A 119,749-nucleotide genomic window follows, 5' to 3' on the forward strand; every position below is an offset into this window, starting at 1 on the left:
GTTTTTCGAGTTACAATTAAACATATACAATGACATTATTATTTAACGTACAGATATAAATTTCAATTGAACGTCAAATGAGCGATTGGTGGGATGTAGTCAGTTGTACGTAGTAGTCGAAGACTAATAAATGACGGTGAGTTTTGTGAGCCCTAAAGAGGAGATAGTAGGAGAGAAAGAGAGACATATGGCGTAGTACGGTTACGATCTAGTTTGACATAATGTCTTAATGGGTATTAAATTCAGACAACAGTCTAATCCGTATTAACTAAGTACTGATTAATGACCAACTAAGTACTGATTAACGACCAACTAAGTACTGATTAACGACCAACTAAATACTGATTAACGACCAACTAAGTACTGATTAACGACCAACTAAGTACTGATTAACGACAAACTAAGTACTGATTAACGACCAACTAAGTACTGATTAACGACCAACTAAATACTGATTAACGACCAACTAAGTACTGATTAACGACCAACTAAGTACTGATTAACGACCAACTAAGTACTGATTAACGACCAACTAAGTACTGATTAACGACCAACTAAATACTGATTAACGACCAACTAAGTACTGATTAACGACCAACTAAGTACTGATTAACGACCAACTAAGTACTGATTAACGACCAACTAAGTACTGATTAACGACCAACTAAATACTGATTAACGACCAACTAAGTACTGATTAACGACCAACTAAATACTGATTAACGACCAACTAAGTACTGATTAACGACCAACTAAGTACTGATTAACGACCAACTAAGTACTGATTAACGACCAACTAAGTACTGATTAACGACCATAAAAGTATGCTGCCAAATTAGTGTCGATCAATGTCTTCAATTATTACCTATATATAGTTCTGGTTAACAAATCAGTGTTAATCAATGTCTTCAATTATTACCTATATATAGTTCTGGTTAACAAATCAGTGTTAATCAATGTCTTCAATTATTACCTATATATAGTTCTGGTTAACAAATCAGTGTTAATCAATGTCTTCAATTATTACCTATATATAGTTCTGGTTAACAAATTAGTGTTGACCAATGTCTTCAATTATTACCTATATATAGTTCTGGTTAACAAATCAGTGTTAATCAATGTCTTCAATTATTACCTATGATTATGGTTAGCAAATTAGTGTTGACAATGTGTTCAATTATTACTTTTAATTCAGGTTAACGTCACTCACTGCCCATTTCATCATTAACAGATGACCTTAAACTTATTAAAATCGCCGAGAGCATATCTAGTGTTCAATAGACGAAATCAAAGAACAATGTAATTTCATTACTTTACACGTCTTACATTAACTGGCCGTTCAAACCCTAGGGTGTATGGTATATCTACGACCTAGCTGTCCTATATAGGGTGGGTCGAGTTATTTTACAGTCGACACACACATCTTAAGAAAATACGTAGATATATATTGTATAATTATGTAAGGTTTAAAAATAGACAACTGCAAAAACTAGAATAGTTTTGATTTTCTAAAATTAAACTAAATCATATCTTAAAGCCAATTATTGAATTAAGGTAGCTATCGATTTTGGTGACTGGGAACTGGGTACATGGGAAGTTGGTAAACTTTTGGTACATCCCCTTAATTGGGAAGGTAGTAGACTTTTGGTACATCCCCGTAATGGGGAAGTGGTAGACTTTGGGTACATCCCCGTAATGGGGAAGTGGTAGACTTTGGGTACATCCCCGTAATGGGGAAGTGGTAGACTTTGGGTACATCCCTATAATGGGGAGGTGGTAGACTTTGAGTACATATGTACATCCCCATAATGGGGAGGTGGTAGACTTTGGGTACATCCCCATAATGGGGAAGTGGTAGACTTTGGGTACATCCCTATAATGGGGAGGTGGTAGACTTTGAGTACATATGTACATCCCCATAATGGGGAGGTGGTAGACTTTGAGTACATATGTACATCCCCATAATGGGGAGGTGGTAGACTTTGGGTACATCCCCATAATGGGGAAGTGGTAGACTTTGGGTACATCCCCATAATGGGGAAGTGGTAAACTTTGGGTACATCCCCGTAATGAGAATTAAAGCTGGTAGACTTTGGGTACATCCCCGTAATGGGGAGGTGGTAAACTTCGAGTACATCCCCATAATGGGGAAGTGGTAAACTGTTGGTACATCCCCGTAATTTGGAGGTACAATGTAGTAGACTTTTGGTACATCCCCTTAATTGGGAAGGTAGTAGACTTTTGGTACATCCCCGTAATGGGGAAGTAGTAGACTTTGGGTACATCCCCGTAATGGGGAGGTGATGTTTTTATGGGAGATAGTTTGCATCTAGGGAAATGTGATTTTAAGATCAAATAGGTATAGCTTCCTTATACATGTACATGCAGTTAGATTCAGGTAAGGTATACTGTTTATTGGTGTCTGGTTTATCTTGCAATTTGTTCAGGGGTTATGATCCATGTTTATTGTATCAGGCTGTAACATCATGTTAGGTCTCCATCTTATCATTAACTGTTATGTGTAGGATATATACTAGATCACTGGTATGTACATAGATACAGACACAACGTGTGAAAATTACTGAAATAATTGTAATGTACACAAGATACAAGAATTTTTATTTAACGTCGCATATTTAAACCAGTGAACATTAGCGCTGTAGCGCTATTCTTGCGACAAACATTAGATAAATAACAAGTATAAACTAGTACTCCAGATAATGAATGGAATATTGCTAGTTAGAGATGCATGTAAGCATACAGTGGTAAACATGGTAACAAACAGCTAATAATAAGAATATAGGCAATACCCATCACAGAGGGCATATAAAGTAATGGAACCAAAGGAGTTACAACAAGTCTACAAGATACACCAAACAAGGGCCTCATAACCCGTATTAAGTGTAAATTACCACCGAAAAAATATAGTGTTTAACACAAAGTGGGTTTAAATGTTTGTACATAAGAGACTGTACTGTGGTGATCACTTTTCGAGTGGGAATACGTATGTATTGTTTACATCTCAGCCAGTATATAAGTTAAAATTATAATCCTCCGAATGGTATGGAGGCAAACAACGCGTGAAATTTCACGTAATGAGTATAGTGGTTAATTACTATTCGAGTACATCCCCATAATGGGGAAGTGGTAAACTGTTGGTACATCCCCGTAATGGAGAAGTGGTAAACTTTGGGTACATCCCCATAATGGGGAAGTGGTAAACTGTTGGTACATCCCCGTAATGGAGAAGTGGTAGACTTTGGGTACATCCCCGTAATGGGGAGGTGGTAGACTTTGGGTACATCCCCGTGATGGGGAAGTGGTAAACTTTGGGTACATCCCCGTGATGGGGAAGTGGTAGACTTTGGGTACATCCCCGTAATGAGGAGGTGGTAAACTTCAGGTACATCCCCGTAATTTGGAGGTAGTAGACTTTTGGTACATCCCCGTAATGGGGAAGTGGTAAACTTTGGGTACATCCCCGTAATGAGGAGGTGGTAAACTTCAGGTACATCCCCGTAATTTGGAGGTAGTAGACTTTTGGTACATCCCCGTAATGGGGAAGTGGTAAACTTTTGGTACATCCCCGTAATTTGGAGGTAGTAGACTTTTGGTACATCCCCGTAATGGGGAAGTGGTAGACTTTGGGTACATCCCCGTAATGGGGAAGTGGTAGGCTTCGGGTACATCCCCGTAATGAGAATTAAAGCTGGTAGACTTTGGGTACATCCCCGTAATGGGGAGGTGATGTTTTTATGGGAGATATTTTGCATCTAGGGAAATGTGATTTTAAGATCAAATAGATATAGCTTCCTTATACATGTACATGCAGTTAGATTCAGGTAAGGTATACTGTTTATTGGTGTCTGGTTTATCTTGTTATTTGTTCAGGGGTTATGATCCATGTTTATTGTATCAGGCTGTAACATCATGTTAGGTCTCCATCTTATCATTAACTGTTATATGTAGGATATATACTAGATCACTGGCATGTACATAGATACAGACACAACGTGTGAAAATTACTGAAATAATTGTAATGTACACAAGATACAAGAATTTTTTATTTAACGTCGCATATTTAAACCAGTGAACATTAGCGCTGTAGCGATATTCTTGCGACAAACATGAGATAAAATAACAAGTATAAACATAATACTAAGAAATGAATGATATACATGTAGCATACAGGAGTCACAGAAGTAACAAACAGCTAAAATAAGAATATAGCAATACACAATTCACAGAGGGCATATGAAAGTAATGGAACAAACGAGTTACAAGCAAGCATACAAGATACAACAAACAAAGCCTCATAAACACGTATTAAGTAGTTAATTACCACAGAAAAAGTATAGTGTTTAAACAACAAGTTGTTTAAATTTTGTACATAAGAGACTGTACTGTGGTGATAAATTTTCAAGTGGAATACGTATTTGTATTGTCTATATTAGAAAACCTCTCAAAAAGTATACAAACAAATAAAAAAAATATATTAAGTTTATTAATATTCATAATCATATACCGATATGTGTATCTGGAGGCAAAAACACAAACACGTGGCAAGAATATTACACGTAATTATATGTCTCGTCTGTCCCGCTTTATCAGTGATGTCTAATAAATATTTCACAATTTCCCCCACAATGTGATATGTATAAGAATTGGAGTTACATTAAAGTAAAATGTTGACGACGCCGCCGCCCACGAAAACTAAATTGACAACGCCACCCACTGAACACTAACTTTACGACGACGCCGCCCAGGGAAAACTAACTTGACGACACCGCCCACGGAATACTAACTTGACGACGCCGCCCACGGAATACTAACTTGACGACGCCGCTCGTGGAAAACTAACTTGACGCCGCCGCCCAGAGAAAACTAACATGACGCCGCCGCCCAGGGAAAACTAACTTGACGGCGCCGCCCAGGGAAAACTAACTTGACGGCGCCGCCCACGGAATACTAACTTGACGACGATGCCGCCCACGGAAAATTAACTCGATAGTCTCGTTGTATGGCTTCGTAACAGACAAGACGAAAATATGCTGCGTATCATAACTTATATGTGACTAAGTTTAAATATTTTCATGGTATAAATAATGTACATGTAGCCTATATAAAAGCGGACGGATATAATATGTGATGTACAATATGTGTTTATGAGTAATCATCGATCGCCGGGACTTTTGTTTAGATTAAGGGTTAAAATTGGGTGTATATAATTATATTTGCTTGCATAAAAGTGTAGTACGATACATTACTCTTGTAGTTAAATACATTAGTTGGTTGGTGGACATTGTTTAATAAATTATTTGGTGGACATTGTTTAATAAATCAGTTGGTGGACATTGTTTAATAATTGGTTGGTTGATGGACATTGTTTAATTAATCGGTTGGTTGGCATGGTTTGATAAATTTGTTGGGTGATGAAAACTGTTTAAAAAATTGGGTGGCTGATGAGCATGGTCTAAGCAATTGGTTGGTTTATTAATTGCTTGGTTGGCATACAAAATTTGTATACGGGAACAAGAGAGAAACAAGAAAATAAAGTATAAAGGTAACATTATTATTTAAAATCAGAAGATGATAATCATGATGTGAATTGACCTCAAGGTATACATGATTACTAGTTATCTAATATACAAAGATTTCTAATGTATAGTGAACTTTTGAAGTTCAGCAAGTTTTCATAGATCAGACATATTATATTGCAGAATCAGAAAGAACTATATTTGATACAAAATTTCGTTAAGTAAAGCCGGTACAATTGTAAGTATATTATATCGATATCTGTACATATATTTTATATTCATACGCGTTTCCAGAATAATTAGATTTTTAGGGTTTGGAGGAACGCTATGCGAAAATAAGGCTGAAAGAAAATTCCGTATTATGCTGACTTGCTTTCACGATTAAACACATGTTTCTTCCGTCTAATTATTCAAAATAAAAAAAAAAAAAGCGAAATTTTAACTCACCTATCAGTGGTGTAATATATTCCTGGAAACACAGACAAATTTCCTCTGACAACTTGGCAGTATGGTGGTTTCACGAGAAATGGTACGATGTTATGACTGCATTCAGGGTTTCCACATTCTACGTTCCTGTAATTAATTTCACAAAAACAACTCCATTCCGCTGTAAAAGGGCGTTCCTTTTGATGTTAAGCGCGTGTGTACTTAGCTGTTCCGACTGTACCGGCTTCCTTACAGGGTGGGACGGGTACGGGAGTGATAACTATTAACACACAAGCTCAGGAAACATACCTTAAAAACAACAGGATCGAGGTCACAAGTCATTAACGAGATACCTGTATAGAGATACATCTGAGGGCACCGCCCTATCTACCCCGCCCCTCCCACGTGTTGTTTTAGGGAACGCGTACTAATCCAACCGGTGGATTATCTCAGGTCTTTGATGTTACCAATTAACTAGACCCATTAAACATCACCAAACTTACCAAAACAAAACTCACAGATAGCGATAATACAATAACGTATTATCTTAATCTATAATACGCGTTTCCGAATATTTTGTATAAAATATATGCGACGAAACTATCTCACCACCGATGATTTTACATTTATTTCATTAGTATTTCTTTATTTCCTCCAAATTGAAGAGCTACAAAAATCATAATTTATTATTATGTGTGTGTAAATACATCAGAGATGAGTTAATAAATCTTGAAGTAGTTTAGTAACAGAAAATCATGAGGAATTTGTCTATAGCCTTAAAAAACGCCGCTCCTGACACCAAATATGGAAAAAAAAGTAATTAGTTCGCATTGATACTGTACGTACATTATCGCTCATGCAGTAGCAACATTTTGTCAATAATGATTGCTCTATGCAGTACAAAGCTTACATAATCATATGGGGATAAATCTATAGGGAAGAAGTACATCAATTTAAAAATTATCATCAGACGAAGAGTGTAAAAACACACTAGATTCAACTTCATAAGCCTTACTTATAAGACACCATAGATCGTCTCTAAGATTTTCAGTTTTTTTTATACAAAGAAGTACTATATATGTGTTATACGGTCATTTTGTAAAATACCGCAAAATTGACACAACTCAATAATATGTGTTGATCTAAGCAGAGACATGTATACCTGATATACACGTCTCTGGTCTAAGTCATAATCGAACTACATTTGTACATATATATTGTTTATCTTGTTTAGATGATGCTGTCTATAAAATATGTGGAGAAATTACATCTTAATGAGCAAAAACCTTGTAAAATCGGAGTCGTTAATAATTATAAACAATTGACTTCCATAATGAACCACTTGGAAAATCTGTATCTGCAATACACTGCATAACTACCTAAACAAATCATACTTGAGCAGTATTTTCACAATATCAGGAATAAAACCATTTTGGCAGGACTCATTAAAAAGATACATCAATATAGCATAATTTCACGACAAAGACGTCCGAGATACTCAAGTTTTCTTATATCAGATGTAACCTTCTATTGAGGTCCAAACAACCAGTAAGGAGTTAGCCATATCAGTATTAATGTTTAATCCTTGAATGGATTTTTACGATAAAATTTTGAGCGCGCTCTAATTTGATTAACTCAGTTATGGTCAGTCGGCATGGTTCACACCCGAAAAAGGGCGGACAGGAAAATTATAGCCTTAATCACCTTTACAACTGTTAAAGGATTAAGGGTCGGAGGATGAGCACCATTTCGAACAAGATCAACTTAAAATTAAAAACACAGCAAGGTGCATGATGTTTTCAACAATTGGTGATGCTTTACAAATCATTTTCCAAGACTTAGCTTTTGTAAATTGTAACCATATCTTGTAAACCAACACTTGTGTTACTGATCAAACAGATGTCATCCGCTTGTGTGAGGATATTGATATTGGTATCAATTACTAAAGCTCATTTTCCCGGCGATTCGACATCATTTATTAAATCTTTGATAAGGACCCCATTGTAAGGATCCTCTCTTCATAAGACAGATGATGACTGGTGACCCTTAATGACGATATAACTTAAAAACCAGTATACATATTTTTTAATATAGCCCCTTAAATCTCATTTTGTACAGTTTGAGAAGCAACCCTTCAATATCAAAAGCTTTCTTGGCAAGTTGCTATCTAAAAATGCAACGAAAGATTCAGAGTCATTTTCTACATTATATCTCACACATTCCTGTAAATTAAAGGAAGTGCATAAACTTTATATGCAAATTTTTATTTCAGCCGATTGCTGTCTGTTTGGAAACGTTTCTGAATCTGGTAAAAAGTCAGGTATTTGATATTACCGATAAATTGGGCAATAAAGACCCATTATTACGGAAGCGTATATAGGACATTTCCTCTCGTGTCATATACACGCTTCCGTACATTATACATCACTGAACTTACCAAAACAAAACCAACACACAGATAGCGACACTATTCTAATTTATAATGCGAGCTTCCGAATATTTTGTATAAAATATACACGACGAGACTATCACGCCAACGGTCATCCATTCGCTCCCTCGTTCTGACTTACGAAATTGTACAGGGGGGATACCATCAATGTTTTAATTAGTATGTTTACCTTAGAAGGTTGATAGTCCTACTGCCAGAACTAATTATTTTAAATATTCGTTTGTGTACACGTTCAAATATTAGAAATGCCCGTAGTGTTGCTATTTCAAGCGAAATTACATGTACCTTCCGGATTTTTTCTTAAACCAATAATGATTTGGTACTTATTCTGTGATATACCTACTGTTAATAAAACAAGAGGCCCACGGAACTTAACGGCCATCTGACTCTAAAGACCCTTGTACTTTTGTAGTATGCATACTCAGTAGCAAGTATGATGGCACTGTTGGCCGTGGCAGGCTTAGCAGCCATCTTGGATTTCGGACTGAGCCCAAAAAATAACAACAGGACCATCTCAAGATCATTTCAGGTACACTTTGTTTAAGTTAGATCTGAATCCCATAGGTGGAACTTGAAAAGAAGTTTGAAATAGATGTTGTTCAGGAAAACTATGATTGCGCAACCATGTTACAAAATGGCTGTCGTGACTTCCATGTCAAAGTTTTTAAGAAACTGAAAAAAATAGCAACACAATGTTGGCTCCCCTTCCTTAATATCCTCACGAATTACTAGCTCATTGACACCAGTGGAGCTGGAGAAGAAGTTTAAAGTGTTGTTTTTTTTTTCAAAATAGGTGCCATGGCGGCCATGTTGAATTTCAAATTGACCCGAAAAATAACAACACTTGGTCAGAACCATCTAAGGATCATTTCAGGTAAATTAGAGCTGAATCCCACTGGTGGAACTTGAGAAGAAGTTTGAAATAGGTGTTGTTCAGGAAAACCATGATTGTGCAAACTTGTTACAAAATCGTCGCCGTGGCTGCTATGCCAAAGTTTTTAAGCGGTACAACATAGTAACACAAACGACGAAGGAAGACAAGTTTATGACTCGTACCCTGACCGGCCTCGAACTCACGATCTAAGACACCCGATCGCCTAGCCAGAAATACCGACAGCTTATACATGTACCACTGCGCCGTATCCACGTGTATTTTAAGAAGTATAAATACAACACTTATATTAACCTAGATTTTCGTTGATATCTTTATATATGTTGATGCGGTGCCATATTGTAAGTTAGGCAAATAGAACACATACTTATTATTGAATGATATAGGTTCTTTAGCCATACGCACACTTGTAAATAGCCTTCAATTTTATTACAAATATCACATGACCAACTTGTTCTCTAAATTCGAGTTCTGGTTAAACTGTCTTCTCTGTCTTAAAATTTGTCCATTTCCTGTGTATAGAAATATATCACAATGAAAATGACGTTTGATAAACTTAGATACATATAAGCTGAGTAACGGGCCCGTCTGTGCTGCGACACTTTTACCTATTATTCAGTGAGGTAGACATCAACTACTACAAGGAAGCCCCGTCTACGATTGTTGTAATGCCTGACCATTTTTTCATCAACGTTCCTTAACTTACAATTTCCATTGGGAAGCATTATTGCATTTAAGGGAAAACTGGGACCGGTTATATGTCTGATGTAATACCTGGTTATATGTCTGATGTAATACCCGGTTATATGTCTGATGTAATACCTGGTTATATGTCTGATGTAATACCTGGTTATATGTCCGATATAACACCTGGTTATATGACTGATGTAATACCTGGTTATATGTCTGATGTAATACCTGGTTATATGTCTGATATAACACCTGGTTATATGTCTGATGTAATACCTGGTTATATGTCTGATGTAATACCTGGTTATATGTCTGATGTAACACCTGGTTATATGTCTGATGTAATATCTGGTTATATGTCTGATGTAATACCTGATTATATGTCTGATGTAATACCTGATTATATGTCTGATGTAATACCTGGTTATATGTCTGATGTAATACCTGGTTATATGTCTGATGTAATACCTGGTTATATGTCTGATGTAATACCTGGTTATATGTCTGATGTAATACCTGGTTATATGTCTGATGTAATACCTGGTTATATGTCTGATGTAATACCTGGTTATATGTCTGATGTAATACCTGGTTATATGTCTGATGTAATACCTGATTATATGTCTGATGTAATACCTGGTTATATGTCTGATGTAATACCTGGTTATATGTCTGATGTAATACCTGGTTATATGTCTGATGTAATACCTGGTTATATGTCTGATGTAATACCTGGTTATATGTCTGATGTAATACCTGGTTATATGTCTGATGTAACACCTGGTTATATGTCTGATGTAATACCTGGTTATACGTCTGATGTAATACCTGGTTATACGTCTGATGTAATACCTGGTTATATGTCTGATGTAATACCTGGTTATATGTCTGATGTAATACCTGGTTATATGCCTGATGTAATACCTGGTTATACGTCTGATGTAACACCTGGTTATATGACTGATGTAATACCTGGTTATATGTCTGATGTAATACCTGGTTATATGCCTGATGTAATACCTGGTTATATGACTGAAGTAATACCTGGTTACATGTCTGATGTAACACCTGGTTATATGTCTGATGTAATACCTGGTTATACGTCTGATGTAATACCTGGTTATACGTCTGATGTAATACCTGGTTATATGTCTGATGTAATACCTGGTTATATGTCTGATGTAATACCTGGTTATATGTCTGATGTAATACCTGGTTATATGTCTGATATAACACCTGGTTATATGTCTGATATAATACATGGTTATATGTCTGATGTAATACCCGGTTATATGTCTGATGTAACACCTGGTTATATGCCTGATGTAATACCTGGTTATATGACTGAAGTAATACCTGGTTATATGTCTGATGTAATACCTGGTTATACGTCTGATGTAACACCTGGTTATATGTCTGATGTAATACCTGGTTATACGTCTGATGTAATACCTGGTTATATGTCTGATGTAATACCTGGTTATATGTCTGATGTAATACCTGGTTATATGTCTGATGTAATACCTGGTTATATGTCTGATGTAATACCTGGTTATATGTCTGATGTAATACCTGGTTATACATCTGATGTAATACCTGGTTATACGTCTGATGTAATACCTGGTTATATGTCTGATGTAATACCTGGTTATACGTCTGATGTAATACCTGGTTATATGTCTGATGTAATACCTGGTTATATGTCTGATGTAATACCTGGTTATATGTCTGATGTAATACCTGGTTATATGTCTGATGTAATACCTGGTTATACGTCTGATGTAATACCTGGTTATACGTCTGATGTAATACCTGGTTATACGTCTGATGTAATACCTGGTTATATGTCTGATGTAATACCTGGTTATATGTCTGATGTAATACCTGGTTATACGTCTGATGTAATACCTGGTTATATGTCTGATGTAATACCTGGTTATACGTCTGATGTAATACCTGGTTATATGTCTGATGTAATACCTGGTTATATGTCTGATGTAATACCTGGTTATATGTCTGATGTAATACCTGGTTATATGTCTGATGTAATACCTGGTTATATGTCTGATGTAATACCTGGTTATACGTCTGATGTAATACCTGGTTATATGTCTGATGTAATACCTGGTTATATGTCTGATATAACACCTGGTTATATGACTGATGTAATACCTGGTTATATGTCTGATGTAATACCCGGTTATATGTCTGATGTAATACCTGATTATATGTCTGATGTAACACCTGGTTATATGTCTGATGTAACACCTGGTTATATGTCTGATGTAATACCTGATTATATGTCTGATGTAATACCTGGTTATATGTATGATGTAATACCTGGTTATATGTCTGATGTAATACCTGGTTATACAACTGATGTAATACCTGGTTATATGTCTGATGTAATATCTGATTATATGTCTGATGTAATACCTGGTTATATGACTGATGTAACACCTGGTTATATGTCTGATATAACACCTGGTTATATGTCTGATGTAATACATGGTTATATGTCTGATGTAATACCTGGTTATATGTCTGATGTAACACCTGGTTATATGTCTGATGTAATACATGGTTATATGTCTGATGTAATACCTGGTTATATGTCTGATGTAATACCTGGTTATATGTCTGATATAACACCTGGTTATATGTCTGATGTAATACCTGGTTATATGTCTGATGTAACACCTGGTTATATGTCTGATATAACACCTGGTTATATGTCTGATGTAATACCTGGTTATATGTCTGATGTAATACATGGTTATATGTCTGAAGTAATACCTGGTTATATGTCTGATGTAATACCTGGTTATATGTCTGATGTAATACCTGGTTATATGTCTGATGTAATACCTGGTTATATGTCTGATGTAATACCTGGTTATATGTCTGATGTAATACCTGGTTATATGTCTGATGTAATACCTGGTTATATGTCTGATGTAATATCTGGTTATATGTCTGATGTAATACCTGATTATATGACTGATGTAATATCTGATGTAATACCTGGTTATACGTCTGATGTAATACCTGGTTACATGTCTGATGTAATATCTGGTTATATGTCTGATGTAATACCTGGTTATACAACTGATGTAATACCCGGTTATATGCCTGATGTAATACCTGGTTATACAACTGATGTAATACCCGGTTATATGCCTGATGTAATACCTGATTATATGACTGATGTAATATCTGATGTAATACTTGGGGAAATAAAACTCTAACATAGGATGTCTCCTCATTCTAAGACCTGGAATTGTTATCTTGTTGTTTCAGTGAAGATGTAAATGCAAAACAAATGTTGACAATGTGACTGAAGCCTAATTTAAAACATACATCTGTAATTCTGTTTAGCTCCCATACACAGTAACAACAATACAGATATTTACATGCTAGGAATGGTCAATAAACTCAGTTGTAAGAATTACAAATGTTTAATGTACAGAGTAACAGTTCTAGCACCACATATTTAACAGAGATCTCGTGTCCATACATGAGCAGTCCATTAAGCCTTCTCCAACAAACTTTATACACAACTAATTTATTGTATTCCGAGTGATATGTAGTTTCAGGTTGGTGCTGTAATACAGCTCCAAGGCCTCTAAGGTCACAGTCTGACGTGAGAAGGTCACAGTCTGACGTGAGAAGGTCACAGTCTGACGTGAGAAGGTCACAGTCTCATGTGAGGTCACAGTCTCATGTGAGGTCACAGTCTGACGTGAGAAGGTCACAGTCTCATGTGAGGTCACAGTCTCATGTGAGAAGGTCACAGTCTCATGTGAGTTTAAATTTCCTAGATTTGTGATGATGTAGATAAAGGTGAGTAATTCCAACACCAAGTCCCAGTAAATAGCCAGCCAGGTTTCCAAGTACACATGTTATTGGCCACACCTGTAACATACAAATCTCACCAGTAGTTATAATGACTAACACACAGCTTACAGGTAGACAGTTTTAGATAAAAAATAAATAGAACCCTTGGCAGGAACTTATCACTAAATGTGGTTGATTTTAACCGACTTGAACTTCTAATTAATATAATTCAGTTGATTTTTAGTTTGATAATGCCCAAATATGGTTGATGATGTCATAGCAATCTGGGAACAGAATGGACTAAAAGCTACAAGTGAAACCTTATCACCCTCCCCCTGCTGATTAACAGATTAAAACACCTACAGTCTCAAAATCTACAGTGCTGATCCCACAAATAATTCTGTTCTCAAAAGCATCTGATAAACACTGATTTATTTATTTTACCTGTACAATAATACAAATCTTAAAAAATAAATTGCTCCTTTTGACCTTACCTGCCAGGGTCTGTCCCAATCCAGAGGGATGGGCAAGGCTCCCAGCCATGCACCAATGACACTTCCAACTGACGAAATATATAGGATCGACTCAGCACCTAGGTCTGGACTGTAACAAATATGTTTTCCATTTTCAGAGTGTACATTGTTTATACAGTAAAATCATTTTTATCATTTTAGACATAATATTTTGTTTTGATGCTCAGATGTTTATTGTGTAAATTCTTGTTTCAAACAGATTGAAAAAAAAACCCTTACTAATATCTTATTATTTCTATTCTTTGTTTTTGGAGATATAACTCTTTGTTTAAATTACCATTATATATGTAATAGTCATTTCAATTACAAATATGTAGACAACACCGTGGACATTTACCTATTTTGAGGGTACACTCTAACCCAGGCTGAGAAGTGTATACCTAGCACACACAGACTGGGTAGCACAGTGGTAGCACTCAACAGCAGGGCAAAGTGGAACGTCTCAGCCACAGAACTGTAACATCACAAGATTTCAGTCAACATCTCCGCTACAGTTCATCCAGTCATGTCATCCCATGTCTTTACATACACTATAAGTACGCTATTCACAGATACAATTGGACACTATGTAAAATGTGACCATGACTTGCCAATGTAGTGGTCTGTAGTTGAGTGGCTGATTAGTTATCATAGAATGATCTATTGTGAGGCAGACAAATAAAATGAATTCATGACAGAACAGAAACCGAATCTTACTTTATAAATGGAGCACCAAACAGGACAGCTACACAGTGGAAGGTGACAGGTCCGATGATAAGGACACTACACACCTTCAATACACTTCTCACCTGAAATATAACATTGTAGCTAAATACATATTAGACTTTTAAGGAGATAATGATATTTATGGTTTATTTGTAGTTATGAAATAAAATACCACACTAAAATTACCCTGTTATACCGCCAATTATTTAAAGTAATAATGTAATACTAGCACCTTGTTACACTCTCATTTAATGAGGGTTCTGCTGTACAACCTTGTTATACTCTCATTTAATGAGAGTTCTGCTGTACAACCTTGTTATACTCTCATTTAATGAGAGTTCTGCTGTACAACCTTGTTATACTCTCATTTAATGTGAGTTCTGCTGTACAACCTTGTTATACTCTTATTTATAGAGTTCTGCTGTACAACTTTGTTACACTCTCATTTATAGAGTTCCGCCGTTAACCTTGTTGCACTCTCATTGATAGAGTTCTGCTGTACAACATTGTTATTCTCTCATTTATAGAGTTCTGCTGTACAACATTGTTATTCTCTCATTTATAGAGTTCTGCTGTACAACATTGTTATTCTCTCATTTATAGAGTTCTGCTGTACAACATTGTTATTCTCTCATTTATAGAGTTCTGCTGTACAACATTGTTATTCTCTCATTTATAGAGTTCTGCTGAGTTCTGCTGTACAACATTGTTATTCTCTCATTTATAGAGTTCTGCTGTACAACGTTATTATTCTCTCATTTATAAAGTTCCACTGTACAACCTTGCTATACATGTACTCTCATTTATAGAGGTATGCTGTAAACCTTGTTACATTCTCATATAATGAGAGTCTTGTTGTACAAAACTGTTACACTCTTATTTTATGAGAGGTCTGCTTTACAATCTTGGCAAACTCTCATTTCTCAGAGTATTGACACACTCCTTTGTTACAAATGTAGAAGGACATTTATACAGTGTTATAGGGTCACCTAATGAGTGACCAGGGAGTAATGAGTGTCCAGGGAGATATTTTTCACGCCCAGGAATTCGTTAATGAAGATTTTTTGATAATTTTTTCTGTAACGTACATATTATCCCATTATCTACCACCATGCAAAATCTCACTTCGATCGGACCAGTGCATATTATGAAAATGCACCGATGAAGTTGCAGTGCAGCGTGCACTCGGAGTGTCCCGGGCGTATTTTTCATTTAGTATTATGCACTCGTCTGATCGAAGTGAAATTTTGCATGATGTTAGATAAAGGTATAATCTGTATGTTACAGAAAAAAATATCAAAACATCTTCATTAACGGCTTCCTGGGCGTGTAAAATACGCCCTGGACACTCAAATGCATGCTATAATGCACATTCAATGGTGCATTTCTGTATTATAAAATCATTCGATCGAAGTGAAATTTTGCATGGTGTTAGATAATGATGTCATTAATATGTTACAGAAAAAAATATCAAAAAATCTTCATTAACGAATTCCTGGGCGTGCAAAATGTCCCTCGACACCCGAGTGCACGCTGCACTGCAACTTCAGAGGTGCATTTCCGTATTATACAATCATTCGATCGAAATGAAATTTTGCATGGTGTTAGATAATGGTCACATAAGTATGTTACAGAAAAAATAATCAAAAACTCTTCAATAACGAATTCCTGGGCGTGCAAAATGTCCCTGGACACTCCCTGGTCACTCATATGTATATTCATAAAAACAGAGTGATGTATGCTCTTACAGAAATAACCCTAATAGCAATTTCAAGTTGCAAGTTAAATCACAAATATAAGTTATACAGCATTTTCTACCATTTAAATGTGTCGGGGGTTGAACACGCGTACAATTTTTAGCTCACGGGTTCGAATCACGGTCTGGCCGTGCATTTTTCTACTTCTCTTACACCATAAGGGTGTGTGGAAGGGCAAACGCATATCGTTGACAATCATACAATCATAGAATATGCACCAAGTATACTTACTTTAAATGTGGCAGATTTAGTCTGTGCGTACTTAGGAACTACGACTGCATTCACTACGATTTGAAATGACGTTAAGATAACAATCAGCGATTTTACAGCAGTAAGGCACTCATTTACAATGTCAATGGGTAAATTTGTGTTCACTGGAACATAAACAATCAAAGTTATTACTATTATTAGTACCAAATGCGTTCGGACAAGTAAATTAACAGTGTCTTTGTTTGGAAGCCGCAAATTCATGGGCGCAGACATCTTGAATTTGTGTTTTCTCCCTCCGCACGAAAAAGAGCGATGTAATCGACACTTTTTTTGTTTACGGAAAAGGCCGAAAGTTCCCGATAAGTATTAGACAATGCATACGTCACTTCCGGACCTAAGTCAAGTCAAAACAAATCCATGTGAAATCGTCATGATCCAGCTTGCATCTCCTTCACATTTTTGTCTGAACAACTCTACACAGCTATATAGTTCAGAGGGTTATATTGCATGCCGGAGCCATTTTCCATGTGCATGATTGCCAGAAATACATCGTAACACATTATTCCAAGGTAAGACTATAAACTGCCACGCCCCCATTTTGACAGCTGACGGGAAAATCCACAATGTTGACGTTTGCAGTATAATTAGAATAATTATTGCGTCGATTGGACTTATATCATTACTTTCATATTTGCCTATGGAATAGTATGCTTATTGGATTTAAACCCCGTCGAAATAATATCTGAGACATGTATACTTGTTATATTTCTGAAAAAAAAATCTTTCCAAATAGTGCTCATTTGGGGAATGGTGATGTGAGAGTGACATCAAGTCCGTCTTCAGATGACAGAATGAGGGACCTTCCTCCTGAGCTACTGTTACAGATCTTCCAACACCTGAATGCAGTCGATCTGTGTAGTGTGGGGACAGTGTGTAGTCACTGGAGTTACGTCAGCACATCAGACATTCTGTGGAGGAGGCTGTGTGATACTCTGGAGATGAAGTTGGATCTAGTGCGCAACGACCGAGCACTTGGATACTCCTGGAAGGTAAGGATTTTCAAAGTCGGCAAACTTAAATAACATACACTGATCTGAGTGACAAGACAATATATACAGGTATGTATGAGGTATGTATAGCCGCAAACATTGTGTTCACAATGAAGAGTACAAAGTGTTTGTAGAACTATCAGATCGCAGAACTATCAGATCGCCTTACATACAAAGTTTACATCCGAAGACTGTTAAGGAAGAGTAATATAATCTAACATGGGTCTATTCTGTGGACAAGGATATATCTCAACTCATAAGACTTTGGTCAGTATGCACGAGGCTTGTCGAGTGCTGGCCAGCAAAACTCTTACACGAATGATGATGTTGAGTTACTGTGAGCAGCATCATATAGCACATGCCAGCTGTCTTAACTAACCTGTGTGAGATTGATGTATCTTTTCCCTAGCAACCGCCGGATATCCATGTGAAGTATATGTGAGAATATTTGATTCTACATCTTGGTATTGAGAAGATTTTGAAATTTCAGTCAGTTTGACCCATTTTGAATTTTTGACCCTACCCACCAGCTGTATAAAATCAAACTGCCGTCCCACTAACAATTCTGACCAAGTTTGAACTATTTCCATTGACTGTTAAACAAAGGATGCTCAAAAATGTTACTATAGTAAAGTTGACCCCTTCCTTGGGGGAAACAGGAAACCCCAGGGTTATGGTGAGATTACAATTTTGGTAAAGCACCATAAGACCATTTCACCTATAAAGAGTATTAATTTAGATCTTACAAAATCTAGGTCTGGAGAAAAAGACTTCAGAGTTTTCAGTCAATTTGACCCCTTTTCGTCCTGCCCCTCAGGAACTTTTTTCTGCAAAATTTCAAATAGGTTTACAGGTTTTTCTTAAGAAATTATGTAGTATATGTTGAAGTTGCTATATTTATTTTAACAAACATCATTTGTCTTTTAGGAAGTGTATAAGATGAACCATGGTAGTCGAGGCATAAGGCGACTGTGGTTGAGAGGGTGTCACAGCAACTTCAGTTCCTACCAACAACTGCCAAAGAAAATCATGTGTACCATGGATGCAGAAGGATGGGGACAGATCTTCCAAATGGAGTTAGAGAGATAATTGGGGTCCTTATCCAGATATTATTATTTAGTTGTGCTCTTTTGAGTTTTGGTATTTATAGCAGATTTTCAGTTTTAAATTTTATTTTGTTGTTGGATTTTACAATTTTTTATATTTGGATATTTTTTAACAACCTTTAACAAGGTCATTAATTATAATGAATATTTGTTATGAACCTATATATAGCTACATTATATGTATCTAAAGGGAATGTACAATATGTATCAGTTATGTACCTTTTATCTGGTTTCAGTCGTTATTTTTACTGCTAATATATTCATCACTAGATATGTTAACCTTAATTTATAGTGCAGTTCTATTATTTTACCATATAAATACTATAATGACCACGAAATCTAGTCAGAAATGTAACTGTGAATATGAAAATGATGATGTTTGCCTTTGCAAGTGTGCTGTGTGAGAGTGGCTGGTGTTTGCCTCTGTGAGTGTGCCATGTGAAGGGTGGCTGGTGTTTGCCTCTGTGAGTGTGCCATGTGAAGGGTGGCTGGTGTTTGCCTCTGTAAGTGTGCCATGTGAAGGGTGGCTGGTGTTTGCCTCTGTGAGTGTGCCATGTGAAGGGTGGCTGGTGTTTGCCTCTGTGAGTGTGCCATGTGAAGGGTGGCTGGTGTTTGCCTCTGTGAGTGTGCCGTGTGAAGGGTGGCTGGTGTTTGCCTCTGTGAGTGTGCCATGTGAAGGGTGGCTGGTGTTTTCCTCTGTGAGTGTGCCATGTGAAGGGTGGCTGGTGTTTGCCTCTGTAAGTGTGCCATGTGAAGGGTGGCTGGTGTTTGCCTCTGTGAGTGTGCCGTGTGAAGGGTGGCTGGTGTTTGCCTCTGTGAGTGTGCCATGTGAAGGGTGGCTGGTGTTTGCCTCTGTAAGTGTGCTGTGTGAAGGGTGGCTGGTGTTTGCCTGTATCTTGTAAGGAACAATGTTTGTCTGTATGAATGGCATGTTATCTTACCGGAAAATTTCATAATTACAAAATCTGAGTGGAATGAAATACCGACACATTGAAAAATCTTTATGTAGCTTAAAATGATCCAGGTGTTTTTATTGTGAACACATTGTAAAATCTGGTTTTTGCTTAAAATTGACCATTATTTCTAATTCATAAAATCTATTGCAAGTTTAGGATGGATAAAAACGCTTAAGTATTTGGTATATGTAAGGACTGGAGAGTTGTTAGTGCTTTATGTGTCTGTATGCTGTAAAAGGAGGGACAGTGTCCAATGGAAGTGATTTTAAACTCAGTATTATATACAAGTAACAAATATTTGATGCTCATCAATGGCTGTGTCTTACTTGTATATATGAGTCATTTGTAAATAAAGGAACAGTAGATATTTATGCATGGTGTTTATTTATTTCTTCTATTTGGTTTAAATGTGAATTCATTCAAGGTTTCATCTGAATTTGAATAAGCCAACAATGAGGAAATGTTTTAGCTATAGTAACAATTATTCCAACCTTACATGAAACTGAAAAAAAAGATTATTTATGAAATGTACTGACAGAGGTGGCTGGTATAGTGAAGATATGGGATGTGAAAGACAGATGGACAAATGGACATACAGATGTAGAGAATGATACATTTCACACGATCACCGAGGGTGGTGGAGGTTGGCATAATTTAAAACAGAACTTTTCATTAAAAGAGAAAAAAAAAAAAGATTTATTAAAAAACGTTAGAATCAATAACAACAGCAATCACAAGAAAATAAACAGTACGTCAAAATGGTGATGATGAGGTTGTCAGTATGGTAACATTACTGTCCACATAACAAAATGGAGACCATGAGGGTGTAAGTTTGGTAACATTACTGTCCACTCAACAAAATGGAGACCATGAGGGTGAAAGTTTAGTCCCTGGTCTCGTCATGATAACTAACGTCAACTGTATCTCTGGTCTCGTCATGATAACTAACATCAACTGTATCTTTGCTCTCGTCACAATAATTAACATCAACTGTATCTCTGTTCTCGTCACGATAACTAACATCAACTGTATCTCTATTCTTGTCACGATAACTAACATCAACTGTATCTCTATTCTTGTCACGATAACTAACATCAACTGTATCTCTATTCTCGTCACGATAATTAACGTCACTTGTATCTCTGGTCTCGTCACGATAATTAACGTCACTTGTATCTCTGGTCTCGTCATGATAACTAACATCAACTGTATCTCTAGTCTCGTCACGATAACTAACATCAACTGTATCTCTATTCTTGTCACGATAACTAACATCAACTGTATCTCTATTCTTGTCACGATAACTAACGTCAACTGTATCTCTATTCTTGTCACGACATCAACTGTATCTCTGGTCTCGTCACGATAATTAACGTCACTTGTATCTCTGGTCTCGTCATGATAACTAACATCAACTGTATCTCTAGTCTCGTCACGATAACTAACATCAACTGTATCTCTATTCTTGTCACGATAACTAACATCAACTGTATCTCTATTCTTGTCACGATAACTAACATCAACTGTATCTCTATTCTTGTCACGACATCAACTGTATCTCTGGTCTCGTCACGATAATTAACGTCACTTGTATCTCTGGTCTCGTCACAATAACTAACATCAACTGTATCTCTAGTCTCGTCACGATAACTAACATCAACTGTATCTCTATTCTTGTCACGATAACTAACATCAACTGTATCTCTATTCTTGTCACGATAACTAACGTCAACTGTATCTCTGGTCTCGTCACGATAATTAACGTCACTTGTATCTCTGGTCTTGTCACGATAAATAACATCAACTGTATCTCTATTCTTGTCACGATAACTAACATCAACTGTATCTCTGGTCTCGTCACGATAACTAACATCAACTGTATCTCTGGTCTCGTCACGATAACTAACGTCAACTGTATCTCTGGTCTCGTCACGATAACTAACATCAACTGTATCTCTATTCTTGTCACGATAACTAACGTCAACTGTATCTCTATTCTTGTCACGATAACTAACGTCAACTGTATCTCTGGTCTCGTCACGATAACTAACATCAACTGTATCTCTGGTCTCGTCACGATAACTAGCGTCAACTGTATCTCTATTCTTGTCACGATAACTAACGTCAACTGTATCTCTGGTCTCGTCACGATAACTAACATCAACTGTATCTCTGGTCTCGTCACGATAACTAGCGTCAACTGTATCTCTGTTCTTGTCACGATAACTAACGTCAACTGTATCTCTGGTCTCGTCACGATAACTAACATCAACTGTATCTCTGGTCTCGTCACGATAACTAACATCAACTGTATCTCTATTCTTGTCACGATAACTAACGTCAACTGTATCTCTATTCTTGTCACGATAACTAACGTCAACTGTATCTCTGGTCTCGTCACGATAACTAACATCAACTGTATCTCTGGTCTCGTCACGATAACTAACATCAACTGTATCTCTGGTCTCGTCACGATAACTAGCGTCAACTGTATCTCTAGTCTCGTCACGATAACTAACATCAACTGTATCTCTGGTCTCGTCACGATAACTAACGTCAACTGTATCTCTGGTCTCGTCACAATAACTAACATCAACTGTATCTCTATTCTTGTCACGATAACTAACATCAACTGTATCTCTGTTCTCGTCACGATAACTAACATCAACTGTATCTCTGATCTCGTCACGATAACTAACGTCAACTGTATCTCTAGTCTCGTCACAATAACTAGCGTCAACTGTATCTCTAGTCTCGTCACGATAACTAGCGTCAACTGTATCTCTAGTCTCGTCACGATAACTAACATCAACTGTATCTCTATTCTCGTCATGATAACTAACGTCAACTGTATCTCTATTCTCGTCACGATAACTAACATCAACTATATCTCTGGTCTCGTCACGATAACTAACATCAACTGTATCTCTAGTCTCGTCACGATAACTAACATCAACTGTATCTCTGGTCTCGTCACGATAACTAGCGTCAATTGTATCTCTAGTCTCGTCACGATAACTAACATCAACTGTATCTCTAATCTTGTCACGATAACTAACGTCAACTGTATCTCTAGTCTCGTCACGATAACTAACGTCAACTGTATCTCTAGTGTCGTCACGATAACTAACGTCAACTGTATCTCTGGTCTCGTCACGATAACTAACATCAACTGTATCTCTATTCTTGTCACGATAACTAACGTCAACTGTATCTCTGTTCTCGTCACGATAACTAACATCAACTGTATCTCTGGTCTCGTCACGATAATTAACATCAACTGTATCTCTATTCTTGTCACAATAACTAACGTCAACTGTATCTCTGTTCTCGTCACGATAACTAACATCAACTGTATCTCTGTTCTCGTCACGATAACTAACATCAACTGTATCTCTGGTCTCGTCACAATAACTAACATCAACTGTATCTCTGATCTCGTCACGATAACTAGCGTCAACTGTATCTCTGGTCTCGTCACAATAACTAACATCAACTGTATCTCTATTCTTGTCATGATAACTAAAGTCAACTGTATCTCTATTCTCGTCACGATAACTAACATCAACTGTATCTCTGGTCTCGTCACGATAACTAACATCAACTGTATCTCTATTCTTGTCACAATAACTAACATCAACTGTATCTCTGATCTCGTCACGATAACTAACATCAACTGTATCTCTATTCTTGTCACAATAACTAACATCAACTGTATCTCTATTCTTGTCACGATAACTAACGTCAACTGTATCTCTGGTCTCGTCAGGATAACTAATGTCAACTGTATGTCTGCTCTCGTTACGACAACTAGTGTCAAGTGTACAATTAATTTCTGGTTTATTTAACATTCATATATCAAAGAAGAAATGGTTTTGAATCCCACATTAAGTTACACAAGTTACATACACACCTATAGTTATTCATACATACAGGATACTGTTCTCAGGATGATAACTATCATATCTAATAACCATAAATATATTCAAACATACAACCCCTCACTCGGATTCACTCAGAAAATAATGGTGATTCTTACACTCCAGTACATCAAAGTTTACATTCAATCTGAAGATCATTTCATGATCCATTAGCTACACACAGAAAAGAGAAGTCCAAGGCTAGAGATTGCTAGGTGTCAGCTGCCCTTGGACTGGTTTGTGTAAGGAAGTAAGTCTTTGGCGGGAAATCCGTGTATCACCAGTAGTATAACCACCATGGCAATGAATGGAGCCATCAACAACCACTGTAGGTCCTCCATCACAAGGGTGTTAAATCTGGGGAGACAATAGCACAACATCAGGTATACAACACAACATCAGCTATACAACACAACATCAGGTATACAACACAACATCAGGTATACAACACAACATCAGGTATACAACACAACATCAGGTATACAACACAACATCAGGTATATAACACAACATCAGGTATATAACACAACATCAGGTATACAACACAACATCAGCTATATAACACAACATCAGGTATATAACACAACATCAGGTATACAACACAACATCAGGTATACACCACAACATCAGGTATACAACACAACATCAGGTATACAACACAACATCAGGTATATAACACAACATCAGGTATACAACACAACATCAGGTATACAACACAACATCAGCTATACAACACAACATCAGGTATACAACACAACATCAGGTATATAACACAACATCAGCTATACAACACAACATCAGGTATACAACACAACATCAGGTATACAACACAACATCAGGTATACAACACAACATCAGGTATATAACACAACATCAGGTATACAACACAACATCAGGTATACAACACAACATCAGCTATACAACACAACATCAGGTATACAACACAACATCAGGTATATAACACAACATCAGCTATACAACACAACATCAGCTATACAACACAACATCAGGTATATAACACAACATCAGCTATACAACACAACATCAGCTATACAACACAACATCAGCTATACAACACAACATCAGCTATACAACACAACATCAGCTATACAACACATCAGCTATACAACACAACATCAGCTATACAACACAACATCAGCTATATATCAGACAGGAAAATAATTACTTATATCAGAGTAACAGTGACACAACCTGGAAACATTGACACACCAGGGTAAGATTGACAAACAAAGGGGTAACAGTGACACATGGGGGTAACATTGATATATTGGGGTAACACTGACAAATATAGGGGTAACATTGATACATCAGGGTAAGATTGAAACATCAGGGTAACAATGACACACATAGGGGTGACACTGACAAATAAGGGGTAACATTGATACATCAGGGTAAGATTGACAAACAAAGGGGTAACAGTGACAAATATAGGGGTAACATTGATACATCAGGGTAAGATTGAAAGATCAGGGTAACATTGACACATAAGGGTTAACATTGACACACAAGGTTAACAATGTTACACACCAGGGTAATATCAACACACCAGGGTAACATTGACACATCAGGGTAACATGGACACATCAGGGTAACATTGACACATCAGGGTAACATGGACACATCAGGGTAACATGGACACATCAGGGTAACATTGATAAACATAGGGGTAACATGGTCACATCATGGTAACATGGACACATCAGGGTAACATTGATAAACATAGGGGTAACATTGACAAACATCAGGGTAACATTGACATACATAAGAAACATTAAGACACATCATGGTAACATTGACACACATCAACACACATCTGGGTAACACTGATACAAGTTTGGGTAACACTGATACAAGTTTGGGTAACACTGATACAAGTTTGGGTAACACGAATACAAGTTTGGGTTACACTGATACAAGTTTGGGTAACACTGATACAAGTTTGGGTAACACTGATACAAGTTTGGGTAACACTGATACAAGTTTGGGTAACACTGATACACTGATACAAGTTTGGGTTACACTGATACAAGTTTGGGTTACACTGATACAAGTTTGGGTAACACTGACTCATCAGGGTAAAATTGTCACACATTGTTCTACCTTCATGGGTAAGATGCTTCACTTATGCAAAATGAATCTATTAGAACCAGGTTTATTAACTAAAACAACATCATCTTATACTCAATAACATAAATTATAGAATGATTAATGATCATTTTGTCAGAAATTTAATTCATAATCACTATTTTCTGACATGTCAAACTAGATCTATACTAATGCATTATTTTGTAGTGAACTTGGATACATGAATACCTTAATGGATAGGAATCCTGGAAAATTTGACCATGCTGATTGGTCATCATCACTGTCACATGACCAAGCCTTGGCTCCTCCCATACAGGAACAATCACACTGTATTCTCCAGGTAGGTTATATTCATCAGAAAACAGTAAGTTACTGCCATAATATATCTGAAATTATCACAAATAATTACATATTACATCTAAATTTTTTTAATAAATTACATAAAAGATAGACGGACAACACCATACAATAATATTCCCTTTGACGAGTGTATCAAAATGTAGGTCAGAGTGACCTAAGTGAACACATGCCCCAAGTATGAAGTTCCAGTCACAAGAAGTGTAAAAGACAAAGCCTTGTCAAGATAAAGTACTGAAAGATGTTAGGTCAAAGGTCAAACGTCAAAATGTAAGTCAAAGTGAGATATACTTTTGATACAAAATATCACACACTGCCTCATCTAGGTGAACCCATGACTCCAGTATGGAGTTCTAGTGACAAACATTTAGGAAATGGAACCTGGAAAATGTTTTCTTTGATGTAAGCCAAAAAGTTTAAATGTATACCCAGGTGACTCCAAGCAATGATGCCCGAAGTATGAAATAGCTATATGTGCGGGGGGGGATAGAGCCCAGACAAGTACCGAAGGACAGAAGGATGGAAGGACAGAAGGATGGAAGGACAGAAGGATGGAAGGACAGAAGGATGGAAGGACAGAAGGATGGAAGGACACAACATGTTACTATAGTCTCCCTGGTGGACTAGTTCCAGGTGTAACCTGGCAGCGACTTAAGTAATTTTGTGATTATTCCGGAAATGCTGGCAATAGCTAGTTCCCCATCTGGAACTTGGGGGACTTTTTTTATGTCAGCATGTCAGGAATTATCACAAAATTACTTAAATTAATGCCAAATTAAACCTGAAAATATCTTTAAATCAGCTGAAATATAAAGAATTTGAAATAAAAAAACAACATTACTCATACCACAATTAAAACATACCAGGGAAGTCCACATTTCTAATACAACATGCTGTAAATCATGTAACGCTGTCTTGATATAGTTAAACAGTGTAGGGCTATTACATAGGTAGAAACATATACATGTAGATCGATATATGAGAAACTATAAGAGGGCTATATATATTTACCTTAATTTTGTAGACGTTGTTTGTGTTGCCTGTTGGGTCGATTATTTCAAATTGTACAGTGAATTTTCCGCCAGTTACCTCCCCTTCTGACTTGGTAAACCAGGTAACGTATACGCCAAGCTGTGGACAGTAACATCAGTAAATCAGTGTGTTTTTTATATCAACTGTACCATAAAACTTTGTAAATTCTCACTTGTCAATAATGTTTATATGTTTCTGCCTTTGCCACCTTAAATGTAGGGGAGGTGGAGAGATATTTGTACAAAATTCAATACACTGCATTTCACAATTCATTCAAGATTAACATTTTGTATGATTAAAACAATAAACAGACAGGTAGAGAAAGACAACATACAAATATTCTGTGGCCTGAACTTTTTCTTATCTAGAGTAGTACTTCATAGGAAAATATTTTAATCTTGAACACTGAAAGAAACAAATTGACCTGACTCGTACTACAAAGAAACAAATTGACCTGACTCGTACTACAAAGAAATAAATTGACCTGACTCGTACTACAAAGAAACAAACAGATCTGACTCGGACTACAAATCGAGTCCTGTATAAACGAGCATACATACTTAAACTTACCTTATTTTGTGCAAAAGAAAAGTCATTTGGTGTTTTAACATTGGACGGCAGAGATAGTAGGTGAGTTTCTCGTGTTTTTTCCTCATCTATTCCAGCAAAAGGATCCTCCACTTCAATCTCTGAACCAAGACATAAAATAGTCCCGTCGTTGGTGGCAATCAGAAGCTCTACCCCTTCAGCTTTGTCTACCAGATTATGTGATAATATCTGCACCAATGATGATTCCCCAAGGGGATAATGAGTCTTGCACTCAAGTGAGGTTGATATGATATGTAACGACCCATCATCTGTTAGGTATACCTAAAACAATAGTTATATCACTGGTCAACAGTAGAATATCATACCTGTATATCAAATGTTAATTGTAAAATGCAAGTTAGACAGAGCTTCAGGCAGATGGTAAACAGTAGGTGCTGGACTCCCCTAATCACTGTAATGTCTATTAAGATTAGGACAGTAATATATATTTGGATTAGGACAGTAATATCTATTTGGATTAGGACAGTAATGTCTATTTGGATTAGGACAGTAATATCTATTTGGATTAGGACAGTAATATCTATTTGGATTAGGATAGTAATATCTATTTGGATTAGGACAGTAATATCTATTTGGATTAGGACAGTAATATCTATTTGGATCAGGACAGTAATATCTATTTGGATTAGGACAGTAATATCTTTTTGGATTAGGACAGTAATGTCTATTTGGATTAGGACAGTAATGTCTATTTGGATTAGGACAGTAATATCTATTTGGATTAGGACAGTAATATCTATTTGGATTAGGACAGTAATATCTATTTGGATTAGGACAGTAATGTCTATTTGGATTAGGACAGTAATATCTATTTGGATTAGGACAGTAATATCTATTTGGATTAGGACAGTAATGTCTTTTTGGATTAGGACAGTAATGTCTATTTAGCTTAGGACAGTAATGTCTATTTGGATTAGGACAGTAATATCTATTTAGATTAGGACAGTAATGTCTATTTGGATTAGGACAGTAATATCATTTGGATTAGGACAGTAATATCTATTTGGATTAGGACAGTAATATCTATTTGGATTAGGACAGTAATATCTATTTGGATTAGGACAGTAATGTCTTTTTGGGTTAGAAGGGTGATATCTATTTGGTAAGTTAGGACAGTGTAATAATGCTTTGATAAGTTAGGACAGGGAAATTATGTTTTAATAAGTTAGGACGATAAAGTAATGTTTTGATAAGTTAGGATGGGATTGTAATGCTTTGTAGAAGTTAGGACAGGGTAATAATGTTTTGAGAAGCTGGGACAGGGTGGTAATGTTTTGAGAAGTTAGGACAGGGTAATAATGTTTTGATAAGTTAGGACAGGGTAGTAATGTTTTGATAAGTTAGGACCGAATAGTAATGTTTTGTAGAAGTTAGGACGGGATAGTGATGTTTTGTAGAAGTTAGGATGGGATAGTGATGTTTTGTAGAAGTTAGGATGGGATAGTGATGTTTTTGTAGAAGTTAGGATGGGATAGTGATGTTTTTAAGAAGTTAGGATGGGATAGTGATGTTTTGTAGAAGTTAGGATGGGATAGTGATGTTTTTGTAGAAGTTAGGACGGGATAGTGATGTTTTTGTAGAAGTTAGGACGGGATAGTGATGTTTTGTAGAAGTTAGGACGGGATAGTGATGTTTTGTAAAAGTTAGGACGGGATAGTGATGTTTTGTAGAAGTTAGGACGGGATAGTGATGTTTTGTAGAAGTTAGGACGGGATAGTGATGTTTTGTAGAAGTTAGGACGGGATAGTGATGTTTTTAAGAAGTTAGGACGGGATAGTGATGTTTTTGTAGAAGTTAGGACGGGATAGTGATGTTTTTGTAGAAGTTAGGACGGGATAGTGATGTTTTTGTAGAAGTTAGGACGGGATAGTGATGTTTTGTAGAAGTTAGGATGGGATAGTGATGTTTTTGTAGAAGTTAGGACGGGATAGTGATGTTTTTGTAGAAGTTAGGACGGGATAGTGATGTTTTTGTAGAAGTTAGGACGGGATAGTGATGTTTTTGTAGAAGTTAGGACTGGGTAATAATGTTTTGAGAACTTAGGACAAGGTAATAATGTTTTGAGAACTTAGGACAAGTTTTGTGTATCTTTACCAAGTCTGGTGCAATAATCCTTGTTGACAGTTTTGCTATGAGCACATCAGCCTTTAATTTCCGTCCTGTCCTGATTGGCCAGCCTGATAAAATGGATCCATTCTTCCCATCCAAAGCAAAAATATTTCTGAAAGTATAAGACAAATACAAAAATCAACATAATAACAGTGTTATACACATAGAGAACTACTTTTAACCAAACCCTCAACTCTTTATTTCTATTTAGTTTCAGTGTTTGGGAAAATGTCATCCCTCTTTATCTGTGGAGATTTAATAGGTGAGCTTAAAAACTTACTTGGATTTTCAGGAATATTTTCAATCATTGAAATTGTGATTAAGTGTAGTGTAAATAAAGATCTATATATACAGGTTAAATAATGTATCACACCCAAATTAAAATGGAAAAACAAAATTCTTGAACGGCATATATATCACATTGGTAATTATTATCCTCTCGTTTATGACTTTTTTGTTTTTTTTCCGTTATTTCTACCAAAAACTCCCAAAACCTATATGTTGATACCATGAGTTGTGATGGTTCATTGTTATTTTCTAAACTCTGACCTTACCCATCATTAGTGGTGATGATGACATCTCTACATTCTGACCTTACCCATCATTAGTGATGATGATGACATCTCTACATTCTGACCTTACCCATCATTAGTGGTGATGATGACATCTCTAAACTCTGACCTTACCCATCATTAGTGGTGATGACGACATGTCTAAACTCTGACCTTACCCATCATTAGTGGTGATGATGACATCTACGGTAGAGTCCTCATTCAAGTCGTACAAACGACTTCCAGGAGATGAATTCCCTGATATCTCAGCTTCCCAGATGGTGTCTCCATCAGCACCGAAACACAGCACATTACCACCAGTATCCACGACAACCATATCTAATCTGTCGTCACCAGTGATATCAGCTACTGTGATCTACAAAAGATCATATTCATTTCAGTTTTAACCACTTCAATAAAATCATGATTCAATAAAGTTTACAAAAATACTAATTGAAACACCTTTTTATGTTATGACATCAAATTTTTATTTTCCAATTCTCATATGCAATAACAAGTTACATGCATTGTAATACTATCACATTAACACCAAGATTCTTCAAACTTCTGGAACAGTCAGTTGAATAGCTGTACAAACCTGACCGTGGACACTGTTGACTGTCATTGGCCAGCCCTTCCTTGTACCTCCCAGGTGGTCAAACACATAGACTCGGCCAGCAGACGTTCCCATGACAATCTCCAATGTACCACCCTCACTGTCAAGGTCAGCGACAGTCGGAGAGAAGAGGTTGTAGGCGGGAAATACAGACACGACCTAGGTAAGCAATTTACATATCAACCACATTGTTACCCAATTATACAGCGAATTTCCAAATCCATTATATCGTGATTTCCAACTTTTGTAAAATTATTCCAAATTTAGACATATCCCAAATGTTATTATACAGTGCAATTTCCTGAAACTGATCCTTCTAAAAACTGATCACCTCTTGTAACTGATCAAAATGGCAATGTACAAAATCTATCCTTCTTTATTAAGAACTTCCAAATACTGATCCTCTGAATTCTGCATACCCAACCAATTTTGTGTCCAGAATGGTTAAAATATAATCAAAATTACCTCTGTAAACCTGCCTTATCCAAGCGAAAATGACCAGTGCCAGGCAAACCGACCATGAAATCAGAGACTGTTGTCATAAGGTTTGTCTTGGGGCATACACATGTAGTAGGTGAATTATTACATAACACTGACTAGAGGAGAATTGTAATTTAATTGTGTATAAATCAAACTGGTCAAGATGAAACTAAATCACCATGCATCATCAAAGCGGTACAGTATGTTTACCATAAGAATTAGAGCTAGAAAAGCCTGAGTTTTGCATCTGATTTGCATGAGGCCCCTAGAGGGATATTTTTGCAGTGGACAAATTCACATACATTAAGGAAGCTAATAGTAGATAATTTGCAATCAGTATTAAAACTTCTTTAACAAGTTTAATTTTTAAGCATAATATTAACACTGCTTCAAAGATAAAAAAGTGCCATCCAATCAATATCATCCACAGATCCTGACTGGTCAAAATGGATCACTTCTCCAAATAGAACCCTCTCTAAACTGGCCAAATATTCATGTACCGTACATGATCGGTTTAGGGAAGTTCCGCATTATATTTCAATATGTAACTCTGCTTGTACATTTCTATATAGAATTGTAAAATATCAATCATAAAATATCATGGTAGTTTTACCTGTGTAAGGTCAAGGACTTTAGTCCAGAGTGGGGTCAAGGATGTAAGATTGACCACTGTTACTCCAGCCACAACATATCGCTCTAAGTCAGTGAAGTTAGTCATCTTGTGTTTCTCGAGCTGCTGAGGAAACCTACAGGAAGATCAATATTATATACAGAAAGCCTAGGGTATACCAAGACGTATTCAGTGAACATATACATGTACAATAATGGAAATGTGTGTTTTGGCAAGGTTTGTAGCCCTAAAACTACATGGTTTAGACAAATTAGTGTAAATATATATACATGTGTATTATATTGAAGTCTAGTATAATAATACATGTACTACCATTAAATTAAGCATAGAATGTCATTGACCAAATCATCTAATAGATAGCAATGTCACTCTTTATACAGGTGACAATACCCACCTGTAACTGTTGTCTGCGCCTTAACCAGCAATCTGTAACTAGTACTGTTATCTGTGGTCAGAACGTGTCTTTACCTGTCCTCCTGTAACTATAGTCTGGTCAGGATGTGTCTTTACCTGTCCTCCTGTAACTGTTGTGTGTGGTCAGAATGTGTCTTTACCTGTCCTCCTGTAACTATTGTCTGTGGTCAGAATGTGTCTTTACCTGCCCTCCTGTAACTATTGTCTGGTCAGGATGTGTCTTTACCTGCCCTCCTGTAACTATTGTCTGGTCAGGATGTGTCTTTACCTGCCCTTCTGTAACTATTGTCTGTGGTCAGAATGTGTCTTTACCTGTCCTCCTGTAATTATTGTCTGTGGTCAGGATGTGTCTTTTCCTGCCCTCCTGTAACTATTGTCTGTGGTCAGGATGTGTCTTTACCTGCCCTTCTCTAACTATTGTCTGTGGTCAGGATGTGTCTTTACCTGTCCTCCTGTAATTATTGTCTGTGGTCAGAACGTGTCTTTACCTGTCCTCCTGTAATTATTGTCTGTTCAGGATGTGTCTTTACCTGCCCTCCTGTAACTATTGTCTGGTCAGGATGTGTCTTTACCTGCCCTTCTGTAACTATTGTCTGTGGTCAGAATGTGTCTTTACCTGTCCTCCTGTAATTATTGTCTGTGGTCAGGATGTGTCTTTTCCTGCCCTCCTGTAACTATTGTCTGTGGTCAGGATGTGTCTTTACCTGCCCTTCTCTAACTATTGTCTGTGGTCAGGATGTGTCTTTACCTGTCCTCCTGTAATTATTGTCTGTGGTCAGAATGTGTCTTTACCTGTCCTTCTGTAACTAGTGTCTGTGGTCAGGATGTGTCTTTTCCTGTCCCTCCTGTAACTATTGTCTGTGGTCAGAATGTGTCTTTACCTGCCCTCCTGTAACTATTGTCTGTGGTCAGGATGTGTCTTTGCCATGCACTCCTCCAGGAAATGTTGTCTGTGGTCTCATTGTGAATTTAGATCTGCTTAGATTTTTTTCAAATTATAAAGTCAGGTATCCAAATCAATCTTTTTTCTTTATCATAGCTGTATCATTACCTGTAGTCAGATCTTGTTTATATTATATCTGTATTCTTACCTTTAATCAGAAATTATTTCTATTCATATCTGTATTCTTACCTGTAATCCTCCTCCTCGTAAAAGTAGGACACTGGAATCACCAGTTCCTCCAGTCGTCCATCACTATTCAGGTCTGCTAGAACTGGTGTGGCTAGGATGTGGGGGTCCACCGCAATGTACTGGTCACCCTGAATTACATAACATTCAGTAAAGAAGTGGTTCTGTGTATCAATACAAGAGGCCCAGAGGGCCTGCATCATTCAACAGGACATTTTAATATCAATAACAAATGTGGTTTTGTGCATCAATTTAACATTATGAAATAAAATGCATTATGCCAGTAGGCATCTCTTATTTTCACAAACTCAAACCTTTATTTTTGAGTGTTTTTAGAACATACCTGCACACTCTGTGGATCAATAAGAATGTATTTGTCGATGTCATTGTGATGTACAGATATCATATCCCGATGCCAGTCCCTCGACACATAAACAGGGGCAACCTGTCATTATTCATAAATGATACATTATTTACTTAAAGGACACACAACATGCATGAGATATTGATGGTACATATAAACTGCCTCTGAAGATAGAATATACTTTACTTTTGCAGACGTTTATTGATTTCTTGCTTTGGGATACACAAAAGTGGAAATCTAAGTTTCAAAGAAAAACTTTTGATAAAAAGCTGCGAAATAAAATTTGTCATCCAGAACACAGTAGATATATCTTATACACCATTATTTGTAGATGAATTCAAAAACATGAAATATAATTAAATGATTTTCTTTCTAGTCAGATGTTGTACATGTGCGAGATAAAAACAATAAATCAAATTATCTTTACTCTACAATGTAATTTTTATTTCAGTGATAAACATGACTCTGAAAATCATTGTACTTATTTACAGGGTAACATTTTTTAAGTGGAACTTTTGTTGGGACAGACCTGATATCTTTTGTGTTTAAATCTTGATCCATCTGGTTTGTAGAACAGTAACTCTCCAGAGGACTTTGTAAACAGCAGATCCAGCATGCCATCAGCATCAGCATCAAACTGAAGGTAAGAATTTTATGTCTGAGTGGTTACATTATACATCAAATGTTTATAGTTATCATATTTGTTCACTGTATTTTGTATATCCAATTCTAAACCTTAACTCTGAAAAATCAAATTCAAGATATTTTTCCAATCCCTGTACAAACAATGTTGAAAATAAAACTTTAATTGTTACCACATCCATAATGCTTCCTGTAACCCCAGAAATCATGACTGAACTTTGCTTCAAGTTCATGTAACAACCTAACAATTACACAAAGGTATCTGTACATATATTTTGAGAATATGAAAGTACGAAAAAGGTAGAAAAAAAGTAGCTTTTCCAGATAAAGGAAAAACAATATAACAATGGTGCATGTGAATACAACAGCAAAAGCATTTTGAAACAATTTTTTTAATCTGATAATAGCAGTCTACAATGGATTCTTATAAAATCAGCAAAAGTTTTCTATTAATATTAAGTTTTTTCTCTTCTGAATGTTCCACTTTTTTATATATTTTGCCTCAGAAACAGGCAATTCTAAATTTCCGCAGGTGTACATGGACTTTGATTCAGATATCAATGTTTTACAGAACAGAACAACATACAAACGATATGACATCATACTTTACCTGAAGAGGACTGGCATAAATGGAGCTATCCAGGTTGAGGGCTGGCCATTTAGAATCTGACAAGACTTTTCCTGTTTGAGCATCAATAACAGACATGCTCTCACTAAAAGGGGTAGCTACAATGTCCAAAGAGCCATCACCGTTCACATCTGCTATCAATGGTGCCGAGGCAAAAGGAGAGTGGGCTAGCTCTGCTGTCCACAGTGTTGTCAAGGAATAACCACATCTAGGAAAACAGAATTCAAATTAAATAACAAATACTGCAATATAATTAACTTCCTTGTCAAAGGCAATCTTCTTATAGATAGCTCTCTTGGCCGTTAATGGGCCAAAATTTCCTATTGAAATGAGTTCATATTTAAGCCAATGCAAATTTCCAAAATTTGCAGTTAACATCTGACAAAATTTTTCCCACTAATTTTCTTCCCAAAATGAAACAAAAGGGATTGATGCTAGTACTGTTGGGATTGCTTAGAAGTCCTAAAATGCATTTGGAACAAACAGACTACTTATGACAGAAACATATCACACTCCCTACCTGCACATAGTGTAGAGCTACACTGTATGTACATGTAGTAAATCTACAATGTCAGAACGTTTTTTTTTCAAAACATAATGTTTTTTTAGTCATGAAACCTCTCATCATATGTCAGATCGAAAATATCAGAGTTTTATTTGACCTATGCGTATTTTATCATCGCATTATTATTGTTCAAGAGATACGCCATTCAACACCATTTCATTAGATACAACGTACACTCGCGATCGGACAGTACTGTAATCAATGCTATTCTAATCAAGAACAATATTTCGGTACTTGAGCAAGTGGGAATGACAAAACTATAACATTATTGCTACCTCGTCCTTTCATATCCTTCAGCCTTCAACTGTGATGCCAAATGTTCATCTGCAATGACACCAGTTAGAAGCAATAAACTGAAAATAAATATTCTACAAGATTCCATGGCTCGCGTTACTGCGTGCGGCCATATTTGTTTATGTAAATATAAAGTCGGTTGACGGTATGCAAACTTAATCCGGAAAATATTAGAATACTGTTAAACATTTAGAGAATAACTATAACGGTGGTACTTATAATTCTACGACGAAATTGCAGGTAGCAAGTAGTTATTACATGATTTTATTGTTGTATTCTTCAGATTTTTATTATTTGTGATGTCGATTTAAATTTCAGAAAATAGTAGAATTCCTATAATCGTGCTGACGACCTATTATATATATACATACAGAACTGTAGTACACCTTTTCGTATTTATAATAAACATAGAAAATGTATGAATTTCAAACTAAAATTACCTAGATTATCGTAAGAAGCTGAATTAATTGATAATGAAATATTAATAAAATATCAAAAGTATCTTTTTTTTTTGCTTCGTACCAGGATAACACAGAAAATAACAATGCTAAGTTACATGGTATTTCTACAATGTAATCTGCTGGGCATGAATCAAAGGCAATGGTGATCAACATAGAACTATCAGATCAAAATAAATTGATACGTTTAATCGTGTATGTTTGTAGCCCTGCCTTGAATGATGAATATGAGGTCATGGCTGAGTGTCTGGGGGCAGCACGTTCCAGAGACGGGTGCCATTTTTTTAATTTTGTAAATGGGAAAAAATCACCCATAAATATTTACGCGGTAGTCTTGAAGTACAAATGTACATCCCGAGGTACATCAGGGTGCAGCCCTTTATGGTATCTAAAGTAGATGAGCTTAGCAACATAGCGTTGTGATTTCCGGTGTTGTTGTGACCGAAAATGATTTAATCTATGAATTAAAAAAAAACAAAAAAAAAACAACAACAAAAAACGCGTCAACACGATTCATGTCGCACCCCAAAATGATTGTTTAAAATACTTGTATATCTTTATTATAATCACAACTAGTTTTGTTTGACTCATTTAGACAATTTACTTATTCATTCAATTTTTGATATTTATTCTTATCAAAAACAAATACTTTAGGATAAGTAGTATTTGGCAAGGGTATTTCTGATCGATTCGTGACCTGCTCCTGAGCTAGGGATTATTATAAGAGATTTGATTTGTAGAACTCCGGTTAACTCTTTGGGTACCTGTTGCTGGGCTTACGGATATGAACGATTCGCTAACCATATGTGTCTGTTTAGAGTATAAAATGTTTAAATTGTCGAAGGGTCATTCAATATAGAGACGAACGAACAAAAACATTATGAGTATGGTTGTTGTTTTTATCTGGACTCTAGCGACTCCCAGTTAAGAAGGACATATTGGTAGCAGTCCTCTCTGGATGATAAATGCTGTTAACTTCTAGGACCTGGTGTGATGAGTATATACAATTATAGGTCCCACGTGCCCGGGCTGTATGCTGGTGGTGTACATGTTCTGATGTATGTTAGTAATTTGACTTACATCTCTTATAAATCCTGTATAATCTTGTAAGCTTTGTTCATTTAGAATTCATGACAATCCCTAATAATGAAATGTCCAGCGTTTGATGATATGGGATATATTTCTGGAAGTCTGAATCAGAGAAAACTTCGGGATTGGGGACAGGTGTCTTGGGGTCTACTACACGTTTTGATTTTTTTTGTGCTGGTTGTCTCCGGTCATGTCGTAACTGGTATTCTTTCAGTCATTGTGCCATCTTCCCTACTTTCTACTCCGACAAGGTTAGAGGATAACCCAGCGAGAAACTAGAACAAAAAAAATAGCCAGAGACCTTTAGCTAGCTGAAGTACCCTACTATCAAACTTGATATTTCATATAATACTTATGATAGTTAACTTCATTGGAATTTGATATTGACGCCACAAATCATGGCCAGACTCTCTCATTGGGATCATAATGTAAGATCGTCTAGTTGTCTTGTCCATACCTGTTAGAGCAGGATGCCCGGGGAGTGTCAAATAGGTGGCCGGATAGGAACTTACAGGTTTCAGTACTGCTCAACACATATCCGCCATGGTGAATCTCCATAATCCATATCTGTCCTGTCAACATTGCCGATATATTTAAGATGGTTTCCAGGTATCTGTTATCTGGTTGTTAATAGAATCACACCTTTATGATTAAATCTACAGGATTTATACCTGTTTTAACAGAAAGGATGACACGTCATACATTTCCGTCCAAAGATAAACCCATGTGGCGAACGTCGGAGTTACGGTTTTCCATTTGAAGCATCAACGGAAGTCATATCTTATCTATCCGAGTGTTAATTTCAATTAAGGTAATTCGGGGAACTATTTACAAAAGTGTGTAGAGAAAATTGTCAGTGAACTTCAGCGTATTTGAAACTTATGTTAAACACCAGGTACTTTATTCCAAAGAATTAAAACTCAATGCTCATATACAGACAATGCCGACATCCAAAGGTAACTGAATATCTCTAAAAATATCAATAATGTAGATTTGCCTGAAGACCAATGAACAAGTACAAGGACCAGGTGTTCTGGTGGGATTAGCGTCTTTGCTTCGTCTTCAGCACCCACAATGAAAAATAAATGAAATATGGGTCGTCACATTATCTTAATGAGAACTAGTATAGAGGTCTGCCACCGGGACCACCAGTCACGTGATATCTCACAAGGAAAACGGATTCCCATAATAATAATAATGATAATGGAACAAATTATTGAATATCAAACCAACTGGGACATTTTAACACCGTGGGTAGGTAAAGCAGGGACGTTACTATCTAGAAATGGAAAATTACCGATTGAAAAATTGAAATCATGATGTTTAACATATATCTTTGATGTAAGCTTGTTCCTGCTAGTTACGTTATCATTTAAGATATCTGTACCACCCGAGTTCTTTAGCATACATCCGATTGACATGGTCTATGTAAGGTAGGATTCATCAACAAATCTATAGGTGAAACTAAAGGACTTTGCAAGGTCGCCTGTTCTGATAATATTTTCCAGATAATAAGCCTTGTATAAAAAAAATGAGGGGTAAAGTTTGTCCTCATCGCTTTTATAAATAATGATTATTGCAACAGTATTCCAACAACAATATGTTGAAAGTGTGAAAAGGTAGTATTTTCCATCAAAAACCTGTATATTGTAGAAAAAAACCACGGCCTGTCTCGATGAGCGCCGAATGGTACCGGTTTTTACCGTGTCTTTACGAGCGTTATCTGTGGGTACTACGATAACCGTACCGGTATTATCGACCTTTTCACCTGAAGGAGATTCCGAGATGGCAGCTCTCGGGAAATCCTCGTTATTGTGCAGGTGTCTCGCCTCATCTAAAGTGATTCGGACCTCAAAACAACTTTCACAGGTAAGTTAATTAAAACTGATCATATCGTCAATATATCATTGATTTTCGAGGATATATAAACTAAAGATTATTCCTTGTCATGTCACAAATCAGAACGCGTGGCCAACAGGTGTCTTATGGGGTTCCCAGGGGGTAATTGTTTACATACACATAGGGTCTATAGTAAGTAATAACGACGGTATGGTCCGTGAATATATAGGTACTAGAAATAAATGTTCGCCGGGTGCATATTACTTGAAATAGGTAACTGCTCATGTAGTAATAACGACATTACAGTCAAGTATATATATTGTGGAATTTTTGAGACAATCCGCCCCTTTATCAAGACACAAGTAAATTACAAACGATCACATACAGACATAGAATATGAAACAGATAAGTTTAGTAGATAAACAACGAATATCGAAAACATGTTTATGTCAATTGTTTATTTTGGTCAAATCACTATTTCACATAAGGTATAAAGTATCCATGTCCACTCTTTACCATCAATGTTGCGTTTTATGGTGTTCATTTGTAAAACACAACATACAGGTGTATTATCAAAAGAACCACATAACACATATGCCTAGGTATAGCCAGTAATAAATCGGAAAATCTACATCTAATAGTACGGTATAAAACACAATAAAACAGTATAAATACACAATAGTACAGTATAGAAACACAATAGTACAGTATAGAAACACAAGAGTACAGTATAAAACACAATAAAACAGTATAAATACACAATAATACGGTATAAAAACACAATAGTAGAGTATAGAAACACAATAGTACGGTGTGAAACATAATAAAACAGTATAAATGAATGCATAATAATGCGGTACAAAAACATAATAGTACAGTATAAATATAAAATATTACAGTATAAATACACAATAGTACAGTATAAAACACAATAGTACAGTATAAAACACAATAGTACAGTATAGAAACACAATAGTACAGTATAGAAACACAATAGTACAGTATAGAAACACAATAATACAGTATAAATACACAATAGTACAGTATAAAACACAATAGTACAATATAAAACACAAAAGTACAGTATAAAACACAACAGTACAACATAAATACTCAATAGTACAGTATAAAACACAATAGTACAATATAAAACACAATAGTACAGTATAAAACACAATAGTACAACATAAATACACAATAGTACAGTATAAAACACAATAGTACAACATAAATACACAATAGTACAGTATAAAACACAATAGTACAGTATAAAACACAATAGTACAGTATAAAACACAACAGTACAGTATAAAACACAATAGTACAGTATAAATACACAATAGTACAGTATAAAACACAATAGTACAATATAAAACACAATAGTACAGTATAAAACACAATAGTACAATATAAATACTCAATAGTACAGTATAAAACACAATAGTACAACATAAATACACAATAGTACAACATAAATACACAATAGTACAGTATAAAACACAATAGTACAACATAAATACACAATAGTACAGTATAAAACACAATAGTACAGTATAAAACACAATAGTACAGTATAAAACACAACAGTACAGTATAAAACACAATAGTACAGTATAAATACACAATAGTACAGTATAAAACACAATAGTACAATATAAAACACAATAGTACAGTATAAAACACAATAGTACAATATAAATACTCAATAGTACAGTATAAAACACAATAGTACAACATAAATACACAATAGTACAACATAAATACACAATAGTACAGTATAAAACACAATAGTACAACATAAATACACAATAGTACAGTATAAAACACAATAGTACAGTATAAAACACAATAGTACAGTATAAAACACAATAGTACAGTATAAAACACAATAGTACAATATAAATACTCAATAGTACAGTATAAAACACAATAGTACAGTATAAAACACAATAGTACAGTATAAAACACAACAGTGCGGTATAAAGATAAAATATTACAGTATAAATACACAATAGTACAGTAAAAAAACAATAGTACGGTATGAAATCACAATAAGTTGGTATACCACAAAATAGTACAGTAAAAGACACAATAGTACAGTATAAAAACACAATAGTACGTATACTATACTCTGACCTATATACAGGTATATATGGCCACGCCATTAACTATTTTCGTTAAACACGTGTATTTTACAGGATGCCGCCATCAGACATGGACTTGTCGGCATGGTCGGAAGGTATTGTCTATCTTTTTTTTTATTATTATATGTATGACAATGGCATAACTCCAATTATTATTACTAAGACATTGTTTTAACACGAGTTCCTTTATCACATTAAAGCTCGATAAGATATTTAAATACACAAGATTGTGTACGATGTTTCCTGTGAATCGTGTTATTTGAAATTTGAGATCAACATTCCTTAATTTGAAGAGACATAGTATAACGACTATGTGATATTTTGCCCCTGAATCTTCATCAATTCAGTTTAGCTCATTGACACATGGACTAGGTTCAAATAAAATATATGATTTAATTGATGTGTTCGTTTTCTTTTTGCCCTGACAAGAACACCACTGGTCCGTTTGAATAAGCTGAGCGACGAAACAGGTAATTCACACTTAATCGAAAACGATTATATTTGTATGTATGAAATTAACAACCACTATCAGTTTGTGATATGTATATCTTCTTGATAAAGTATTCCAAGATAAAACAAATTAATTGCACTATGAACACACTAGAAAGTGAATGCTTTGATAAATACTTTTCGTTTTAAAGGATGCGAGATACTGGCCAAGGCAGAGTTCTGTAATGGCGGAGGGTCCGTGAAGGATAGGGCTGCCTTGTTCCTCATTAAAGACGCCGAGAAGAAAGGTATTGTGATTCTGAGATCTTAGACACAGATCCATTCTATGTAAATAATAATTAAGTTTAGTTTATTCAACTTGAAGCCTTACGGCTCATAAGTATAACATAGAAGCATCAACATACACATATATACAATACGTAACTAATTGTTATAGAGGATGAACAAAACAGTAGGCGTAACTGGTGAAAAGCATCCGAAAACATTGATTTTAACAACAAAAACACAATCAGAGTATTCAGGGGGGTGGACAAAACAATAAACATAACTGGAGACAAGTACCTTAAGTCATTAATAAAAAGTAAATAATACAGTTTGTAAGAGTAGATAGATAGTAGTTACCAAACAATAGGTATAACTAATATAAGTATATAGGATTTTTCAAATGCAAATATATACTTCGTGAGAATAATTACATGATGAACAAACAATATATATAAATAGATATAAATAGAGATAAGTAACTAACATCGTTAATACAACACTAAATACAAAGTGTACATAATTTAGATGAATAGTTAGGGTATGAACAAAAAATAGGTATAGCTGGAGATAAACACGTACAAACGATATTGATCTATACTAAAGGTTGGAATCCCGACCGTAGTAACCAGCTTGACTGTAAATATTTTCCAAGATTACATAACTCTTTTTTATTGTGAACAGAAAGCAATTGGACAAGTTTAAAAGAAGACGGGTGATTCCAATAACATTTTTTAATGAATCTTTTTCGAATATCAACATATAGTGGACAAATAAGGATGAAATGGAATTCGTCCTCTACTTGGTTCTGGTTGCAATAACGACATAACCTATTTGACCTTGGAATATTACGATACCGGCCTTCTTCTATATAAAGCTTATGCGATGAAAGTCTTAATTTCGAAATAAGTTTACGATACGGATCAGGAATAGATTTTGTTAGATAGAATTGCAGTGTGAAGGTGTCAACAATATATTTATACAGATAACATTTAGAAGATCTTTCAATAAATTCATTTCTTGCTTGAATAAAAGCATCAATCAAACTCTGCTTAAAGCAATGTAAAAATACCTTTTCATTATCAACATAATGAGTTAACCAGACACTACCGAAAGCCAGAAGATAATAATATTTGTTTAACTTGGCAACGCCAATTACAATTTCTGTGGTTGCAATCCTCCATATCTTCATAAACCGACTTAAGAACAATATTCTCACATTTGATCAATTTCAGCCAATATTTTATTATTCGACATTTCCTGACGAGATGCAACGGCAAACGTCCTAATTCCGAATATATCATGAAGGAAGGCGTACTTGTCTTAACAACAAGGATCTTTCTCAAAAAATCAACATGAACCTTTTCTACTTTGTCTGCAACATGGAAACCCCATGTTTCGCAACCATGATTGAGAATAGAGGAGACGTAAACATCAAAAACGTTCAATTTAGATTCTACATTAAGGGATAAATTATTACAAATTTTCAACACATTATACATACATTTACGGCCTTGTTCTGCAATAACACCTTGAGTTTTTGTGAACTTACCATTAAAGTTAAATACTATACCTGGGTAGTTAAAACGATCAACAATCTCTATTTCATTGCCATTAAAGTAAAAAATTTCGATAACTCGCAATCTACCACTATTACGAAATACAACAATTTTTGTTTTATCAGTATTGACTGTTAATTGCCAATTGTCACTATATTGTTTTAAGGAATCTAACATTTTTTGTAAGCCGGAAGCAGTTTCTGAGAAAAGGACAGTGTCATCTGCATACATAAGAAGAAAAAGTGAAACATCTCTTAAAAACAAAGCGTCACAGGAGGAATTAATTAGTTCATTTTCGAAATCATTAACATACATAGAGTAAAGAAAGGGAGACAACCCCTCCCCTTGCATCAAACCTCGGGAGCAAGAGAAAAAATCAGACAATTCAGACTTAAATCTAACACATGATTTCAGACCTTTATATAAAGACTTTAAAACATTTAATAATTTCCCTCTGATTCCACTCTGGAAAAGTTTCAAAAACAATTTATTTCTATTCACGCTATCAAAAGCCTTGCGATAATCAACAAAACAGCAATAAAGTTTACGATTGTTTGAAAGCATTTTCTTAATTATACCATGTAAAGCAAAAACAGCATCATTGGTTCCAAAACCAGGTTTAAAACCAAATTGGGCATCAGAGACGATGTTATTCTCCCTAGACCAATCCAACAATCTATTGTTTAAAACACTAGTAAATAATTTAGATAAACAGCTTACTAGAGTTATTCCTCTATAATTATTTGTATCGTTGCCATCGCCCTTTTTGAACAAAGGAAAAATTATACCCTTTGACCATATTGAAGGAAAAACACCAGCATCAAAAATTACATTAAAAAGTTTGGATAAAATTGGAGCAAATGACTCCTTATATTTTACAAAATAGTCATTAAGAATATTATCAATCCCAGGAGTTTTACCCAATTTGGCACTTTTTAAAACATTCATAACTTCATTATCAGTTATAGTAGAGTCTAAATCAACATAAATCTTTGAATTGTCAAAATCTGAAATATCTGGATTATCGGAAACAACATCATCACTGCTAACAGCTTTAAAATGATCAAAAAAGTCCCCAAGAGTCAAGTGGTTTGTTGGACAGTTGGACTTTTTCTTAAAATATTGATAAAAAAGTTTCGGATTTTTTTTACGTAACAAGCTTAGACGGTCCCCTTCTGATCTAAAATACTTACGTTTAACTCTTCTTTCATAACGTTTATACGTACGTTTGGCTTCAACAAGGGACAACCTATTTAAAGGGGTTCTATCAGAATTAAAAGAAAATAAGCTACGTCGATACAATCTGTATAAGCGTTTACATTTATCGTCAAACCAGGGTTTATGTGTACGATGTTTTGGTTTACTCTCAGACGGGTTCTTAGGAGATGATTGGCAGCAGGGGCTGAATATTTCATTTAAAACTGAAGAAAAGATATCGATGCCATGATCTACAGAGACAGTAGAGGACTGCATATCATTAACAATATTATGTAGTAAATGGATGTTATCATCTAAATTACTCTTCATTTGAATTTCTTCATCAACATTCCATTTATAAAAAGTTGGTGATAACTTAGTATCAACATTATTTATATGAATATCAATACCTACATGTGCTTCATGCGAATTTGATAATACATTTAAATTAAAACCAATTGGCGAATGGTCAGACCATTCATTAAAATCACACACATTGAATTCAGTGATCATATTTAAAGAAATCTTTATGTATAAGGGCATAATCGATTACGCTTGACCCCAAATGATTATAAAAAGTAAATTTACCCGTGTTTTCACCAGGTGATCTACCATTACATACCCGAAGACCAGTACTTTTACACAGTTGTAACAGTTTACGCCCGAAATTATTAACAACGCCATCATCAGATTCACGATTAGGCATAACAGTATCGTTGTTATATACAAAGTTATTTGCAAGCGTATTACAAATTGACTTCGGTATGGAATCAGACTCTATGTAATCAACTGAATTACCAATCCTACTATTCAGATCACCGGCAATGATAACAGTACCAAGCTGTGAGTAATAGCCCACATCATTCTGAATAATATCGAAAACATCAACATCATACAGAGTGTAATATACATTATTTACAGGTGGAATATAAGAGAAGCAAATATAAATATCTTCGGCACCAAATTGCTTAATTTTAACCCACAGTAGAGTGTCTATTTCAAACTTTACAACAGAAATGTCAAACTTCTTATTAAACAATAAAACCAGACCTCCACCTTTACCCTTTTGACGAGGATAAGACAAAATTGTGTAGTCATCACGGAGAAGACTACTGTTTAAGGCACTGTCTTGACTGACCCAACATTCCGACAGGAAAATTAAATCAGAACCGGAAATAACGTCAACGAAATCAGGGTCATCTAATTTGCGTTCTAAAGCACGATTAACATTCCATAAAGTTACTTTCACTGGACGGATAACACCCTGACACCCCTACAGACGAGACGACTCAGTCCTGTTGGCTGCATTAGGCGGGGTTGACGTGAAACGACGTCTCCTCTTAGCGCTGCGTGTGACGGGCGTAGAATGTCCCATCCTGGTGTTGCGCGGAGACGCTGCAGAGGCTGACGCCTTGTCACTCGTACAGTCTACCCGATCCCCCGGAACGTAAAGTTCACCCTCGATAAATAACTTATCCCGAACCATTTTAGCCTGAAGATTGTTAGCTCTCGCTTGCTTCCTAACGGGATACAGCAGTCGCCTTTTCGCCTCGATTACAGCAGGAAACTGCTCGTTGATGCCGAATGGCTTTCCACGGAGCTTTCCGGATAACTGTAGCACATGCGCGAGGTCCTTATAGTAAATAAAGCGAGCAACTATTGGCCTCGGCTTACCGGACACAAACTTTCCAAAACGGTGAACATTGCCAATTTCCATACGGTAATCAATGCCTAACTCGAAATGTAAAAAGTCCCTGAGTTTGTTCTCAGTGTCCTCATCTTTACTTTCACCCTGAAGACCGTGAAAAACCAAATTATTTTTCATCGATCTACATTGTAGATCAAGAACAAGGGAGCTCATCTCATCATTCTCCTTCTTCAGGGAGTCTAACTCCTTACGAATAACCGAGATATCGGATGTAGATTCCTCGAGTGTGTTCAATGACGCCTTGTTAACATCAACCTGTGACTTAATAGTATCAAACATGTCTCCAAGGGCCTGTGCACTTTGCTCAAATTCACGAGTGCTTACAGTTATATCGCGAATCGCCTTCTCAAGCTCAGAGTTCTTCACTCTCACATTGCCAAGTTCATGCTCAAGTTTATTAACTTTATTAGTTAAAGATGACAATGTTTGCTGGACTTTATCAATTTTCTTAACTTGTACATCTATATCAGATATACGGACAGTCATATCAGTAATGAGTGACGTAATTCTATCAAGCTTGGAGTCGATATCGCTCTCATTGTTGGAACTATATAAGACATTATGAGCATCGCTAACTACTTGTGAAGTGTCCGCCATAGTGCAAACTATAAAGTACAGTACAGTGTTGTTGTGAACAGTTGACTACAGCGAGCCGTCAATATGGCAAACGCGCACAGGTAACAATACACGCGCACAGGTGAAGTTGAAAAGCTACTAGAGCGTGACGAAAATCAGGCCAGAAACACGTTTCCGAAAGTTCAAAGTTCATATGATGTCCATATACATGCATATACGATACCACTGGAATGTTCACTAAAATGGCTCAAAACCGACACAAATTTTCAATTTTCCACAAATTACCTCTAAACACCAGTCCTCCTGCAAGTATGACACAACCTTACGCGTCCAGAAACTCGCGGGGAACGCCACAATGACCATTTCAACCAGGAGCTCAAGAACCGTGTACACCCCCACTCGGCGCCATCTTATCCTCTTATGTACAATCTTAATGATAGCCAACGTTGTATTCCATTATCTGTCTACGTTTCACATCTAGGTCTTTTAAAGCCGGGAGGAACGGTGGTAGAAGGAACAGCCGGGAATACTGGGATCGGATTGGCACATATTTGTCTGGCACTCGGTTATAAATGTGTAATATACATGCCGAACAACCAATCACAGGTGAGTGAAAGATATTAACCAATCACAGGTAAGTAGATGATAACCAATTACATATGAGTAGAAGATAATGACCAATCACAGGTGAGTAGCAAATAGACTGTACTTAATAGAATTTTTACTATCTTGAGGTTGTGACACACAATCAGAATATCACCCGAGGGTTGGAGAATTCTTTGTCTCAATCTCAAAGTAGGGGATATTTATTTCATTTATAATAAAATTTAATAAAAAAATGTAATGCAACGCAATTGCTACCAGCACGTGCTATCTGTCACACCTGATAGGGGGTGACAGAAATATTGAACAAGTAAAACGGGAGTCAAATCTGTGAATGATGGGATAATAACCTAGAAATAACTAATATAAGTACACTGTACGTAACGAGAGAGCTTGATATCAGATACATGTACATGTAAATAAATTATTCTATGCTAATCATAATAAGCATACTAGCTGAAAATAACATTCAACATCACTCATTTAAGTAAACATGTTGATGAAATCGTAAGAATTTGGCGGTACTATTTCACCGCTGATAGGTCGGTGTGTTTTGTGGCGGTATTGGTGATTCTATTGACCATGCTTACATGGCGTTTAAGTGGTTTTGATCTAATCCTATATGTAATCTGGCATTCCAGGCAGTTGGCACGAATTCCTTACATTTGAATCTCCTAATTGGTGTATATATACTTATCTGGTGTGGGTACCACAGCTAGTGTTTACTAATTGGTGTATATATATTTATCTGGTGTGGGTACCACAGCTAGTGTTTACTAATTGGTGTATATATACTTATCTGGTGTGGGTACCACAGCTAGTGTTTACTAATTGGTGTATATATACTTATCTGGTGTGGGTACCACAGCTAGTGTTTACTAATTGGTGTATATATACTTATCTGGTGTGGGTACCACAGCTAGTGTTTACTAATTGGTGTATATATACTTATCTGGTGTGGGTACCACAGCTAGTGTTTACTAATTGGTGTATATATACTTATCTGGTGTGGGTACCACAGCTAGTGTTTGTGTTGTAAAAAGGATGACACATTTTGGTACGTTTGTGTTGTATTTCCATGTGATTGAAAGTATGACGTTGTTTTTGTATTACAGGAGAAGATCGACTGTCTAAGAACCCTTGGCGCGGAGGTTCGACCCGTGCCTGCCGTGCCCTTTACTGATCCCAATAACTACAACCACCAGGTACGTATACGTTATGATGAAGTCTCAGTCCTCCGCGACAAAGTTAATTGAAAGGAAGGGAACTAATGAAGTTAGTTGTCGTCCATTCTTATATAGCTACCATACGTTTTTATGTGAAATAGCTGTTTTGAACAGACAACTTTGATTTGTTTCAATTGCTATTAGTACTGTAAATCTGATATTTCTTCGGAATATAACAAAAAAAATTTTTTTTTTGATATTTTAACCCAGGTTGACCAATCAGAAAGTATCATTACACGGACTATTTCATATTGTTTTATTCGCTTTTCTCAATTCAATACGATGTGTTTAAATGAACAACTTCAATTTACTTGTTAGTATGACGCCATAACCCAGTAAAAGTGATCTATTACTAGGCTGACAGATTTGCCCAGAGTCTGAGTAACGCCGTGTGGACGAACCAGTTTGACAACACATGCCAATAAGACAGCTCATATAGAGACTACAGGACCGGAAATTTGGCAACAGACGGGTGAGTTGTAGAAGTGTCTACTCGCTATATCTTACATACAGGTATGTTGGATTCAGGATTTCTTTTATCAATTCTGTTGGCGGGACAGATGGGTATTGATCTTTGTTCTGTAATCACAAACGTTTTATACAAGTTGGTCATACCATATCCCACGATTTCATTATAATCGTGACCACTATAATGTTATTTGTTGACTATAAAGTTGTTTGTTTTATGAAATGCGTTTCAGTATAATCTACACTGTCCTCCAAATGTCCTGTTACATTATTACGTAAAATACAGTGAAGTTAATCTCGAGGTCATTATTACAATTTGTTAAAATCATAACTTCTTAGGATGTTTTTGTTCATGATTTCAAATGTTCATTTTTCAACAGTGCATATGTTTTGTTACAATGGAAATGCTCAAAATGCAACATTCTGGAAATTTCCCTCTTTGTTTAACAAAGATTAAAAAAATGCATTTCTTACACTTGTTTTACTGTTAATCAGTTCAACAATTACTTTTATTTGTGACAGTAAAAAAAAATCCATATTTTCATTCATTTTTGAACCTCCTTTCCCTCTCCCGGCAACTTCAAAGAATTGAGGTATTTTTCAAATAATTTGCAATCGTCACTTACAAATGGGCTATCTTACGAATATTACAACACTTTTCCTCAAATTTTGTTAGGTAGCCATTCGATTTAAATGATCCAAGTGTAACAGAACTTTTGGAGGGCTGCGAATATCGCATTTCTCGGGGGGAAATAATAAAATTCTTATAACAAAAGAGAGAAGACGTCCCTTCCATTTGGAGAATGGGTATGGTAGTGTGCAGAATAAAAAATCAAATGTTGCATTTGGAGGAGAGTTTCAGTAGCTTACATTGAAAAGATCTTATTAATGTAAACCATATTACCCCATTGTGTTGTAGTAACTGATTTGATTAGATTTGTTTCCTTTTCAACAGGTGGGAAAGTAAACGCTGTGGTGTTTGGTACTGGCACAGGTGGAACGTTAGCAGGTAGGTCTACAATGTCACACGCACCGTACGGGTGTCTAGAACGCAACACATCCATATATAGTAATGTGAATCAGTCACACCGGTACAGGTGTCCATGTACTCACCACATCCATATATGGTATTGTGAATCAGTCACACCGGTACAGGTGTCCAGTACTCACCACATCCATATATGGTATTGTCAATCAGTCACACCGGTACAGGTGTCCATGTACTCACCACATCCATATATGGTATTGTGAATCAGTCACACCGGTACAGGTGTCCATGTACTCACCACATCCATATATGGTATTGTGAATCAGTCACACCGATACAGGTGTCCAGTACTCCCCACATCCATATATGGTATTGTGAATCAGTCACACCGGTACAGGTGTCCATGTACTCACCACATCCATATATGGTATTGTGAATCAGTCACACCGATACAGGTGTCCAGTACTCCCCACATCCATATATGGTATTGTGAATCAGTCACACCGGTACAGGTGTCCATGTACTCACCACATCCATATATGGTATTGTCAATCAGTCACACCGGTACAGGTGTCCATGTACTCACCACATCCATATATGGTATTGTCAATCAGTCACACCGGTACAGGTGTCCAGTACTCCCCACATCCATATAAAGTAGTGTGAATCAGTCACACCGGTACGGGTGTCCAGTACTTACCACATCCATATATAGTATTGCGAATCCACATTCGTTGTAAACCACAACGAAAAAATATAGCAACTTCACAAGTGAAGACGTTACGTATTCATCATTAGAATCGAAATTGTCACAAAATTATCATAAGCGCCATTCTAGAAACTGATTTACCAAGTTGATACTTTGTGGAACACCACTACTTTGTTGGTCCCCAGGAAAATGACGCTAAAGCTTCGGCGGTGCCTTATTGGATAGTTCGCGCTAGAGAAAAATCAAAACAGGTATTGTAGAGGTTTTTCAGGGTGTAATTTGATTTCTACATATCATTTCTATTTGTTAAAAAACCGCTTTAACGTAAGTTTTCAACTAGAAAATCGAATTAATTCCTTGACTAATGCTCGGTTTACAGTACCGAAATTATCTTTTGTTAACAATTGTCATGTTCATCTTTGAGTCGATTCATGTAAACTCTAGGCCTGCCTGGTGCTTTTGTTTATAATGCCATTTAGATTAAGATATCAAATCATTTTGGGCTGCCCACTGTCAAAAAAGTGTTTCTACAGCACGTCTGTTCAAGGAAAAAAAACGTTTGTAAGTCTCTGCTAAGACCGAAGTTGTTGGATTTCGCCCACTGTTTGCAAAGACACCTACTTAGACTAGGCTTTCCTCCACAGAATTATTAAATCTGAATAACGGTTTGAATTACTTATTGCAACAGGTAATAGTATAAATATTGCTTGTTTTGGGCTACCGTCCAAAATGTCATCTCCATCTCGTGTGCTCTGCAGCCTCTCGAAGCGAGAACGAGTCTGCTTGCATTGGTAGCCAGCTTTTGGGTCACGTCAGGTCATCTGTCGTGCGCAATTGCGCCGGGGACCGGCACGATAGATACGTTCCTACCAATCCTTCACACACGTTCAGATATTAAGAAATATGAGGAGTGGCCTCCCTTGTATCACATCGACATGATTTAGGTTTGTCCTTATAGCATATGTACAAAAATGTCAGAACATATTACACAGGCTACGTATTTCAGATGTTTAATCCGTCTGTATTAATTTTTTTAATTAATTGCTAAATTTGTTCAAAGGATAGTATAAAAGACGCAACAGATATTCAAACTTTCAAATCAAATTGAGACTTGAATACAGTAGAGACTTGTATATCAGGGAGACTCGAAACAGTCTATATATCTTACCAAATATCACGCACGCCCGGAATTATCGGAGTGCCTCGTTCTGAAACCCAGGTGACGCCGAATTCGCCGACATATTGGCTGCATCGCCTCGTAGCGTTTCGAAACACACTGGGATTTAAAGTCTATTTTGTGGCAAAATAGACCGACATTAAACGCAAGTCACATGTTTGATTTCTGGTTTGGTATAACAAATCGGCGTAATGTTTGCGTTATTCCATTGATGTTATGAGAGGTAAATACAAAAATACAAAAACTCGTATCGTGCCGTGGGTCAAAATTACCCAAACGGTCCGGGATAATCCTTTTTTTCTACAGAAGTGAAATTTAATTTGTTGAATGCTATATTTTCTTTGACATTTCATACATTGTTGTTCTTAATTTCAAATCGGTCTGACGTTTAGAAAATACTTTATTTTATATCAGAAAACGGGCACTTTCACGTGATGAGAAAGAGACACAAATTAGCGTGTTATTCAAGCTGTGGGTCAAAATTACCCAAACGGTCCAGGATACTCCTTTTTTTCTAGTGAAGTGAAATTTAATTTGTTGCATGCTATATATTATATGACATTTCATACATTGTTGTTCTTAATTTCAAATCGGTCAGACGTTTAAAAAATACTTTATTTTATATCAGAAATCGGGCACTTTCACGTGATATGAGGAAGACACAAATTAGCATGTTATTCAAGCTGCGGATCAAAATTACCGAAATGGCCCAGGATACTCCTTTTTTTCTAGTGAAGTGAAATGTATATTATATTTTATTTGACATTTCATACATTGTTGTTCTTCATTTCAATTCGGTCAGACGTTTAGAAAATGCTTTATTTTATATTAGAAAACGGGCACTTTCACGTGATGAGGAAGACACAAATTGACACGCTACTAAGTGATGGATCAAAATGACCAAAACGTCCTAAATACTGTTTTTTCTAGGGAAGTGAATTCGAAGTTGTATCTGTTGAATGATATATTTTCCTTGAGATTTCATACAAGGATGTTCTTAATTTCAAACTGATTATTACAAATACACCATTTTATATATTAGAAAATGGACACTTTTAACACAATACGTATTAATTTACCATAAAATTGATTCATCGTGAATGTGAAAAATGCGTCTGCTTGTAGCGTCCTGTGCCACCCAGTATGTACGTTAATTGACCACCTCCAGCTAGATGTCACCATATTAACACCCCAACCCCAACCCAACCCCAACTCCCCTTCCTAATAATTTGATAGTTGTATAATTGTCTGTAGCCAAACGCTACAGACAATTATACAACTATCAAATTATTAGGAACATGTGTGAATTTGCTTGTGTACTCATCACCGTTTGTCAACATGTCACCCGATCACAGCCAGGTGAGTTGTGAATTTTATCACAAGTAAGTTGCAAGGTTCCTTTGAACTGCAGCCAGAGAACTTTAGATCACAGTCCTACCTGTACCGGCATTGAAGATACATGAAAAACCGTCCATGGCCGGAGGGGGTTGGGGTTGGGTTGGGGTTGGGGGTGTTAATATGGTGACATCTAGCTGGAGGTGGTCATTTTGATCCATCACTTAGTAGCGTGTCAATTTGTGTCTTCCTCATCACGTGAAAGTGCCCGTTTTCTAATATAAAATAAAGTATTTTCTAAACGTCTGACCGAATTGAAATGAAGAACAACAATGTATGAAATGTCAAATAAAATATAATATTCAACAAATTAAATTTCACTTCACTAGAAAAAAGGATTACCCTGGACCGTTTGGGTAATTTTGACCCACGGCACGATACGAGTTTTTGTATCTTTGTATATCGACCTTAATTTGAAGACAAATTTACCTCTCATAACATCAACGAAATAACGCAAACATTACACCGATTTGTTAAATTATACCAAACCAGAAATCAAACGTGTCACTTGCGTTTAATGTCGGTCTATTTTGCCACAAAATAGACTTTAAATCCCAGTGTGTTTCGAAACGCTACGAGGCGATGCAGCCAATATGTCGGCGAATTCGGCGTCACCTGGGTTTCAGAACGAGGCACTCCGATACTTTCGGGCGTGCGTGATATTTGGTAAGATATATAGACTGTTTCGAGTCTCCCTGATATACAAGCCTCTGGTATTATCAAGCAGGGACATGCATATCTTATATGTCCCTTTTTCAAGTAATCATTAAGGAACATAAAATGTCAAACTTTTCAGGAAAATCAAAACCAGGAATAATATGCATAGAAAAAAAATATTAGGAAAAAGATCCTACGGTCGGTTAATTTATGTACATGTCTGTGATATTTAAATAAGACACACTAAAAATCCTTTAAACTTTGTCATAGTAAAAATATTTTCTGTCCGGAAACTGTTTTAACGTCTCAAACTATGACAGTCAAAACTTTGATTTTTGTTTTGTTTTGTTACACCCAGCGATTTTAGGTAAAATTTATCTGAACAAAACAGTAATTAATATTATTTACAGTATTTACGGCCGTCACTGTGTCACTGGACAATCTGAGCCTTGATCTAACGCTAGGTTCAGTGTTAGGCGCAGGCGCACAGCCAAATCTCGCGACACAAAGCTTCCGCTCCAGATAACAAAAGGGACATGCGTGATGTAGCGAGACTTACCCATCCTTCGAATCTCTGGTATATACGTCTCTGGATACAGTATATCAAAACTGGAGTGTTCGAGTGTTGCTCGGGACACCTTACAGCTGTTTCGTCCTTCTAGGACTCGTCAGTGATGCTAAGGACACCATACATCTGTTTCGTCCTCCTAGGACTCGACTAGTGTTGCTAAGGGACTAAATCGTTGATGTTAGGAGGCGACGAAAAAAGAAACTCGAACAAGATCAAACGAAATGCCAAAGTCTGCATGGGAAGGTGCAACAGACCAAAAATTCAATAAATTTTATAATTTTCAATATTGCATTTCGAAAACGGAAATTGAATAAAATACCGGATTTACATTTCACTTTCTTTACATTTCACATCCTAACAAAATCACGTGTCTTTTGATTTGTAAATGATGTGAAAAATACATAGCTCTGTATGTTTGATTCTCACACGACATGTTACAGTAACGTTCACCCTATTGTCACCTTCTAAATCAATCAACACAGAAATCGTCTATGTGTCAGGATTATACATCTGGTGAAGTCCATGGTCAAGTGTGTTCTATGGCGATTGTTTGACTTATGTAGTGGCTGCTTTCTTCAGATTACCCGGATGTTTAACTTATGTAATGGTTGCTATCTTCAGATTACCTAGTTACGTTGTTCGGAGCATGTACATGTATGTCTTTATAGCAGGCATTTGTTAATTGGTATCATATCATGCATGTTATGTGAAAAATTAGTTTGAACATGCAAACAAAAGCGTTATGTTAGCTCAAAATCGAAGAACAAAGGAAAATGTTACTAGACATGTATGGTGACCCTTAAACCCTTTTACGATTGTGACACCGGAACCACCGGGCAAATAATCAAGATTGGGTTGACACCGGAACCATCGAACATACCTAAAATGTACAAGGATGACACCGGAACCGTATTTATTGATAACTGACAAAAGTATTCAATATCTAGCCTGCCAGTTCCCTATGATGCTAGCAATGCAGCTCAAAAAAGTTGGACAGTTTAATTCTGCTTCCACATCACATTCGTTTCTGCTAAATCCTGATAACGGGAACAGATAATTGAATATCACCTCAACTGTGACATATTAACACCATACGTAGGGGAAGCGGGAGTGATACTATCTAGAAATGGAAACTTAATCATTGGAAAGTGAAAGCACCAACAAGCTTATCATGCAGTTTAGGTGTTTCCGGTGTAACGTTGAAAATGGAACCCCGTTTAAAATTGACCCTAGGTCAGTTTTCAACGTTGAATATTGACACTGGGTCAGTTTTCAACGTTGAATATGGACCCTGAATGTCGTTGAAAATGGTTCGTGTTGTTGAAAAATGACAGTTTAAAAGGTCAGTTCGGTTGGTGTATAAATGACCGTTGAAAATTGACTATTCAACACAAGATTCACCGATCTACCTCATTTGACATCCTTGTTCGCCTCTCGCTGTAAGCGCCCTCCGACCAGGTATTAAAACTACATAAACTCCCATTCATCGTCCTATAGTAATATCTTGTCCGTTCGTCCATTATGTTCCGACGGATAATTTTGATACTGTTTAAGTAAACTCTCAGACCATTGGATATTCGGATTTTGGTTTTTTAATACGGTAGTTTCGAGATAGTGAAAATGACGTGGTTTGAATACGATTCCCACCAAAATATGGCATCACAATCACAGGAAGATGGGACATTTCCGGAGAATAATTTTACGTCATATTCACTATATCGAAGCTCCCGTATTATTTGCGGTGATCTCCTTTTATTTATGACCTTCGAGCCATATGATTGATCCTCACACTTCCTATTGTATAGGTCAACAATATTCGAATGGTGTTACACTCTCTCGTCCTGACATATCATTCCGTGTACAGATTTCTGCAATCTCTAATAGTCCAATGTGGTCCCTTCATTCGTTATTCACTATTTTCTGATTTCAACAATTTTCTTTTTTCTTTTACCAGAAATTCGTTTTTTTTATATATATCAGGAATCAACAATTCATTTTGATTTCTTGATATCAGAAAATATTTGCTTGATATCAGAAAATCGATTTTTCGAGATCAAAATATATGCTTTCTTGCCTTCTTGATTTTGTGACCTTAATATTCAAATATTTCTGAAATGCATTCCGTTGTCCAAATTTTATGCTAGGTTTTTTTATACATTATTATGCGACACATACTTATACTTAATTCACATGGAACAGTAAATACTTTAACTGTATGCATGTTATGCACATTGTCCAGTCATCCGTGTGTAAGCCTGGTAAATAATAGCCTTAATATACAACTCAAATGTGGGGTCCTAAGCCATTTGCTTACACATAGGAATGTGTACATAACACAAGAATTTTACTAAATAATTCACATAGAAAATGTCATCACAGTCAAGACATATAAATATCAGTATTCCATTGGTCGTCATGTCAAGAGCAGATGCACAGGGGCATTTATATCTAATTAAACTTTTACATGTTACTACGGATTATGTTAAATGGGATTATTTAAGCAGCCTCTAATGGTGTATCTCAATAAAAACAAACATGTCATTTTTCTCCGAATAATTGATTAAAAACTCAGCAATTCCTTTTCCACACATATAATAAGACTTAGTGTTTCGATTTAAATGGATGTCTCGTGACTGTTGTTCATGTACATATATTTTACGAGTACTGAAAGTTTTTCGACTTTATATAGGTCACGACGACACTCGCCATACATACAAATCTAGGTCAGGACGACACTTGTCATACATGCACATCTAGGTCACGACGACACCCGCCATACATACACATCTAGGTCACGACGACACCCGACATACATACACATCTAGGTCACGACTACACCCGCCATACATACACATCTAGGTCACGACGACACCCGCCATACATACACATCTAGGTCACGACGACACCCACCATACACATCTAGGTCACGACGACACCCGCCATACATACACATCTAGGTAAAACTGAGGTTAAGTCACATGTTGAAAATGAGATCTACGGTTATAAACAACGTAACCACTTGGTATAGACCTATCTAAAGTATGCAGAGAGGAATTTCCTTTTGAGAATGGAACCATTGGTTGAATCATTGCTTTCGGAAGATATCCCGAGAGCGTGATTTAATCTTGTCTTTTTTCTCCTTTTTTCTATTTTTGGAACACTTCGTGTACGTAAACAACCTTTATTCTACTCAAATGAGATATGTCATTTTGATTATTCCTCACGCTTCCGTTTCAAAGCACAAGAAAAGAAATCTAAAAAAAACCTAAATGTAACGCGAACCTCAAACGGTTCCTGTGAGTTCAAAGGCTAGCTATCATGTCTTTGAGGGAGAGTGATTGATGGATGGGCCCATGCACACATCTATTTAAATATGACAGTTATGAGATACCGATGTTTAAGTGTATACACACCTGTCCGATTTTTTTCCCATTCCTGGTATGTAACATCATATGGTGATCCACTATAGATTTGAATATTTTAAATTATTTCAATTATATCATTTGTTTTAAATGATTGGATATTTAGTATATGGTAATATATTTTTGTATCACTAATTAAACGATGTTTCTTCATCATGATCTAATTATACGTGACAGTCCTCGTAGGCGGTGTAAGATATTTATATATATATTCATTTCTACAGGTGTTGGTACCTACCTCAAGGAAAAAAATGCCAACATACAGGTGTTCCTGGCAGATCCGCAGGTAACGTCCTATTGATGAAATTGATGAGTCAGTGCCTTGATTAAACCTCTACATGATATATGTAACCCAAAATCTTTTTTACCGTTTATGACTTAGATTTATTATATCTAAAACTGACATGGTTTATTATTGTGAAATTTATTTAAGAAATATATTTTGAATATATTTCGAACACGTGTGTTTGATGTATACTTATATTAATGTTTAGGTATTTCAAGTTATAAAAAAATCAGAAAGGTTCATCATGCAATGTATGCTAAATGATGGACTCGCTGTTTATAATTTGATAATCAGTCACTATAAACCAATGTGATATGTATTAATTTATTAGGGTAGATTGATGGTTTATCCGTTTTCTATGTCTTTCCTGCCTTAACGTCGACATGAGGAGATATGTTTCTCCTGGAAAAGACACTGGGTACTCTTGATTGCACATTTTATAATCAACTTTGTTGTTATGGTCATCCGTTATGTCGTATCGTTACTATGTATGACGTCACGGTTTTGTCATATAATTCAATAAGTTGAAACTGGTGAGTTTACAGTGTATATTGATAACACAATGTAGTTACAACATGTCTTGTACATCTCATTAGTATTAATGGTAATATTGTCCTCCGCCATCTTATGCTATGTCATGATAATTACGAAAATGTTTGTACTGTTCCCTATATGCTTGTTTTGCATTTGGATGAAATAAAAACTATAAGCTATGATGTTATTTCACAGGGGAGCGTTCTGTGTAGTTATATAAAACACGGAACACTGGAAAGGTCAGAGGGAAGTTCAATAGCGGAGGGTATAGGTCAAGGTCGAGTCACCAACAACCTCAAGGACGCTCCCATTGATGACGCCATGACGATAATGGACACGGATGCAGTCGCCATGGTAATCATAAAATCATGTGACTATTGTTTAAACATAAAGCATTTTGGTGTGTTTAGATTTTGTTAACAGACAAACGATTTAAAAGAGTACATATATGATTTCAATTAATTAAAATGATAATAATGATAATGATAAGGAATACCAACACCTAAAAGCAATTCCAGCTCAGATCCATATTTTATAAAAAAAAAAAAACAATAAGAAATACCTACACCCAAACGAAATACCAGCTCAATCCGTATTTCATAAAACACTAAGAGATACACACACCGAAATGAAATACCAGCTCAAAACCATATTTTATCAAAAACACAAAGAAATACCGACACCTAAACTAAATTCTAGCTAAAAGCTATATTTCTTAAAACGCCTAGAAATAGCGACACCTAACCGAAATTCTAACTCAAATCCATATTTTATAAAAACTCAGAAAACCGACACCTAAACGAAATTATAAACTCAAATCCATATTATAGAAAAATATCAATAAATACCGACATCTTAACGAAATTCCAACTCAAATCCATATTTCATAAAAATGCCCAGAAAAGCAACACCTAAAATTCCAGCTTGAAACCATATTTTATGAAAACACTAAGAAATACCGACACCGAAACGAAATCTCTATTTAAATCCATATTATATAAAATCACCAAGAAATACCGACACCTTCGCAAAATTTCAACTCAAATCCATATTTCATAAAAACATTAAGAACTAGAAATTGTTTCGGAACAATTTGACGGGCTTTTCACTATTTAGCATAAATGACCTAAAGGCTTGGTATTTCCAAACATAAAAAAAACTATTTTAGAACACTTGATAGGTCATCCACATTCTAGTTTTGATTAATCAGGCATCGGAGATATTACAATTCAACAAAGGAGTGGACGAAGGGAAATAACTCGTACAGCCTTGTACGAGTTATCTCCCCTCGTCCAACTAACGTTATATCTCAGATGCCGTTATATATCAGATGCCAAATTAATTCAAAATGGCGTTCCGCGTTAATGGTAAACGTTACCGAAACACCAAAAAACATGAAAATCATCAGAATAACATTTTGAATCATACTTAAATTTCTTTTTTTGGAAAAAGATTAAAAAAATGAAGATTTTCTAAAAATAGACTTATTTGACCCCATAGCGAACGCTTTTATTTGACCTCTGACCCTAAAACTTTTGGTGAGTAAAAGCTAGAGCCAGGCATTACCTACAAATAACATAATTACCTGACCCCTGTAAAATGAATACTTTTTCAATTATGGGCATTTTAAGCTTTTTAATAGATGACGTCATGGCGGCCATCTTGGATTTCAAATCAACTTAAAAAATAACATAACTTGGCCAGGACAATCCAAGGATTATTTCAGCTAATATTGAGCTGAATGCCACTTGTGGAACTTGAGAAGAAGTTTAAAATGTAAAACTATTTTTAATATAGAATATATAGTGAAAATTCAAAATGGCGTATACCGGAAACCGTATGTGTCACAGAAAAACTGAAAACGTCAAATTTATCAGAATGACATTCTACATCATACTAAGAAATTTGTTTGGAAAAAGATTGAAAAATGAAGATTTTCTAAAAATAGATTATTTGACCCCATAGCGTACGCTTTTATTTGACCTGGCTGACCCTAAAACTTTCAGTGAGTAAAAGCTAGAGCCAGGCATTAACTACAAATAACATAATTACCCGACCTCTGTAAAATGAATACATTTTTAATTATGGGCATTTTAAGCTTTTTAATACATGACGTCATGGCGGCCATCTTGGATTTCAAATCAACTTGAAAAATAACATAACTTGGCCAGGACAATCCAAGGATTATTTCAGCTAAGATTGAGCTGAATGCAACAAGTGGAACTTGAGAAGAAGTTTGAAATGCAACACACTTTTATATATAGAAATATATAGGGGGAAATTCAAAATGGCGTACAACAGAAACCGTATGTGTCACAGAAAAACTGAAAACGTCAAATTCATCAGAATGACATTCTACATCATACTAAGAAATTTTTTTTGGAAAAAGATTGAAAAATGAAGATTTTCTAAAAATAGACTAACTTGACCCCCAGGCGAGCTTTTTTATTTGACCTCTGACCTTTAACTTGTAATTTTATAACAGTTAGCCCCAAAGTTACTGTAACATAATATCATAACATGACTCTTGTTTCTTGAAAACTTTTCGAGTTATGGCCATTTTAAACTTTTGAGGTATGACGTCATGGCGGCCATATTGGGTTTTTGACCTACTTATCAATATATAACTACACCCCTTTGACATATGCTATATAATGTAAGATACATGCCATTGTCCTAACTCTTACCGTTTTGGCCCAAATGTGTGGACAAAAAAAAGTGTAGCATAATAATAATAATAATAAGAAACAGAACAAAAACAATAGGTCTTTTCACCACTTAGGTGAAAAGCCCTAAATATCGACACATAAAGGAAATTTCATCTCAAAGCCATATTATATAAAACACTTAAAATACCAACACCTTAACGAAATTTCAACTTAAATCCATATGCTATAAAAACACTGATACCGACACCTAAACGAGATTTCAACTCAAGAAATATTATATAATACCACTAAGAAATACCTACGCTTTAACGAAATTCCAACTGAAATCTATATTCTTTAAATATATATTTAACACCAAGAATACCGAAATGGGTAAAGGAAATTCCATACACTTTGTTTCATCAAAGTTATTGATTTTTTTTTTCACTTTCAAATGTAATAACAATTTAGATAAGCGTGGTGATATTTTAATTGACAGACATTTCGACTTCTCCACGAAGAGGGTCTGTTTGTTGGAGCGTCCACAGGACTAAATGTATCTGCCGCCGCGCAAGTAGCTAAACTAATGGGGCCAGGACACACTATAGTCACGTGTCTGTGTGACACTGGACAGGTAGGCATTCAAAGTCGTAATAACAGACATTTGTCACATGTCTCGTAGGTTTCGTTTGAGAACATGATTAGAATGGAAAACATGATGAGGTATGAGATCAATGAATACATTTCAATTTACCTCGAAATTATCCAGAGAAAAACTTCAATGATCAGGTGGAAAATATGGCAATGTGGTAAAAACGAAAAGAAAGTAATCCCTTTTTGATACTCTTACCTGTATGATAAAATATCAAAAACACTCATTCAGTCAGATTTTATTATTATTAGTCTTGGTCTTTTCTTTTATCTTCATAATGCTTAATAATATAACATCCTTGATGATTGTTCACAATGACCCCCCCTTGTTTTTTTCCTCAGCGATACTACGCAAAACTCTTCAGTAGAAAAGTACTAACAGAGAGAGGTAAATATTTAATCAACCTACTTTAATTTACCTATATTTCACCTCTATATGTAACAAGGCAAGACTTAGCATTTATTTACATATTTCAATAGGAATGATTTATGCATTCTGTACTTGTACATGTATTCCTTTGTAATTAATAATGCATTATTTATCAAACTAAATTAATCAGTTTTGTACCCAATTAGCAGCACTTTGATATGCACATTTATCGCCGGATAATGATAATTTAATGTATACAATTGACGTGTACATTCATGGATCAAAAGCAGATATTAAATTTATCTTTTACGTCGATCATAAGAAACCTAATTATTTCAAAGTCGCGGCAAATTAAAATTCATTCATGTTTTTTATAGGTTTACTCGACTGTATACCAGAAGCGTATCGACGATCTCTTCATGATTAAACAACCACCGACGATCTCTTCATGATTAAACAACCACCGACGATCTCTTCATGATTAAACAACCACCGACGATCTCTTCTTGATAAGACAGCCACGGGCAATCTCTTAATTATTAAACAACCACCGACGATCTCTTCTTGATAAGACAGCCACGGGCAATCTCTTAATTATTAAACAACCACCGACGATCTCTTCATTATAAACAATCACGGACGATCTCTTCATGGTTAGACTACCGACGAAGATCTCCTCATTAAACGGAATCAAATCATGAACCGTTTGATCATCAAAAGCCGACAGAGGCTTTACGAAAAGTCTCCTGATATTGAACATTTGAAACACAGGCATAGTTCAGCAATTTACTTGCGTGGTGATTATCCCAGAAAGGAATGGATACGATGGAAACCTTATTAATCATGTCATATTTTAATTGTATGTTTATGTATTTAGAATCATACTTGCCATAAAGATCACCGCTTTATAACAAATATCTCTCTTGGCGTTGTTAGTTTTTTTATTACAAATATCTCATAACGTCATTTAGTTCTTTTAAGCATTAAACTGGCCTTGGAAGGTTATGGTTCTATCATTCTCACAGGATTGCAGATAAATTGAATAACGCGTGTTAAGGAGCAGTTTGATATTTATATTTCCGTTTCAAAATTTAAATTCTTCTTTTATCGAATCTGAACAGTGTTATCACATTCCAAAGTCAAATTTCGCTACCGTTCCCAGTAAAAAAGTATAGTTCATGGAAGTAAACACAAACTCATTTAATTTAAACGTTTAGATAAATATTTTCACTATGATGGTATTCACCTTTTACACAAGATAGCTACATAAACAGTTTCATTGATCAACTGTTTTTTTTCTCATTTTTTTTATTTATTTATCTATTTATTTGTTTTGTTTTTTGTTTACTGCGATAGCACGAATTTTCGTGGCGTCAAAAATACAACAAAACGACGTAAAGAACACTGTTTTTTTATAAATAAATTTATTGTACACAAAATATCATGCTACAAAAATGTACATATATTGTGAATCAGTAACAGGGTGATGGAGAACTCACAGTAGACGATCTGTGGGGCAGACTTCGAAGTGGAGATACTGCTATTCATGAAAAGGTTCTATGCTTTGCAGCTACTCTGCGATGCACGTCTCATTACTGGACTCAAAGCTCAACGGAACGCCGAGCCTTATACAATTCCTGATAAATGAAAGAAGGGGTTTGTCAGCATTTCCTTTTGCTTGAAGCTGTGTCGAATTTCACTTTAAACCCTTGCGAAGACTCCTGCAGATATACACGTGGAAACAGTAGGGAAACTAGTTGACCTGACTGATAGAAGCACTCTTTTCAGTGCTACCAGCAAACACCCACCTCACAGCCCATTTATTTGATCTTCAGACACAACTTTACTTTCGTGAAGTTATGTGCCCAGTTTTTAATGTAGACGCCTTCTGGCAGCGACAAGAATTTCCAAGACCAAGGGTACCTGAAAGAACGGGATCATTCGTCACGATAAACAATCACCCTTTGATATACAAACTGTATACCTCCAGGGTCCGAATGAATAATAGCGTCCCTGGTAAGGCTTTATTTGCAAATCCAGAAAAATTCCAGTTATTTCAGGCAGTGCAATTTGAACTTCTTGGCCACTAGCTGTAGACTTTTCCAGACTGGAGATCTATTGACGTCCATAAGTGAAACGCTGAAAGTTTGACCCAATTGATGCACAATTGCCTGTCTTCTGACAAAAGTCAAGACATCGTATCAAACGACATCATCCTCCTGGCGAAGAAAATTAATCTGATGGCGAAGACATTGAAATAGCCCAGGAAGACCAAAACAACCCGAATGGATGACACCATTAATACGAAATCCAGACTACACCGACATTTCACTGGGAGTTCAATATGATGATGGAGGGCTTTGCCATGACTGGAGTGAGGAATCTCTTCCATATCATGATAATATATGTTTTCTGCATGAAGTAAAAGCAACGGAAAAAATCAATGACCATTACCCTGTTCTCCCTGACGTTAATTCATCATCTATGAAATCTGAACAAAAGTTTGCTTTTAATCTAGTCATGGATAGGCTTCCAAAGCTGCTAACAGATCCTTCACATGTCGAACCTTTGACACTTTTTGTCACAGGAACAGCAGGATCTGGTAAAGGCTTCTTAATTAAATAATCGGTTAGAAGTATTAGACAATTGTTCAACAGCAACAAATGCGTCCAAGTGCTTTGTCCCACAGGAAATAGTGCCAACCTTATTTCAGGTGTAACACTGCAGTTTCCTAAATTTACCAACAAACGCCCGGGCGACGAAAGAGTTCTCTCCTCCATAAGAAAAAAAATATCCAACTATATTAGAAGGATTGTGACGGGTAAGCAGGCTTGCTAGTTGATGAACGATCACTGATCTGTTGTATAACTCTGAGGTGGGTGGAGGTTATACCAATGTATACTGTTCTAATCTGGAAAGACTTCGACATGGCTGTAGCATTGACAACAATTATGCGTTTTATGTGTTGCCTTATCTAGGGTAAAGCCAACAGGAGGAATTGGAGACGATCCTGATTTTAAACGGAATCCACAGATTCTAGTAAATGAAGACCGACTTCGCCAAATAGTCTACAATGCGACCTCACGTATCCTTTCTTCCGAGATTGAACGGATAAGGTTTTCTTTGATAATGTCCTTGATATTGATTTGTTGAACTCTTCCGTGCCTTTTCCACACTGACGACACTTGATTTTTGTATTAAATTTCCATTCCTTTTATTAGTCAGAATATTTTGAGCTTGGAATACAAATGATGGCTGTGAAAGTTATTTCGTAAATGTACTTCTTTTGAATGTTCTAAGTTTAGAACTATAGTGTGGAAATATTAGCATATTGAAATCAAACGCATTCATGTTGTGATCCTCTTAACAAAAAGTGAATAAACCATACATCCAGTGTCGGTGTGGTTGTGATACAGTGTCGGTGTGGGTTTGATACAGTGAACCCACCACAAAGAACCAAGACAAGCCAAACCTCAATAACACATAGTCAACTGTAAGTTCCATTTAACATTTCCTTCAACTAACCTAAGCTTCTTATTGAAACTAATAAAACTACTAACTTCACTCTAATATGATCAAAACCGTGCATAGTTACCGTCCGGGCTAATCGACTTAGCAATTATAAACATACATCACCATTAATTATGAACTAAACACACAGTTAAATAGCAACTTTAAATGAGTGATTGTATAGCATACATGTACTATTGCTGAGAGTCCAAGCTCTCTTTTTGTGGTAGAAGATGAATAATTCTAGTTATAGTTCATAAAACAGTAAAAATATACATCAGTGTAACCTAATTGATGCAACTTTTAAAATTTTGCTAATTATTCTGTGTGTTTCCTGTTAAATAACTATTCAAAATATTTATTATGTTGTCATGTTTCTGTACATTTTACCGTTGTAGTAATACTACATGGCCATGATTTATGGTCTCACGGACATAACTTGTTTAATTACTTCCTGTTTGACAAATTTTAAGTGTTTTTGCTGTTTTCTTCTTAAAATACGTTTCAAATGATATTAATGGTCTGATTCTGTACATGGTTACCGTGCGAGCCTAACACCTTTTGAATATTGTAAACCTACTTAAAACCATATTGTGTAAACACTAACAGCTCTTACAGTAGCTTACACTAACATAAGATTCAGCATATGTTTATATATACATATACATCGTAAATATATGAGCAAAAAACAAACACCTTGGAGTTTTCATTCCTTTTATAACAGAGTGTGCATTTGACTGTCTACCATATAATTAAACAAATATTCCAAATTAAAGACTCTATCCTAACTGGGTGATATAAGTTACTGCAATTTTAAAAATAATTATATTGATAAAAATATTTTGATCAAATTTCAGAATTCATTTTCAGAATTCATAAATCCAGACATTGATATAGTTCTGTATTTAGTTATCTTTAGATCTCACTTAATACGTTGTCACTTGACACCATGAACTTATATCTATGCTTGTAAATGTCATCGTGGATACACCACCTATATTATGACCATCTTTAATTCGAAGTCAATGAAGGTAAGTATCTCAAGGTCATGCACTAGAAGTTCAAATTAGGTACTGATGGTACAGGATGGGATCACTCGTACTAGAGAAGTCGGGACTGTCTCAATTTTCAGAGGGTGTTCCTAACTTGTACGGGTATTAAGGTAAGTTGGGTTGGGTTAAGTATATTTTAAGTACAGGATTTAATCTCTTCACTGGACTCGAAATCATACAATACATGGACATAATATATAGAGGATATCTAACAGTGTCTTCAGTAATACCAAATATATTTCACGAGTGAGGCTAATATTTTGATATTTTTCACGAGTGCGCACCCCGTATGCTAACTAGGCCTACAGCGATAATTTGTTAACAAAAAAGTAGTTCCCCCTGTCCAGGTGCTGACATATATGTCGGGCTTTCTGATTGGTCAATTATTTTTGTATTTTCTAATCATTAATTTGATTGGTCAAATCAGCAAAAGTGATATTTTTCACTAGTGAAAAATATATAAAAATATCACTTTTATAGAATGAATAATTTTTGATATTTCACTGGTAAAAATGTAATAAATGAACATATGAAATTATCTAAGTTACATATGTGGTAATTCAGCTGTATTGACCGAGAAGTTCCGTTGAATCAAGATTAAAACATTTCATATTGATACGTACTTAAATATAAGCTAGCTAAAATACCGGGCTACTGTAATTATTGGGTCATGATGCCGGCCGACCAATGAGCATGATTACAGATAGCTGCGCTCTTACAAGGCTTTGTCTTCATTTATATCATCACTACACCAATGGGAATTGTGAGAGATTATGGTCTGATAAGTTCTATATTGTTTGATAAGGGCACAGCTCCCCTAACCATAACACATGTGCATAAGCTATATTTCCAGTCAATCATATCCCCTTGAAATCGTGTACCGCGGGAATAGTGTTTGAATTCTCGTTTCCGACACGGCAAGATTCCAATGACTTCTTTCCCGTCGAAACAAATAACTGAATGTCAGTTCAGTTCGCCCCTAGTGACGTCAAGAGAGATAACTCCCCACTGAACCCAATTATTGACTTATCCATACAACACAGGTCCAAGACCTGATTCGCTTATAAAGGGTACCGCTTTATTTTTATTTGGCAGATTTGATTGGCTTGAGACATTTCGTTGATTACCAAAATCGGAGCCTGCCTGGCTAATTTTCAGTGCAGATTAAAACGAAGCGAGAGTAGAATAAGAGGTTATTTTGGTGCACCTTTTCAGTGTACATTACAGTTTTTATCGCCCGCTTTCACCAAAACGGGAGATATTACTTTTGGGTTTGTCCGTCCGTCATTCTGTTCGTCTGTCAAGCTTTCTTTTCTGTGCAATAACTACGACAAATGTTAAAGGATTTTCTTCAAACTTGGTAACGACGTTAAAGGGCTAGGCCAAGCTTGATTGTTCGAGAGTTATTTTGCAAAGTTATGACCCTTAAATCACGACAAAGATAGATTGTTTTCTGTTGTTTCCTGCAATAACTCCAACAAATATGAATCCGATTATCATCAAACTTAGTAACAGAGTTATCGTCCCTTGATTTATGAAAAACATTGTTACTTGCCGTTGAATACTTCTCCCAAATATTTCCAGCATGTCTTCAAACTTAGGAACAGGATTCAATGTGTAAAGGGCTCAGCCAAATTTTTGATAGGGTTTTGGTTATGGCAGATGAGAAATCAGTTTAAAAATCTCTTAATACATGTTCAATAACACATCTAACTTCTGTATAAGGCTTTGTATTTCCTTCGAGTTTCAAGCAATACATTATGGCTCAACATAATTTATCATTCTCAAGTCAAGTTATAATGACATGTTTACTCCTAACCGCAAAAATGGTTACCTATATGTCGGGAAAGATTCCACGAATTTGCTAGTCAATTGTATAATCAATAGATAACAGCTTTGGAAACACAGCTTTAAAGGACAAACAGAAAATCCTGATATTTTATTGAACTGAGCAGTCTATTCAGAATGGTTCTATATTGAAATCAAGCGTGACGTCAAAGAGTGTGCCACTGATTCCCGCACTTTCCCAACGCATATATTTTAAAAGTTTTTCGCTGTACAAATGAAGTTAAAAATAGATGAAAATTGACTGGGTTCCCGCAGAATATCAACTATTTCACTGACATGACAGAATACATATATCGATAATCTAATTTATGTCTGTGAAATATGTGATATATATATATATATGTAATGATTACATAGCATCTGAAATGTGACAGAGCTTGTCATTGCGGATATGTACAACCATCTGGAATACATCGATGCAAAATCAAGACAGTGCTACGAAATTGTTTAGATCATCTGATCAATGGTATATTTAGATTGATTCGAAACATTTACAGTGTGATTACGTGTCGTATTTTAAATATCATTTTGATAATTACCTTTTTTTAACATCGCAAAATTGCAGTTCTGACACTTGTACAATCATAACAGCGACTTGTTACTATCCTACTCTACTGCACACCTGCGTGTGACGTAGCAGATGTAAAACCTTTATGTATTGATACGTAGATACATTGTTTACGAGGTAAAGATTAAGAAGTGCTCGAATTGCATGCGGTTTGTAATGTACAGCGTCATTATGTATGGGTTTAATCACTTTCCGTGACAGTGATGCGCTGTCATGTGGTCAAGGTAAAGACTTTGACACCTCAAATTACTCATAAACTTTATTAATTATATGCACTGATAAGATAAATTTCAATATTGAACAATTCCTTATGATCTGGGACGAACATTATTGGAATTGTCAATCAGATGAACAGTACAACATGTAAAATTCCAACTACCATGGTGGTAAGTGTTGTTCATGAAGTAGAGCTGAGGGAATGGAAGGGGATGATTTGAGTTATACTGCGATAGGAATGTCGTACCAGACGTCACAGGTGATTCATATAGATCATTTTTGTAAACCAACAATCCCAAATATAGAAATTTGACGAGATTTAATTGCGTAAAATAAAAGTAATTTTAACCGCTTAATTAAATCAATGGGGAAACGATTGCCTCGTCATTCATGGTTAGTCACAATATACCTTCTGATCCTCAATAACAACACATATGACTACATTACGACTGACTCTCCTTTACAATAATCTTTGCAAGAGAATTATACACGTTATATTTTAATTGACAATAACTCAAGAAAAGATAGCAATAACTTTTCGGTTGGCAGTCGATATCTAGCAAGTGTTTTTTCATGGAAACCCTAGAATGCCCGTCAAATCTGACAAATAAAACGATATGTGAGGGAAGCAGGAAGGTTACTATCAGAAAAGGGAAATTTTGATAAAAGATTTACATGGAGAATCTTGAAAAAGTACAAGGAAATGGTATGGTGACAACGAAACCATTAGACATATCAACAAGCATCGAACACACCTGGCTTCATATCGCAAAAATATATAAATAGAATATCGAACACACCTGGCTTCATATCGCAAAAATATATAAATAGAATAGTTCCAAATGAGATCATGATGTCAAGCATAGAACTTTCCATGGTCTTCATCACCCTCATCTCTCGAAACCTTCTGTTGTTCCTTGTTCCGTCAATAGTCGACATCTCTTATGAAAAAAAAATGATAATGGCAACAAGTCCTTGGATATTGAATCCGCTGGTACATACAATGTATAAACACCGAGTTTTTGCACTGTATTTGATTAATAATTAATTTTTCTTTGTTTTCATGGTAAATACTCAAATCTGATTGGTCGAAAAATTCTTTTCATTCTTCTATGAAAGAAATTCCGAGAATGGCGCGAAAAATGTGACGTCACAATACGACAATTGACGTTGCGTATTGATTTGAGAAAATGAATCCCATTTAAAACCAGTAAAATTGTACATAAAACATGTTTGAAATAACAAAATCATTTTCATAAATTAATTATAAGCGTTGATGTCAATTATTTTTTAGTTTCATCGGGGTATGAAACAAATTTTGTTTGCAAACTTCTGTAAGAATCCGCTACGCGGATTCTTACAGAAGTTTGCAAACAAAATTTGTTTCATACCCCGATGAAACTAAAAAAAAAAATGACATCAATGCTTAACTGAAAGAAATAGTAGTAAAATAATAAGACAAACAAAAATACTTTGCCTCTACAGATAGGCAAATGTGGTGGCTTTAAATATCTAAACTGGGAAGAAAAATTTATTAAAACACTGATGTCGTTGTATAACAATAATAAGCCAAGTACCGTATTAGATGTCAACTATTCTGATTTTGTTCGATAACATGTCTCGAGTCTTACAAGGAAATTTTTTCTCAGATTTTACGCATGTTAATTATTGCAAAGAAAAAAAGATTATTTTAATAAAGGGATTAAACATACAGAATAACATGAATTATTATTTATATATATCTTTCTGTATGTTCGTGTTGTATGCAGATGACATAGTTTTGATTTCAGAAAATGATGCACGTTTAAGCCACGTTAAATACTCTGTCAGATTACACTGATATAACTAAAACAATGGTTTTCAGAAAAAAATAATAAAAAATATTGAATGATATTGTAAGAAGGAATTATATAGAAGAATTCATCTAGGTTGTTGGTAAATTCGATGACCTTGGTATCATATTAAAATATGATAGCAATTTTCATACTGCACATAAACATCTAGTCGCATAATATCTAGTACAGTATTGTATTGCTGAATATGACCGTGAAGTGAGGGGTATGTACAAGTCGCCAGATATTAAAACAATACTTCTAGATTTCTGTTAAACATGCTTGCAGTGAAAAAAACAACACGTTGTGAGGTGTTATATGGTAAGTTGGAAGGTATCCATTTTTAATAATTAGTAAGTTTAGATATTCTGGAACATTTTCTTCGGGTTGGTAATGTAAATATGACATTTCTATCATTAGTTTTTAAATACTGGTACAAACTCTTAACATCACACAGTTGTATTCTTCAAAGTAGATATGCGAACTTGTTCAATAAATGTGAATCAAAACAAAATCTATTTGTAAAAACTAGGTGGCCAGTGTGAAAATGGGGATAATGGGAATGACTTTTGCTGGGAATGTGGGATGAATTGTATAATTAACGTTAGAGATGTGGGATGTATTGTATAATTAGAGATGTGGGATGTGTGGTATAATTAGAGATGCGGGATGTATGGTATAATTAGAGATGTGGGATGTATGGTATAATTAGAGATGTGGGATGTATGGCATAATTAGAGATGTGGGATGTATTGTATAATTAGAGATGTGGGATGTGTTGTATAATTAGAGATGTGGGATGTATGGTATAATTAGAGATGTGGGATGTATTGTATAATTAGAGATGTGGGATGTATGGCATAATTAGAGATGTGGGATGTATTGTATAATTAGAGATGTGGGATGTATTGTATAATTAGAGATGTAGTATTGTATAATTAGAGATGTGGGATGTATTGTATAATTAGAGATGTGGGATGTATGGTATAATTAGAGATGTGGGATGTGTGGTATAATTAGAGATGTGGGATGTATGTATAATTAGAGATGTGGGATGTATTGTATAATTAGAGATGTGGGATGTATGGTATAATTAGAGATGTGGGATGTGTGGTATAATTAGAGATGTGGGATGTATGGTATATTTAGAGATGTGGGATGTGTGGTATAATTAGAGATGTGGGATGTATGGTATAATTAGAGATGTGGGATGTATTGTATAATTAGAGATGTGGGATGTATGGTATATTTAGAGATGTGGGATGTGTGGTATAATTAGAGATGTGGGATGTGTGGTATAATTAGAGATGTGGGATGTATGGTATAATTAGAGATGTGGGATGTATGGTATATTTAGAGATGTGGGATGTATTGTATAATTAGGAATATTGCATGTGTGGTATAATTAGGAATATTGCATGTGTGGTATGATTAGGAATATTGCATGTGTGGTATAATAAGGAATGTGGGATGTATTTTATAATTAGGAAAATTGGATGCATGGTTTAATTAGAAATAATAGATGTTTTGTATATTAAGCAAAATATTGCGTGTAAATAGTTTTCCGGTGTGAAACAACGTTTGTATGATACATTTAAGCAAAATATGTTTGCCACATTTTCTTCTTTATAGAGTCACACATACTATTTTATCATAGAATATATGTGCATGTAAAGTTATCAAAGAACACCAATTTTATAGAAATATCAGGAGGCAATATGTAAAATTTGATTGTTTTCAATTTTTGAGTTTTGATTTTTGAAATTGTAGCGTAATTCACCATCAAGGCCGTTGTGTGTGAGTGAGAATAGAAATATTATATAAGTAATCTTCCGGTTGTGTTTTTGGCGGTAAGGCGACCATTTATTACTGCCTCACCGGTAAGTTTGCCAAATAAGTCGTCTTTAGCGATCATTGGTGTGAAAAAGACAACATTCACGAACACGACAAACATGATGAAGCTACATACGTATCATCTTAATTCTTTCGCACAATTCTAGATCGTTCATAGCTGGTCCTAATGGTGATAATCTACCCTTATAACTGGATCAACATTTACCCGTGATGCAGCTAGTCCTAATGGTGATTATCTACCCTTATAACTGGATCAACATTTACCCGTGATGCAGCTAGTCATAATGGTGATTATCTACCCTTATAACTGGATCAACATTTACCCGTGATGCAGCTAGTCCTAATGGTGATTATCTACCCTTAAATCTGGAATGTTGTCAGCATCTCAACATCTACCCGTGACACAGCTGGTCCTAGCCATGATTATCTACCCTTATAACTGGAATGTTGTCAACATCTACCCGTGATGCAGTTGGTCCTGATGATAATTAACTACCCTTAGACACAGATGTTTTACTGGAATGCTGACGATAAGTAGGGTATTACTGACAGTAACATGCTGCCATTGCTACAGATGACAGCTTCATTGCCCAAGGCAGTTTTCTGTGAGTGATTGAGACCCGGAAGTAGTTCCGGCCGTCTGATTGCAGCACACGTCACCAACAGGTGCGTGCACACGTCTAAATATAATCCAATCAGACATAAGTCATCTCGTGACAATCCTATGAATAATTTATGGGAAAATATAGGGTTACAGGGGAAAACAATATTGATTCTGTTTGGAGAGGTCATCAGAGGCCAGCATAGGTCATGGTGACAAGGCATCATTCATCGTTTTAGTACTTATATTGGTACACATGTATACATCAAAATTCATTTAGGGCCATTTTGATTTTTCTAAGTTAACGTTTTAATGGGATATGAAACATAAAATGCTGTCTGTCGGGAACAAGATTTCCAATCGAACGTCAGATCAACATTTTTACGTACAGCTTGTAAACGTTATTTCCCCTTGGATCGCTGATAGGGCAACGTGATGAAATATATAGGGGAGATAACTCACCTTTATGTGATCAAGTTTAAAAATCTTAGTAATATGTTGTAACAATATATTATACACAATATTGTGACGAAACATGCTGTTATATAATCAGTAATGATACATTATACACAATATTGTGACGAGACATGCGATAATTATCAGTAATGATACTTTAAACACAATATTGTGACGAGACATGCGGTAATATAATCAGTAATGATACATTATACACACTATTGTGACGAGACATGTGGTTATATAATCAGTAATGATACATTATACACAATATTGTGACGAGACATGCGGTAATTATCAGTAATGATACTTTAAACACAATATTGTGACGAGACATGCGGTAATTATCAGTAATGATACTTTAAACACAATATTGTGACGAGACATGCGGTAATTATCAGTAATGATACTTTATACACAATATTGTGACGAGACATGCGGTAATTATCAGTAATGATACTTTCAATCTAATTAAAATTAGCCTTGTAATTTCCGTTCCTCTACGATACACTGCAATACAAGATCTAACAACACCCCGTAGGAGGTCATCTCAGCATGACCTTTGAGCTTTAGATATAAGCCAATGCTAATTGTTCAATGACGTCATCAGTCAACCAATGACAAACAGCCTTATACGAGCCTTCGGTTGCGTCTCCTTAGTATTGGAGACTCAAATCAGCGCTTGATTTGAAATACGCAAAATTTCACAAACTTTGGTAGACAACTCAAATGGCTACGATAATAAAAAAAAGTTGCTAATCCCTGGGCGTTACATTGAAAGAAGAACAGAAAACGATAAGGCCTATATATTTTCTTAGTCAACAGGATGGACTGTGTTGCCAACTGGATTTCGAAAACCGTTACCGTACACGTTATTCCCTACCAAACTATTTTTACACGACGCTGCTGTCCTCACTGTCTCTCTCTTTTGTATGATTAATGAAAAATCTCACAGGCAGCACGCGTTTGTAAAAATATAAATCTGTTGAAGTGTTCTCGGTGAGGTGGAATGGGGGAAGCCATGTTGTTTACCGTTGCTATCGACCATCGGAATACCTCGGGAACGTTAGGTAAGTATTTATACTTCCGAATAATGAAATCACACCGAAAATTTCATAGGCGACGCGCTGATTGGCTGAGCTCAAAGGTCATGCTGAGATGAACTCCTACGGGGCATCGTTAGATCTTGTATTGCAGTCTATCGTAGAGGAACGGAAATTACAAGTCTAATTTTAATTAGATTGTGATACTTTATACACAATATTGTGACGAGACATGCGGTAATTATCAGTAATGATACTTTATACACAATATTGTGACGAGACATGCGGTAATTATCAGTAATGATACTTTATACACAATATTGTGACGAGACATGCGGTTATGATACATTCTTGTATGGATATGTCCCGAACTCTTGTTTGGAATAAATTAAAAAAAAAACGTTGACATCTCCAACTCCCTGTTCCAGACAAACATAACCAAAGCCATGAGTACCCAACAACACTTTAACTAGTTTTGCCCAATTTGTGGTTCTAGAAGTTTCAGCTTGAGAATATAATACATTATACATTTTGTATATCTCCTTTACCAGTACATTCTTTTGACTATGAACAATTTATACGTGGCAGCCTCTAAAGCATTAACTACTTAGGATGGGAGCAACTTAGAATGACTCCCATCACTCTTCTTTCGGTCAAAAAATAAATTATAAAAAAGTCTCTGCCATTGTCCTTTCGGTCAACCTCATGGCGTTTTGTTGGAAATATTTCTTTTCTTGAACGTCATATACCAGGATGTATCTTTATAAACCACGTACAGGTACAACAGCAACCAGGACATGCTGTCATCATTTAAATGTTAACGCCAAGTAGTGTGAGATAAACCAATTAACAACCCCAGATTTCTGTTAGTCAGTTAATCAATGTACAATTATGTATTTATTACTTTTTATTTATATGATAATATCAGATAGAAATAAAAAAAATAAAAAAACGTTTACGTCACTTCATATTGACAGTATATACGAGTGTAGTATTCTACAAGGAAACGGGGAAACTACCTATACTGTGGTTTAACCCTCATCTCCCAGTGATTACGGAAGGATACAGGTTATTTTAATTATGATAATTGTGTATGGCAATGTAATATGTGTTAAATTCAAAAGTTTCTAACTGATTTCTTTAAATGTGTGGTTTCAAGGAGAAATATTGTCACCCCTTTTATCTTTCTTATTCGTTAATGATTTAGAAATTTAGATAATTGTTTATCAATCCGAACTATCAACATCTTTTTACTTATGTATACAGATGGCATAGTTATTCTATTTAAACATCAGATGATTTACAGAAAATGTTCTGTACAGCTTAAGGAGTGTAGTAGAAAATTTAAGTTTAAGAGTTTAATTGTTAACGTAATAGAACAAAAATAGTCATCTTTAGGAGCGATGTTTTACTAATACGTACGGAGGAGAAATGGTTCTATGTAAATGAGGAAATTGAGATAGTGGATGAATTTAATTACCTAGCTCTTGCATTAAAATTCAATGGTGACGAAAAGCGTTACTTGCTGTTGATAATATTTTCAGTAAGAAGTTTTATATATGTAATATCTCTGTTTTTGATATTTATATATGCAAATAACATTTTAATGTATGGTTCTGAATTCAGGCGATATCACAAAGCCCAAGGAATTGAGAAACCTCATGTAGCATTTATGACGTCATTGCTAAGCCTAAGGAAATCAACATATACTGCTGTTTTATATATTGAACTAAGTTAAACTCAGAAAACATAGAATTTTTAAATAGTGTACATAAAACTAACATGTTCTGATCATTGTGTACTAAAACTCGCATTATGGTGATATGGTGGAACTACTGACCTTTATACCTTAATTTAGAACGTGACCAATTTGAAGATACCAGCAACAGTTCTGATATTTTATTTAGTATCGTTTACAAACAACGATTATTTGACAACTTTCATCAGGAATGTTTTATAATAATGAGTCATCATCTTAAGGAATTTTATATCAACATCTTGTTGAAAGTATTAAACTTCAGCTACGCCTACGTAAACCAGTAGATTTTAATTAAATAAACTCATTTCTAAGGTCCCTTTATCTGTACACAATCTAGCAATAGAACGTGGGCGATAAAGAGCTGTATAAAGAGAAGGCAGATACTTGCATGCCATGATAATGATATAAACGATGATTTTCATTATTAGAAAAATGTACAATGTTACACAGACATCTGTATCAATTTATTTAAATCGTATCACTTCAATAATCTTAGTATATTTAAACTCATTCAATTATACAAAGTTGGAAATATAAAATAATATAATGTGTTAGGAAAACATTTAACAGTAAGCGTAGGAAGGAGTTAATTATGATCACATCTTAATTAGAATGTGTATATATAACAACTGTTTTTACTCTGTCTTATTGTATCAAATCCAAGGAATTAAGTTTTTACATCGACGTGTGTTTATATAAAATACTATGATTGTGTTGTATCGTGTTAATTAGAACACAAGGTTATAATTGTTCTTTAGAATGATGGTATCAAGAACGATTTTGTAGCGTGTATGATCGTGTGTAACAATGAAGAGTGAGTGTCTATTGTTATCCAATAAGTTATAAAACTTACAAAAGTAAATTGAATTGAATTGAACAACGCATGGGAATGAATTCGCTGTGAGAAGCTTGATGGTTGACTTGAGCTGTCATGGCCGACCGGCATGCATTATTATATTCCTGAGCTGTGGGTTATGACATTCAGTGAATGCCAGGCGTCAAATTAAGGATAGCGTTCTTATTTATGGTCCTAGTCTTCTCCATTGACGTCATTCCTGTCTAGGTTATGTTTTTCATTTTACACTAGCTGGACATTCCTCAATACATATGGACAAATCGGTATGGGGACCATTGTTTGACATATGGGCAAATCTGCATTGTGACTGTTGTTTGACATATGGACATATCTGTGTGGGGACCATTGTTTGACATATGGACACATCTGTATGGGGACTGTTGTTTGACATATGGACACATCTGTATGGGGTCTGTTGTTTGACATTTGGACATATTTGTATGGGGACCATTGTTCGATACATATGGACACTTATAAAACTAAAGAGATTTATCCAAACGGACGCATGTTAAAACTACCGAAATATTCAACCGGACCGCTGTAAAACTACAGAAAGATCCAAACGGACCCTTGTCAAACTACAGAAAGATCCAAACGGACCCTTGTCAAACTACAGAAAGATCCAAACGGACCCTTGTCAAACTACAGAAAGATCCAAACGGACCCTTGTCAAACTTCAGAAAGATCCAAACGGACCCTTGTCAAACTACAGAAAGATCCAAACAGACCCTTGTCAAACTACAGAAAGATCCAAACGGACCCTTGTCAAACTACAGAAAGATCCAAACGGACCCTTGTCAAACTACAGAAAGATCCAAACGGACCCTTGTCAAACTTCAGAAAGATCCAAACGGACCCTTGTCAAACTTCAGAAAGATCCAAACGGACCCTTGTCAAACTACAGAAAGATCCAAACGGACCCTTGTCAAACCACAGAATGGATAGTGCATGCTTCGCACAGCTATACTCTGTATTTACGAGTAACAAATAGTGGCGAGACCTTTGAGGTCTCGAGAGGTTGCATTTCATGGTCGTCAGACTGATAGTGCCCTTTCTAACTCGATTCAGTGAAAGTCTCAATGTTTCCAGTACTATGCTCCTGTTTAACCCGGCTGACGTAGAAAATTCCTAAAGAATCTTCCGCAGCCGGATCCATGTCAATAACGGTTGAAGACTACACAATTCCTATTTCATGTCACCTTGAAACAAAGTCAATTTTTTCATATTTTATAGTTATTTTTAGATAAATTACTGCCAGAAATGTATATTTTTTTCTTAAATGAGGATACTCTTTTACATTTTTAAATGCTGCATCGTAAACGTTTTGTTGTTTTCTTGTGGTTTTTTTTTTTTCAAGCGCTGGTGATTTTTAGACAAGTAGTTCTGTTTACATTTGTCTCTGGTATTCTTGCGCAAGCCTGATCACAACGCGAGAACATCGATAACTACACACATTGGATTTTGTAAGCTTCATCTAGAGACAAGGCAAGTGTAAATATTAAGCAATATTGAGAACAAGTCAATAATTATCAAATCAACCGTGGATATGATAGCACCGCAGGTGGGAGAAGCTTATTATATAATTTGGTGGTAAGGGTGAGATTCTCCTTTTTTAATTAAAAACCGAGATAAACGGCTGATATATATAGAGTAAGTTACGACCAACAGGTAAACACCATATCCGTGTACCATGACACCAAACACATAATCGGGTCTGCTAATACAGGGATACAATTTAACATCAGCTCACATGTTTTAAGCTATTGCCATGCATAACGTCTAAATACTGGCCGTGAAGCATTTGTCACCTACTTTCTCTTACGGTGCACACATCTAGAGTATGTGACCTGTCTGGGATAGCAGTCATCTTCTCTGTGTTTACCGTCTGGACAACTCCGTCACTCGGTACACTAAGGACAACGTCTTTATAATCTCCTTCATAGTGATTCACTTTTCTCCTTTGTTTTCTCTGAATACACTAGCGTATATTATTATCACTAACGATATAAATACATTTGCTATTATATATGTCTCTTTCTGTTTAGTCTATATCTTTCTATCTCTCACTCAATGGGGTTTATCTTGCGTTCATGCGATTAGATAGATAGTATACATTTTGCCATTTGAAAGCAAGAAATGTTCTGTCCCTTTTGACCGCACTTGCCGTCTTGAGCAATGCATTCCCTAAATACCTCAATCTTTACTTCTAACATTTCCAACAACTTGTACACTATAATGAGCGTTATGGCTTCAATCAGCTTGAACGTTTCAGATGGTGCTTTACGGCTTCTAAGATAGAGGACATAATACACATTATTACGTAATTACATGTAGATAACGCATAGATCATCCTGATATGATTTCTCCCTTAGAGAAGTTATTTATGGCGGAATCTCGATCTGTTTAACAGTCATAGATCACGATCATAATACATATCGAAAGATTATCTGCGTTCTGCCTCGTCATCTTAAGTGACAGCTGTCTTGACGTTTCTTTTAAGCTCTTTTTTTACTAAATGATGTATACCTATACGAATGTATTAATCAAATCAGATGAAACATAGTTTAGTTCAAAAGTAAAGTGTTTAAGCTCGCCCAATGTAGTTCAGCGTGAGAAATCCAGGGTTTGTTTTCCCTTATTGAGGTTGTTGGGGCTTGATAAATATGACGTAGTACTCAAATTAAAGGTTCTAGATAGGCAGATTATTAAAATGAATTTAAGTGAAATAAACAAGCCGTGTATTATAACCCGATTACCGCGACCAAACAACATCGTAGTTGCACCACTCTCTATGATTATTACAATTCGACAGGTAGTTAAAAAGGAATGGAAATTAATTATATCATTACCTTACTGAGAAATAATCTGTTTCTTTGTGTAATAATAAATGCATGTACTAGCAAGTAAACCTGTTGTCTTCATTTCCCCAGTTCTCCAATGTGAGAACATGACATTACTTGGCTGTAATTGATATCACGTTGGTCACTGATTCACACAAAACGTGTTTACCCTTTGCCGTTGATCTAGGGATTTGAATTAGAATGATGTTTTGTTTAAATCTCTGTTGATATCTTGGTATGCACAGAGTGAGCCAGAGACCTGCTATATTTTCTACCTCGATAAGCTGTATAAAAACCTTTTCTTCTTTTGCTGTATTTTTTTTTCTTTCTTTTTTTATCACAAATATGATTTCGACTATCTACGAGTGATACTAATATTGTCACACGTGTTAACAGATGGAATATGCTTAGCACCCTTTTAAACGAAATGATGTTCTATAACGGACTAGAAGTGTATAAATTACTTCAACCCTTGTCTTCAATGGTAGAGTTGTCGTATTTCCTGTTACTAGACAAATGGTGTGTGTCTCCACATAAAGGTTCGCTTGTTACACTTTGTAACATGATTGGTCATTAAGTTGTCATGACAATGATGTCAGGAGTCCACACACAATGACCATCTGTTTACGTAATGATATCAGCAATACAAACAATGGCTACTGTTATCCTAAACAATAGAGATATCCTGGTGTGATTATAATTACTGTACTTTTTATTAAAAAGTCAATATACGTTATTGACAACATTAATGAATTGTTGTCGTTGTCGTAATGCTAATGATATAAACGATTTCGTGGGTGGGGTTTGGCGAGAGCTAGCAATGCTTGAACACATACGACTCAAAGCTTACTATCTCTGCCATGTGGCGGTTTTTTGCACCCCACCTACAATAATTCGGTATGATGTCTATATTGTAGAATGATTTATTGTGATATTGTACATCATGTCGTTTTTTGGTAATAAAACGGCCAAATTTCAATTCACACTTGCATTACTGGTTTTCTTTTGTACTTAATGGTATATTCTTAGTGGCTCTACAGGAATCGCACATCATAAATACGATTTTAATTAACAATACGCCTCCTTTAAATGTAATTAAAATTTTTATCCGTGTGTGTTGTTTCACCGATATACATGTATCAGTTTAAATTTTCCTATTCTTTGTTGCGAGCCACACATTAACAAAACTATTTATTTGAAAACAATTGCGAAACAAGTTATATCAACTTATATTAATCACGCTTGTTGGCCCGGATCGAAGCGCGCGAGGAATCTTACTGTGGGAGGAACCTGGATTACTCAGGGAAAACCCACGCGGTCGGGCAGGTGACCCTATACCTTTTCACGTCAGATAGGGGAATCGAGCCCCTGCCACCTAAGTGAAAGACAAGTGTGTTACCACTGTGCCACCCGACCACCCACATTAACAAATATAGCTGTAGTGATATCTACAATTTGTTACCAGTTTGTTACCTTTCCTAGCTATTTACTTACTTGTAGCCAGCAGGAACAGCTTCCAACTTCGCTGTATGATAAGAGTGGGGATTCGATATCCCAAGACATGTTCCGATTATCACGATTTCCGCGACAGATGTCGACTCGACAGAGAAAGAATCGATACAATGTTCCGAGATATAGGCTGCTGAAGACCATGGGGAAGCTTTATAGGCTACATCGTGATCTTGTTTGGATATATAGAGGATATCTAACAGTGTCTTCAGTAATACCAAATATATTTCACTCGTGTGGCTAATATTTTGATATTTTTCACGAGTGCGCAGCACGAGTGAAAAATATCAAAATATTAGCCACACGAGTGAAATACATTTGCTGCGCACTCGTGAAAAATATCAAAATATTAGCCACACGAGTGAAATATATTTGGTATTACTGAAGACACTGTTAGATATTCTGTTTATTACATTTTTTATCAACGAAAAACCTACCCCGTATGCTAACTAGGCCTACAGTTCCCTAAAAAAAGTAGTTCCCCCTGTCCAGGTGCTGACATATATGTTGGGCTTTCTGATTGGTCAATTATTTTGGTATTTTCTAATCATTAATTTGATTGGTCAAATCAACAAAAGTGATATTTTTCACTAGTGAAAAATATCACTTTTATAGAATGAATAATTTTTGATATTTCCCTGGTAAAAATGTAATAAACTCTATTTCCTTATGCGATATGTAGTCAGACATGTTTGATAGTTGTTGATATGCCTAGTGGTTTCTTTGTAATTGCCCTAACTCTCATTTAAAATTGTGACTAAACCTGGATTTGACATAGAATTGTATGGCAGTGTCGCGATGACCTAGATTTGTATGGCGAGTGTCGCCGTGACCTAGATTTGTATGGCAGGTGTCGCCGTTACCTGAATTTGTATGGCGGGTGTCGCCGTGACCTGGATTTGTATGGCGTGTGTCGCCGTGACCTATATTTGTATGGCGGGTGTGGTTGATAAAACAGAAGACGCTTACCCTCCCGGAACGTTTGGTCTTATTCTTCTGAAGTACTGTTTTGGTTGTCTTCATTCAAAGAGATGCTTTTAGTTTTGCCCCTATCTTTATGTTAGAATGAATTCGTTATTATGTTGACATTCTCTGTTTTGAGTTAGAATGAATTCGTTATTATGTTGACATTCTCTGTTTTTGTGTTAGAACGAATTCGTTATTATGTTGACATTCTCTGTTTTGAGTTAGAATGAATTCGTTATTATGTTGACATCTCTGTTTTTGTGTTAGAATGAATTCGTTATTATGTTGACATTCTCTGTTTTTGTGTTTGAATGAATTTATTATTCTGTCTGCATTCTCTGATTTTTGAAACCAAGGGTTTTACGTAATTGCAACAGTTAAGTTTAAGGTTGTATGAAGACTGTGTGCACTGACGATTGGTCCGTCACATAGAAACACGACAAATACCCATATCCTCTCCGTCATGATAAACACTAATTGGTTACGGTGGGGTCAGCATTCCTAGCTTCACAAGCCAAAAAAAACCGGAAATGCCGTCGATGAAGCTGAGAACGCTTAGCTGATCTAACACCTGTTCTTGTTCTCCCTGTACTTTGTAGACGCCTCGTCTTATTCTTCTTCTTCTTCTATTGTTGTTGTTGTTGTTGTTTTATATATATATATTTATATTTATTGTGGCCGAAGTAAGGGGGATATAAGTTAGGGGGACATAATTGTATACAGTATGCTTATAAATTACTCCGTCCACGCTGATTTATTATCGTTTTATAAGTCCCAGGTCTACTGTAAAGTCGTTCGGATCTGATACCGGGCTATAGATCACTCAGCCAATGGGAGTGGCCATGTTATTTATTTAGAAATTTGAATAAAATGTACCTATTTACAAATTACAGACTATTTGGAGACTCTGAGGCTTGTAAATCATCCTTTGCCGGGATAACAACATGCAACAAATAAAAGATTACTTTCAGCATATTTTTGAGTCTTATGCACTGCGTTTCCTCTCGCACTCGGACCTGGGCTACATCGTGCAGTCATCACAAGCCGTGTGACATACAATGCTATAGTGAAAATAACTTGACGGGAATTTCACAGTTCGAAATATCAACATATATATAACATTTAAAAATCAGGCGTAAAGCTTGAATTAAAATGGAATTAGCTCTATACTTAATTAGTCCTGGATTTTATGGCGAATCTTTAAGAGCGTAAAAGGGTTGTTGTAGAAGAACACTTAATATTCCGGTATACCTTTCACAGCCGGTTTTTATGGCTGTTTTACGGTAACTTTTCCGAAATGTCCGGTTTCCTCTCTAGCATAGGGCGGCAGTGTCCTTTGTTCTCATTGGCGTATTTTGTTTTGATGCTTCCTCTATTCTCATTGGCGTATTTTGTTTTGATTCTTCCTCTATTCTCATTGGCGTATTTTGTTTTGATGCTTCCTCTGTTCTCATTGGCGTATTTTGTTTTGGTGCTTCATCTATTCTCATTGGCGAATTTTGTTTTGATGCTTCCTCTATTCTCATTGGCGTATTTTATTTTGATTTCTTCGTCTATTCTCATTAGCGTATTTTGTTTTGATGCTTCCTCTATTCTCATTGGCGTATTTTGTTTTGATGTGTCCTCTTTTCTCATTGGCGTATTTTATTTTGATTTCTTCATCTATTCTCATTGGCGTATTTTGTTTTGATGCTTCCTCTGTTCTCATTGGCGTATTTTGTTTTGGTGCTTCATCTATTCTCATTGGCGATTTTTGTTTTGATGCTTCCTCTATTCTCATTGGCGTATTTTGTTTTGGTGCTTCATCTATTCTCATTGGCGATTTTTGTTTTGATGCTTCCTCTATTCTCATTGGCGTATTTTGTTTTGGTGCTTCATCTATTCTCATTGGCGATTTTTGTTTTGATGCTTCCTCTATTCTCATTGGAGTATTTTGTTTTGATGTGTCCTCTTTTCTCATTGGCGTATTTTATTTTGATGTGTCCTCTTTTCTCATTGGCGTATTTTATTTTGATTTCTTCATCTATTCTCATTGGCGTATTTTGTTTTGATGCTTCCTCTGTTCTCATTGGCGTATTTTGTTTTGATGTGTCCTCTGTTCTCATTGGCGTATTTTGTTTTGATGTGTCCTCTTTTCTCATTGGCGTATTTTATTTTGATTTCTTCTTCGATTCTCATTGGCGTATTTTGTTTTGATTTTTCTTCGGTTCTAATTGGCGTATTTTTTTTCTCTGGTTCTCATTAGAGTATAGTTTGATTTTATTGGTGTATTTTGTTTTGATTGGTTCTTATTTGTGAATATTGCATATTTCGTTTTGATACCTCTTGTGTTTTTGCGTATCTATTTATTTAATAATGATTTCCTCCGTTCTTATTGGTTTTCAAGTCTCTTGAGTTTTTGTTCCGTTTTAATGCCTCTTGGGTTTTAGGGTATTTTTGTTATCCACGATTGTATTCCTATGTTTCGAGGATCTGTGATTTTGTATAATATATGTTTCAGTACAAGCTGTCTTTGTAAGTTTTGAGTGTTAATTAATAAAAGTGATTATTGGAAATAAATATTCACATTCAACCTCTTCTTAGAATTGGTCTTGGGACATTCATAATAAAATATTCGTCATTCTGAAGGTATACACCTTTAATCTGTTGTAGTGGTCCCATTTGTTTGTCTGTTGTTCTTTACAGCTTGTCTCAGTTTCCGTATAATTAACATCAATCAGCTCCACATTTCAGTGTTAATGTAAAAGTAGGTAAGATGATGAATTGACTCTCTGATCTGGTATGCTAATTTCGTGTCATATTACTGGGCTCAGTGGCTAATGTCAAACACACTATCCGTCTCGGTTACGTTGTAGTTAACTAACTAAATGATTCATTGCTGATCATCGGTAAGCAATTTTACACATATTATTGCTTGCAATTAAAATGAGATAAATCCGGTTTGAGAACTTTTGCAGTGTTTTTGTACAATATATCTCCATATGCTCAGCAAAGGTAAATAGGGAACATGTTAAGAATGTAGAATCTTTTGTCATTACGTTTATGAAATATGAATTCATAAATCTCCAACATGTTATATACAACTCATTATATACCATAAACTAGCACATGCTCGTTAAAAAGCCTCTGATGACAAAATGACCAGACAACTTTGAAGGCAGCATGCCTGTATCCACGAATAAGAATCCATACACACGAAAGTGTCTCCTCCCATCATTGTCTGTGCGGGTCTACACAGGATTCAGTGGCAGACGGAAAACATACGACATTACTGTCCTATTAGAAGAGCATTTTGTCATAGCAGGTGAAGCGAGAGAACTTCGACACGAAATACAGGTACCGTATTCCGGTAGATGGAGATGTCCGCTGACTGGTGTTAAAAGGTGATGTGATCGGATGGAGTGTTTCCCAGCAGATGTGTGTTTCTTGTCGGAATGATTGAAAACGGCAGCTTTTGGGAGATAATGGACTTGATATGATGGAGAACGTGAGTTTTAGCGATCTAAACATACAGGACAGAAGCACGTGTCTGTTTACGTCATGAGATATGACAATCAGAGCGTCTGCTTGGATGACCCGCACTCCTCAAACTTACAAAATGTAATGAATTCAGAACAAAATGTGACAAGCGTCCCCGCTTATGATATTTAGCTAACATATATTAACCGCGCATCGCATGATCGATCCCTGTGGCGTGGCTGCCTTGACCCGGCAGTGAGAGTGACATTTCCTTCTATAATACGCTAAATTCTAATCGTCTGTCCGAGGAACACTTTATTCCAGGCACGACCTACCATTTGCATTCGATTTGATAACAACGCTGAGATAAGACATACAACCAAGTCATTCATCCAACCGGGAGGCCTGCAGTATACTACCTGTCAATTTCTTTCAATGAAGCGGGGTTTAATTTATTCTTTTGATCAAGAGTTACCTCTATGTATTTAGCACGCTTGTTTGCTAATCCCAGTGTCGATGACAAGACACAGACGGAAAGAATACCTTGACATGCCGGCTATTGTAACACTATCCCTTATCTCTTAGAAATAACGATGGTTGATATTTTGTTTTAATATATCGTCATCCATGTCTTTACATACTACAACAATGATATGTTGCATCTGCAATCACAAGTTTTAATAATATCGCTATAATGGAAGGCAACATACTTCATATAGATTACCTTAGTCTTTTCCTTTAGATCGTGTTTCAAACGTAGTGACACCTGTCGGAAGGAGGATGGAGGAAACAGGCCTCTCTCCAATTAGGAAACAATTACAATCTCTATAACACGTTGAATAACCTAATCAATGTTTTGTGAGCCACACTTGTCGGAAATGTATTTGGAAATGTGTTGTATGAGTTGATGTCCAACTTTGGAAAAGCGATGCACGTGGTGCTTTCAACTGTTGTGCTGCTATTGGATATAATAGGATACTTTCAATCTGACGGACGAGCAATCATGGTGGAGCCCCCCCACAGGTCAAGTCTGTGGCGATTCCGTTACCCGACCCATGTCAACACAGAAGATGACCTACTCAACTGTGGCGGATTCGATGTAAGTTATTGTCTCGGTATTACAGTACCTCGTTATATATCCAGCACAACCACTTAGAAACATTGGACTGACCTATACTGGTTATCAAAGGCTCGCATAGGAACAATACCTTAATCGGTAATTAAGAGCTAATTAACTACTGGTATTGTAAAGTATTAGCTTATTACAGAATGGTTACTTATTAATGTCAATGTATGATAAGCCACAGTCAATTAAGGTATTAACTTATGATTGAATGGTTACTTATAAGTGTCAATATATGATGCGACACGGTAAATTATTGTATTAACTTATTATAAAATGGTTACTTATAAAAGTCAATATATAACATACCACGATCAATTAAAGTATTAACTTATTACAGGATGGTTACATATAAAAGTCAATATATGATATACCACGATCAATTAAAGTTTTAACTTATTACAGAATGGTTACTTTTAAATGTCAATATATGATAAGCCACGGTCAATTAAGGTATCAACTTATTACAGAATGGTACTCATAAATGTCAATATATGATATACCACGGTCAATTAAGGTATCAACTTATTACAGAATAGTTACTTTTAAATGTCAATATATGGTATACCAGTGTCAGTTAAGGTATTAACTTATTACAGAATGGTTACTTTTAAATCTCCATATATGATATACCAGTGTCAATTAAGGTATTAACTTATTACAGAATAGTTACTTTTAAATGTCAATATATGGTATACCAGTGTCAATTAAGGAATTAACTTATTACAGAATGGTTACTTTTAAATGTCCATATATGATATACCACGGTCAATTAAGGTATTAACTTATGATTGAATGGTTACTTATAAGTGTCAATATATGATGCGACACGGTAAATTAATGTATTAACTTATTATAAAATGGTTGCTTATAAAAGTCAATATATAATATACCACGGTCAATTAAAGTTTTAACTTATTACAGAATGGTTACTTATTAATGTCAATGTATAATATACCACGATCAATTAAAGTATTACCTTATTACAGAATGGTTACTTTTAAATGTCAATATATGATAAGCCACGGTCAATTAAGGTATCAACTTATTACAGAATGGTACTTATAAATGTCAATATATGGTATACCAGTGTCAATTAAGGTATTAACTTATTACAGAATGGTTACTTTTAAATGTCCATATATGATATACCACGGTCAATTAAGGTATTAACTTATTATAGAATGGTACTCATAAATGTCAATATAATTTATGTTCCAAAGGGTCGATTAAAGTATCATCTATTTAAAGAATTGTGTGATATGCTTTAAAACCTTTACCATTATTGTGCCATCATTCTCTATGTTATAACAAAGCTGATCGTAGTGTGCACAATTTATTGCAAGGAATGCATTAAAGTTTAATTTATTTAATTTACTACTTAATCATGTCAGTAAATCATCATCGTGGTGTTTTTGGTTTTAATAACCTTTTATACTTTTAATTCTGTCATTAATTGAAGGTAAAACTTTGCTTGACCCTCTTTGTATGAACATACAAACAATTTAGAACCTGAAGTCAGAGCGTTATTACATACTTTAACCTTATATTGTTTTTTATGGAAATATTTTAAAATATTCGTCGATAATATCAATGAAGCAGATAATGTTAAAAAACGAAAATATATATGTTACACACCAAGCCTTTATTCTCCCAAGTATCTAGAAATATTGCCATCATTTAACTGTTTTTCAATATCAAAATTATTGAATTGACAGGTTATAAATGTTGTATATTTCATTTTACTTTGTATTTAAATTTGAACATTTTTCAATTGACTGTGCATTTAAATAATAGCTTAAGTTGATTGATTGCATATCTAAATACTAGCACTCGCTGATTGTCTTTCTAATTAGACTTTGATTGACAGCCTATTTTAACACACTTGATTAATAGAACATTTAAATGACTTAAAATTATCCAATGGATGAAGACAGGAAGAATCATGAATTAAGCCAGAAATTACGTGATATATAATCGGAGTTACACCAGCCATTCCTAGTACAAATAACACCTCCAAATTGTAACGATATAATTTATAATTTTAGTTAAAATGAAATATATTTGTAATGTAGTTCCTGGTGAAAATGATACATATTTGAAGCATAAATAAAAAACAACTTACATATAAAATTTAGCTTCTACAAGTGAAAATGATATTAATTTTAAAGACCAGACTTTTTTAATCTATTGTTGATTATTATGGAATATCTACTTGAAAGTCATTCCGACAGAAAGTATGTTCGCTATTTCTTTAAACTGTTAACTTTATTTCTGATGTGAATGTAAGCCTTCTGTCATGGAGGTATGTAACCCATTCCTATTGTTGTGACAGGAACAATAAGATATTCATGTATTCACAGATATTAATAGTTTATGTCTCGGCTCTCAGTCGATAATATGTAAAGCGGTCTGTTTTAATTGTGTAAATACAGTGTGCTGTAATATGTCATGTATGAACATAGCTGCAATACATTTGCTTTATAAAAGTCAATTTAAACATTCACATGTAGAATATTTCCACAATTTTTGTGTTAAAACCTCCTTACATCAACAAACAATCTTGAAAGAAAATCGAGTTGATTAAACCGCTATATAACACCCTTATATCTATTGATTATTTAAGTTTCTGTTGCGGTACATCTATTCATAGAATAAAAGACGATACATTTTAACGAAATATTGTATTATGCAAACGATGTATTTCCCAGTAAAGTGTTTGGCAACCCGTGTGAATTAATTTTGCAGAGAAAAATTATTTTAGAAGACAAATCGAAAAGGAGCTTGCAAATAATTACTAGAAAGTTGAATAGGGCGCATGTGTGAAAATTGATGATTTTCCCCTTTTAATTCTACTATGACAAAATAATGTGAGTTTGAAGTATACCGACACAAACAATACTACAAAACGGTGACATTGTCTTTACAATGTAATGATAATTAAGCTAAGTATCAGTATATCATGTTCATTTGCCCAGTATAATTTCCGGTTATTTAAATCTCTCTTAACTTTAAACTCTTTTTTTTTTTTGCAACAACGACGTAAAAGATTTATGTTGACTATACTAAACACTTTACTCAACACTTTTGTTGACTCAGAAGGGATCGGATAATCTAGAGAAAATCAATGTGGTCAGACAAATGACCCCTGTACCAATGTGGTCCGAAAAATGACTCCTTTACCAACGTGGTCTGACAGATGACTCCTGTACCAACGTGGTCTGACAAATGACTCCTGTACCAACGTGGTCTGACAGATGACTCCTGTACCAATGTGGTCTTACAGATGACTCCTGTACCAACGTGGTCTGACAGATGACTCCTGTACCAATGTGGTCTGACAGATGACTCCTTTACCAATGTGGTCTGACAGATGACTCCTGTACCAACGTGGTCTGACAGATGACTCCTGTACCAATGTGGTCTGACAGATGACTCCTGTACCAACGTGGTCTGACAGATGACTCCTTTACCAATGTGGTCAGACAAATGACCCCTGTACCAATGTGGTCAGACAGATGACTCCTGTACCAACGTGGTCTGACAGATGACTCCTTTACCAACGTGGTCTGACAGATGACTCCTTTACCAACGTGGTCTGACAGATGACTCCTTTACCAACGTGGTCTGACAGATGACTCCTTTACCAACGTGGTCTGACAGATGACTCCTTTACCAACGTGGTCTGGCAGATGACTCCTGTACCAATGTGGTCTGACAAATGACTCCTGTACCAACGTGGTCTGACAGATGACTCCTGTACCAACGTGGTCTGACAGATGACTCCTTTACCAACGTGGTCTGACAGATGACTCCTGTACCAATGTGGTCTGACAAATGACTCCTGTACCAACGTGGTCTGACAGATGACTCCTGTACCAATGTGGTCTGACAAATGACTCCTGTACCAACGTGGTCAGGCTAGTGACCCAAGTACCGTTTACCTTTACACGTAGAAACATGAACATTTTACCCGAGATATGTTATATGATTAACTGCAAATATTTCCCAATTAAAATATTACAAAAAGACAGAAATGAATATGAGTGGGTCAAACGTGTTGAAAAACAAGAAGAGTAGTCGAGAAATAACAATAAATTAGAGGATGGATAGGAAGGAGCATTTCAGCATATCATAATTTAATGATCTTCGATAATTAGGAAAAAACAGGAAATATGTATTTATATTCTGAACATGTTCATTAGAAAAACAGACTACCGATATATCAATGTAACTGTAATTCTATAATTGATTAAACCAGGGCAAACTACCAACAAAAATAGAGATACGCATGGACAATGACATACGACCAGGTTTTCCGGTAGGGCAGGTGTCTTGTACTTCATCGAAGACACCCTTCATACAAATGTAGGTCACATTCTCTCTGAATAAGACATTAAGTGATGAAAACGGAACCACTAGGCTTATTTACAAGCATCAAATACGTCAGACTTCATAGTTCAAAAGGAAATATATTATTTCCAATTGAGATCATTATTTCCACCATAAAGTTTAATAATTTTTCCCGTCAGTAAATAACATCTGTCACGTATATCGTGAGGATATAATCCAGTTCTAATCTGAACGTGGCATGAAGATATACCGACCTCTGTGTGCTGCCCTGGACTGCCAACAGATTAATTGTTTGAACAACGGAAGAAGTACTCCTCCAGTGGATGTCCATTCCGTGGTTCAGCTGGGTGGTATACTGTGTCCTTTGAGGTAGCTGAGTGGTGTGCCGTTCTCTTTGAGATAGCTGAGTGGTATGATGTGCTCTTTGAGGTAGCTGAGTGGAATGCTGTCATTTGAGGTAGCTGAGTGGTGTACGGTGCTCTTTGAGATAGCTGAGTGGTATGATGTGCTCTTTGAGGTAGCTGAGTGGAATGCTGTGTCATTTGAGGTAGCTGAGTGGAATGCCGTGCTCTTTGAGGTAGCTGAGTGGTGTGCTGTGCTCTTTGAGGTAGCTGAGTGGTGTGCTGTGCTCTTTGAGGTAGCTGAGTGGTGTGCTGTGCTCTTTGAGGTAGCTGAGTGGTGTGCTGTGCTCTTTGAGGTAGCTGAGTGGTATGCTGTGCCCTTTGAGGTAGCTGAGTGGTGTGCTGTGCTCTTTGAGGTAGCTGAGTGGTATGATGTGCTCTTTGAGATAGCTGAGTGGTGTGCCGTGCTCTTTGAGATAGCTGAGTGGTGTGCCGTGCCCTTTGAGGTAGCTATGTGGAATGCTGTGTCATTTGAGGAAGCTGAGTGGTATGCTGTGCTCTTTGAGGTAGCCGGGTGGTACGTTCTACCCTTTTAGTTAGCTCAGTCGTATGCTAGGCTCTTTGAGGTAGCTGAGTGGTGTGCCGTGCTCTTTGAGATAGCTGAGTGGTATGATGTGCTCTTTGAGGTAGCTGGGTGGAATGCTGGGCTCTTTGAAAGACAAGAGTCAGAATATATACAATTACTATATATTCTTTTTTTAATTGTTTCTGTAAAAACTACCCTAGTTTCAATTAAAGATATGACGGATTGTCTTTAAATAACAGGAATTTTCTCATGTTGGTCGTCAACCATTGTTTTATTTGCAGAGTAACTTACAAAGACGACTTACTACCTTGGGATTTGATAATAAAGTTTTTTGGGATTTTTTTATTTTTTTTTTCATTTTCTATATTGTAAATATTTCTGTTTCAACAGTGCTTCCTTCCATTTCTTTGGTTGCCTGTTACAGATGATTTGATATTTAAAAATTGAAAATGTCGACTGTTGATAGGGGCAGTGAGGATTTAAAATATCTTGTCTCGACGGATGGGGTTGATGAAAAAATTGATATTTTAATGAAATATGTTATATTCTGGTTGGATTTAAATATCTACGTTTTCCAAGCTTTTATGCGCCTTCTCCGGTTTGCATTTTCAATATAAAATGCTGTAACAGAACCTCAGTAGCTTCTGTGTAAACCATTTTATGTTCTTATTTTGCTTCTCTTAAGAAGAAAAAAATACAGTTTTTGTTATGTGTCGGAATTCAATAGATTTTAGTGAGCTGTGGTTAAAATTAATTTTGGCGCTGATATTGTCACTAATATCGGTCATCATTCAGGGAAATAGTTCAGGTTTGAAGAAGTTGATTTATTTGCACTGTTTTTGTACTCACTTATTTACCCAGGTTATACCACCCACACACATGTGATTTCCGACATGTTTGTACTTTTGTTGGCGATCTTAATTGGAATTAATTACTATAAATATATCAACTTATTAGTAGATCTTCACCTCTAGTGATTACAAATAGGTCCGAGAGAGATAATAGCTGACATTCATTGCGAATTCCTGTCAATGATGACAGACACCGGTAGTATTTCCTACATAAGAGGAAGTTACACGAAAGAGTGTTTTTCTCAATACAGACGGACCACACTTAATTTTGTTTTGATCTCTCCATGTAATCTTCCCACATGCGTTTGTTTTGGACCTCTAGGAATAATAAAACTGGAAATAGAAAGTTACAGCGTTATAACTGTCAAATAAAAGTCAGAACACCTAAAGAAATTAAACATGTATGTAAAACCGTTTTATTTGCATACTGATAGAGAAACAATATCCATAGTTCCTGGTTTGTCTTTTGGGTTTTTGTTTTACTGCATTTTAAGTTTGTATCTGATTTATTGAAGGCGTGGTGCATTGCTTGTTTTCTAGGCTGTAACAGCTGGAATACAGATTATGTAGTTGCTATGCATATCAAACATCCTTATCCATATACTTCAAAATAGACAAAGGCATGCTCTAAAGTGTAACATAGTCATGTTCCTCAGGCTTTGCGATAAATGAAGAACAGGTTTGCTATTTGATATCGTAACAAAGATCGTTTGTTATTTGTTTTTAAGGCTGTGTATTTTGCAAAAACAATCTGCCAAAGAAAATGTCAAGACCTAATATTGGCCCAATTTTCACAGAAATTCTCAGAATCCACCATATAAAATATAATTTTCTTAGTTTTGCTTTTTCTTTAACTTTGTAGTGTGGTATGGTTGTGATGACACAAAGTTCTTTATTTAGGAATGCGGTAGGATTGTGATTGTATTAAGGGTCTTTATTTGGGAATGTGGTAGGATTGTTATTGTATTAAGGGTTGTGGTAGGATTGTGATTGTATTAAGGGTCTTTATTTGAAAATGTGGTATGGTTGTGATTGTATTAAGGGTTTCTATTTGGGAGTGTGGTAGGATTGTGATTGTATTAAGGGTCTTTATTTGGGAATGTGGTATGGTTGTAATTGTATTCAGGGTCTTTATTTGAGAATAAGGTATGGTTGTGATTGTATTAAGGGTTTTTATTTGGGAATATGGTATGGTTGTGGTTACACAGTTCCTTCATTTTTGTATGTGAGTACACATAGGCTCGACCATTCGCTGTAAATCACGAATTTTATTGGGCAGCATATGATAACCCCGTCTTTGTATCATTTTAGATCAAAGACAACTGTCAAACCGACATGCTAGCTGTCACTCAACGTCAGTATAAACATAATGTATTCAGAAGGAAAGTAACTCTTCTTCAGGAACGAAAATCTCGTGCTCTGATTGGATTATAATGCAACTGGCATTATTATGTTCGGTGATCGACATGTACTTAAACATATTGACTTTATATAGCTTGAAGCAGTCGATTCTCGTTATACCGATAAATTTATTGATAGAACAATTTTAAAATTTGTTTATTTCTTTGAAATAATGGATGTAATTAGCATGTAGATGATAATGATGTGGAATGTGTGTTATTGATGTAGACATTATTATTTAGTAATAAACGATTTAGCCAATTAGTTGCTATATTTTGATGTTAACGATTCCTCCATATATAACACAGATAATAGTGTTGTAATGAATGTGTTGAACAAGTTTATCAATTTGATATGAAATTGATAAATATGTATTTCAGTTGCTAAAACTTATTTCGAAATTGTTCTAAAATGAATAAAGTTTGTATATTAATGTTGCACAGGCGAACAAGCATGAATAATATTTAAGTTGTTATAATTTGCTTTCGAAAATGCTGTAATATTAATACAGTACGATAGATAACAATCGTTATATAATAAAGAAAACATCATATAGCAGAAGTAACTCGACACGAAAAATAAAATAAAATTATTATATTAAAATCTCATTTCATTTTCATCTAATATGCAATTTGAAGAATGTTAAAGAAGTCCTTAATTTTATGTCATTATATTACGGTATATAATTCTTGTTTGTGTTTATAGAATTAATCAGTTAATACTTTTTAAATGTGTTATAAGGTCAAATTAATCAGTAACATTATTATCTTTCTGACTTAAAACTGAATGAACTTCCATTGAACATTGACACGTGCATATCAAATTATTTTTACTCAAAAGACAAACAAGTATTACAAAGAGTTATACACTGAAGAGTATATGTGAATTTAAGTGCATCATGCAGATATTTTTCCATTTAGAACTCGTCAGTGACGCTAAGGGCATAAATGTTGATACACAAAACACAGAGGAAAGTAAAACAACAATGTATAAAGGAATGTCTAAATCTGGAAGGGAGGTACAATAGAGTTTGATATAAATATCAATGTTGTGTATTTTGTGCTGCAATGAATGTTAATTTATACCATAGTTTCAAGACACTTTCCTAGACTATTTTTTTTACAGTTGATGAAACTTATTACCCTTCCTACATACTTTTTTTTTATGAAGTCCTGTGTTATTACGCCTCTTTGTTTCACAAATTAAGAATAACTTTAACTTATCACTATGAAATGGACCTGCCTCGTTTAAATTGGTTCTAAAGGTTTACAGGAATCTCTGTACAATCAGTTTTATTGCTTGCATGACGAATTGCTCAGTTGGAGCTTCCATCACAGTTCTATACTTTTATATCAGTCCGAAGTTACTGAAACAAAACATATTCTTTTTAAATGAATTCTAAGGATTATATATCTTCCCCATAATCGTTTTTGTTGTTTTTAATTTGACATTCGACTCTTCCATACTTCATTGTCAGTAGAAGGAATCACCTTAGTTCCCTATGTGAAGACGTGTTTTTGAATAGCAAGAAACATATTGGCAGTATTAACGTCATATAGCATTGTAAGCTTTGAATTCAAAGTTAGAATAGTTAGTCAAACAGTTATTGACCTCTTTCCTCAGATATACCCATACATAACTTAAAAGACACTACGGACTCTTCTACATCAGCCGCATATCTATGTGTATTTATCATTCTCCGGTAAACCGGTACCGCATTCCAATAGTGTGTATGCTAGCGTGATGATTTCATTTTATTTTTGTTAATTTTCCATTTCTTGATAGCAGTATCCTTTTTAAGAGCCTACGGTATTAACATTTCACAGTCGATTCCAGGTACGATGCCGACTTAAAATCTTACATGGGTTTCGAATGATGAAGGTGGATGAAATTATGATTGTCATCAACAACCTTCATATAATAATTCTTTTATACCGAATTTACCATTGTTGTTTCTCTGTTCTCATTTTGAGAATTGCCAATGCTTGGAATTGACCTAGATAAACAGAACTTGGGTCAACCAAGCACAGAGGACTCGAACCTTCCATAAGACCGATGAATTCTCGTTATATATCATCTGTCTCCTTTTTCCTCAAATATGTTAAAAATAATTTCATGGACATATTTTTGTTTCACATTTCGTATTAGGAAAGGAAGCCGTTCATCCACATTTTTACATCTATGAGAATAGGTGATATTTAATTAAGTATAATGTTAGATTAAGCATGCAGCGACTAATGCAGACTTTCTCCAGCGACACACATTTAACAGGCGCTTAAAATGGTAGTTAAACAATAATCGCCGTGAAAGTTGAAACACTTAATCGAGAAACACGCGAACCATTCAGACAGAAGGTGCATAGTGGTATGTACACAGTCCAATGGCCCTATCCATCACTAGCCAGACTGGTCTGCCAAGTCGGCCAGACGAGGGCGCGGATAAGCATACTAGCGATTAAATACAGACTTTGCCGAGTCATGTAATGATAATGTATCCGAAGTCAATTACCTTATAAATATTAAAGTTGTATAAAATCCTTAAGTCAATGATCCTAATAGATATAAAAGTTGTATAATATCCTTAAGTCAATGATCCTAATAAATATAAAAGTTGTATAATATCCTTAAGTCAATGGTCTTAAAACATATAATAGTTGTATAATGTCCTAATTCATTGATCCTTATACATATACAAGTTGTATAATATCCTACAATGTAATGCATTGATCCTTATACATATAAAAGTTGTATAATGTCCTAATTCATTTATCCTAATACATATAAAAGTTGTATAATGTCCTAATGCATTGATCCTTGTACATATAAAAGTTGTATAATGTCCTAATTCATTGATCCTTGTACATATAAAAGTTGTATAATGCCCTATGTCGTTGATCCTTATATATATAAAAGTTGTATAGTATCCTAAGTCAATGATCCCAATACATATAATTGTTATATAATATCCTAAATCAGTTATCTTAATACATATAAAAGTTGCATAATTTCCTAAGTAATTGATCCTTATACATCCTAATCCTTGTATAATGGAAGTACCATTTGCTACATCATTATTTACTTGATTGTACTACATTACTGATGTATATCATTGTGGCGGGCTATGAAAAACAAGAATTATGAACTTAGTGATATGGACCATCGACATATACATGCAAACGATCATTTGAAAGAATAAAATTGTCATTATGGTCTAGAAAATAGCCACGCTGCCGTATAAGACAGGTGTTCAAGTGTGTTTAATTAGCATTCATTGATATAGGAAGTGATGGGATATGTATATGTAAATACGTACGCTATTGTGACCCCGATATCATGCTTAATGTCATTAATATGATGTACAGTGCGTAAATCGCATTAAAACAACCCGAAAGGACATACCAGTCTGAAGTCTGGGCCACGAACACACCTCTAGTCGTGATTGAAGTGCAAAGGTGCGCCTAAATACAAATTACCAATTCCACATAAAACAGGTTCATAAAATAATAATATGCGTAGTTAGATTTCATTTGCATCCTAAGAGGCTATAAAGTGATCATTATACTGAAGTTGATATTTCAAATTATATTACAGGGTCACTACCATAGAACATGTGTCACTCTGATCCCGTTCTCTTCCATCAGTAGAAAGGATTTAGGCATCGACAATGGAACTTCAATTATTTATGTAAATAATGGCAATACAAAGAGTTCTCTGTTTACATAAACAATAGAAATGTTAAGTCTGTCAATTTACGTCAATCTGAAATTATAAAAAAAAAATCCAATTTTTGTAAATAATGAAAATATCAGATTTTCCTATTTATATAAACAATGAAAATATAAAAATTCGCTATTTATATAAACAATAAAAATAGAAAGATTATATGAAATTTCGAAATGTATATGCATGTATATAACGTCTTATTGTAAAACAATTTATAATGTTCAATTAACAGTAAATGCGCTCTTGTTAAAAGTCTGATATTTTATGGTAAATCAATAGGAAATGTGCACATGTTAAAAATCTTATTGTAATTTATGTAAATCAATTGGAAATGTGCACCTGTTAAAAATCGTATTGTATTTGATCATAAATCAATAGGAAATGCGCACCTGTGAAAACTTTCATTGTAATTTATGGTAAATTAATAGGAAATGCGCACATGTTAAAAACTTCATTGTAATTTATGGTAAATCAATAGGAATCACAGGCCTGTTCAACATCGTTATCGTAATATATTCTAACTGTATAGAAATAAACACCTATCAAACTCTTATCATAAATCATGCCAAATTTAGAGGAAATGCAAACTTGAGCCATTTATGCACTAACAGTGATTACCGGCAGGAAACTCGTAACTCTAACTGAAACGACGGAAAACGACGGAAAAATAATAGCAAACTGAAGATTTGCAAGGTGACCTTGGCAAAAGTACACAAGAATACAAGGATAATAAGTAAGACCAGATGTTCTAAAAAACCAAGCTTGTGTCTGTCGACAATTACCACCGTACAAATCTAGGTTAAATCCGGGGACAGTCACATCCTCTAAATAAGAATTAAAGTGTTGACAACGGAATCACTAGACATTTTAACGGCTCTCGCGTACGTCTGACTTCATATCTCACACATAGTACTTCAAAAGAGATCATTATGACGATCATGAAGTTTTCCCATGGTCTTCATTAACCTGCGTGTGTTTTGGGTTTTTTTCCGTCAGTAGTCGACATTTGTAACGGAAATCGTGGTAATGGGAACAAATCCCTGAATATCGAGTCAGCTTAGGCATGCAAACACCGTTGGTAGGGAAAGCAGGGATGTTACTATCTAGAAATGGGAAAACAAAGGCCTCGGGTTTTATCATATGTGGTGTACTCTCGGATAGAGTATAATAATATCACACAAACCATAATGATAATTATTATGTATCATGGATGTCAGTATATATCATATCACATGAAAAGTATGCTGGCATCACACACGCGTAATGTAAGTTATACTATATACTATTTTATAAAGATGTCAGTATATACCGTACGACATAAGATACAATATACTGGTCCCACATATAAATGAATACATGACATTGAGGTAGAAATCATGAACATGCGTTACAGAATGCCAATTTATCATATAAATCAAACTTATATTTTAAATGAGACCCAGAACGACAATAAGCATCAAAAAGGTATATATATGTTAAACTTTAATATGTATAATTTACATAATTTTGCTGAGTTCTTTCGATTCCATGCTACTTAATTGTCAAATACAAAGGACATTTACGATAAATGTTCACATTACCGTCAGTTGTTAAAGAATGTATTTATCTTTATGAATACCTTAGCATAAAACGCATATCCTTCGTTTATTTCGAAGCCAATATAATTATTTGGTGCATGAAGATTTGTCTGCTATATATGTAATTGAAAAGAATTACACGATTGTTATTATCCCTACTAAAACATTATCAGTATAGCCTACTCCATCACAGAGTCGTTAAAGTCTTATTAACAGAAATAATTATTAGTTTTATATCCGAAAACTTTAATGTATTCATGTCAATGTGTATATTTAGACTGGTCTAATATCCGGATTTCTTTTATATCTTTCTATTGGTCAATTAATTGATTTATTTTATGTCTGGACGTCTTTGATATCTTTGTAATGGCCAGTGAATTAAATAGTTTTATGTCTGGACGTCTTTGATAGCTTTGTAATGGCCAGTGAATTAATAAGTTTTACATTTGAACGTGTTTGATATCTATGTTATGGCCAGTGAATTAAATAGTTTTATCTCAAGACGTCTTTGATATCTTTGTAATGGCCAGTGAATTCATGAGTTTTACATCTGGATGTCTTTGATATCTTTGTAATGGCCAGTGAATTAAATAGTTTTATCTCAAGACGTCTTTGATATCTTTGTAATGGCCAGTGATTTAATTAGTTTTACATCTTGATGTCTTTGATATCTTTGTAATGGCCAGTGAATTAAATAGTTTTATCTCAAGACGTCTTTGATATCTTTGTAATGGCCGTTGAATTAAATAGTTTTATCTCAAGACGTGTTTGATATCTTTGTAATGGCCAGTGAATTAAATAGTTTTATCTCAAGACGTGTTTGATATCTTTGTAATGGCCAGTGAATTAATTAGTTTTATCTCAAGACGTCTTTGATATCTTTGTAATGGCCGTTGAATTAAATAGTTTTATCTCAAGACGTGTTTGATATCTTTGTAATGGCCAGTGAATTAATTAGTTTTATCTCAAGACGTCTTTGATATCTTTGTAATGGCCAGTGAATTAAATAGTTTTATCTCAAGACGTGTTTGATATCTTTGTAATGGCCAGTGAATTAATTAGTTTTATCTCAAGACGTCTTTGATATCTTTGTAATGGCCGTTGAATTAAATAGTTTTATCTCAAGACGTGTTTGATATCTTTGTAATGGCCGTTGAATTAAATAGTTTTATCTCAAGACGTCTTTGATATCTTTGTAATGGCCGTTGAATTAAATAGTTTTATCTCAAGACGTCTTTGATATCTTTGTAATGGCCGTTGAATTAAATAGTTTTATCTCAAGACGTGTTTGATATCTTTGTAATGGCCAGTGAATTAATTAGTTTTATCTCAAGACGTCTTTGATATCTTTGTAATGGCCGTTGAATTAAATAGTTTTATCTCAAGACGTGTTTGATAACTTTGTAATGGCCAGTGAATTAATTAGTTTTATCTCAAGACGTCTTTGATATCTTTGTAATGGCCAGTGAATTAAATAGTTTTATCTCAAGACGTGTTTGATATCTTTGTAATGGCCAGTGAATTAATTAGTTTTATCTCAAGACGTGTTTGATATCTTTGTAATGGCCGTTGAATTAAATAGTTTTATCTCAAGACGTGTTTGATATCTTTGTAATGGCCGGTGAATTAAATAGTTTTATTTCAAGACGTGTTTGATATCTTTGTAATGGCCGTTGAATTAAATAGTTTTATCTCAAGACGTGTTTGATATCTTTTTAATGGCCAGTGAATTAAATAGTTTTATCTCAAGACGTCTTTGATATCTTTGTAATGGCCGTTGAATTAAATAGTTTTATCTCAAGACGTCTTTGATATCTTTGTAATGGCCGTTGAATTAAATAGTTTTATCTCAAGACGTGTTTGATATCTTTGTAATGGCCAGTGAATTAATTAGTTTTATCTCAAGACGTCTTTGATATCTTTGTAATAGCCGTTGAATTAAATAGTTTTATCTCAAGACGTGTTTGATAACTTTGTAATGGCCGGTGAATTAAATAGTTTTATCTCAAGACGTGTTTGATATCTTTGTAATGGCCGGTGAATTAAATAGTTTTATCTCAAGACGTGTTTGATATCTTTGTAACGGCCAGTGAATTAATGAGTTTAATATCTGGGCGTCTTTGATATCTTTGTAATGGCCAATGAATTAATTAATTTTACATCTGGACGTCTTTGATATCTTTGTAATGGCCAGTGAATTCATGAGTTTTATATCTGGATGTCTTTGATATGATGGAGACTCCTGTACAAGGAAAGACTAGAATCTGTATTCAAGAAACCATACTCATGCTCAAGTACATATTTTGTGCTCAGGGTCAAATGCTTAAATGATTTAGGAGTTTGCAGACAGTTGGTTTGAGCAAAGATTTCATGTTTGAGCATGAAAGGGATTTCAAAAATACGGGTCTATGTCTCCGTGATGATAAGCGTCTTCTGCTATCAACGACATCCGCTATACTAATCTAGGTCAAATCAGGATTAAGTCACAATATCAAACGAAAATTAAGATGGTGACAACGGAGCCAATAGACAAATCAACAAGCATCAAATAGGTCTGGTTTAATATCTCACAAGGAAATAGTATGTTACTAAATAAGATCATTATGTGCTTAATTTCTCCGTTAATAGACGGCATTTTTCACGGAAATTGTGATGATGGGAACAAACCCTTGACTATCGAATCAACTGGGCATGTAAACACAATAGGCTAGGGATGCAGGGATGTCGCTATCTAGAAATGGAAAATTAACAATTGAAATCATCACACTTATCATACAGATAGGTTGTAAGCTTTCTTTGTTGTCTACTTTGTAAGCGGCTGATTTTACAGGTCTGAAAACAAAAGCAGGTCAGCCAATAAAGGGGCACAGTTTGTTCCCACGGGTACGCTTATAATCTGTATGAGATGTTGTCAATCAGAAAATCAATCATTTTAAAGATTTCATTTTCGATCTATTTTCTATGGGCCCTAGTCGTCTATTTCACAACTTTGTACTTATAGAAAACTCTTATTACGAGAGAACGTTTGTTATGTTTGGAATGGGGAATGGTAGTGTAAAGTGTAGAAAAAGCAAACATTTGATGAAAGACACATTTTTATGTGGATGTTTAAAATTAATCAAAAGATCTTTGGTGTTTTTCAAGATCCTTATTCCATTAATTTCATGTCTGGGGTAACCATGCAGTATTCCAATAGGACTGCAGGTCACCACTTAACTGTACTTATAATGATAAGAAGTCTAGATAGGACTTAGTTGAACCACTACTCGAGCCAGCAATAAAATTTTGTTTATAATGATTTTAAGGGAGTTTAGGAATCTGATATAAACGATAGTATTTCGTCTATAGAAAAACTGGACAATATAGGCAGGAAATGTGTTTATCATACGGGTATCAAATCGTTAGATGTCATACCTACAGACACAATCACAAACATGTTACTTAAATCTTTCAGAGTTAATTTGACCTCGGGACCAACATTTTGGATTTAAACAAATATATTTTTCTTAAATCTCTTTTAATCAATGAAATTGTCATATAGTTTTCTACTTTATCACGTCAGTATCATTCGGTTAAAAATATCAATTTTCTGATAGAAATTTTCAACCTACTTCTCTTGACCGAGTTTTATAGCGGAGATGATTTACTCTCCCTTTCTCTCTTTACTTCCTCTACCTATTATTTTGATAAATTTACGAAGAGAAAATTGTCCTACCGTCACCAGTGCCCGACGTTTGACACATCAGATTTGAATAATGTCCTTCATCTGACGGGAACCTAAGGACACTACCAGGTCTTTGGGTTTAATGTCTATACCATTACCTATCTTTTTTTTTCTTTTTTTAAAGCAAAATTCATGACGAAGATAAATTTCTTTTTCTGAGTGTGATTTTTTAGTATATACATACGGTTTAACCTAGCTTCTTGGCCGACGTTATAATGTCCTTTTCTTATCATACGACAATGATCTTCCTCTTCACGTCCATTACACTGAACCAGATTTATCAGACAGACATTTCCATCTGACGATAAATCTGTTTCTTTGGACAGGTGTGAACGCTTTCGCGTGCTACTGATAACGACTTTGTCACGGTTGCAAGGATATTTGATTTTATTATACGTCATTTCTACGATAATATGCATTTTCGTGTTTTATGCCGACAAACCATTTGTAGAATTAAAAAGTATCTGTTTCATGTCGTACCTAATGACATTATCTGATCGTAAACTATAAAAACGTCAGGATTTACTCCCATCTGTCCCCCTGCGGCGTGATGCCTGTCTCGCGGAATGTCACGGTATACAACCTTTACAATTTATCTACTTTCAGAGTAAATTTCATTCATTCGTTTACTAATATCGCTATTAGATTCCTTTCTTCACAAATATATTGTTCCATAATAGTTCACACCAGATTTATCTCGCCTTCATTTATAGGCAGTTTTTAGATTGATTTATAGAATATTTCTCCAGTCCTTATCTAAATTTCTATTACATTTTTGCTGGACATTATTTTATAATCTGAACCTTGTTTAAACCATTTTATTGTGTCCATACAGGTGCAATGGTTTCAGAATGGCGGGCGTTGCGGGGTTTGTGGAGACCCAGCTTCTGGACCACAGGAACATGACGATAATGGTCATTACGCCAGTGGTATCACGGTCCGCTCCTACAATCAAGGGGGATCTGTAAATGTCACAGTGGAAGTACTCAGCAACCTTCTGGGTTATTTTGAATTCCGACTTTGTCCTCGTAATAGTACCAGCTTCAAACTAACACAGGAATGCTTCGAACGGAACGTGTTGTGGATAGAGGAGTCCTGGAGTACACGGTTCTATGCGGGCAGTCGTGGTGGAATTTACGATCTTCACGTTAAATTGCCCTCCAACATTGCATGTACTCACTGCGTGTTCCAATGGAAATACAGCACAGGTATGTTTGGTTCTATTAATAGTATCACTGTCATGTGATGCCAGCAATTTTGGGAATAAACTTATAAAATATCATATGACATCATCAAACGAAATAAAATTTCATGAAATAGTATTAAATCTTCAAAAGCGACAAGAAAAAATGGGCGTTTCGCAATGTTCTCAAAAACTCGAACATTAATTTCAAGCTGATATTTACATATACTGGGTTGTCTATACGAGTCATATTTGATTGTTAGTGGATAGACGATATACCTTTAGTATTTCTACAGCGTAATGGTAGATTTATTACATTCTGTAAGATCCTACAAACGGTCCGTCTTTTCGGCAAACCTATAATTGTAATTTTTAAGTAACTTTACTTTTACGAGGGCAAACAATCTATATTACACATGTCTATATAAGATCAAACATCAACCCGGAAGGGAATGTCATAGCTTATCGATACCTGCCTTGTGAATTTGGGGATGGTGCAATAGACACACACTATTAAGCATCATTGATTGTACATTATGTAACAGATATAGTTAATATAGAACAGTAGATATAAAAATACAACAAATTAACGCCCTCAAAAGGATAAACGGGGTAAAGACGTTGTTTGTTCTGGTAAATTTGATGTGTTTTCGAACAAAACTTGGTTCACGAAACACTTCACAATACTATTATCAGTTTTTGAGTATAATATTATTTCGATGTTAATATTCCTTCTACGATAGGTCCACCATAAACAATTGATGTAAATAATTCACAATATTTGTTATCTGTTTCCTCGGGGCAGTGGATGGGAGATACACACTGATGTAAATCCTCGGGGAAGTGGATGGGAGATACAACTTATGTAAATAATTCACAATATTTTCAATCTGTTTGCCCAGGGTACAGGATGGGCGGTATTAACATGTGTGAGTGTATGGGATGTGGAAAACAAGAGCAAATCTACAACTGCGCTGATGTAGAAATTACTCCGAACCCAGGTACAGCTACATCACAGCCGTTTGGATTCATACCCGTCAAACCTAATCCTACGTTCCTATCCTCGCCTGAAAACCAGTCCTACATATTACGTCAGAGACTTCGAGAACAGTTGCCCGTGTTCCCCTGGCCTAATGGACTGCTTATCCCGCACAACATGATGGAACCCTCCTCCACGTCCAGACGGTCTGACCATGCGCAACACAAAGACACAGCCGGACATACAGGTGTGATAAACAGAATGTTGTTGAGTGAATTACATAATAACGCACCTTTACCGTATATAAAAGGTATAGACCCGGCTAGGATTTTACCCGGTATACTGCCGTCGATAAACTTTACTGCTACATTTAATCCGCAAGGAAATTCGACCAGAAGGTCATCATTTAACCATATAATCCAATCCAATACACGTCATCAAATGAAATCCACGCCACCTGTTGTTAAACCCTTACCAACAACCACTCCAGTGAAGCATGTCCTGGATTTTAAAAAGTGGAATTTTACAGAGTATTCACCGCGACCATCAAAATACAATATTAGTCCCACTGACAAGAAAATCAACAACACCGGATATGCTTCCGGCGATTCCATCCTTTATCCGCTGTTTACACCCGCTGAACAAAGTAGTCCTGCTCTTTCTTTGAGAAATAAATCATGTGACATATTGTCGTCGAATTTTAAGTGTAAAGGGAATGGACAGCACTCAAATACGCCTGATATTGAGGAATGGTGTTTGGTGAACTGCCGGGCCGGAAACTGTGTTAAGGATATATGTTTATGTGGCTGTGGGGTTCTACATGATCCACAGCGTCATTTCTGCCATGGTATCGGAGTGTTCGCTAGTATTCCGGGGATGGACATGTGGTGCCGGACTGTATGTGACCAACAGAAATGTCCTGCTAATATATGTGATGTCCAAACCTGTCTCAAACAAGGTTGACATTAATTTCTGTTTTGTACTGTGGTGACCTGTAAGATGGATCTTATATGTGCAACAGTCTTTAGTGCTCTCTATGAGTTTTATGGTAATTCGAATAATTATATGATTCAATGGCATTTAAAATGTCACAGAGAAAGAATGCGTTCTAGGAAATGAGTTATCGCTATACTTTGGGCATCACGGTAAATCTAAGTAAAGGTCAATTAGCTGTATTTTAATAAACAGGTGCTTTAAAAGTTACCTGACAGGCATATAATAGAACAGTGTATATTCTAAATACACATGTACAGCATTAATATAACACGCTGGCTTTTAACCAGAATAACATTTAATATCACACAAACATATGTACCCAAAGTATTTAATATCACCCACACGTTATATCTAATATCACACACACGTTTGTACCCAAAATAACATTTAATATCACACACACGTTTGTACCCAAAATAGCATGCAATATCATACACACGTTTGTACCCAAAATAGCATGCAATATCATACACACGTTTGTACCCAAAATAACATTTAATATTACACACACACGTTTGTACCCAAAATAACTTGCAAAATCATGCACACGTTTGTACCCAAAATAATATTTGATATCACACACACTTTTGTACCTAAAATAACATTTAATATTATACACACGTTTGTACTCAAAATAGCATGCAATATCATACACACGTTTGTACCTAAAATAGCATTTGATATTACACACACACGTTTGTACCCAAAATAACATTTAATATCATACACACGTTTGTACCTAAAATAATATTTGATATCACACACACGTTAGTACCTAAAATAACATTTAATATTATACACACGTTTGTACCCAAAATAACATTTAATATTATACACACGTTAGTACCCTAAAATAACATTTAATATTATACACACGTTAGTACCTAAAATAGCATTTAATATTATACACACGTTAGTACCTAAAATAACATTTAATATTATACACACGTTTGTACCTAAAATAGCATTTAATATTATACACACGTTTGTACCTAAAATAGCATTTAATATTATACACACGTTAGTACCTAAAATAACATTTAATATCACGCACGTTTGTACCCCATTAATTAAATAACATTTAACATTGCACATAGCTGGTTACCCAAAAGTGACGAATATAGGGAAAATAGTATCTCACTCTAGGGACAAATTACAGTGCTTTAAAAACAATTTAACTTAGTTAGGGTTTAAGTGAAGCTCTTTTTTAGTATATGTGAATGATAAGTGAAGTGATGTATCGAAGTGTTATTTGTTTATCTACTATTTACCTTTTAATACTTGACTCATTAGAATCTTTCAAACTTCAGTGCAACCTCAGAGATAAAGTGTAAACATTAATTAACAGCTGTTCTTGTGAGACTAGAGGTGATTTCATGACGGAGTATAACTGTACACGCGTATGACATCATCCTACATATAAATGAACCATCAGATTGTCAGGTGTTCGTGAGAGAAGTAAACCTTCTACACTAACTGAACCAGCATTTGTTAGCCAGTCCAAATATATGCACTACGCACCAAATATTCATTATGACATCCATCATATTTGATAGCTGGCTATACGCCCAGATCTATAGCTACTAATCACTGTCTTCACTTGTTAGGTTTGGACTTTTATTAAAATTTAAACCTGAAAAGATTCCACGTATTGAAACTCAACAAGAACACTCCGCTCCTAATACATACATTACAAATACATCTTTTAGGGACAAAGTGAATTAAGTTGAATATAAGAAAATTGTATTAGTAAGGTGACTTTAGTAGGTCCTTAAATCATAAAATAAAATGAATCCCCAAGTACAGTGAATCAGTAAACACACGAGGAACACACCATATTACCTGTCCCCAAGTACAGTGAAAAAGTAAACACACGAGGAACACGCCACTTTTCCTGTCCCCAAGTACAGTGAAAAAGTAAACACACGAGGAACACGCCACCTTTCTTGTCCCCAAGTACAGTGAAACAGTAAACACACCAGAACACACCAGCTTTCATGTCCCCAAGTACAATGAAATAGTCAACACACCACATTACCTGTCCCCAAGTACAGTGAAACAGTAAACACAGGAAGAACACGCCATATTTCCTGTCCCCAAGTACAGTGAAACAGTAAACACACCAGGAACACGCCACCTTTCTTGTCCCAAAGTACAGTGAAACAGTAAACACATCAGAACACGCCAGCTTTCCTGTCCCCAAGTACAGTGAAATAGTAAACACACCACATTACCGGTCCCCAAGTACAGTGAAACAGTAAACACACGAGGAACACGCCACCTTTCTTGTCCCCAAGTATAGTGAAATAGTAAACACATCAGGAACACTCCACATTACCTGTCCCCAAGTACAGTGAATCAGTAAACACACGAGGAACACGCCATATTTCCTGTCCCCAAGTACAGTGAAACAGTAAACACACCACATTACCTGTCCCCAAGTACAGTGAAACAGTAACACACCAAGAACACGCCACTTTTCCTGTCCCCAAGTACAGTGAAACAGTAAACACACGAAGAACACGCCACCTTTCTTGTCCCCAAGTACAGTGAAACAGTAAACACACGAAAAACACGCCACCTTTCCTGTCCTCAAGTACAGTGAAACAGTAAACACATCAGGAACACGCCACATTACCTGTCCCCAAGTACAGTGAAACAGTAAACACACCATATTGCCTGTCCCCAAGTACAGTGAAACTGTAAACACACGAAGAACACGCCATATTTCCTGTCCCCAAGTACAGTGAAACAGTAAACACATGAGGAACACGCCATATGTCCTGTCCCCAAGTACAGTGAAACAGTAAACACACGAGGAACACACCATATTACCTGTCCCCAGGTACAGTGAAACAGTGAACACACGAGGAACACGCCACATTACCTGTCCCCAAGTACAGTGAAACAGTAAATACACCAAGAACACGCCACATTACCTGTCCCCAAGTACAATGAAACAGTAAACACACCACATTACCTGTCCCCAAGTACAGTGAAACAGTAAACACACGAGGAACACGCCACATTACCTGTCCCCAAGTACAGTGAAACAGTAAACACATCAAGAACACGCCATATTTCCTGCCCCCAAGTACAGTGAAACAGTAAACACACCAGGAACACGCCACATTCGCTGTCCCCAAGTACATTGAAACAGTAAACACACCAGGAACACGCCACATTCGCTGTCCCCAAGTACATTGAAACAGTAAACACACCAGGAACACGCCACATTCGCTGTCCCCAAGTACATTGAAACAGTAAACACACGAAGACTGCCATGTTTCCTGTCCCCAAGTACAGTGAAACAGTAAACACACCACATTACCTGTACCCAAGTACAGTGAAACAGTTAACACACCACATTACCTGTCCCCAAGTACAGTGAAACAGTAAACACACGAGGAACACGCCATATTTCCTGTCACACGAATACACCACCTTTCTTGTCCCAGAGAAATTCCATAAAAAGAGTGTGTTTGTTGCTTATCTTCACTTGGCAATTTGGCAATATTCATGTTCATTAGTACCTGCATCAGCATTTGTAAGAGTTATGAATGTTTGTATAATAGTGTGCGTGTTGGCGTCCTACGACTTTATGTAGCGTTTGTATCTACAGCTTTATTTATTTATTAGGTAACTGTTACTATATAATAGTACTGTTTACTGCACGTAGTGTCTTTAAGCTCAATTGTCTTTAGTTAACAATTAAATTATGTAAATATAATATTGAAACAGCGTGTAACTAAAAGACGGAATAGAACTTTTTGTCATCAGCGATACAACTTAGCACTAATGTTCTCAAAAGCCAGACATTTCTTTAACATAATGGAGTTTCAAAATAACCGTTTGGGTTTGAAATGAGCATTTTGGAATAATTATCAAGATATTTTTTTCTATAATTGTATGAATTAATCAAATTAATAAAGTATTGTTTTAATTATATCAAACTTGTTTTTGTAATTTAAGTGATTAACACATTGCTACATGTTTGATATCACTAGTTTACAAGAATCGTTGAGCAATAACATGAGATATAAAATTATATGCTTTGCATATCAAAATGTATATTATTCAATACAGAAGATATCTTGTTAACATTTCTTTTGGTAAAATTTGATAAAAGATATTTTCTTAACAAACGATATTTCTTATAAACATATCAGACAAATCATATGTGATCATACACCGGGTTCACATTCCCCAATTGATAACATTTTTTGCCCACTGACGTGGAAATGGAACTAGAACAACAAAATATACATTCACACAGGTACCGATACAAAGGAGAACAGGACCAGACGTTATGGTAAGGTGAGCGTCTTCTCCTTCATCGACGATCAACACCACATCAATCCAGGTCTAGTCCGGGTAAATAACAACAGAGAATACCGACATCATAACAAAATCATCGGCTATAAACACCACTACATAAATCCAGATCTAGTCCAGGGGAAAAAACCCAGAGAGACCGACATCATAACAAAATCGTCGATGATCAACACCACATCAATTCAGGTTTAATCCGAGTAAATAACAATACCAACATCGTAACAATGATTCTAATTCAAAATCGATAATTTATGTTAATATATAGACCCTTGATACAAGGAGAATAGGACCGTGTGGTCAGGAAGGGTACGCGTCTTCTGATTCACCGACGACAAATGTCATACAAGGTCAAATCCGTGTTACGTCACAGTCTTAAAATGATGACAGGACCAGAAACGTAATATTTAAGTATTCATTTAGATCAACCCTTTTTCTAAAAAATATTTGAAGCGCTTTGTGGGAAGACATAGCGAAAACAACAGATCAAGACAAGAAACAAAAGCAAAACCAAATATATAGTGCTGTCAAAAGATGTGGATATCCCGACTGGGCAATCCAGACAGTTAACAATGAGCTTAAAGAAAGCAAAGAGAAGAGAAGGAGGCAGAACAACAAAGAAAAGAACAAAACGAAATGACAGGTAGTTATTCCATGCATCAAAGGCCTGTCAGAGACCATCCAGAGAATTTGTCGTGGTCATGGGATTACTACAGCCATGAAACATCACAAGGCTCTCTGAAATACCCTAGTCCATCCAAAGGACAAAACACACAACCGTGACGTCACCGAGTGTATATACAAAATAGGATGGAAAAACTACGACGTATCATATATCGGAGAAACAGGCAGAAGATTTAGGGAATCTCAAGAAGGAAAAAATCACCAGATCAGAAAGGAAGCAATCTCAGTCCCAGGCACAGACTCTCGCACATCTATGACCAAGTATTAAACCAAGCGTAGCCGATTCGACTACAGTACAACCTACCATCTCGTACACTTGTTTGATTCTATTTTATTTCTACCATCTCGTCACACTATTTTCGAAATTGGTGTAGATAGGATCATGATCAAGACGAAATATCCTTATTAGTAGATCGAATATTTTGCCATCTCGGATACTATTCACATAGGTACCGATACAAAGGAGAACAAGAGACCAGACGCTATGGTAAGGTAAGCGTCTTCTCCTTCATAGGCGATCAACACTACATCAATCCAGGTCTAATCCGGATAAAAAATACAGAGAGATACCGTCATCATAACAAAATCATCGCCGATAAACACTACATCAATCCTGGTCTAGTCCGGATAAAAAAGCCAGAGAGACCGACATCATAACAAAGTCATCGCCGATAAACACTACATAAATCAAGATCTAGTCCGGGGAAAAACAATACAGAATTCTGACATCATAATAAAATCATCGGCGATAAGCAACACATAAATCTTGGTCTAACATTGATAACAAAAACCCAGAGAGACCGACATCATAACAAACTCATCGGCGTTAAAAACCACATCAATCCTGGTCTAATCCGGGTAAAAAAAAAAAAAAAAAAAACCCAGAGAATACCGATACCATGACAAAATCATCGGCGATAAACACCAAATCAATCCAGATCTAGTCCTGTTAAGAAAAACAACAGACAACACCGTCATCATAACACAATTATCGGCGATAAACACCAAATCAATCCAGATCTAATCCGGGTAAATAACAAGAACAAAGAATACCGACATCCTCACAAGATCATGATTTCAATTCAAAATCGATAAAACGAAGGCACAATATGAACAAAAATATATATTTACATATAGACCCTTGATACAAGGAGAATAGGACCGTGTGGTCAGGAAGGGTACGCGTCTACTGATTCAACGCCGACAAATGTCATACAAGGTCAAATCCGGGTTACGTCACAGTCTTAAAATGATGACAGGACCAGAACTATTTGAAGCACTTTGTGGGAAGACATAACGAAAATAACAGAAGATCAAGACAAGAAACAAAAGCAAAACCACATATATAGCGCTGTCAAAAGATGCGGATACCCCGACTGGGCAATCCAGACAGTTAACAATGAGCTTAAAGAAAGCAAAGAGAAGACAAGGAGGCAGAACAACAAAGAAAAGAACAAAACAAAATGGCAGGTAGTTATTCCATGCATCAAAGGCCTGTCAGTATGGGGCGCCGTTTTACTATTTATTAACAAAACTGGATATCTATAATTCGAATTTAGGATATGTTAAAATGTTTTGAATTTAGGATATCCATAATTCGAATTTTGGATATCCTTAATTCATTTTTGGATATCCATCATTCGAATTTAGGATATCCATAATTCATTTATGGATATCCAAAATTCGAATTATGGATATCCTAAATTCCATGTCTTTTTGGATATCCAAAATTCGAATTATGGATATCCTAAATTCCATGTATTTTTGGATATCCAAAATTCGAATTATGGATATCCAAAAATGCTCAGTGTTATCAAATTGGATTGCTCCCGGCACTTCTACCGGTCAAAACCGACCCTTGTTACGAACTTGTAAATACGCGTAATGGACCGGAAACAACGTTTACGAAATAGAATACAGCAGAGGAGTTCCAAAGGACAAACTTCCCCAGACAGTTAGGCCCTTACATACAACATTTACCAAAAGTTACTACTTAGGGTGCTCCGACAAGTCAACGGAGGAATTTGTACAAAACAGAACATGGCAACAGACATACTGCGGCACATTAGGGGGAAGATTGACACCATTCGCTCCATCTTGGATTCGCATTGATTCGTATAGTGAAGTCCGAGGACTTCCGATCCTACGAAAAAACGCGCCCGCGGGAACAGGATGTAGCAGGGAGAAATCACTAGACAGTAAAATATTAACATTTCCCCGATTTATGGATATCCAAAATCGAATTATGGATATCCTAAATTCAAAGCATTTTAAGATATCCAAAATTCGATTTAATGATATCAAGAAATGATATTTGGATATCCAAAATTCGAATTTTGGATATCCATAAATGAATTTTGGATATCCATAATTCGAATTTATGATATCTTAAAATGCTTTGAATTTAGGATATCCATAATTCGAATTTTGGATATCAATAATTCATTTTTGGATATCCATAATTCGAATTATGGATATCCAGTTTTGTTAATAAATAGTAAAACGGCGCCCCATATGTCGGAGACCATCCAGAGAATTTATCGTGGTCATGGGATTACTACAGCCATGAAATCTCACAAGGCTCTCTGAAATACCCTGGTCCATCCAAAGGAGTGTATATACACAATAGGATGGAAAAACTACGACGCATCATGTATCGGAGAAACGGGCAGAAGATTTAGGGAATCTCAAGAAGGAAAAAAAATCACCAGATCAGAAAGGAACCTATCTCAGTCCCAGACACAGACTCTCGCACATCTATGACCAAGTATTAAACAAAGCGTAGCCGATTCGACTACAGTACAACCTACCATCTCGTACACTTGTTTGATTCTATTTCATTTCTACCATCTCGTCACACTATTTTCGAAATTGGTGTAGATAGGATCATGATCAAGACGAAACATCCTTAATATAAGAGTAGATCGAATATTTTGCCCGAATACGATTTCAGAAAGTCCTGGTACGCTTCACAGTGGTCATTGATCTGACGAAGGTGACAGAGTAGTCATCGACATGTCACCCTCTTAAATATCATATTGATTGGGTTATATAACTCATCTATCATATTTAATTTACTAAACTAACGAAAATGTTCCTGAACAACCTGATTGTGTTGTTATTCACCTGTATGTGTTGCTATTCACCTGAATGTGTTGTTTTTCACCTGTATGTGTTGTTATTCACCTGTATGTGTTGTTATTCACCTGTATGTGTTGTTTTTCACCTGTATGTGTTGCTATTCACCTATATGTGTTGTTATTCACCTGTATGTGTTGTTATTCACATGTATTTGTTGTTTTTCACCTGTATGTGTTGTTATTCACCTGTATGTGTTGTAATTCACCTGTATGTGTTGTTTTTCACCTGTATGTGTTGTAATTCACCTGTATTTGTTGTTTTTCACCTGTATGTGTTGTTATTCACCTGTATGTGTTGTAATTCACCTGTATTTGTTGTTTTTCACCTGTATGTGTTGTTATTCACCTGTATGTGTTGTAATTCACCTGTATGTGTTGTTTTTCACCTGTATGTGTTGTTATTCACCTGTATGTGTTGTTATTCTGCTGTATGTGTTGTTTTTCACCTGTATGTGTTGTTATACACCTGTATTTGTTGTTATACACCTGTATGTGTTGTAATTCTCCTGTATGTGTTGTTTTTCACCTGTATGTGTTGTTTTTCACCTGTATGTGTTGTTATACACCTGTATGTGTTGTTATTCACCTGTATGTGTTGTTATTCACCTGTATGTGTTGTTATTCTGCTGTATGTGTTGTTTTTCACCTGTATGTGTTGTTTTTCACCTGTATGTGTTGTTATACACCTGTATTTGTTGTAATTCACCTGTATGTGTTGTTTTTCACCTGTATGTGTTGTTATTCACCTGTATGTGTTGTAATTCACCTGTATGTGTTGTAATTCACCTGTATGTGTTGTTTTTCACCTCTATGTGTTGTAATTCACCTGTATTTGTTGTTTTTCACCTGTATGTGTTGTAATTCACCTGTATGTGTTGTAATTCACCTGTATTTGTTGTTTTTCACCTGTATGTGTTGTTATTCACCTGTATGTGTTGTAATTCACCTGTATGTGTTGTTATTCACCTGTATGTGTTGTTATTCACCTGTATGTGTTGTTATTCTGCTGTATGTGTTGTTTTTCACCTGTATTTGTTGTTTTTCACCTGTATGTGTTGTTATACACCTGTATTTGTTGTTATACACCTGTATGTTTTATACAACCCATCATTAACTCTGGGTGTGTTCTAAACTGCCTCTGACTTTCACTGCATCTCAACATCTCATTCAGCAGTACTGTTTTAAGATAGGTTAAGTTAGGTGACATGTACGTGTTTTCGCTGATGTTTTAACAGTCACGGTGGCATTAAAAAATATGACTTAACATCCACGTTAATATACAGTAGAATGCATACACTTTAATATGGCGTAACAGCGTCACTTAAATGTTGATGTTATCACAAATTAGTGAAGAGAGAAGGGTATACAGAGCAGTAAATAACTGTCGGGGAGGTCTGGGCCGTCAGTACTTTACAACATCACTAATGTTACTGTACTGTCTCATCAGTAAATAACTGTCGGGGAGGTCTGGGGCGTCTGTACTTTACAACATCACTAATGTTACTGTACTGTCTCATAAGTAAATAACTGTCGGGGAGGTCTGGGGCGTCTGTACTACACAACATCACTAATGTTACTGTAACTGTCGGGGAGGTCTGGGACGTCTGTACTTTACAACATCACTAATGTTACTGTACTGTCTCATCAGTAAATAACTGTCGGGGAGGTCTGGGACGTCTGTACTTTACAACATCACCAATGTTACTGTAACATTCTCATCAGTAAATAACTGTCGGGGAGGTCTGGGGCGTCTGTACTTTACAACATCACTAATGTTACTGTACTGTCTCATCAGTAAATAACTGTCGGGGAGGTCTGGGACGACTGTACTTTACAACATCACTAATGTTACTGTACTGTCTCATCAGTAAATAACTGTCGGGGAGGTCTGGGACGACTGTACTTTACAACATCACTAATGTTACTGTACTGTCTCATCAGTAAATAACTGTCGGGGAGGTCTGGGGCGTCTGTACTTTACAACATCACTAATGTTACTGTACTGTCTCATCAGTAAATAACTGTCGGGGAGGTCTGGGACGACTGTACTTTACAACATCACTAATGTTACTGTACTGTCTCATCAGTAAATAACTGTCGGGGAGGTCTGGGGCGTCTGTACTTTACAACATCACTAATGTTACTGTACTGTCTCATCAGTAAATAACTGTCGGGGAGGTCTGGGGCGTCTGTGCTACACAACATCACTAATGTTACTGTACTGTCTCATCAGTAAATAACTGTCGGGGAGGTCTGGGCCGTCTGTACTTTAAAACATCACTAATGTTACTGTACTTTCTCATCAGTAAATAACGGTCGGGGAGGTGTGGGTCGTCTGTACTTTACAACGTCATTAATGTTACTGTACTGTCTCATAAGTAAATAACTGTCGGGGAGGTCTGGGGCGTCTGTACTTTACAACATCACTAATGTTACTGTACTGTCTCATCATTAAATAACTGTCGGGGAGGTCTGGGGCGTCTGTACTATACATCATCACTCATGTTACTGTACTGTCTCATCAGTAAATAACTGTCGGGGAGGTCTGGGGCGTCTGTACTTTACAACATCACTAATGTTACTGTACTGTCTCATCAGTAAATAACTGTCGGGGAGGTCTGGGTCGTCTGTACTTTACAACATCACTAATGTTACTGTACTGTCTCATCAGTAAATAACTGTCGGGGAGGTCTGGGACGTCTGTACTTTACAACATCACTAATGTTACTGTACTGTCTCATCAGTAAATAACTGTCGGGGAGGTCTGGGACGACTGTACTTTACAACATCACTAATGTTACTGTACTG

At 35.7% G+C, this 119,749-nt stretch overlaps 6 protein-coding genes across 6 annotated transcripts; 3 read left to right on the plus strand and 3 right to left on the minus strand.

Annotated features, from left to right (window-relative positions):
• Window positions 1–13,433: 13,433 nt before the first annotated feature.
• On the minus strand, window positions 13,434–17,328 carry LOC117323777 (phosphatidylinositol-glycan biosynthesis class F protein-like). The gene is made up of 5 exons (XM_033879213.1): window positions 17,058–17,328; window positions 15,061–15,152; window positions 14,702–14,818; window positions 14,326–14,434; window positions 13,434–13,909 (listed from the first exon to the last, which is right to left on the minus strand). Exons 1-5 carry the CDS (start codon window positions 17,307–17,309, stop codon window positions 13,793–13,795), a joined length of 687 nt encoding a protein of 228 aa, XP_033735104.1. The 5' UTR covers window positions 17,310–17,328; the 3' UTR covers window positions 13,434–13,792.
• A 537-nt stretch (window positions 17,329–17,865) lies between these two features.
• On the plus strand, window positions 17,866–20,518 carry LOC117323778 (F-box only protein 48-like). Its single transcript, XM_033879214.1, has 2 exons — window positions 17,866–18,085; window positions 19,013–20,518. Exons 1-2 carry the CDS (start codon window positions 17,888–17,890, stop codon window positions 19,172–19,174), a joined length of 360 nt encoding a protein of 119 aa, XP_033735105.1. The 5' UTR covers window positions 17,866–17,887; the 3' UTR covers window positions 19,175–20,518.
• Window positions 19,535–20,122, minus strand: LOC117322697 (hornerin-like). The gene has a single exon (XM_033877636.1). The coding sequence runs from the start codon at window positions 20,120–20,122 to the stop codon at window positions 19,535–19,537; it is 588 nt and encodes a 195-aa protein (XP_033733527.1).
• On the minus strand, window positions 20,116–36,720 carry LOC117323776 (protein DEFECTIVE IN EXINE FORMATION 1-like). The gene is made up of 13 exons (XM_033879211.1): window positions 36,576–36,720; window positions 35,718–35,943; window positions 34,995–35,102; window positions 34,445–34,546; window positions 34,105–34,232; window positions 32,541–32,673; window positions 31,430–31,606; window positions 31,011–31,207; window positions 30,266–30,392; window positions 28,133–28,432; window positions 27,542–27,661; window positions 26,402–26,559; window positions 20,116–24,424 (listed from the first exon to the last, which is right to left on the minus strand). The coding sequence occupies exons 1-13, from the start codon at window positions 36,680–36,682 to the stop codon at window positions 24,286–24,288; spliced, it is 2,022 nt and encodes a 673-aa protein (XP_033735102.1). The 5' UTR covers window positions 36,683–36,720; the 3' UTR covers window positions 20,116–24,285.
• A 3,084-nt stretch (window positions 36,721–39,804) lies between these two features.
• LOC117323779 (cysteine synthase 1-like) lies at window positions 39,805–64,864 on the plus strand. The gene is given in 14 exon segments (XM_033879215.1): window positions 39,805–40,010; window positions 42,179–42,219; window positions 42,554–42,594; window positions 42,766–42,861; window positions 48,357–48,481; window positions 49,594–49,683; window positions 50,061–50,117; window positions 50,119–50,176; window positions 51,128–51,181; window positions 59,316–59,377; window positions 60,107–60,265; window positions 63,059–63,193; window positions 63,553–63,598; window positions 63,958–64,864. Coding segments are annotated over 14 exon segments (1,197 nt in total). The 5' UTR covers window positions 39,805–39,827; the 3' UTR covers window positions 64,008–64,864.
• A 23,163-nt stretch (window positions 64,865–88,027) lies between these two features.
• Window positions 88,028–112,731, plus strand: LOC117323780. Its single transcript, XM_033879216.1, has 3 exons — window positions 88,028–89,048; window positions 106,463–106,835; window positions 107,713–112,731. Exons 1-3 carry the CDS (start codon window positions 88,857–88,859, stop codon window positions 108,750–108,752), a joined length of 1,605 nt encoding a protein of 534 aa, XP_033735107.1. The 5' UTR covers window positions 88,028–88,856; the 3' UTR covers window positions 108,753–112,731.
• Window positions 112,732–119,749: the final 7,018 nt, after the last annotated feature.

Source organism: Pecten maximus, chromosome 3 (genome assembly GCF_902652985.1).
Source record: "Pecten maximus chromosome 3, xPecMax1.1, whole genome shotgun sequence".
Classification (NCBI taxonomy): domain Eukaryota; kingdom Metazoa; phylum Mollusca; class Bivalvia; order Pectinida; family Pectinidae; genus Pecten; species Pecten maximus.

What these genes read in the sequence shown, in the direction of transcription:
- LOC117323777 (XM_033879213.1), bottom strand. Translation starts at nt 17,309, where the DNA reads ATGTCTGCGCCCATGAATTTGCGGCTTCCAAACAAAGACACTGTTAAT. An exon ending in TTTGGTGCTCCATTTATAAA is followed by an intron (nt 14,819 to 15,060) that starts GTAAGATTCGGT and finishes GTGATGTTACAG; the next exon opens with TTCTGTGGCTGAGACGTTCC. An exon ending in AGAGTGTACCCTCAAAATAG is followed by an intron (nt 14,435 to 14,701) that starts GTAAATGTCCAC and finishes TATTTGTTACAG; the next exon opens with TCCAGACCTAGGTGCTGAGT.
- LOC117323778 (XM_033879214.1), top strand. Translation starts at nt 17,888, where the DNA reads ATGAGGGACCTTCCTCCTGAGCTACTGTTACAGATCTTCCAACACCTG. An exon ending in CACTTGGATACTCCTGGAAG is followed by an intron (nt 18,086 to 19,012) that starts GTAAGGATTTTC and finishes TTTGTCTTTTAG; the next exon opens with GAAGTGTATAAGATGAACCA.
- LOC117322697 (XM_033877636.1), bottom strand. Translation starts at nt 20,122, where the DNA reads ATGCCATTCATACAGACAAACATTGTTCCTTACAAGATACAGGCAAAC.
- LOC117323776 (XM_033879211.1), bottom strand. Translation starts at nt 36,682, where the DNA reads ATGGAATCTTGTAGAATATTTATTTTCAGTTTATTGCTTCTAACTGGT. An exon ending in GGATTATTGCACCAGACTTG is followed by an intron (nt 28,433 to 30,265) that starts GTAAAGATACAC and finishes CTATTGTTTTAG; the next exon opens with GTATACCTAACAGATGATGG. An exon ending in TTTCTTTTGCACAAAATAAG is followed by an intron (nt 27,662 to 28,132) that starts GTAAGTTTAAGT and finishes TACTGTCCACAG; the next exon opens with CTTGGCGTATACGTTACCTG.
- LOC117323780 (XM_033879216.1), top strand. Translation starts at nt 88,857, where the DNA reads ATGTCCAACTTTGGAAAAGCGATGCACGTGGTGCTTTCAACTGTTGTG. An exon ending in TCAACTGTGGCGGATTCGAT is followed by an intron (nt 89,049 to 106,462) that starts GTAAGTTATTGT and finishes GTGTCCATACAG; the next exon opens with GTGCAATGGTTTCAGAATGG. An exon ending in CCAATGGAAATACAGCACAG is followed by an intron (nt 106,836 to 107,712) that starts GTATGTTTGGTT and finishes CTGTTTGCCCAG; the next exon opens with GGTACAGGATGGGCGGTATT.